At 38.2% G+C, this 144,179-nt stretch overlaps 3 protein-coding genes across 3 annotated transcripts; 2 read left to right on the top strand and 1 right to left on the bottom strand.

Annotated features, from left to right (window-relative positions):
• Positions 1-48,199: 48,199 nt before the first annotated feature.
• LOC134539892 (uncharacterized) lies at positions 48,200-76,130 on the top strand. The gene is made up of 2 exons (XM_063382244.1): positions 48,200-49,617; positions 75,804-76,130. The coding sequence occupies exon 1, from the start codon at positions 48,276-48,278 to the stop codon at positions 49,605-49,607; it is 1,332 nt and encodes a 443-aa protein (XP_063238314.1). The 5' UTR covers positions 48,200-48,275; the 3' UTR covers positions 49,608-49,617; positions 75,804-76,130.
• A 22-nt stretch (positions 76,131-76,152) lies between these two features.
• LOC134531999 (protein tipE) lies at positions 76,153-76,878 on the top strand. Its single transcript, XM_063368155.1, has one exon. It carries the CDS (start codon positions 76,153-76,155, stop codon positions 76,876-76,878), a length of 726 nt encoding a protein of 241 aa, XP_063224225.1.
• An 11,906-nt stretch (positions 76,879-88,784) lies between these two features.
• On the bottom strand, positions 88,785-134,790 carry LOC134539884 (pumilio homolog 3). Its single transcript, XM_063382233.1, has 12 exons — positions 134,630-134,790; positions 127,309-127,592; positions 125,387-125,586; positions 124,708-124,938; positions 113,788-113,996; positions 111,038-111,212; positions 108,532-108,654; positions 107,897-108,051; positions 97,397-97,542; positions 96,588-96,749; positions 89,204-89,294; positions 88,785-88,993 (listed from the first exon to the last, which is right to left on the bottom strand). Exons 2-12 carry the CDS (start codon positions 127,550-127,552, stop codon positions 88,864-88,866), a joined length of 1,866 nt encoding a protein of 621 aa, XP_063238303.1. The 5' UTR covers positions 127,553-127,592; positions 134,630-134,790; the 3' UTR covers positions 88,785-88,863.
• Positions 134,791-144,179: the final 9,389 nt, after the last annotated feature.

Genomic DNA, 144,179 nt, shown 5'->3' with positions numbered 1-144,179 from the left:
CTTTGTCGGCCGTTAAGCGGCTTCAACTACGGATAAATAATCTCGATCCACTCCGTGCCAGCTCCTACATCGAATTACCTACATGCATCAAAGACAAATACGCAGTGATAAATCCGCAAAACCTCGAAGACCACATGTGCTTTAAGTGGTCGATTCTTGTGAAGTACGTGGAAGGTGAGCATCCTGAACGTGTCAACCAGCGCTACCATGACTTGGAGGGGGAGTTCAACTTCAACAACATTGACTTCCCTACTCCAATCAAGCAAATACCACTGTTTGAAAAACAGAACCCCGGAGTCTCCATCAACATCTACAGTATCGACGAGAATCTGAATGTTGTTCCTGCTCGAGTCGCTCCTGAAGAAAAAGAACATCATTTCGATCTTCTGCTCTTGGTCAATGACGATTCATCCCATTTCGCCTACATCACTAATTTTTCTGCCCTGGTTCGGGCCCAAATCACTACACATCATGATGCTATTCATGTTTGTAAAAGATGCTTCAAGCATTATGATGATCAGGAAAGGGTTAGCGGGCTCACTGGTCTTCGGTGTTTGGAAAAACACCGTGAGCTCTGCAAAGAGCATGCTGCTGTTAGGATGGAGATGCCATCGCCCGATAAAAATGGCTTGCCTCCTGTTCTGCAGTTCAAAAACTTCCATCACAGTGATAAGATGCCCATCGTGGTATATTGCGACTTTGAAGCTATTCTAGAGAAAATCCATACATGTCACCCGAATCCTGATGAGTCATACACGCTGCAGTACCAAAAGCATAAAGCATACAGCTACTGTATTTACGTGAAAGCTGATAATACCATCATTCCTGCACACCTCACTTCAGCACTTCCATCAGAGCCTGAATTGTATCGCGGTTGTGATGCAGAGGATAAGTTCATATCCCGCATTGTGGAGATTGGACATGATGTACAGAAAATATTTTCTACGTCTGTTCCTATGACTCCGCTCACACATGCACAAAACACTGCTTTTCTGCAAGCAAGGTGTTGTTGCTACTGTGGAGGAAAGTTCGGAGGAACTGTAAAGAAAGTTCGTGACCACAATCACTTCACCGGCGAATTTATTGGGCCTGCATGTAATGACTGCAACCTTCTCAGGCGCAGACCAAAAAAGTTGATTGTGTTCTTCCACAACCTGGCATACGATCAGAACTTCATTATCAGGAAGTTGGGGTATGATAGTAAAGACATCTTCATCATTCCGAATTCAGAGGAGAAGCTGATAACTTTTTCCAAGAAGTTACATGATAAGTTCAGCATTCAGTTTGTCGATACGTTCCGTTTTATGAGTCGGGGTCTTGCTTCGCTCGCTGAGTTCTTGCCTGCAGACAAGTTTATAAGTACTACCGAGTTTTTCGCGCCTGATGAGTTGGAGTTGGTTACCCGCAAGGGTGTATTCCCGTATGATTATGTGGATTCTTTTGCTCGACTAGATGATACTCGTCTTCCATCCATCGATGATTTCTACAATAGTCTGACTGATTCCATGATTTCAGAGATGGAGTACGCTCATGCAGTGAAAGTCTGGGACAAGTTTCAGTGTGCTACTTTGGGGGAGTACGCTGACTTGTACCTAAAGACGGATGTTCTGATTTTGGCGGATGTATTCGAGAATTTTCGTTCCATATGTTTGGAGACATACAGCCTAGATCCGTCTCACTATATTTCTTGTCCAGGGTTCGCTTTCGATGCGATGCTTCGAACCACAGGTGTACAGCTAGAGCTTCTTACCGATTACGATATGTACATGTTTGTGGAGGCTGGTATTAGGGGGGGAGTAGCGCAAAGCATTAAACGACATTGCGTAGCCAATAACTCCTACATACCTGAGACATATGATGCTTCCAAGCCATCCACATTCCTGGAGTACATTGATGCGAATAATTTGTACGGGTGGGCGATGTCTCTGCCGCTTCCAATTCGGCATTTCCAATGGGCAGACACATCAATTGATGTCGTGTCTGTCCCAGATGATTCTCCTACAGGCTACATTATTGAGTGTGATGTGGAGTACCCTCCCGAGCTCCACGAAAGTCACAAAGACCTGCCATTTCTTCCCGTAAATCAGTGTCCGCCCGGCTCAAATCAATCAAAGCTGATGACAACACTTGAAAATAAAGAGCACTACATTGTCCACTACAAAAACCTCCAGCAAGCGGTATCTCATGGGCTGAGAGTGACTAAGATACACCGAGTCCTGCAGTTTGAGCAGTCGGCATGGTTGGAGCCCTATATTCGACTGAATACCAACAAGCGGAAAACAGCAGCTAACGAGTTCGAGAAGGAGTTCTTTAAGCTCGCTGTGAACTCGACATTTGGTAAACTGATGGAAAATAAAAGGCGGAGGCTCAAAATGGAGTTGGTGTGCTCTGAGAAGAGGTTCAAGAAGTTGGTGTGTCGTCCGTCCTTCAAGGACCGTACAATGTACGAACCGAATTTGTCTCTAGTCCACCTTAATCACGAGACCATCATTTTCGACAAGCCGATTTATGCCGGACTGGCTGTACTAGATCTTTCAAAGACTCTCATGTACGAATTCCACTACAATACCATGAAACCCCGTTACCATGACAATATTCACCTGATGTATATGGATACAGACAGTTTTGTGTATGAGATCCAGACAACAGACTTTTACTCAGACCTCAAAGCCGACCCTACACTGATGGCTAAATTCGACACCAGCTGCTACCCTTCCGACCACCCATGCTTCTCCCCCATCAACGAGAAAGTTGTCGGTAAATTCAAAGATGAATGTGGGGGAGAAGTAATGGAGGAGTTTGTAAGCCTACGGGCCAAACTCTACGCCTACAGGTGTGGCGGTAAGAGCGAGAAAAAGGCCAAGGGCATCCAGCGATGTGTGGTCAAAAACCACATAACATTCGATGACTACCTGGATGCCCTGCAAGACCACGGCACAATGAGGGCAGGCGTTAGAGCAATTCGCTCCCGTCAGCACATACTCTATACTGAGTACAGCAATAAGCTGGCCATAACGTGGGAGGACGACAAACGGCTGATTTGCGAAGATGGTATCCACACAGTCCCCCACGGATATGTTGGAGGCGACGAATAATTTTTTTTTCTGTAAATAGTTTTTGATTTAAATAGTTTGGCAGTTTGGTAGTTGTTTCCATTTGTTGTATAGTTTTTCTGTTTTTTGTTTTATAGTTTTCATTTTGTTGTACAGTTTATGTTTTTGCTGTACAGTTTTCCATTTTTGTTGTACAGTTTATGCTTTTGATGTATAGTTTCCATTTTTGTTGTAAAGTTTCAGTTTTTTGATGTGTAGTTTCTGTTTTTGCTCCACTTTTGTTGTGTAAAATATGTTCTTAATTTAATAAATACAATTTTACCTACATATTGTTTATTATTTTTAATATAGAACCAATATCCCACGAGGTACTGATACTTATAAATGTCTTACAGAATGGTGAAATGTAATTATACACAAACATTAAAAATATCTGCTTCCATGCAGCTTTTAAACACATGTACGCAAACACGAACTTGTTTATAAAAGTGAAATAGAACGCAGACATTAAAAATATCTGCTTCCATGCAGCTTTTAAAACATGGATACGCAAACATGAAATTGTTTAGAAATGTAATTATACACAGACATTAAAAATAATTGCTTCCATGCAGCCTTTTAAATACGAGTACGCAAACATGAGAAGAGAATATTACTTGTGAGTTAGGACTCTGAAAAATTTCTGGCCTCGCTAAGATGGGGTAATAAATGTTTTTTTTAATATTATCATTACTTTAACTATCACATCCACAATGTTAGTACAAATAACATATATTTTAGTTAAAACCTATAAATGATAAGACTTTAAGAAAAAATGGTGGTTACAACAACGAAATTACTGTGGATTTTGTGGATTTTTGTGGATTTTTGTCTATAAGGGTCATAATAATGCTGGTACGGGATAGAAACTCTACCTTACGTACACTACGTACTTTAGAAACGTACACCCGATGATGACATCCTTCAGATGAAATTAAGATGGCGGTCTCCATTAAATTAGATGGCTGCCTCCAGCAGTCAACGATGGTATATATACATATATTTTTTTTCCTGATTTTCTAAGTTAATAATTATGATTTTCCAAGATGGTGGATGTAACGAAAAATTGTAACAGGGATGAGTGGGGTGTTCGATGATGATGTCATTGTAACAGAGGAGCGGGGTGTTAGATGGTGTATTCGTAATGTAAAGGAGTGGGGTGTTCGATGCGTAGGTTTTTTAATTGAAATTTTATTAAATAATATTTTTTTAATTTTATTTTATAATTTTGATTATTTAAGTTTTTTTAATTTTAATTTTTTTTTTCATTAAAATCAGATGATAAATAAAGATTTTCAAGATGGCGGACGAAACTCAAAATGGTGGAAAGTTCTAGAAAACAAAATGGCCGCCGGACTTGATGTAATCCAAGATGGCCGCCGGAAGTGACGTAATCCAAGATGGCCGCCGGAAGTGACGTAATTCAAGATGGCCGCTTCGAATCCCCGAATCCCCCTCCCCCCTCCCCTGTCCCCATATGAACTATATATACCTACTGCCATGAATAACTTCGGTGACGTGACCGCGAATATTTTTCCATATTACTCTCTGACAGAGAGTCTCTGTCCTATGAATTTTAAAGAATAATCTAAGATAATTATGTTGTTTGAGAGGTTTTTACATAAATAAAGAGTGGATTACTGTGAAATTATTAAAATAGCTTTTGAAGCAACGTACCAAATTCCTGTAAATATGGCGTCTTCGTGCGTGTTCGGCAATGTTCGTTTTACAACAAAGAAATATTGTGGAAAGACAGTTGGCAGCCATGAATTTCCAAACATTACTTCCGAAATGTTTTGTAAACGTAAACAATCGTTCTGAAAATAGCTGTGATATTTTAGTACAAATTTTCCATTAAAAATCTTAAATTAAATTAACGTAAATGTTAACACGCGATTGTACACAAAGTACAAATATGATATGTGTAATAAAATGTTTCCATTTTGAGATGCTTCAACATTCACATTTTTACTTAAGAACAAATATTTTAATTTTCAACGTTAAACAATTGTGAATTACTGCAATATTGGGTGGATTTATCGTTTTCACCGTGTGAGCTAACGAAGTTTTTGTTAATATAAAAATCGTGAACATTTTGTTTAAAAATGTTTCTACTGTAGCTTTCAGCTTGGAACTAATGTTTGCGGTGCTGACGTCTTGTGGGCGAAAATAAGGCGACTTCCAATTTTCTCATTTCTCGTTTATGTAAAAATGGTCGCCTTATATTCGGACCAATATTTGCATCAAATATAAAATAGATAACAATTATTAAATATTATATATGAAATATAAATTCATGTCCTCAATAACTCTTAAAAATACTAAGTGAACTTTTTTTTGTGGTTTCATTCACAGAAAATATCTTCTATAAACTAAATATATAAAAACCCGCCATTGTTCAGTGTAGTAACATTATATATATATATATATATATATATATATATATATATTACAACTATTTGACTTCGAAACTATTCGCATTCTATTCGAAAATTTTACTATTCGATTCGAAATTATTCGACCATCAAAATCCACTATTCGCACACCCCTATTGGAAACACTATTTGCGTATACTTATCACGCTCGGCATTACTTTAAAGGATTCTACGTTAAATTTCGTGTCTGATTTTCGTATAAGTGTGCAACGTACTGAGTAATCTGCCAGTACGCCACAGACTTTATTGCTCACACACACACGTGAAGCAGTTTATCAAAAATTCGTAAATGGCCTGTGCTTTAACAGGCTCGGAGCCTGGCCTATTGTGTTGTCAACAGGAACTAAATTTATATCATATTTCTTTATTAACATACAACAGCACTCACTAGATATGTGTAACATCTAACCTCGGTAACGAGCAAAAAAACACGTGTTGTCATGTTGCAAATACACTTGAAGTGTACTTCAGCCACATCCCCGGTGACGTCTTGGCGTCTTGACGACGAGGCCCTGAAAGAGAGAGAGAGAAGACGGAGGGATGGAAGCCGGTGGCCGCGCCAAGACGTCATCAGCGATGTGGCTGAAGTACACTTCAAGTGTATTTGCAACATGACAACACGTGTATTTTTTGCTCGTTACCGAGGTTAGATTTACACATCTCTAGTGAGTGCTGAACGACACGCTCGCCTTTTTTTTTATGCACACTTAACAAAAAATTTTAAGTTTTTGGGTAATACAACTAGGTGATTCCTGTTCGGAGTAAGCGTACTCGCGACACGTGACTTTACAATGAGATCCGTAAATTCAAGCAAGCTAATCCCTAACTCTTAGCTATTGGCCAGACCACGGATTGGTCCAGGTTCTTACGTGACCACTCATCGGGTCTTACAGGCAACACTAGTGTGCTCTTCGGTTTGCAAGTCCCGTAGAGTGAACTTAGAGGCAATGCGCGGGCGAGACTGCGCGCAGTACCGCATTATCTCGGGCAACATTCCTCATGCCTTCAAACAAGTGACCCGGCGCGGGGGAGGGGACAGTAGTGTGAGTTATAGGGGAGGGGGCAGTCGTGCGAGTTAGGGGTCGTCCATTAATCACGTGATGTTTTTTTAGCAAATTTTTAACCCCCCCTCCCCCCTAGTGATTTGTGGTGAGGTTTTAGACTACCCCTCCCCCCCCCCCCCCAACAAATCACGTGTATTTTTTCGGTACAAAATATTTTTAAAAAATTCAGAATATTATCTTTAAATATAGGTATAATCTAATTTAATTATGGAAAATTAAGCACAGCATGTATATTCGGCGCCAAAATCACAGTCTTACTGGCGACTGGCAAGCCGAGCCGGGCGGGGATATTGTTTCCTGGCTACGGCGACTCAAGGTCACGCGTCGCTTTTCGGTTTAGTAGAAATCGCGTGAAAAAATAAATACACGTGATATCTCTCTACACCCCTCCTCCCCCCTTGTGATATTTCGTGATTTTTCCGAACCCCCCCCCCCCCTTTTCGAGCCTCACGTGATTAATGGACGATCCCTTAGGGGGGAGGAGGCAGTCGTGTGAGTTATAGGGGAGGGGGTAGTCGTGTGAGTTAGGGGAAGGGACAGTCGGTTGAGTTAGGGGGGCAGTCGGGTGAGTTAGGGGGGCAGTCGGGCGAGTTACGGGGGCAGTCGGGTGAGGTAAGGGGCAGTGGGGGATAGCTCCAGCTCCTTGTATTATTTTGTTTTACTTATAAGGGTATATTAATGCCTACTTAAATACTTAAATTCATATGTTAAAACTTTATTTCATCAAAAATTGTAGGAATGTATTAAAGTTTAGTATTTGAGACCACACATTTGTAAACATTGCAAGCCCAATCTTTGATACGCATCCTTTCTCAAAACGTTTTTTTCCCTGTAGCTCTCCCTGTACAGCACTTTATTAATCAATATGAAACGTTCGTTTTAAAAATTAAAACTTTTTTATTTTATTTAATAAATCACCTAAATGGCATCCTGTTCTTGGGAATAGAAACCTAGCCACGCCTTTTCTCTTAATCCACGAAAGGACCCGCCTAGTCAGGTGTGTATTTGTGTTAGTGAGGCGGGAAGATAAGTGCGATGCCCACATTGTGTCTAGCGCGGTATAGCCTCTAAATGCAAGGCTCTTGGGGTTTATTTTAAGATTTTCGTTTTATTCTATCGAAAGCTTTCGATGTTGATTCCGACGTACTCCCGATCAGAACAAATCAGTTCTACCGACAGTGTTTAAAATGCTATTCTAAGTGCTGTATCGGTACGGGAGTCTGCTCTCTCGAGAATGTTCGGGTCTAACGATTCCCCACCTCTTCTCACCAGCCACCCCTCACGGGCGGTCCAGACAAACAACATGGCAACACTAAACAGCTTCATACTTTATTACTAAATCGTAGCTATTAATTTAAACTCTTACGCTTGCAAAACTGTAAGACACCATCAAAACGTGTATTAATATGTGTGTGTGTGTATATATATATATATAACTAGCTGCAGTACCCGGCTTTGCCCGGGCTGAACACCGGGTGATATATTGTCCGCGAGTTACAGCAAAATGGATAGCGATATGTCCAGTGTAGTGGACATTAAGAAATGACACATAATTACTGTTTGTGTATCTGTGACCTATGGTTTTCTGTTTACCCATGGCGATCGGTTGAAAGGTTTAGAAGTTGATTCTCCATGATAAAAACACTTCGATGTGCCAACTTTCATGGCGATCGGTCAAACGGTGTAAGAGTTTATCGACGACATACATGCCAACATCCAATTTATATATATTCTTATATTTCGAAATTTTGGGGCTTTCACTTTTGCGGAAAGTGGATGTTCAGGACCTCGAATGGTTTGGAACACTCCATCTCGAAAGAATAGATATTTGAAATTCCTGAAACTATCGAAATTTTGGGGCTTTATTCCCAGAGGGGGGCAGGGGTTCGAGGACCCTGAATGGCTCGAAAACACTTAAAATCGAAAGAGATAGATTTTTCAAATTTTTAAACTTTCGAAATTTTGGGGCTTTAACCACCTGGGGGGCGGGGGGGGGGTTGACGTTGAGGACCCCGAATGGCTCGGAAACACTCCAAATCGAAAGAGATATAAAGGAATATAAGAATGTAGGCATTTACTGTACTCCTATCTACCATAATAACAATATTGACAAATAGAAAGCTTATTACCTACCTATTAATAATTATCTAAATAAATTAATAAATAACTCCATGTTTAAGAATTTACGTACATACATAATATTAAACTTCAAACTATACACACCAAAAAAAAAAACTAAGGATGTTTGTGAAACTATATTTATTTGTCATAATGTTTAAAACATTTGAAGGATTTCTTTATATGTAAAACTGTGGTGGCAATATTCCGCTTATCCAAAGGAGTATATAATTAATAGAGACATCACTCCCTGTACACACAACAAATCTTTGAATTAAGTATAAAAAAACATAGTCCAAAATGAAACAAAAAGTATAAATAACAACTAATTTGACAAAAAAATTATACAACTGGAATGACAATGTTAACATCCGCCTGAAATTTAATAGAAGTAGGTATGTAAGAATATATATATATATATATATATATATAAGAAATTAAATGAAATTAAAACATACATAACCTAATTATCTCACACTCAACCAAATATAATGTTAAATATGAAATAAAGGAAGATGGCAATTACACGTAACTATTCTAATTAATAAAAAAAAATCAACTTTCCTGAAATAGTTAAATTCAAATTTTTCAACAATATATTACATAATTGATAAATATTTCTGGTCTTCGGTCTCAGCAGCCCTAAGACTGTTGACGCTCAGCAGATAAATTATAAACACTAAACCAAACTCCTTGCAAATAAGTAGGTAATGTAAAAAAAAAAATAACAATATTGACAAATAGAAAATATTAGTAGGCCCTACCTACCTATGAATAAATTTCGAAGAAATTTATAAGTTTAAGAATTAATGTACCTACATAATATTAAACTTGAAACTATCCACACAATAAAAACCTAAGAATGTTAGTGAAACTAATTTTTTTTATTTGTCAGAATACCTCAAATACGTATGTTTCCAAAATGAAACAAAGTATAAATAATGACCAATTTGACAAAAAAAAATTGTACAACTGGAATGACATTGAAAACATACACGTGAAATTTAAAAGAATTATGAGTGCCCTAGGTAGGGAGGAAAAATATATATAGAAGAAATTAAATTTAAAAAAATAAGTGCGTGTACTTAGGTACGCGCATGTGAAGTTATACTTCTTTGGCATAATTAAAAAATAGTTTTTAATTGCATGCAAAAATATTGCGTGGAGTCCCTCCGCGTGGAAGAAGTGTAACTTCGTAATGTGGAAATGAAAATAGGAAGGGTAGAAATTGATTTTTAGTGAAATCATATTGTATCAAATCAAACTAAAAAAATAAAGGAAATAAATTTGTAACGATTCATAGATTGATCTTCAGAGAGAGAGAGAGAGAGAGAGAGAGAGAGAGAGAGAGAGAGAGAGAGACACCTATTGAATGTCTATAAAACTTACTTTTTTATGAAAGCTGATTTTTATGAAATATATCATGAAATCATTCAACGATAAAAGCTGTTTATTTAACTAAGCGGACGGGTTCGCTCCAAGGAGAAAATAACGCGGCGAGACCTCGTGGACATAGAGAAATGACACACTCACTATTTATGTGTCTATGAAACATGATTTTTTTCTGCAATTTAAATTGTAATATACAAAAAGGGTATTGAAAATTGAAACAAATATGGCGACACTACAAACTGCCAAGAGCTTTTTTTTTCTTACTCTCTACTTAGTTCCTTACAATAGCAAAACGTAACGTAATGGCTTGAAAGCTATTGCTCAGCAGACATAGAGGAATGACACTAACAGTTTGTATATCTATGACACACATTACATTTTATAGTTTTTTATTAACTCAGAATCGAGATAAAATATCCAATTGTGAATCTAAACCATCCTCGAATCCCCGTGAACTCACACAAAAAATTTCATCAAAATTGGTCCAGCCGTCTAGGAGGAGTTCAGTGACATACACACGCACACAAGAAATATATATATAAAGATAGAATGTTGTATATATGTATGAAATTGATAAACTCTGACACCGTTTGACCGATCGCCATGAATGTTGGCACATCACAGTGTTTTTCATGGAGAACGTTATTATGTATTTTTTTTGTAACTCGCCGCTAGATGGCACTGCAGCGCATCAAATTCTAAACCGTTCAACCAAACGCAATGGGTAAACAGAAAATCATAGGTTATAGATTTACAAACAGCAATTTTGTGTCATTTCTCTATGTCAACCACACTGTCATAATATATTATAGTGATATATATTTTGCTTTAACTCGTGGATAATATATCACCCTGTGTTCAGCCCAGGCAACGCCGGGTACTGCAGCTAGTTATTTATAATACCGTGTCGAAAATGAAAGAAACACCTTTTATTTGTTTAGCACGAAACAAGGGAAATTTAGAATGAAGTTTTCCTCTGTATGCCGATACATTATTCTAAGTATCCACGCGTGTACGTTTGGGTTAGAGGAAAATGGTATTCGTCGTACGAAAAATCTTGTGCAGTTTACACAAATTAATATCTTGCTAAATTAAATGTAATACAATCACTTAATAACTATTTCTTTATGTCTGAATATAATTAAAGTTTAACAGTGTTTTTACTGCTACCAGTCGAATTCGTACATTACACACGACTCTTACAGAAACGAAATTTTAAAGGTTAAATTAGAATACCGATCAACCAAAAATAATACACGCTTATTCTCATGTTTAGTCTGTGACTATATATTAAAATAGTTACAGAATTAATAACCGGTTGATTTAGTCCAGTGGTCCCACTTTGGATTTCCAGACAATAACTTGAGTAAAAATGGTATGCACGGGAATATCCTCTCGGCTGATTGTAAATTGATTTCTTACGCACCCTAAACCGAGTGAGACCTCAGTTTTCAAGGATTTCTATTGTCCGTGGTTTTATTTACAGTTGCCATCGAACCTTTATGTAGAACGTTAGGAACCAAATTTTCAAGGCTTTCCTGTAAATTAAATTTCATTTAAACCTAGTGCATTTGCCGACGATATCGCATGCATTATTAGGTCAGAAGATAAAATCAAAACAGTTGTAAATTTTCTAGAACTTTGCCGCCGTGTATAAAATTCTCGAGTAAATGGTACCAAAACGGCGGTATTGCAGCTGGGAGGTACAGAAGAAATTTTTGAAGATGTACGCCCCTTTCGATCAATGGATATTATTAAAATATTAGGCGTGTATTTTCGGGCAGTTATAGCTCGCACTGTGTAACATAACTGGGACGTAGTCTCAAATAAATTGCGCACTAATAAAATAAGCATGAGATACCAACGTACGAACATATTGCATAGTGAATACCCTTTTACTTGCAAGTATGTGGTGTAACATATTTTTCCTCTACCAAGAGGTCATCGTCTGTGGAAATCTTATACATTCAAGTTAGCCAGGCCACAAATCTACCTACAAACCAAGGGGAGCTGGGACTTTATCATGGTGCAAAATGAGAAGAAATTTATCACACAACAGCCTTTGCCACTGTCTTACGACAGTCGAACGTGTACGCGATCTCCAAAAAACAGTCTGGGCGGAAGCAGGGCAAATGCCGCTCATATATCGAAAAGCCCAAGAAGCGCTTGCTACTGTCGTAGAAGCCACGCCTGAAGACTGCACTGCCTCAGTCAAGAATCTGTATCACCTAACCATAAAATCCCGAGAGACAGTGCCAGTCATAGTAAGTCGCATACCTACCCAGTATGCACTGAATGCGGACTTGAAGAATTATTGCTGACACAAATATTTCCTCAGATTGCGATCGGCAGCAAATAGTTTCTACAATAATCTAACAGCCATTGCAATGCGTAGATACAGGATTAATCTAACAGACAACCCTACACGCGCGCTATGTGGCAGTATTGATACAGCCTTGCACAGAATAAGTGACTGCACGTATGCGGTGACGATATGGCAGTGGTGTCGCACAAGAGTGTGCCGACTAATCAAGGATGGTCAAGGTGACGTCAGCGACGAGCGTCTAATGCACTGCGACTTCTGCGTGTTTCGTCAGTGAAGAGAAGAGCGGCGGCGTGGTTCATCCTGCAAGCTGTACACTTCCTGAAGGACGTCACGGGGCCGGTGACTCTGCGAGACTTCGTGGAAGTCCTGCGACAGGAGAGGTGGAACATGGTCCGCCGCGGCACGCTCCGAACATGGTTTAGAAGATACTTGTTTTCATTTTGAAAAGACATAGTTAAATCTATCTTGACTAGATAATGAACTGAAAAAATGTTAATTTGTATATTTTGGTGTATTTACTATATTTTCTTATACTTTATTTTTTTTATTTAACACTGTATTAATTTTTTCGTCTGGAAGTATTTAATTCTTGGTTGTATTTGGTTTTTTTTAACAATCTTTGTTTTTTAGTACAGATGTAAATCATCTAGTAGCCTATCTAGTCAAACATGCACATGACTTAATTTTTACAATTGTTTTTGTATGCAACATTTGTAAAAAAAAACTATATTTTAAAAAAATTGGTTACGATGACTGCTTCGCATACCAAACTGCTGCGTGAATGACAGTCTTTTGAGTATAGTTTAAGACAGGATAATATTAAAAAATGTGTCTTGAAAATATTAATTATAATATTAAATACGAAAATAATACCACTAAACAATATCTGAGTATGTTGATGAATCTAGGCAAGACAACGTTTAAACCTAATAATCTAAGTAGCTTAAAAAAATTAAGTCTTTTTTTGAACAAAAATGAACTCTATTTAATTTCAAAACAAAAAAATATATATAATAATTGCTCAAGGAGAGATTTGAACTTAGTTATAATTTCAGTTTCAATTCCATGACCTAATAACTCTGCCATTTCTACCTTCTATGAGTATAGCTAAAAAACTGTGTGTAATATAGTTAAGTCTTATATATTGGAATAATAGGCAGTCAAACATAAATGCATAAATGTATTAAAATTGACTTTAAGAATAATGTAAGCAGTGCATAAACAGTGAACGAGTGAGTATCCAGTACACGTAGCTGTTACCGCCTCACTTCCAAGCCACCATGTTTGAAAGCGAGATGCCGATCGTGAATTCAGGTGCCGACAGCCCAGCAGCAGACAGTTTCTCCCGATGGGCGGCCAGAGAGAATCGAGACGCTACACGTTACTTTCAATACCAAACACGTGAAATATTGCAGTATTTGTTATTTTACGAACGGGACTTTATTGTCAAGTAGAATAAACCCCCTGGACTGGCGCGTAGTGTTCTCGCCTTGCAGAGGACAACCCCTACATGGTGAGTCATGGAAGATAAATGTGCAATGGAAGTCCATGGAGTGTTTCAAGAATCTGTATTGGGTGTTTATTGCCTAAACACGCGTTTCTGAAAAAACTAGTTTCAACCATTTTCAGCTCACTAAAAGTACAGTTTATAAACGTACAGCTGTGCTGAGGCGCCAGTGGCCCGCGCAGCCGACTGGCGGGTGTGGCCCCTCTGCGTCGCCGTCCTGTCGGTCCGCGCGCGAGAGACAGCTATACAGCTCGCAACTATCCCAAACGTCATCAACACAAGTTAACTGTTACTCCATTTCAAAAAACAATTCCAAGAATATATCTATAATATTTCCTCTCAAAATTTGCAGGCATTCGTCCTGAAAAAATTTTTGAAATTTTAAATCTTTTTTTCAATAAACAATCTATCAGTCTGAGCTAGATAATTTTTACTAATGAGATTTATCAAATATGTGAAGTTTTATTTTATCTTGTAGCTTATACATCTATATTTTTATTTTATCATAATTATAATTAATTTGTTAGGTACCTTATCTTACATAACAAAAAAAAAAAGCATAAATCTGAAATTTTTTAAAAAATATATTTTTTTTTCTGTGATATGGCTATAGGATGGTATATTAAGTAAAAATTCCGCTCGTATGCATAAAGTTGACTAACATCACTCATAAACAAGTTAGTTTTTGGGTCCGGTTCTGTAATAGGTTTAAAATGTAGCATTAACCTAACTGCAGTACCAGCAACATAATAATTATCTATACACAGAACAGATTCCACTAGAGTTTATAACAGTTTGTTTTTTTTTTTTTTTTTCGCAGAAATGTTCATATGGTACATCGGACCCAACTCTCTATAATCCTTATACTAATATTTTGGGAGAGTTGTGGCGTTGTGGGTAATAATTTTGGTTACCTACTAAATGTTTCTTATTCGTCACCAGAACTGGCTCATCTACTTGTCACAGATACGTAGGCAGCACAATGTTTACTTTTTAAAATATTCTTCAACTTCACCTTTTTCTAGTTTCGGTGTCAATAACAATTTATTTTTTTGAAATTCACAACCTTATTTTATTTGATTTATATGAAACGCTCTCTGCAATTTACTGCACACAAAGACACCATAATTTTAAACTTACATATTCACAACACATATTTAAACAATACAACCAAACAAAATATCACTATGTTTAAATTCCAAAAGGAAACATGCACACGCGTCGTCCTTTATATTAAACGATGTTATTTGTATCAGCAACTCGTGAGGCAGTGTTTAGAACTCGTGATAAAAAGGAAACCAATATAATATTTTAATTTAGTCGTTCCTTCCATCCGGAGACTCGGTTGCATATGATCGCGAAAATGCAATTCAAGGAAGATGTACCGGTAAAGAATGTCCCCTTGACCTCCACGTTCGCCTGACACCACACATATGGATTTTGATTACGTCAAGAGCAATGTGTTTTGAAAAACTGATAAATGGACTTGATGCCGTGAAAATCCGTGTCAGGAATGTGATCTCAAATATTCCAGCAGACATGCTCGAAGAACATGGCGAGAGTAAGAGTATCGTTTGGACGTTCTACGTGCTATCAAGGGGGCTTACATAGATGTCTACTAAAGTTTTAATAATACTTTTCAGAGTTTTATTTCAATCTACCGAAGACCGTATATATCAAGCTCAATTAGTTTTCAAGCCACATTTTTTTCAAAACCCCTAGAGGACTTTAGACACACACAGTGAAAACACCTTTGAAGCGAGAATTCCAAAGCAGTTTTAAGATGTTACATTACCTTTGGATCCTTTCTCCTAGCTCCTGCGTACGCAGTACCCATGGGAGTCGTGCATCGTTTGCATCGTCCAAAATCTAGTTAATGACACTAACACATTGCTGTGTATCAGCACTTGAGCTGTAAATCAAAATTAATGATAGAGGGAATTTTTGTTTAATTTGCAATTCGTTTGCTTAAAATTGGCGGAAAATAAATAAGGAAATCACTTTTAAACGATACGCGTCTTTAAAACGAATTGTGTGCAAATGTGAGTTTTTTTTTGTTTCAGAGTTGATAACTCTACGAATGAATAAAGAAAAAAAATAACTCTTATAAAACGTGATTCTAGCCTGTAAGTGGTAGTATACTAAATAAAAACCGGTCTTTCTCTGCGATAAAATTGAAAGAAACGTACCCAAGTCAAGTTACTGAAATACTTTAGATGTTACTTATTGTTGCTACAGCGCTGGCAACGCTTATTTATACTTGTGGAACGATCGTTCAAAGTGCATCATTTGAAATTATGATTTAAATGTTAAAAAATATTTATAAATTTATTGAGGGAAAAACAGTTTGTGTTGTTAAATAAATTTTGTTTGATCAAGTTAAATAATACGATAAACTACGCAATACAAAGATTTTCCATATTGAAATTGTACAAACTAATGCACTTTAATAACTTTAAATTTTTATTTATCAATGCAGTACTCCAAATTGGAGTTTAGATTACGTATTCATTGTTTTTCTTTTAAAAGAGTACTAAGTAGGTATTGAAATCATTGACACCTATTTTTGTAGTGTTTCATGAAATTTTAAATTGTTTATTCTTTTAAACGTTAGCTTTGTTTTTTCAACGGGTCTCAGCATGTTTCAAAGCATTGAATATATATAACTTATAGAAGTCGCGAGGGGATACGATTTATTCTGCCAGTTTTGGAATCAAAACTGAGGTAGTTGCAAGCTCCCCCGCCAGACAGCTCTGCTTTCGAAAAGAAGGCACTCGTGGTTAGTGTCTCCCACGCTAGAGCGCTATAGTATCGCTTGTCTCAAGGTCGCGCGCGTATTATCTCTCTCTTTCTCTCTCTCTCTCTCTCTCTCTCTCTCTCTCTCTCTCTCTCTCTATCTCTCTATCTTTTGTATTTTGTTTCCGTTGCTGTGTGGAGGGCCAGCGCATTGACAAGGCGGGAGGTTATGCTCGTCAAAACGATACGTAAATATATTGAACACAAATGTATTTTGTTTAAAGAACCGAAAGCAAAAAAAATATTCCTTGAAATATTACACAATTATTTAAAAAGAGCCGCATATATCAGTACTTCATTGGTGTTGGATTCCAGATGGTGTAATAAATATTGTATTTGAATAAAAATCGGTCCAATTGGAAATAAAATAAATATTTTATTCACCAAATTAATTAAAGTACCTCATAGAATCCACTTTAATATAATTCAACCAAATGTACGCAAAGAGGAAATTATAAAATACCAGACACTGTTATATAAATAGTTGATCAGTGTAAATCTGTGCACGAACTTAGTCATGCATTAATAAAAACTTTAGTAAGCTCTAACACAAGAAACTCGTTTTTATCGGGGAAAAATATTGTATGTCAAAGAAATAACTAAACAGTAAACATGTACATACATAATATTTATGTTCGCATACGTGCAGTGAATATTATTTTGCAGTGATAAATTAATATTTTATTAACATGGCTAGATCTAAAAAAAGTTTATACAAAATTTTAAAAATATTTACTACCTATACTTTTCAGAAGTAAAGTTGGTTTGTAAATTCTCCTTCAGGAGCATTATACAACACAGTGCATTAAATTGCGTTTCAAGTCAAATAAAAAAAAAATTAAAAATGGGTGGAAGTAAAATAAAAATACCACAAACAAATGATTATACGTACTATTTTATCATCTTTATAATTTACAAATAATGAGGGCCCAGTAACTTTGAGTTAAGTTGGTGTATAAAACTCTAGCGAAAAACAGTTCTCTGTATTCTAGAGTTGTTTGAAGAGTTTATTTACATGCACAAAAACTTTCAATGTAAAAAAAGCCACATAATTATCCTACCATAGTAGGTGACATTTTTGACAGTTCGTACAACGAAATTTGTGACTTTGACATATGAATTATATGAAGCATTAAGAATTTGTGAAGCAATAAACAAAACTAACACATATTCATGTAGTGCAAGACTAGCTAATCATGTATTAATAACTTTTGTTTATTTTACAGTAAAATATTCAGCGGCCAAAGACTTAATCCGTTGCAATAAATGTAATCTAAAGCCATCTTAAGTGAAACAAACTGTGGCTAAATGAGGCCCAGTAATTTTGAGCGAAATTGTAATCGTGCAAGTTCCCATGTACCACAGCTGTATTTACCTTATATTATATGTATATGCATAATAAATTTAAATATCACTTAACAACTTAAAAAAAACAAAAACAGAGTACAATATAAATTTCAAAGAATTATTTCATTCTAAATATCAGTATATAAAACTCTTCCATTGCGTATAAAAATTTTTACCTTTTACTTCCGTACATTCTTAACGATACGAAACATGCACAATGCCATCTAATGACATTTAACAAAACTATTGTGTTATTGTCCCTAGGTATTCGTTACGTATACGTTTTATACGTTAAGTAAAATATTTCATTGTCGAGCTTTAGCAAACGACTTACACACGTGCAATCACTGACCCGTATAGAGGAAAGTTTATAAATCAATGACTCGTTAGAAAATGTACGTGTTTGTTTCATCATCTGTGAAATATGTAAAAATATGATCGTGTAAAACGCAGAGGAATAATCAACTGTCATATGTCAGGACTGAGATTATTTGTCAGAAACGTTTGTTGAAAGCTTTCAAACTAGCAATAGTTCTAATGAAGGAATAAATAGCCCAGTCAAAATATGCTAACATTTCGCTTGTACTCGGATTAAATCCGATATTTTTGTTACACTTTGCACGTATTCAGTAGTGTCCAGGGGAATTAAAATCAAAAGTCATGATGAATAGGAAGTGAGGTAGTCAGAAACTAGAAAGGATTATAAAAAAAGGCATTTGTTTTTGATTTTTAAAACAATATCTCGTAAATGAGTAACCTTAAAAGAAAAAAGGTTTTAATAAAAAATGAAAGAGTATTAAAAATCCTATAAAAATTATTTTCACTTTTTCATTTTTCTAATATTGTTTGAGATAGTTTCACTTAAAAAATGAGTTTTTTTTATTTATCTCAAACCTTTTTCCTATAGCAACTGACCTATATATTTGTGAACCGTGCCTCTTGTATGCCAAATGCTGTCACTTGACTTTACAAGACATGTTTAAACTAGAGTCCATGATGACCCCAGAATTAAACATGTTTACATGTCAGGGTTACTTCTCAAAGAAAAGAACTGATAGCGTTTGGTCAGACAGACCACAGAACAGACTTAAATGCGTAACATGAAAATTGTTGGAAGCCTCACACGAGGACGAGGATTCACTGACAAGTTCTTGAGCGAGTGGACCTTGGGAATGACTGCATTTGCATCTGCTCATCATTGAAGAGTTATGCGCTACTCATTTTATATCTTTGAACAACTAGATTTCTGACAATATCGAAGAAGTAGGGATGCCACAGATTAATATAAGATCTCTGCTTAGCTAAATAATCACCCACCATTTCCTGGAACACAGCAAATCATCTATATAGCAACTGGACTAGTAGGGGATGCCACAGTTACCTTTTTCAATCTATAGTAATCGGCGAGCAATCAATACAGAGTAATGTTGGAAAAATTCTAATCAAGCATTGTCACGAAAAGATCAAGCTCTCCCTCGGGCGAATATTAGCTTCACTATTACATTCAATTGTAATAGCTCATTTATCATTTGTTAGTTTTCCAGAGGATAACGATAAGTGAAGAAAAATAGGATGACTTGATCATGTATATGCAGTATGAGTTGGCTCCATTTCATTTAGCTCTCTTTGACGAAGCTGGGATACGCAAAACCAAGAAAGCAACCCTGTACATGTTTTATGTGACGAGGGAGAATTTGGACTTGGAGAACCCTGACTTTGTTCTTAATGGTGGATTCTTACTACACAGTCATATAGCCGATAAGAGGTACTGATTCCTCTATTTGCCCAAAATATGTCAATTACATTATCATTTCCTATTTATCATGACTGTTGATGTGACGTTCCGTGCAGACCACTGAACAATTGAAACACAAAATCATAAACATCGGATTGAAATATACTTTGACTGGGCTAGAAGTCTATAACACCTCGTGTTTAAATGAGTACCTAATTTTTAGAATCTCAATATAAGTGTCTTCCAGGTGAATTTTTTTTCTGGATACATAATAAAATATTTTTGAATTTAAATTGTTCATAACTTAAGTAATAACGGTAGAATTCAAAGTATTTTAAACAGTTTTATCTACTTAAAAAAAGTACGGAGGTGGTTGTGTGGATCAATGTTTACCACGTTTTTGTTTTTATTTTTGTATAAAACAAAAGTTCGAACTTATGTTTTTCTTACACTAATCCACTTAAAAAGTATGTTCTCTGGTAAATAAACGCAAAATTTTTCACATGACGTTTTTTGACAGCGATCATTAAGCTACTAACATCTTAATATTGTAAAGTAATAACCAAAAAAATACTAATGCAGCTGCAGTCTATCTACTCACAAATAATTAATTGTTTAGTTATTTCTTAAGCACATTTTGCAATCTATCTTAAAATTTTGTTGAAACGCTTGCCAAACAAATGCATTTTATGACAGACGACGTGGGTAATACTTGGCTAAAACTTTGCGTTTATTAAAATTTACATCGAAAATTAACTAGCGTTCACTCGGTTTTAGTCAAAATGATGAAATTAAAAATATGTGGTTGCTGTAATATAATTAGTTTTTTAAAGTAATTAAAACGTGGCTATTTTAAATATAATAGAAAAGAATTCTTTACTAATTCATATTAAATAATTAGGACTTTCCTCGCATACTTGCGTCAACTTTTTTTTACACAGTATATAACTGATAAATAATGTAAAACAAAATTGGCAAGTTATAATTCACAACTTCCCTATCATTATTTTTAACTGGAAAACGGAACATTGATGTGCCTTGTGAACCGATCCTCGTATTCTGACAACCCGTGTACGCACATTTATTACCCTTCAGCATGTCTGAAATTATAAAATTATCAATGCGAAATAAAGTTAAAATAAGTAGGTATTTAACTTTTAAATTAAATCATATTTTAAACTCAACACGGACTGAAGGCCTGATACAAAGTTCTTAGGAGCTAATTTTCACTTTACTAGGGTACACAATCCCTCGATACAGTGATCCCAGTAACTGTCTTCTCCCGGGGTTTCGTGGCTCTCAAAGGCAGTGGTAAGGAATACTTATCGTCAAGGTCGCCGAACGGTGCTGATACCAGCTTCCCGTATTTGGGAGGGTGACTGGCTGGTTAACCTAGTACGCCCTAAGACCGCTAGGGGCGTGCGCTGTCGATACCCAGCGATTGAAGCGATCGCAGCGGCGGAGCTTGGAACTACAACAATTCTTCTGCGAAACCGGACAGAAAATTTAACCTGGGCTCGCGACTTCTATACATTATATATATTCAATGTTCAAAGTGAGTTGTAAATTACTTAAAATACTTTTTACAAAGTAGTAATAAATTGTGGCTTTTCCACCAACTGGCACTGATATCGACTTCCGTGGTCTCTGTCCTAGATCTGAAAATTGTTTCTCATTCAGTGTGCCGAGTTGGTAGCTGGTTTTATTCCCCAGTCACTAGATGGCAGCAGTGTCAACTCCGGGCACTCGTCGAGCGCACCACTAGCGGCAGGAAGTGGAACTACGGGCTCCCACCCTGCTATTTCTCGGCAACCCAACTGCAGTTAAGTGTACAGCCGACTAGCTTAATTTCAGCGTGCATGCTGAGCGTGCGAGCCGTCGCAATGAAAAACAAAAGAGTAAATAAATATTAAGTTTTAGTTAGTATGGCCGCCCGTGAAAACTTATTTTGATTCCTACGCGTATTTATTTACGATTCTCTCTTTAAAAAAAGTGTCAAAATTATATGATGAAACAATTGTACACGCGTTTACTCACTCTTGATATACAAATTGAACATGAATCATAAAACCGTTTAGATACAGTACATATTTAGATGTACTGCTTACAAATTTTCAAGCACTTCCTGGATATATATCTTAGAATATATATACTGTATAGAAGTCGCCAGCCCAGGTTAAAATTTCTAATACGGTTTTGAGGTAGTTGGTTAATTCACCGCCGCAATCGCCACCATCTCTAGGGCATTAGAGTAACCTATATAGAATGAGTACTCTCACCACTCCATTTTGTAGGTATGACGTCACAGGATTGTGTACATTTTAATGGAATATAGCCAAACTTTAGATTCAAATAATTATAGTTGAAAAGCCTTAAATGATAAACATCTTTGTTCAGGCGTCTTCAAAGGTATCTTTAGTTTGACGTGCATATGGAATTAGTTTAATATAAATGTACGATTTTGTATAATAAGATAATACAAGTTTTAGGTTAGTGGCGCGATATTTGAATTTCCTGTATTCGTGGCGTCATTGCTACACTTAAATAAATCAACATAAATGCACTTTTGTGCCTCCATTATCTATACTTTGGTATTATTGCGGCTGTAATGATTGGCAATTACAAATTATTCAGTTAAAGTCCTTGTCGATTACATTTTTTTCCTCATAACCTACAATATTATCAACAACCAACTAGCATTGTCACTGAAGTGAAACTATTGTAGAACGCACTATGAGCTAGCAAAAAAAGTGTGTTCTTTTTAAAAGGGTGAAGGTTTTGTAATGACTTTTAAAAGTGGTAAGACAAATACCGGTGCTACTGGTAACATAACCTCAACCTCTGGCAATGAATATGACTACTTTAACACATCCTGACAGTATGTTACCTTCGATGGCTTGTTGAAATCATTGATACACTTATACAAATATGTAAATTACTTATAAAGGCCCTGATGTAGTGATATAGTAATAAACCAAATTATTAGTTCTTGCTTGTAAATGCATAGACTGTTTTGATATTGTATTAAACAAGCCAAATTAAATACAGATTATGTTAATTTTTCATACAGGAGCATAGGTATTCACTGCTCACACATTAATACTTTGATACAGATAAGTTGCAATTTTCTTGAAAGCATGTACACTATTTTGTAGTGCAGTTATCATTCTGTGTCCCCATGGAGGCTGTTGTAACATACATTTTGATGTAAGCATGAGCATTATTTGGCCAGTTTACTTCCATGTAAATTAACTCATGTCATTACTGATAGTTAATATATTACAAAATTTCCTCCTCGCTGTAAACAAAGCGAACCTAAAATGAACCCATTCTAGTACACAAAAGCTTAGGCCTATGACTGAGATTGCATTCAATTCAAAACATGATATTCGTGTAGAAATAACATTAAATAAAACCAAGCTGGTCTGGACAACTTATGAAAACTTTTGTTGGCTATACACTGTAGATGCTAAATTTTAAGGGCCTACTTATTAATACTTACCTTGCATATATCTTATCAGTAACTTTGACAGCTCTTGCAGCATATAAGAAGGTAGGCTAGGTTAGCAGCAGAATTGTAAGAAATAATTTCACAATTTCATATTTAGAGCCTTTGAACATCTTGGTTTAAATGAATTGCTAATTGAATATAAATGTACTACTTGTGTAACTTTAATAATAAAAGTGATGCAAATTCTTATCTAGTATCACAGTCTGGCTGTTTTAGTTTATGATGCAAAGTTTACATGTGATGGAAGAACACAAGAGTTCTAATTATATATTCTCTCAGCAACAATTACTACAAAAAGTTAAACTTGGGGTATTGGCTTATTTGGATGGTTTAAGTACTCTCTCCCTCAGCCAATCAACCCTCAATCAGTTGTGGCCTTGAACCTTTAAACAGAACAAATTTGCTTACCTGTTTCATGTAATGTGTAGTTTCCAAATAGCTGTTCAATTGGGCTGACAAAATGTAGACTAATTTTTATATTCTGTAGGTTTTAGTGCCAGCTTTTCTTCGTCCAAAGTTATATTTGTTAGGTAAAGTAATGAATGGCTTTAAAAAATTATTGAAGTGATTTCAAATGTGCTTAAATTTTTCAGTAATTTTACGAATAAGTTAATGGCTGCATGTTATCTGCAGGCCAAAACTTTTAGTACCCTTTAGCGCTCAAATATGCAATGTACCCACAAACGACAAGCAAAATCTTTAAGAATGACTTCAAGTGTCAGACCAAGCAATTTACAGCTAGCATCCTCCGCTCAACATTGATTACGAATACCAACCTTTTTGCAGTTATATTAAAAAACTTGCTTGGATTTCAATAGAATTCTTTTTTGTCCAGGATTTGAAAAGTATATTCCGAAAATACTTGTCATAGCAAATACTACTAGTCATCTATATATAGAGACAGGATTCATTGTGCATTGGTGTAACACATAAATAAAATATAACCAACAGAAAAATAAAAATAACATAATTTTTATATAGCAAAAAGCACCAAAATGCAAATTGATAATGCTGAAATTGATGTCAAATCATGAAATTAATTAAGTTCAAACATAATATTTTTTAAGTACTAGTTTAGGTAAATATTTAAAGAATGTTCTCCTTACATCAACATGAATCTTGATAAAGAAAAATGTGTGGGTAAAATAAAATGTATTAAAAAAATTTAAAACTGTACCATTTCTGACCAAAAAAAATTAGGCTATCTAATGTAATCAACATAAAATAATTAAATCTTGTCCTTACTTTCAAACTTCCTCTGAAATATTAACAGCCGAAGAAAATGCCACTTACAGTTAATAACAGTGAGAAAAGTTCAGTTGGCTATTTTTTGTTATTGTCATGAGAAATTGTAAATTGAAACAATTATTTCTTTTAGAAATGCAAAACAGCAGAAATGACTTGTTATTTGAAACAAAATTGGCATAACAATAAATAGACAATTTCTTATCCCTATAATGGTCACTGAATGAAGTTGCAGAAATGTAGTCTACGTATAAAAATGACTTCTAGCATTTTAATTAATCTATATTATTTTCATCATAGAGGTAACCATTAATGATTATTTTATATAACATAACATACGAGACAGACGGTTACAAGTATTCGCAGATTAGCTCTTGCGAATAGCAACACAAAGGGACGACACATTTTCACGCGGATGCACAACACACATTTTGGTAAGTTTAACCCATCTTTTTAGCAATTAGTAGCCCAGCAGCCTTTGAATGTTTATTTTATGTGTGTCATTATTTAAAAAATGAGTCATGTGATGTTTTATGGAATGTAGAGCCAAAAATGTTCATAACACTTCTCTACAACTATCCATGCTGAAATGTTGGTAAATTCACAACTTCAGTGCTCCATCGGTTAAACAAAGACATAATTTGCTAGGAAAATATGTATGGTTAAGTTAGCCCTTTAAAGTTAATAATAATTTTGGCAGGAAAACATTTCAACACTTTTATTTTATGTAAAGTTCAAATTTGTTTACATTTTGATTGAGATTGTTTAGAATCCAAGTTTGCGTAAACCCATGGCCATTAGTCAATTTTGGAATATTTTTGAAACATCATGAGCACATATGTACTTACTTTATAACAAAGACTAATGCAAAACTACCAGTATATAACTGAACCTAAAAATATTAATAATAACTTTAAGTTTAATCTAAATGAATTTAACAATAACAAAGCTATAGTTAATTTGAACATTATGACAACATTGACAGCGTATAAGCAAACACATTAATTAATACAGTTCATCATCACCATCATCATGTCATCAAACTATTGGTTGGTTGGTAGCAGGTCTCCATATATCATTAATATTTACTTCAGTTCTGTATATGTACTTTTGAAAACATTTCATTATTTGTGACATATATATTCTAATCTTCCTTCAGTACTTTCTTCAATACTTTAATAATTTTTACAAGGCTGTCATGTCTGAGAATATGTCTTTTCATTTTAATTATTCACTGAAGTTGCTGCTATAATTTCCTTTTTATTTTTCCTTCGATAGAGTTAACGTTTCTTAAATAAACAAATTACTCTTTCTTCAGATACACAAAATACTATCCAATAAAATAAATAGCTAAGTAATATATGAAAACTACGACTAAAATTAAACAAAGCATTGTTATATGCATAGTGACATTTGCTGGACAATACCACACTAACAAGCATCGGGAAACAGTAACATTGTACACAATAGCTCACATCACTGAATACAGTAAACTGGAATAATATAAATTCTTAATTACTGAAAATAGTCTGCATACAACTCTATCCTCTAAAACAGATCATGTACATATTTAAAAATTAACAATTACATGACACCAAGGTCTGTTATTGATTATTAGCATCAGGTTTGTACACATATGTTTGATAACTTTACTGTAAAATGTATTGTCATTAAATGTTTCAATGTTACTTCAGAAAATACAAATATAATTAATTTTATAAAATTCACTGGCTAAACATACTGTATTAACTGAAAAGTATTATTTCTTACGTGCAGTGAAATAAGTAGGTGTCCACAATTTAGAATTGTCAAAAATTATATCAAAATTTTCATAAAAATTTAAAATTAATACATTGCCAAGCGACTCACATTTTTGGGCTTTAAATTTACATTTCAGAAAAAAGTTACCAGTAACAAAGACAAAACACTGTTATTATACACTTTATGAGTTCATCACTGAAAACTGTTGTTTCACAATACAGCAACTGAAGAATGATAATTGTCAGAAAATAACTTGTGAAATTAATTACAGGCTTTTCAAAATTGCATTACACACATACACAATATTGTATATACACAAAATACAAGCTTCTCAAAAAGGGCATGAGACACATACTCAATATAAACACACATATAACATAAGTATATATACAAAAACACAATTTCTTCCATCAAAATCAGAACTGTTATAACTTGTTCATAATATGTAAATGTTTATATAATAGTTTTTGTTATAGAAAAATAACCTAAGACAACCCCTAAAAAATGTATGTGGTATGGATTACTGTTTATCCATTATTAGCATTTTTGGCATTCATACTCTTCCTGTTAAAATGTAGATCAATGTTTCAACAGGAAAGTGCACATAGAAAACTTAAAAATTGCAAATTCTGTAACAAATTACTTAAATTTCTTCACCGCAACATCGTTTCCAGATTTGGTGCTATAGAGTTTGCGTTTCCTCATTTGACTTCTGTATGTAGCATTTAAATCTGACAGCCGAAACTGCAATCTAGAATTGATGAAAGCTTTCGAAAATTTTGGAACCAAGTTACATGCACACTTGGGAAGGATACATTCAACAGAAGAAATTACTTTTGAACAGAGCCTTTCAACAATGTAATCATTATTCTGGAACATAGTATCCATATTTGTACAACAGAAACGTTCAAGAAGTCTTGCAGCAGTTAAGGCAATTTCCGATGCATGTTTCAATCCACCAAAATCTTTCAATTTCGTGCAGACTACATCAATTGTTAAGATGTCATTGGGTGAACTGTGGCAAATATTTCTGCAAGAAATGCAGATGTTGTTCCATATTTTTGCAACAACTCTACCAGTATAGTGGTGCAAAGCATCTTCTTCCAAAGGATGTAGTCTGGAACAAGCTGAAGTAAGTTTAAGTGGCTCTTCTTGAACTGTTTTTTCTTTCTTCTTTACTGGTGATGCCAAAAAATCTATGTATGAAGAATCTTCAGCAACTTCGTAGTTAACGTTCTTCAATTCACACGTAAAAAGTGCAACAGAAAGTAAACGCACAGCTCTAAGAGCTTGAAGAGGTGAAGGCAATACAGTTCCTCTGTAACGTATTGATGAGAAAATGTTTTCCAATGCATCTTGAGTAAATCTAGAAGTCAAGACATAACTAACACTGCCAGAATTGAGAAGGTTAGAAACTAGAGATACTAAATTATAAGTACTCAAAATTGCACCTTTCTGGAAAGGTTTCCATCTACCATCACTTGTTTTTATCTCTCTCATTAGTTCAGCAAATTCAGTCAACTCTTCACATTTTACCTGTATATTTTTCATTGTAATCGATGAACGCAGATGTCGCCCTGTTGCAGTACCAAACCACTTTGCTACACTGTCAATAAACCATGCTGTTGTCAAAGCATCTTTTGCTAAAACATTATGATGCACTGCTGTTCTCAGAGCATTTGCAGTATTGTGCGACATGAGTTTCGCTGCATAAAAAACTTTCATTTTTTCAAAACTAGTGGGAGCAGTGACAGAACTATTTATTAAATGAGGAGCCAATTTTATAGTTGTATCTTTAGTAGATTCATCATTGAGATACTTTAAAATCCACGAATAAGAAACAGTACTGGTAGGTAAATTGTATTTTTTGACAGTGTGATCTGGTAAGTGTATATCGTGAGTCAAAAATCCACTTCGTATATTTTTTAAAACATGACACACATCTGCAAAAATGTAAAAATCTTCATCTGGCCTGCATGGATGCGAAATTGACATTTTGTCCAAGGACCAGCGGCCTACTGTGATGCCCATGGATTTCCACATGGACATATTTTCAGAACCCATATCTGAAACACAGCCTATAACATGGTAGTCTGCCTCTTCCATCTGTTGGACACCTTCAAGGATAAACGCCTGCAACTCAGGACCAGTCACTGTACTTCCATCAGTAAGATGCCACCCAATTGGCTGCTTCCACTTCGTTGTCAGTCCTCTTGCCACCAGCAACAAAAGTTTTGATGCTCTATTTCCTTCATGTCCTAGAGTCGTATAACCCACCACCCTCTTCCTTCCAATGTCAAATTCCAATTTACTTCTTATCTCCATCTCATCAACAGACAACACCACAAATTTTTCTTTCCTGTTCATTGTTCTCCCTTTGGCTGCCATTAGTTGTACTGTCATTTCAGATACACCAGGATCGAGAGAAATTTTTTGAACTCTCCTACAGAGTGACTGGTATGATGGTAAAGGAAACCCTTGCTTTATTAACTGTTTGTAGCCTTTCACACCACAAGCATATCTGATTTGAAGTCCTTTTCTTACACTTTCTTTTGACCACTTGCCAATTTTCTTTTGAGACAAGTGCTGAATCTGGTCTGCTGTGAAAAGATCATTCAAACTTGCCACAAGGTTATGATATCTTGTCTCTTCCCTGAGTCTAGCTTTTTGGAGGCAGTATATCTTTCTCTGAAGTTTTGTTTTCATATCAGCCATTATTTTTTCATGTTCTTCCAAAGAAATAAATCCTTTTGGAGATACATCCTGCAACCAATAAAATTACATAATAGCAGTTACATTGGAGCTCACTATAACCTATAAAAATGAACTTTGTAGATTTTTGTACACAATATTGACAGTACACAAAAATTTTTAATTTCTCATATTACAAAAAAAAAATATGATTTCATTTAAGCTGTTAGTTTTTAGATGTTTACGTTCGGATTACAAGGACTACGGGTTTTCCCCTTAATAACCTAGGAAAGAATTAGGGCACTGCAATGGAGCTATGACTTTTCTCTGACGAAGAACATCATAAAACAAAAAACTGAAATGGACTGAACAACTGAAATACTGACCAATTGCCTGACATTTGCTTGGAAATATTATTCCCCCATGTTGTAGGTAAAACAAGTAATTTATACAATTATATTACCTTTATACAGTGAAAGTTACTTCAAATAAAAATATGAATATGAAATGTCAATTGTGTAAAAGAGGTTCCACTACATATAATTTTACGATACATTCTACCAACTTTTATGAGTTGCTATATGACAGAATAAAAAAAAAATTAATGCAATATAGTTAACAGAAAACTGTAGCAGTTAAATACTATACCTATATAAATAAGTAAACATAGTTCAGAACCTGTAGCTTATCACCAGATGACCTATATAATTTATAAAAAATATCTTTTACATGACCTGATACCTACAATTTAAATATACATGTAATATCTTAACTATCAAAAATTGCTTCAGTATTATCTTTTTTCCCCTTCATTTTTTTTTTTTAACTTCCATTTTATTCTCAATACTTGTAAAAATGTAATGGAATGAAATAAACATACAATAGGTGGTAATATACTTACATGGGACTCGGTAGAGGCTTGGTTTCCATTTGAAGCACCACTGCACGAGGGTTTACAACTGGCTGCAAGGCTAGCAGAAGATGCCCCAACTGGTTCCTGTAAAACATAGATTTGCTATTACAACTGAATGTAAAGAAATGTGCAGAAACAATTAACCTTCCAAAAATTAGGTAACTGTGAAATCCCTGCTTATAATCTATTGTCATCTTTTTGTATATTTCTACTTCTTAACATTTACATACTTCGATGTGTCAAATATCCTTATTTGTGTGCCAATCAAGGTAAATCATATGACATTTATAGGAAAATCTCTTTTTACAAACCAACCTTAGCGGACATGACTTTAAACACTATCAGAACTTTTGTAACACAGAAATTCTATTCATCCAGACAAATGAGTGACATGTCATTAAATCTGCACTTTCACGTAATTCAGTTGTTGGTATGACTTGCAGGCAAGATGCCATATTTTCTGACCTCTCATTATAAAAGAAATGGAAAAATGGCAGCGAATTATATTTATGATACTGTCTCTAATATTAAGTTTTTAGAGAAATGAAAATTTATTTTTAATAATGCAGACCAAAATAGTCACTAACTTAATGTTTTCAAGTTTTCTATGTAAACTAAGTGTCCCCATACCAATTTAATACAACTATTATAGTGCTTTTTGGTGTTGAGTCAAATACTGGTACACTGTTGTCGAACTACGTTCAATCAATGTGATTAGGTATTTTGGAATAGAGAGAAAGGTTTATTTAATGCCGCACCCATAATATTGCACAAAAATTGGGTCAGGAACATCACAAACCCACATTGGTACAAAAAACATTGTCTATTAAAATAATTACTAAAAATAAAAAGAATACATAATGCTATATCATTGGTGCGCTGTTTAAAAGAAACACAAAAGTTGGATGTTTTTATCTTATATACATACATACAAACACTATTTGGTCCATTTGTTAGTTTTCTAAAATAATATGTGCACAAATACTTTTAATATGTATATGGAATGACAGTACGCTCACATTACTTGTTTGCATAACAGGGTAAGTACCTACCTACCAAATAAGTACCAAAAAAAGGGAAAAACTTAACTACTGTACAAGAGATGAACATTTTTAGACACTGCAGTAATAAATTTGGTTATGCAAAATAGTAAAGTTTACTTGACCTTGAAGAGTGTTGCCACAACTATAATTACAAATAAACCATACTGGTTAGAACCTAATATAAATAAATGAACATTTTCGAAAACACACAATGCACTGTAAAATTATATGTTTTACAGATGGGCAACATAACACCATACAAATACATTAAGAATTCTATAAAATAAGTGTAGGTTAAAATGATTTTATTAATTATTTGATTTAATCTGAAAATTATTATTTAAAATGGGCTACTTACATGGGATGCAATAGATGCTTGGTTTACAGTTTTTGCTGTAACATCATCGTTGTGTACTTCAACCTTCTCAGAAGAGGCACCAATGCACGAAGGTTCAGTACTAACCGCAAGGCTAGCTGAATCTGCCCCAACTGGTTTCTGTAAATAAATTAATAAATAAAAAACAGATTCGCTGTTACATCTCATAAATACTCTAGTTAAGAATCTCTATCTGATAAGAAGTGTTGTATTTTGTATTGTATTTTTAATTAAAAATAAATAAATAAGAAAAGGAATGTTAGCTGTAACCTACAAACATTAATGTCATGCTTACAAGTACGAACAACTGTAAATGGACTTGTCAGAACACAACACCCCTTTTCACCCCCAAAAAATATATGTAAATAGTACAACCATACAGTATATAATTACAAAATAATTTACTTATTTTTCAAACAAAGAATTATCCATACCATTGATAGCCATGTAAAATAAACAGTAATAATTATCAATGGCAAGGGTGTGTCCTGTTTAAAACATTTATTCTACAATGTTGCTGATTGCTCAGTTACTTTAAGACCTCTGAATAAGTACTTTACATCTTTATTCCTCCTTACAAATGCAGACAATTCACCATGGCATTTCCTAGTATTGTTCATGTATTCTGAATTATGTGAAACTATTTTGAAGTTTTTATACTAGTTTGATAATGCCAACAAAAAACAGTTTTATTTCTTTGTATGCTGAGCCAACATGCAAGAAGAAAACCATGTTTGGTAAAGTCCTTTTTCTGGAAAATTTCATAATGTGAACAATTTGAGTCTTGCAGTTTTTAATCACATTAGTAATTTACTGTTCTAGATATATTTCAATAAAAATTGAATGTACTTCATGAACATAACATGCTTAATAGCAGATTTAATCCGAGCCTACAGCACTGCAGAATATTATCTCTCACTAGTTTTATTAATCATACTCACTGACAATTCCTCATCATAAAAATATTCTTATAAGTGATTACCTTACAAAATGCTGACAAGTTTATTCCAAAATTAGAAAATTTCATAATTACCTGGACAAAAAAAGCATTCTGTCCACAGATCCTGTGGGTAGGGAAAATTAATGGCACAGCATCTCGACACAGTTTACGGTTTCCATCAGAACGATTTAATTCAAACTGATGACTGTCGAAGTGGCACTGGAAAACAAAATATAAATATTAACATCATTTACAAGTGGATTTATTTAAATAATTTTCTTCGCAAACTAAATTTCTAAATATTAATGATTGCATTAATCAGGGAATAATTAATTGAATATATGCAAGAAATGTGTACTTTCTGTGACACCAAGGTCAAAAAATAATAAGTACTTGTGGCAGCTGAAGACTTATAACTATCAATTGCTACTGTGAAATTAGCCTGTTATTTTCTTCCAGAAAGTTAACTTATTTGATGTTCTTGAAAGCATTCTTCAAAATAATCCCATTAAGTTCTCATTTGTGTGGCTATGCCAGTGTTTCAACTCATTTTGTAACATTTTGTCGCATTGAAGAACACTTCCATGCGCAACTGTTCTCAACCTAACATAAATTATAGTATTTTTTATTATTCTGGGAGCAACACACGTACAACCAATTATATATCATTTTAAACATTTTGTTAATTAACGAAAATAATAATAAGGCAGCAAAATATAATTTTTTTTTTTTTGGTATTTTGTATGCATACACAAGTTAGCAAAATGTAAAAATGGCATAATTTTATAGACAAAACTGAGCTATGTGACCATTTTGTGAACATAACATGCCAATTTGCCAATTGGAACACTTGCTTGAAGGGTTTTTTTTCTCACAGGAAATTGACATTCCCTAACCCTGCTATTTTCCTGGTCTTTGTGAAACATCACCAGAGACGTATTATTACAAATAGGCTATAATAAGTTAAGCAAAATAATTAATACAAAGCATTGTAGCAATCAATATTTGCCATTGCAGAAGCCTGAAATATTAATACAGCACTATAATTTTTTTTATAATATAGGTCTATTTACAGCTCACATTACAGATTATTGGCATCAGTCACACACTGCACACGTAGCCTACAAAATAAATGTGATTAAATAACAACATAAAAGTGTACTTAAATTACGTCGTAAGAATAACATTAAAGGTATGTCTATATAGATGTATAAATTGGTACGAAAGTTAACAATTGTAGCTTGTGTATCTACATACGTTTACAGTTTCATTAACGAACATAACATAAGGCCCATAAAGGCCTATTGCCATGCACATTGAGACACGGCGATCAGTGTATGTAAAATAAAATTAATATTGATCTTACCTCACAAATTCTGTGGTGTTCTTTTCTCTTCCAGTCTTTACGTCGTATATAAGCTTCCCAAGTAGAACTTCTTTTTTTGTCTGACGGAAAACGTTTTAGACGGCAATTATAAGATGTGTGGCTGCATTGCACCACACAGCATATTTGAGGCATTGCTAAAACTTACTGGGAAAACGCTCAAAACAGCGAACATCGTCCACAAAAGCGAACCGCCATGTTAGATTGACGTCATACCTCCAAACAACGCAAAGCAACTTTCTGATTGGCTGTTCCGCATCCATAAGCGAAGAACGGGGTGAGAATACTCATTCAATATAGGTTACTCTATAGGGCATCGACTTGTGGTGGTCCCTAGCGGACAAGTGCCGAACTCTTCAAACACCCCTTCCCCCTCCCGTTGAACGACCTCGAGCTGCAGTGAATGATGGGTGAGGGGTGCGGGAAATGACAGCGGGCGACAGTGCTGCATTCTAACGTGTACACAACAACTAAGACGATACAGGACGTTACGGCAACGCACTGCAGCGGTGAAGTTCCCAAGCTGCTCATTTTACGCTCTTGAGAAACGTAGAGTAAATCCTATCCACTCGCGACTTCTATACAGTATATATATTCAAAGATATATATGATGTATTTTATATTTTCCGCAATGTGCTAACTGCGCGTGACTGTACGAATCCGTGGTGTGGGGATGGTCAGTGTTGGGCCACACATGTCCTTGCTATGCAGCTCGAGCCGGGCGCTGACAGAATGGCTTCGCTGTGGCCTGCCGTCGTCTTGCGCGCTGAGGAGGTGGATCCTAGGAAACATCCTGTAACATCCTCTCCGACCTCCGTCCCGAGCGGACCCGGAGCCCATTTCACAGCAGCTCGCGTTCCTAACTAGCATGCAGGTTGGCTATCTAGATCACTCTTGCCAACTTCCAATTACAAGTAAAATTAAAAAAATGTTTCAAGTGATTGATTACTTACTTGTAGGCTACTAAATAATAGCTGGGTATTTGGCAGTTGTGGCTTTACAAACTTGTAGCTGCCACTTGTTTGCCGCTAATTTTCTACCTAGATCATATGTTAGGTTTCACGTTCACGAATAATTCTTCAAGAAAGATTATTTTCAAGGGCGCCCATTCCCGGGGGCAGGGGGGGGGGGGTCCGTGGCCCTCCCCTAGCTTTCAGGGAAGGAAAAAAATATATAGTGTAGTCAGGTGTTTTACTTTAAAGAAAATTATTTAAATTCGGTATTATGTAGAAGTGGTTCAACACGAAGATATTATTGTATATAGTTTTTTACATGTCTACTTCATTTTTTATGTTAGTTCAAGCATTAGTTTCTGCTGCTGCGATATAAGGTGCTGTGTACAGGGAGAAAATGCGGGCAAGCTCAACGCCCATGGCGAGTCATTCCCCTTCGTAATCCTGCCCAAGCTCACGCGATAACACAACACAACAGATTTAGACCAGTCAGAGTTAGACGACACGACAATTGACATGTGCTTGCAGACGGCGAAATGTTTTGCTACTTTTTCGTCATAATAATGTGTATGTTCACAAATAACATCTCAAAACAGAGATTTTTCAATAGTCTTTAGGTCTACAGTTTTATGCATCTGGTCTAGATTTAGTTTAGTGTAGTTAGTCAGTATAAATAACTTAAGTGTAAATAAATCAGTGAAAAGTGTAAAGATAGAAACCATTGTTATTATGTAGTGTTTCTTAGTTTTCCTCATTCGTCACATCTGCTCAAAATATTCACAATTTTTAAGGTAAGTTTACACCATTAAAGTTACTCAAATAAGAATTATTGTTCAGAAAAGACTACACCGTAAAATTTATGTTGGAATTTTGAATTTAGAGAAAAACCTATTTTCCCTTCAAAAGTGTTTAAAAGGATAAGGATTCCGCTACCGTCAGTAGACTCGGAAGCAATTCACACTGTAATCCCGATTTTTCGTACGCTCACGGTCACTTGGATTGCATTCGTAAAATCGTTATCTTCATAAAATTTTAAACACTCCACCCCCTGAAGATACATGTAATAATTTATTGAACGGAATATATATAATATTAAATAGTAAAAACAATGACTGCCGTCTGCCCTCTGCCCTCCCCTGCGTTCCCCTTATTTTTTTTTAACATTCCTTAACTTGCCTCATTGCACGAGTGGTATAAAGTGACCTCACAGCGACTAACCACAGTTGCACCACGCATTGCATCATGTTAACTTTTGTGTGGTGACAGATACATCAATACTGACCTGCTAGAAAATTTTCAAAAGCAGAGAGAAAGCAATGACGAATTCAAAACCATTTTCGAGGCAGTAAAAGAAGATTGTAATGAGCTTGACATAGATATAAAAATCCCAATATTGGCTGGAAGGCAGACCCACATATGTAACGTGAATCTCCAGTACTCATCACCTGAAGACTATTTCAAAGTTGCAATTTACAATCCGTACATGTATTCTATAATTATGTCACTTACTACAAGATTTGAAAGAGATAAAGGCATACCTTTCAAAGGTGGAATTATTCACCCACATTTGATGAAAAAGGAGACGAAAGAAGATTTCATGAGAGACATAAAAAGTTTGCAAAAGTTTTATCAAATCGACAACTTGGAAGCAGAAGTCAGATTATGGTATGACGTCTGGACGAATAAGGAATGTTTGGAAAAAACAAAGCTCCATGATATAATTTCAAAAACAATGTTTTACCCAGCAGTAAGGAGACTGCTTATATTCTACCAAACCATACCCCCCACAACTTGCACAATAGAGCGTTCTTTCAGCACACTGCGTAAAGTGAAGACGTGGCTGAGAAGTACTACTAGCGAGGACCGTCTGTCCAGCTTGTGCCTTCTAAGTGTCCACAGGAAAAGAGTGAAAAACCCTGGTTTCGAGGACAAAGTTCGTGACTTGTTCGGCAAGAAGAAACGAAATTTACAGTTTCCTTTTTCAGATAAATATTAGAGTCAAATCCGTAATCTTAAAATTTGCTTTTTATGTCAATACCAGTGAAAAATCGTGTGATGTGTGCATTTTTAATTTGTTTTCTGTATTAAATTATGAAGGTAGAGAAGCATAAGATACTGAAAACTAAATTCTTATACTTTATTCCTACTTAACAATTCTGTTAACTTAAATTAGGTTAATCCTCTATGATTGTGTTTAAACACTGATATGAAATTCCTCTTTTTTATCTTTGCTTGTTTCATCAAATGTTCATATTTTATAAATAACCCATTGAAATTCATGTGTTAAACAATAAATTTAATTATTATAAGAAGATGAACTTGTAAGAAAGTTAATGATTGGCTAGCATATCCAGCGAATAGCGATAGCTAGGTCATTCAGCTTATGTTTTGTGTTTTGACATCTGAAAGTCGTTTAAATAGCAAAGGAAAAGTACATTCTTTAGAACGAATGAGTATTCGTTCTACCACGGTTTTGTAGAGACATCGTTATTACTTCTGATTATCCACGAGATATCAATTTTGCAAGATTTTATTATAGTTTCGACTGACATTCAAGTTTTTACTAATAAAGCAATGTGGCAGAAGTAGTATTAATGAATTAGATTATTGTGGCATCAAATTTTAATCATCGTAGGCGATAAACTGCAACCACGATAGGGTTTATTCACGATCTATTGCTTGCTTTGAAACGAACTATCAAATTTTCACGGCGGAAACGAATGAAACCAGTCAACTAAGTTTACAGCCCGCAAGACTGATTACTGACGCTGTTCAACGTGCTGTAATGCCAGCGATCAACATTTTTGACTGAAGAGAATCGAGCTGAGGAGAAGAATTTCTGTAAGTTCATATCAAAACCGCTCCAGCCGGAAGGAAGGAAAGCCAACGATTGACCGGCAGTGGTGATATAGAAGCAGTTGAGGGCGCCGTGTTTCACACAGAACTTCGAAGTCGACCATTGGTGCGTACCGAACGAGACCTTTCCCACTGCGAGGAAGGATGCAGCGGCAATGAGCAGCCATAGTTCCCGAACCACGCACAGCTGTGTTGCAGAGCCAGAGGTCATCTGTGTCGTCATACTTTTGCATGTACTGACGGAGGTTGGTTATCGTCGTATTGAATAGCATTTGAACAATTTTCGAGAGTCCCTTGAACTATCGATTATCAAGTACCTAAATAATTTTCTTTTCATATAATCTGAGATCACACTAATTTTCCAGAAGTTCATCTTCAATTTAATTTTATTGTGAATAATTCTTGGCATGAACTAAATTTTAATTTGTTCTAACTATAATGTTGATTTTGTGTCTGATCAGATGGAATTAGAAGTTGCTGTTTGATTAATAACTTAACTTTGCAATTTAATTTTGAGAATTTACCTTGTCCCTTAAGTGTAGTTCATATCCAGTGGTCCAATTTGCTGACACCATTGAGCAAAAATAGCTGTAAGCACTGTTTAAAGGCACTCATTGATAACATGATTTGAGCTGATAATATCAAATTGAGTTTGAAGTTACATCATTTGAAACAATTCCTTTTGATAGTAACTTATATCTTATTTGAATATTGTAAACATATTTCACATTTGTAATTTGAAGCTTTACTATCACTAAATAAACTTATAGTCCTCGACTACTGAATCCATCTGTGCTAAATCTAAATGATAAGCAATTATGATTCATATCGAAACATACTAATATTTATTTAACTGTGAACGAGGGAATATTTTGTGTAATACAATATCGCCGTGGTAAAGGTAAACAACAGTTGAAAATTAAAAAAAAATGTTTGAAACAATTTTTGACTATAATTATAAGCATAGTTCAGGCGTTACATTTAAAAACAACTATTTTCTTACTGTGATAACATATTTAAATCGTTTCTCTCCCAAAGTTAAATATTTTGACCAACACGTTTTAAACTTTATAATTATTTTAATTTAATTTGTACGCGACATTTATTTAAGGGTAAAGAGAGCAATTAGTTGAAGGACTGTATTCTTGATGTTCGTGTACCCGAGACGCTGCAAAAGTATAAGTACTGTATTCCTGCATTTGTGTTGCTAAAAATTCACTTGTTTCAATAAAATAGTTAATATTTAATTAATAAAGTAGCCAATAAAGTTTTTTTATGGCGAATGAGTACTATGGTCTAGTATTTTAGTAACAGGACAAAATTTTTTAACAGGGTCAGAACTGGAACTATTTTATGGCTAGTAACAAGCCGCAGTTAGTCTTCCAAAATATTAAAAATACTTCATACCCCTAGGTCTGCCCCCCCCCCTACAAATTATCATATGGGCGCCCTTGATTATGTTCTATAGTTTTATTCCTTCAATAATAAAAATACAAAATGAAGTAGAATCATAAACAAATGCATGCTGTAACTGAACCATAATACATTATAACCCTGTTGTAATGATGCTGCTTGAGATGTTCAACTGCTTATAACATCATATTTTTAAGTACCAGTAGTTCACCCAAAATAACAATGTAATTATTTCCTATTTATAACGTTTCATGAATGGTGCATTACCTCCTCAAAATGTTTACTTTCTTAACTTCAGTAAATCACAACAAAAAATTTTATAACCTAACTATTTTAGCACTTATCCCATCTGTGAAGTTTAATATGTGAAACCGTTTATTTTACAATCACTGATATAACATAAATATACATTGTTCAAATATAATTTTATGCAAAAACAAAATTTAAGTGTTCCAGGCACTAGCGCTACATGATAGTACTGGCTAACGCTGTGTAGTCACTATATCGAAGGTACGTAACTTTCGCAGTTACGTGTCTGTTGGTACCCTTGCCTTGAAGAAAAATAATAAATCCTTCCTTTCCTTGCCATCAGGTGTGTTTTAATTTTGTCAACTATTCCGCAAAGGCATAACAACGTTTTCTATTGCTGATAGAGTTGAATCAATTTAATTCGTAGCTAGTAATCCCAAAAAAAAATGTTCAAGTGGCGAAGTTTTTTGGACAAAGGCTCGGGTCTCAAAGATTAATAAAATAGAAGCTGGAATCACTGCGAATTTGAAAAAAAATTGTTGGCTGTATTAAACTAATTCGAGCGACGAGTGTATCCATTAGTTATGGATTTGTTTACATAGCTTGGTTAGAACATTGGTAAGAGGTTCATACACTGACAAGTGCTAAACTGTTGTTTCCTGCTTATAATTTTTTCCCCTTTTGCCCCTTGAAAAACGTTACAACAGGGTTCTACTGTAACTATTACCGGTAAATTGATTAAATGAGGTTATGTCACTAAATCTTGTTAGTGGCAAATTTTTAAGAAGATTTGAAACGCCTGTTCTCAACAACTCGCGATCACAAGAGTATGTTTAACAGCTGTTAATAACAAGACTCGTACCTTCGTCCTGACCGCTGCAGTGAGTGCGCATTGTGCAGACGTGCTTGCACGCTATCGGGGACCCAGCAGTCACGTGCTCGGGCTGGGCATGCGAACCACGCGAGAGCGCGCAGGCGTGTGAAGACGCAACACGCAACTGACTCGATGAAACCTCGCTATTGCTCTTTTTTATAAAATTTTAAATCCATACGAAGTTGCCAAACTCTAAAGAAATATTGTAGAACTCCAAAGGGGGTGGAAATGATTTCTGAATATTAATAAATAATAAAATAATTGAACCTATTAACGTAAAATAATTTCAATTATATTTCATCAAAAGTAATTTATTTTTAAATTTATATTTTTAGGGCTTATGTCCATATTTACTAACTATTTATTGGCCTGTGGGATGAGGCCAAGTGTGTGAAAATATTGATACGATGTACCCGACGTTTCAAAAGGCGGTTATAATGGGCACATAAACATTTGTACCGAAGTAGGGTCATCCTAAAAAACAGAAGAGCAGTTATTTTTGTTTTTGTTTGTATTAAGAATATATATTTACATGGAAAGAGCTCAGTAGTGTGAACAACAAGGCACGCACGGGAGGGAAAAGCCATGTGATCAGACCTCCCTCTCCCCACTGCCCCCTCCGTGGCCGGCGAGTATCGACTGCCGCGCCGCGACGCCCTGCCTTGGCAGACGGCCAGGCGCCAGGCGTCAGGTCAGACCTGGAGTCGCGAGCGCCCCTGGCCGGGTAGGCCGACCCGCGTGACGCCTCGGTCCAGCGGGTACCGTGCTCGTCGCGTCTCTAGGGTCGGTCCGAGAGCTTTCACTTCCGCGTCCAAAATAATCCCCTAATTTTTTTAAGTTAAACTTATTTACCTTCGGTAGAATATTTGAGCTTGTGACTCATCAGAAAAAAAATGAAAACTGGAACTTTTTGATTAGGGAAAGGGAGGGGAACTGAATAAGGTAGAGAGTCAGACAACTGTAAAACTCCTTGCGGGTTTTTCGGAGTCTGTTAGTTGCAATTGTGAGCCACCAGTGTCAGATCTAACATGTACTTTAATGTTTAGTTTTATTATTCAAGTTCATTATTTAAGTGTGAAGTTTCATTACAATGCCACACGGCATATAACCAAAGGATTTTAGTTTTGTTCCGCACGATACCAGAATCGTGGTCAGGCTACAGAATTTCACAGGCTCAGGATCTAGGGCTTCGTAAAACTTTCCGTTGCATTAAAATAAAGTGTATACTTTACTTTCATGAAAAACATAAAGGATTCCCATAAGGTATTATTATGCTAAGGGATTCGTTTGTTGATCATGGTAAACATGAATGTAAAGTTAACCTATTTGTTACACGGTTACCCTTTTTGGCTCCTAAAATCGTGATATATTTACATAAATGGCATCGATACACATTGGCTTGTTGGCTTACGTTTAGCCAAAGGAACTGTCAGTATAAATAATGACACATGCGTATATTAACATTTCTTTAGAGAGACCTGTTCCTTGTTATTTTTAAAAGTGTTTTGACGTAGTGCACTTTGCAATGTTCTGTTGTCAAATTTTAGTACACGTTCTGCATTTCATCTCATGTTAGCGTTGTACCGCACAGTAAGATTCCGATCAACGTTGACTACACCTGGCATTTTATTTCATTTCTAGGAAATTAGACGAATAGAGATTTACCACTTTTTACTTAAAGTGCTGTGATCTTAAATATCCAAAAATAGAATACTTTTTCTTTCATAAATATCGAAAACTACGTGCAGGCGAAGCTACAAATTAGCGCATATTTTTTCTTATAACATAGATTTTACACCTGTGATAATCTGCTTGACCATATAATTATTAGACATTTATAAAATTGGCGTGGATGCAACCCTTTTTGCATGTCATTTAACAATCTAAGATGTATCAAATTTTAGTAGAATACAATTTACAATTACGTTATGACAATAACGTTGGTCTCGTCTGAACAATTTGTGGAAATATTTGTTTCTCGCGCAATGCGTTCGTGTGTCAAACTCTACATTAGAATTGGCAGGCAGTTAGTCTACAAAGACTTTGGCACGTTATGCAAAGGCGATGATGCGCCAAGGCGACGCCGTAGTAGATAAGCAGACATGCGATGTGGCGGCAAAGTGAACATACAACATCACGAATGCTTAAGTTTGAACGAAAGATTAAACGTCCACCATGCCAATGCACTACTCTTTCCACTTATCACGATGGTTCAAAGACACGACCATGGACGTCATCGCCGGGACACAGCCTGGCCCTTGCGCTCGAATAAGCCAGCCATCGCGGGCGAGCTGTGTGCAGCGGCGCGAGGTCCCCCTGGACAACCGAGCTCGCCAATCCTCGGATCCCACGCGGTCCCACGCGGGAAAAAAAAGTGGGGGTCGCGTTGGAATAAAAATGGTTTTGGGGTTTGGAAGGGGGAGAGCGTGTTTGAGTCCATGGCATAATCCCATCGATCCAGCGAAACCAAAATATATCTGGCAAGTACCTACGCGCATTCTTTACGAAGTGCGAGCTACTTGGAGCCACATTAGTAGATGAAAATGGTGGCTAAGGGGATAATGTTTTTCTTATGGGACTACGATTTGGTGGTGGCTTGCCAATCGTGAGGATTCGGCCGTGTTCGGACATTTCCGCCGCTCGATGCCTATGATCAGGAGTTCGTCGACCATCTTCGTTAACATTCTTCTTTTTTAATCCGCAATCCTGCAATATATTTCGGAAGTGGGTGTATTCGAACCCGCAACCTTCCAATTACAGCTAGGAACGCATATAAGCACACGGAGAAAACCAACAAAATCTTGCAAAACCCATCTCAGTGAATGTTTCTGCTGTTGTCAATCATAAAATCGCGAAGAAAAAAAAAATTAGAAAACAACTTCTGGCTTGCGCTGGGACTCTATCCTCGTTGAACAAACCTCCAAAATATTTTTAACTTATTAAAATATTTTAAGGAACCACTATAAGAACTAACATAAAATGATTTTACAGTAGAAGTAGCCAATACGGAGAAAAATATAAAAACATCACTATACACGACGATAGTGCTCCTCGCAGGCGACACTAGTCAACTAGCGAACCACTGTGCAGGATAGCGGATAAGAAAAGAATAATGTTAACGAACATAGTCTACGAACTCCATATTATAGGCATCGAGTGGCGGAAACGTCCGAACATCGCCGAATCCTCACGATTGACAAGCCACCACCAGATCGTAGTCCCATTAGAAATACATTGTCCCCGTATCCCCCATTTCCATCTACTCACTTGCCATGTGAAGAATACTGACAGGAACGACTTCAAGTGAAGTTTAGGAACGCTAGGTAAACGTCCCCAGGCAGTCGTGGTAGTAGGTAGTGTGATCCAAGTGAACTATCGCCAACGCACATCAACGTTGAATCTCTCCTGGCGACCGAAAATGTGGGTGCAACATGAGTTTTCCTTTAATCACACGCATCGTTGAAGTTAGGATTTAAAAAAAAAATGTATAGTGAGTCTTTCAGTACTCGCCAAAGATGTGCAACATCTAACCTCGGTAACAAGCAAATTATAGAAGTTATAATTTTATGGCATTACTAAAATATGAACCCGAAATATTTTAAAACATATTTTATAACACTAAGTTTATGTAGGTATGTATTAATGTTTTTGCTTACACGACTGCAATCAGCCTGTAAATACATCCTACAAACAAACCTTAACCTCATTGAGCTTATTCAACATTTAAGATTTAACAGTAACAATTTCATTACGAATTTCTTTTAATCAACTTGGTGACGAATATATGTAGGCTAACAATTTGCTATGTGTCTACAGTATGATGAAAGCTGCGCTATCTCTGAATTCCTGTACTAACCAAGGGTTGTCTAAATTGTAATGCCATAATTCAGACGTATTTTTAAGATGTCATTTTTCTTTTCTTGTTATGACTATTAATATAACATGAAGTATTAAAGATTTATGAACTAAATACATTTTTTATATTTTAAAACCTATGTTAGATGTAAATTCTGCGATGTTAAAAAAAGCATTATATACGGATGAGTCACACGGGTCCACCGTATTTTCGAGATTTCTATTCCATCCGCCACAGAAGGCCTCACCGTGGTTTACACATTTCCGTTCCATGCTACTCTTTACCAGTGCTGTACACCAGGAGGTGCAATACCAGACGTAGTTTTTGATAAACTAGCGAACACCCATATGATACTGTGGGTGTAAATAAGGAGCACTCGCCTATACTTGTAGTCCCAGCTTACAGCCCACGCAGATAAAGGCGTACTTGCAGGGACGGTGAAACACTAGTTGAGAACTCTCCCGCAACCATCTCTCGTTTAGGGATGATCGTGCTGACTCGCTGCCACTTGCTCCGAGACGAACACTTTCCACTTACTCGTGCTGCGTCTCGGCTGACGACTCTTCCTACGTGCTTTGTTTTTGATTTTTGTAGAGCTAGTAAACTCGCAACTGTGCAGAGTCCTTCCACACCACATAAATTATCAATACCAGAAAATTTACGTTTTTGATATAGTACTAAATAGTGCTCGCTGACTGATGTTTCCGTTAAATCCTTGAATGTTATTAATTGCTCTCGCTGCCCGGAGTATAAGCAATTCCGTTGCCTGCCCCTAAGCCAGTTGTATTTCCACCTTATTTTTAGAAGTTTCCTTAAAAATTAGTTTATACTTCAGAAAGCCTTCTTGATCAGACATCTCTTTTAGCGTAGTGTCGTGTCAACAAAACCCTTTGCTCTTATAAATTTTCTATGTAACTTACTTGAATGTACCTCTGTTTATTTGTTACGTAGTTTTCCAAATTACCGTAAAAACACCAGTACTAGCATAATTATTCTTCGTGTTATTCGTTACCTCTTCAATGGATGTGTTCTATGTTCCGAGACCTGGAGTCCTCCGGCTCGAAGATGGGCTAAGTCCGTCTTTCAAATATTGCATTGGTGCCTTACCGGAAAATAGTATAAGTCTAGTATATACCTATCGTGGCGGCACTTCTTGGGGCAGCTTAACTTTATGCATTTCGGCATGGCAGCGGTCGGGGCAGCGTGAACGCAGCTTTCGACGACGGGGCAGCACCCACGGCGGCGCGTTGACCCCAGTAGCTAGTAGACTGGCTTTGGCTTGCTGGGGTCCCCTGTGTATACCTCTAACGAAGTAACGACTTTTTACTTATAGATTCTTCTTCACTATGGTCGCCATCTGACCACGTATCGTGACGTGAGGCCAAAAGCAGGCAGCCAACTTCTGAAACTTGTGGCTTGCCCGCGCGGCACTTGTAAAGTGAACGGGTGGCTCGCCATCAGGCGGCAACACCCGGCTCAAACCTAAGTCTCGTACCAAAAGTTATGGAGAAAGTTACGCACGTAACACGACTTCCGATCTATTCACAAAATAACTACTACCAAATGCCGTATACCGAGAGTTAAGATGTTACACGTGAGAGGCTTCATCCATGTACGCCCTTTGGGAAAATAGACCTAGGAGAGATGCTTTGCGTCGTGATGTGCCGTGCCAATTTTATTAATGAGATTAATTATACTTTCAATCGTGTTTTAAAAGGCGTGAGATCTATTATAAAAATATTTTGTGCCCATTTGTTGCTTCATTGTAAGTATTCAACTTTATTTTATTAAAAAAGTATATAAAAATATTGTATTTAAGAGTGCAAAACTTTTCTAATAATCAATTTGGTATTTGTCTTATTTTCTCATAAGAAATATCGTGCGTCATGTCACGTTTTTCTAATACAGCCTGTATAATTTAATCAGCCAAACACAGTTGACATGTGATTTCGACAGATTTAACCCCGGCTCGGTCGTCGGAAACAGGTGGTTCCTTCCCCCGTGGGAGGAGAGAACCTTCAGAACCTGCTTCCTGACTGGTCGGGATACGTTTTATTTTTGTAAGCTTCCTCTTCAGTTTCCCACTAAGCCCGCCGGCGTAAAGTTTGGAGACGTAAATAATGACAGTTACGTTAGCAGACATGCAGTTCAACGTTTTTTGTAACGACGAGTTTGGTTATTTGACCGATGTCGGTGTAGTTTTCTGCCACCGTGTCGCCTTGGTGTTGAGTACTGGAGCTTAAGAAGGTGTGCCAAGTGTCGCTGCCAAGCGGTGGACGAAGGAACTGAACTGACCAACTGGAAGCTTGAGGTGGTGATGAAGGTATTTTACTCCGCACGGCAGGATCGTCGTTTGAACCACAGCGGTAACTACGAAGATGCACTCTACCGCGAGGTTCCAGCCGCCACCATGAGAGTGCTGGATGCTCTGTGTACGGGCTTCATTTCGTCGCTAGCGCCTCGTAGCGTTCGGTGGCCCAACTTGGAAGAATTCAAGAAGCTTCTAAAAGCGTTGCAGAAAATCCCTATAAGTTTTTTCTATCCCTTTATACTAAATAAAAGACTTACGAACTCAGAAACACAGAGCTATTCTTCTTGTGGCTGTGCCCGGGTATTTATTTTTATCTCATTGTGTGTTTTACATAAGCACTTTTACCACAAAAAAATTATGCATGTTAAAATTTATATTTTCACGAGTATTTTTTGAAATTGTGACAATTAAGTAATTTCTGTATTATGGATTTGAAATATTATAGAAATAATTATTGATTTTTAATCCATGTGATCAACATTTTATAATTCAGGTTGTTATCTTTAAATTACGTAATAGGGAGATTGTGTCCTGCACATGTATGGCCAGAGAGGCCATTTCTCTAGTTCATACGGTTGGTATTACATGATGAACGTGCTGGTTTCAGTTTCACTAGCTAAGGTTTTCCAAGACGGCATAGTTCCAAAGACCCATTCATTGCACACGCAGCCAACTTTACGACACGAAACCGGGGTAAGGTGAATACGTGTTTTTCTATTCCTCAGATCTATTCCAGGAAGAATACTTTCACCGATTTGCTTTCTGCGCCTAACTGAAGCCAAGCCAGCCACTCACACAGCAGGTAGAGCCATGCTGAATGTAACTGAGAGAGAAGACCTGTTTAAATTATTAACGGAGTGGAGCAAGAGGCCGTGCATCAATTTTAATGGGCTTTTTCAAGGTCATTCGTGTTCGTGGGCGCAAGGCCGCTGTTACCCGCTCGACAGCTGATGACTCCAGTTGTCTCCTCTTCTGTTCTCTGGCATTCGTCAACAAATGTCCTTCAATGAGTCCCGCGTGGCGAACCAAAGAGCGTGACTCATGTTCAATTATTATGAGCACTCAAGCTCTTTAAAGTTTCCGCACACATTGTAAGACATACTTTATGGAATTACTAAAATATAAATCTTAAATTTTTTAAAATACATATTATAACACTTAATATGTGTTTTTATATTTGTTTTTGCTTAAACAATTTAAATCAGTCGGTAAATAATTACTGAAAACAAACCTTATTGAGCTGTTCCGACATTATTATAATAAAATATTAGTATATTATGGTATTAAAATCGTAAAAACAAATAAAGTAACGAGATTTGAACCACGTGCCTTGAGATTATCTAGCGCTCGCTCTACCGCTGTGCTGTGAAACTACCCGGAATATGTTTGGTAAACGAAAATAGTCATAGTAAAAAGTTCTCTTAAGTTTTAAAATCCCTTATAAAACTGGCATTGCGATCATTATAATTCATATTGCCCTTGCAACATGTAAACGGCCTCTGTAGCACAGCGGTAGATCATGCGTTAGATAACCTCAAAGGAAGTAATTCAAATCTCGCCTCTGGAAATTTTTTTACTATTTTTGGTATCATAATAAATTTGTTTAACCAGCTTAATAATGTTAAGTTTCGTTTGTAAAATACATTTACTGACTGACTTCAGTCCTTTAAGTTAAAACAAATATACAAACATATACTTAGTGTTATAATATGTATTTGAAATGTTTCAGGTTAACATTTTAGTAATGCCATAGAAGTATAGCTTCTAAGGTGTGCTGAAACTAGTAATTTGTAAGAAGATGGACGGTATTTTAATGAAGTCCCTTGTCGAATAGGCCATAGGTCCCGGGATCGCAGTCCAGTGTGTTGCCACTGCACCGCTCGAGGCCGGGCACTGCAGCGGGCGGCGTATCGACCGCGCGTGCGCAGGACCGCCCGCAGGGGGGGGGGGGGAGGGGAGACGCGCAGCGCCGCGACGCCCCAGTCGCTGAATGGCCCCGGCGCAGCGCGCGGCCATGTCCTCGCAGTGCGTGGTGTACGTGGAGGTGCAGATGGCGCTGCTGACCCTGTGAGAGCCAGAGGGACGCCATGCCGGCCAAGCCAGTGCCGCCCGAGGACCTGATCATCCCGCCGCAGGACAACCGCATCTGCGGCACCATCTGCGTGTGCCAGATGACGGCGGTGCTGAGCTCGGTGGCGCTCGTGTACCTCACGGTGGCCGTGTACATGCCGACGCTGCGCGCCTTCCAGTCGGGCGTGTCCGAGGTGCCCGCCATGTGCACGACGACGCGCGCCTGGCACCGCGACGCCTGCGACTGGGCCACGTGCGGCGAGTGGTGCCTCAGCAAGAGCTCGGGCGCCTGCGTGCAGATCTACGTGAACCTGCGCCGCAACGGCACCGACATGCTCTTCCAGAACTGCACCAACACGGCCACCAAGGTGTGCTACGGCATCGACCAGGAGAACGCCAAGCGCAGCCGCTGCATCGCCGACGAGTGCCGCAACCTCACGGGCACCTTCAACTGCACCGCGGGCACGTGCATCAACATCACGGACGCCTTCGAGTGCGTGTTCAAGAACACGGAGCCGCCGCTCAAGTGCTCGGGCCGGCGCGGCAAGATCACGTGCATCGAGCTGGACGGGCTGCAGAACTGCCACCGCGGCACGTGCGAGAAGATCCGCACGCCCTACAACTGCGACCGGCGCTGCGTCGACATCCCCACCAGGAACAAGAACGTGATCCTGCTGAGCGGCGACAAGGTGTACCTGTCGCAGTGCCAGCGCGCCATCGCCGAGACGCCCGGCGGCACGAAGGAGGTGTGGACCGAGGACCAGGACAACATCCTCATGGCGTCGTGCTACACCATCACGAACGCGACCCGCGGCGTCGAGGCCACCGACTGCATCAACGGCACGCTGCTCGCCAACGACGTGCTCGCCGACAAGACCAACTTCACGTTCCTGAGCGTGCTGGGCGCGACCAACCCGGAGCTGCTGGACCCGGCGCGCAGCGTGGCGCCGCCCGAGCACGACCTACTGCTGGCCAACGAGAGCCACTTGTTCATCAACATGGAGGGCTGCGTGAACACGCTGCGCGACGAGTGCAAGGAGTTCCTGCGCGACTTCGGCAAGGACGGCACCGACCACAACGCGCGCGCGCGCTTCCCCTGCTTCTACGCCGAGAGCGAGCCGGGCAAGGTGCTGGCGCGCTTCGACCTGGAGGGCACCTACAGCCACTTCATCTTCGCCTTCGTGCTGCCCTCGGTGCTGTTCGTGGTGTCGTGCTTCATGCTCGTGTTCTGCCAGCGCACCGTGGAGGTGGGCGACGACGCCAAGATGCGCTTCAAGGGCTGCGCCGCCTCGCCCGACAAGCAGGCCTCCGCCAGCAACCTGGGCAGCGGCTCGGCCATGGCGCTCTGAGATCCGTCACGTGAGCCACTCGCCCCGTCCTCATCTACCACTATTCCGCATGCCATCCGGCCTGTGTAACACGTGTCGGCAATAATCCGCCCCCCTTAAATTTTCTACACAGTTCATCATAAAACATTATAATTTACCGAGCCTTAACTTTAAGTATATAAAAATAATGATCTGAAATACCAAGTATTTATAATAAGTATTTATAATAAGTATTTATAAAATGTAGATATATTTATTTTTTATTCCTTGTTCAGGACTACCACACGTTTTCAATTTTTCAATTTTTTTCTGATGCTTACTATATGTGTGACCCTTAACACCCCTCCAAGGTATTATTGTGATTATTTGTTATTGAAGTTAGAAATACCTGAACTAGAAGACCGTAGTAATGTCAGTTTTTTTAATATTTTTAACTGATTCCGTAATTATATGAAGAAATACATTAAAAAATGACTGTAGGCGTAAATTTGCGTAAATTTTCCAGGTGTAGAAACTTTAAAGCCCTATTGCATTAAAAAAAAAAGGAAACACAAAATGCAATGATAAAATAACGAAACATCCGAAAAAAATATCAAATTTTAGACAAAAAATAACTGTATGAAAATGCTTGGGCACAAGTTGGGGTGGAGGCGGGCCTTCAAGGCTCTATACAGTTTCCGAGCAGTTGCACAGCTCGAGGCTGGCGTGTCTGGCGTCACACTTCTCTCCAGCCAAATGTATTTTTAGTTTTGTTGCCATTTTGTATCCTCGGGTATTTAGGTAGGCCTACATCGTGGTACGAGTATGTTAAATTCCAAATATCGTTACCGCATTCATGATGAACACAACATACTGAACTTTTTTTTTTTTACTTCATTCATGCTTGCGACTGTATACAACGGTTTTCTTTTTGACTGTTTACTGTTGCAACTTTCCCAAACCCAGTGGTTTGGATTGCGTGTCCGGTGGAAGCTGTCTGGGCCTTTCTGAATGCACGCCGTGCAACCCTGGGCCTCAATTACTTGCCTTGTGATCAATGCCGTCGGCGGCGTGGAGATGCGTCGCTACGGCAACGCTGCCTCCCCCCCCCCCTCCTGCTCCGGCCGAGCTCGCGTGACGTCAGCGGATCTCTCGTGACCTCGCCGCCCCTCCCCCGCGCCCAGAGTGGCAGGTGTGAACACTCGGGGCCGCATCCGGCCGCCACGGGGAGGCGACCCGAGGCGTTCATACGTCAAAATAACTTTGTTTCATGATGTTCAGGATACCTGTGTATAATATCATAAACATATTTTATTGAACTATTCAGCCAACTAAAGAAATTATTATTTTCGTTTGATCACCGAGAATAGTTATAGTGTAAAGTATAATGTTTTACTTTATTTTTGGGTAATATCTCTTGAAGCCAATGGGATTATAAATGTGACTGTTGTCTTGCCTGACTGCATGAAAATTAAACTTTAAACCTCAGTGTACAACTTGAAACTAAATAGACGAACCACACGATGGATTTTTATTTTATTTTGTAAATGCGTACAAAACACTTTTAAATCTATGTGAGATATAAATGAAGTAAAAATCCTTAGAATAATGTTTTATTTTAAACGAATGATTAATATTTTTGCGTTTGTTTTACTTATTAGTACCACAATTGGAAATGTATGTACGAGGGCTATTCGTAAAGTAAACTCCATTTGGTAATTTAAAAAAAAAATCGTAAAAAAAAACGTTTTTATTGCCAGTTTTAGTAAACCACAAACCTACTTTACATTTTCACATAATCGCCATTCAGTTCAGCCTGGGAATGGAACGGACGCCTTGGCCATAGGCACCACGGACTTTGAATACGCAATGCGTGTAGCCTATGTACAGGCGCATAGTAAACACCTCCGGAAAACTTTTAAGCAATCTACGTCCTCGAGTCGAAAAATGATGGCTACCGTTTTTTTCGGACAAAATACGGGGTAATTTTGGTTTATTTAATGATTTAAAAGTCATAATTACATTTTAAAAATTTACAAAATTACGATTGTCAACTGAGTGTTTTTCCAGGTGGCGAACTTCTATGCAGAAGGGTTAAAGAAACTGGTGCAGCGTTGCAAAAAGTGCTTGGAACTGAGTGGCGGCTATGTGAAAACGTAAAGTAGGTCTTTAGTAAACTTGGACTGTCAATAAAAACGAATTTATTTTATTTCCCAATGACCAAACGGAGCTTACTTTACGAATAGCCCTGGAAAATGCAAGGGTAAGGTAAGTGTACGAGCGAAGTGGTGCCGGGATGTGAGCGGACCGCGCGAGCAGACTCTCAGTCACGCCGCCAGGAGCGCTGCCGGCGAGGCGTTGAGGGCGACATCGACCTCACTTGTTCGTGGATTTCTTCAGTTTGGCTGACCCGCGTCTGTGGCCATTAACCCGTGCCTGTGTACATTCAATTTCGTGAACATCGGGGGACGTACCAAATGTATTTTGGTGCCAAATGAAACTGTATAATGGTGAAACTATTCTGGAATATATATTTTACACTTGAATGGTCATAACAAGAAATAATCGCAACTTAAAATGTACTTAATAATGTTAGAAAGGCGGTTCTATTTTTGTGCCATGGTACTGCTATTTCTAGTATTTTTTTACCATAACAATGGTATCGATGGTCGCTCTAGACTATATTGAAAACAGGGTACCGATTATTAAAACAGCTGCCGATTTGTTTCCTTACTGGGATTTCGTTTGGACACGTTCTGGAATACGGCCCGCGAGTTAGGTTGCGGTTGTGTCCCAAGAAGTCAGTGCGTATTCGTTACCTCACCCGAACTTATAAATAACCCTACATAACAGTAATGACGAGAAAATTAAATAAACAATATGTCGTGTAAGACCGTTCCTTAATGTTGTAAACCTATATTTTGTTGGTAAGTGTGGAACAACGTTTCATGCATACACCTTGGGTTTCGTCGGTATTAAGTTAAACAGTTTTAGGGTGCAGCAATGTGAAGGGCTTCGGATTAATATTTGGTAATTGCAAATGTCTAGGCAGTAGGATACAGTCACCAGTAGGATACAGTCACCATCGGAGTCCGAGGAAACTCGGGAAACAATGGTGGTAGGGACGAGCCCAGCATTTACCCGGAGTTTCAAGGAAACAACCGAGAAATGAACTCAGAATGGCTGCCTCCCTAATGCTAGTCCACTGTTATACTATCAATCGCCTAGCCTCGCCTCGCTCTATGCCATGGGAAACTAGTCCCTCTGTCTCCAGTAAATAAGCCCGGAGAACATTCTAAAAAATATATATAACCGCACCTAGTGATGGGCAGAGTTGGTTGGAAAATTAATGAATGCATCACTTATCGCTCTGTAATCGATGCATCAGTTCTTTAAGGTAAAAATCGATTTACCACCGTTTACCTAACAGTGAGCCATTCTTCGTAGTTATTGCGTTACTTTTGGCTGTGACCCAAAATTATGATCAACAGAAACCTATTTTCCCGAAAACCTAAAAAAAGGTTTGGATTAATACTCACAGATGAGCTAATGAACTGGCTCATTCTGAGCGATTTTTCTTAATAGAAATAAAACAATCTTACTCACGTGTACATAATGCATCACGGAAGTTAAAACTATTTGTGTTATAGTGAGGCAGGATGATAAGGGCCACGCTCGCTGGTGCTTCTAGCCCGGCATCGCCTCTAAACGCAAGGCTATGGACTGGCGATCAGTCTTCTCGTCGTGCATTGAGGGGAACCATAATATTACATTGCGGAAAAATGAAGATAAAGATGTATTGCAAGTCCCTTGAGTATTTTGAAGAATCTGCACCAAGTGTTTAATGCCTAAAATTTATTCTAAAAACACGCGTTTTAGTCATTTTTCACTCTTCTAAAAATTAATTACATTTTAAGAAATGAACTCCAAAACGATATTACCCCAGTGTATTCTTAAATGCTTTTCGTAAACAGACACCACTCTGATATCTCAAGGAGTAGTTTTCAAATCGCGTGTTTGTTTTTTCTGAAGCTCTACACAACGTCGTGTGCTCAGGTTAGGCGGGGCCTGCCAAGAATAAGTGAATGCGCGCTTGTTCCAGTGGTGTCATGTTCCTGGCTGTGAGCACAGGTTCCCGGACGCCCCAAGGCGGTGCTCGCGATGCAGGGGGCCAGGGGAGGGGCGGAGGGGGACTCCCGGGATCGATACCCGCGCACCACTGCAGAGCTGTGTCGCAGCGTCGCGTGGGCTGGCGCGCTCACGCCCTGCTAGCGCCGGGCACGCGAGGCGCAACAGTTCCTCCCTTCTCGTCCGTAAACTACACGCCGAGTGCAGCGTCGTTTGCAATGACACGCAGACGGAGACGGACCCGTGCGGATTAGCTCGGCAATGCTTACGTTGCTCCGTGCGACCAATAGAAGCTCAGAACTTTGCTTTGCTTTGCTTTGCTTAGTCATGTGTGGATATGTTCGATGTTCGTTAAAAATTGTTTCAAGTAAAAGAATATCTAGTGTTCTATTATTACTTTGTCGTTTACTTTCATTATGTATGTAAATTCTTGCCCGTGTTATGATCTCGAAGCATAATTTCTTTTAATTAAACTAATATTTCCTATCCGTGAAAAGCAATCTCATTGTTTGCATTTTGTTACGTTTCCGTGCATAGTAGAAGCACAGACGCGATAGTGAAATTGTCCCGGAGACTCGTCTCCGTTTCCGTGCCACTGTAGAACGGGCGTTACTGAGCCGGAGGAACATGCTATCACCCAAACTAGTCCCCCTTAAGTCGTTTGATGTTAAATTTCAAGGGCGTAGTCAGGTAGGGTTAAAGTGGGGCCATGATCCCCCCCCCCCTTCTAAAGATGTTTATTTTTAAATAATAATGAGTAGTGGCACTGGGTTCTGGGTGAGGTGCTAAGGTGCCGACCGCCATTTTGGATTGTGACGTCACGGCGGCCATCTTGGATGACCTTGTCCTTGGCGGACTTATTGGATCCGCCATCTTGGATGACGTCATTGCCGCCATTTTGTTTCCTCGAACATTCTGCCATTTTGATTTCCGCCGTTTTGAATATGACGTCACCATTGCAATTTCCGTTACGGCCGCCATCTTGAAAATCCATAATTTTTAAGTCAGAAAATCGGGAACAATTTTAAAATTTATACAAAATATAAATAATCGAAATCAATAAATAAAATTTCAATAAAAAAATTTTTAAAAAAATTATTAAAAATGTACACTTACATCATGGAGCTCTGAGTTCTCAATTCGAACACGGCGAGGTCAATAAAAATATGGCGACAGGACCTTCCTCCATGGAAGCCGCCGGCAGACTGACCTCCCACCACTTATGTCAAGGTATATATCGTCAGCTAGTATGACGTCATGTCCGCCATCTTGAAAATCATTATTTATTATCAGATTTTAATGAAAAAATTTTTAAATTTTTAAAATAAATGTAATAATTAAATTTTTTTATAAAAATCTTTAAAAAACACCGGTTCACATATCGTTACGACCACCGTCTTTTATTCTAGAAAATTGGCATGTTATGTAATGCCCGCCATCTTGGATGACTATGACATCATCGCTACACTTTATGTTACATCCGCCATATTGGATTCTAGAATGTTGTACTTTTCATTATGCCTGCCATCTTGAAAAACTGCAATTTTCATGCTAGAAATTTGTAAAAGATATCAATAATTATAATAAAAATATATTAATCAAATTTTAATAAAATAATATTTTTAAAACGCACTTACACCTTGAAGTCCTCAGTTCGAACCCGGTAAGAGCCAAAATTAAAAAAAAAATCGTCGCCAGATCTTTCCTCCATGGTAGCCATCGGCAGACTAACCTCCCACCACTAATACCAAGGTATATATCGTCAGCTGGTATTATGTCATGTCCGCCATCTTGTCTTCGTCTGCTGGAAGCCACCATCGTCTGCTAGAGTACGCTGACGCCATGTTAGTTTAATTCTTACCCACTAGAGTGCAGTAATCATTTATTATAATTACAGTGACACCCGCCATCTTGTCATTTGGGCGCAATCTTGGAATTGTGTAATTATTTTGCTAGAAATTCGGGAAAAATTCCAAAATTCACCAAACAAATTTGCAATCAATTTACAGATTGATTCGATCAGTTACTGTCCTTGGTTCGTTACTCGATCAATACAATAATGTTTAATTTTATGTAAAAATTATAAATTTCAATTAATCATGTTCAAAATCCTAAAAGATACTTATAATCATCTACTACCAGCCTCCAGTAAGCCATTATGATAACCATCTTGGAAATTAGTATTTGTTGACCCATAAATTTAGAAAAAATTCTAATATTCATCGAAAAAATCACTCATTAATTAACTGATTGATTCGATGCTTGGGTAATGCACAAAAAAAGTAATTTAATTCAAAATACCATAAAAGTGACAGGTTCGAGAAATAAATTACCACAGGTTCTTTTACAAACATAAATTTTAATTACATAAATTCTACACTACTACAAGTACAAAAAAACACAGGCAATTTACTCAAGTCTTGAGCAATTCTCGATTCAAACAGTCTTCATAGAGTACGATGTAAGTCCTTGACATATCTTTAAATGACTTTTTAGTTTATCAGGTCGACTCATTAGTACACCACATTTTTCACATAGAGAAGAATAAATTATCGATTTCATTAAAAGGACAGTGGTATATATCATGCCGTTTTGCGCTTGGAATATTTGCTAATGTTTTGCCACAAAATATACAGATTAATTCTGATGAAGGTTCAACCCGTCCTTTGCAAAACCACATGTCATTATAATCTTACATTGTGTATAAATTGACTACTACACCTGTTGCATTTGTATTTAATATGTTCAGAGTTATTTTTACAATTGTGTATTACAAGTAGTATATAATAGGGGCGCCGAGCGCACGGCGCTGGCGCGTGGATTGTGATTGTCGGTCCGCCATCTGGGATTGTGACGTCACGGCGGCCATCTTGGATGGTTGTGACCTTGACCTTTGACCTTGACCTTGACCCCGGCGGTCATTTTGGATCCGTCATCTTGGATCCGCCATCTTGGATCCGCCATTTTGGATGACGTCATTGTGTTCTCGAAAATTCCGGCATTGTGTTTTCCGCCATATTGGATGATGACGTCACCGCTGCAATTTCCGTTACGGTCGCAATCTTTAACTTTTTTATTTATTATCCGATTTTAATGAAATTTTTTTTAAAATTTATAAAAAAAATTTAATAATAAAATTTTAATAAATTATTTATAAAAAATATACATTAACGACACGGAGTTCGGAGTCCTCGGTTCGAACCCGGTGAGGGCAAAAAAAAATTAAAAATGGCGACCGATCCTTCCCCCGTGGTGGGTGCTAGCAGACTGACTCCCGCCACTTTTTTTCAAAGCATATATATCGTCATCTAGTATGGCGTCATGTCCGCCATCTTGTCTTCGATGCTGGAGACCACCATCTTGTTTTCGGCCGCTAGAGTACGCTGACGCCATGTTAGTTTAACTCTTACCCGCTAGAGTGCAGTAATCATTTATTATTGCTGTGACACCCGCCATCTTGTCATTTGGCCGCCATCTTGAAAATCCGTAATTATTTAGCTAGAAATTCGGGAAAAGTTCCAAAATTCATTAAATAAATCACTCATTAATTTACATATTGATTCGATGGATTCCTGTCCTCGGTTCGATACCCGATCGATGCAATAATGTTTAATTTTATGAAAAAATAATAATTTCAATAAACCATGTTCAACATTCTTAAAGAGACTTTAAATCCTCTACTACCATCATCCTATAAGCCATCAAGACCAACATATTGGAAATTCGTTATTTTAATGCTAGAGATTCGGGAAAAAGTTCAAAATTCATTAAATAAATTTGTAATCTATATACTGACTGATTAGATCGACTAAGCTCCTTGGTTCGATCCCTGGATGATACAAAACAACTTTAATTTTAAAAAAAATACTAAAAAAGTGACAGGATTGAGAAAATAAAAAACCCCGCAAGTACTTTTAAAAACTTTTATTACATACATTCTAATCTACTACAAGTACAAAAAATAATACACAGACAAATTACTAAAGCCTTGTGGATTTCTCGATGTCTGCATCTGCCACCCACGAATTGAAGCGAGGTGGAAAGCCCCACCACTTGACGTAGGACAGTCCATTTCTTCGTTTTATAATCTTCTCCACCAAGTACATATCAGGATACAACGTAGGCTGAATCTCTTCGGCATAGAAGCCGCCACGGATAGGTTTGTGGTCCAAATCTTCGAGGTAGTAGGTCCTAGGCTCTGATTCACGAACATGTGTCACACGGAAAAGTTCGGGACTCCAGTTCGCAGTGAAACCTTTCTCGAAGATACCTTTCTGCTTGGAGATTCGCACAATGTCGCCGACGTTAGCTTTACGCTTTCGTGGATCTTTCTTCTTCGTGTTGGGAAAAACTGTTTGAAGCAGGCGATTATTCTTTACGTCCTTTGGCTTCATTTTCGTGGTAGAATGCACAGTGGAATTATACTCGCTTATTAGTTTCGGCAAGATGTCAAGCCACTTGTAATTTCCGTTAGCCGTGAACTGCCGCCACATCTTGGAACGCAAAGTTCTGTTAAACCTTTCGACAACGGAGGCTTTGACGTTACTAAATGTAGAGTAGTGTTTGATGCCATACTTCTTCATCAAAGCCTTGAAGGTCGCATTGTAGAATTCTTTCCCGAGGTCCGTTTGCAGGTGCGACGGTACACGTCCATCACGCAAAATATTGTTCATGGCCTTGGCTACGTCAGTTGCAGTCTTTGATTTGACAGGTCTAGCCCAAGCGAACTTGCTATAAACATCGATGACTGTCAACATGTACTTGAAACCTTTATTCAATCGGGAATACGGTATCATCTCAACAAGGTCCGCCTGGAATAAATCATCAATTCCACGAACTATGACTTTGCGACGAAGGTATTTCCGTCTAGCAGGAGCATGAAGTTCGCGAGCGATTCCGGTTCGACTCATTGTATGTAGCCGGCTTCCTTCAGTTCTTCAAGTATGGAGACTATTTCGTTGATGTGCGAATAGTTTCCTACACTAAGCGATGCATGTAGAATTCTAAGGCGATCAACTAATTCATTAGGGTCGTCCCAATATACATAGTCAAATGTCTGACCACTTTATAGCTTTTTTAAACCTTCGCCATGTATTGTTAGTTCACTGAAGAGATTAGCGAGAATGTCGATTTTTTCATGATCTACGTCTTTATATACACCACTATCTGGATCGTTATCGCGAAAATGTGCATTGGTTAGCTCTAGCAGTTTTTTGTACTCTTGTAAGTCGTTGTGAGAATATCCTTTAGGCTCCCTGCGAAACAGCAATTCGTACAGACCCGGAGTCCCGCGCGTTTTGAACTCTGCTACGCGCACGATATTTCCTGGTAGAAAGTCTATTTCTTTAGCACCGAGGAACCATTTATTATGTTTTCTGTACACTCCGTAGGTCGTGTCATTATTCCGGCTCGTAAACGATATCAGGTATGGTCGGACCATTGCATTAACTTGATGTCCCTTTTTCGGTATTTTTTTCTTGTGCATGGACTCTGTACTTGTTAAGTCCTCTTCTTCTCGATCTGGTTCATACTTTCTCTTCTTTACGGTCGGCATTTCATCTTCAACTTCTGTCTTCACAATGAAGGCTGGTTCTTCCTTGTTTTTAAGTTCGTCGAGGCGACTAGTGATTGGTTTAAATATCTCCTCATTTTCCATCTCACGTGCAAGTCTGGTTCGTCTAGCAAGTAAATATTTTTCGCGAACAGACTGTATAGCTCGATGAAGGTCACTGGCCAGGTCCGACATTGTACTGGCTGAAAACTTATTGCAAGACCTCCTTTTATACTTTTCTATTCGTTCGCAGAAACTTCTTTCTTGTGTTTGGCCAAATCTGAATTTGTTGACGATTGAGATAGTGATGCTTTCAGACTACTTTGAAAAGTCCTCAGATCGTCCCGTCTTTGTGCATTCGAAACTTCGATCATGTCGCGAATGCGAGAATCCGAAGCTTCCACGCGCTGGTCTATGGCTACGAGGTACTCAAGTAATTCCTTTTTCACCCCGTCTATTTTTTGAGCCAGTAGCGAAATGTATTTGCGGATAACGTCGTCATGAGACTTGAGAGCAGTACGTAAGTCTCGACTGCTACGACCGAATTTCGAAATGCTATGACTCATGTTTGGTGATAAACTGATCGAAACCTCGTCTGTACCTGCCCTTATATAGAGACCAGTCTTTGACTATAACTAGGAATCCGTGTTCTTCTTTCCAACACAAGGAGCACATGTCTTTGAATTCCTGGAATGTCATGTCGGTGTTTACGTGATCATCATAAGCGTGGCGTAAATTAAGTTCGTCCATGCGAAACAAAACTATGACATTTGCGTTGTCTCGTAGGAGATGTTTTGGAATACGACTGTACGTCTGACACAGGTAAACGCAGTCTACCTTGGCGTGTCTGCCCATGGAAAAGTACTCTTGTATTATGCCTTGTTTCTCGCACATTACATCGTCGAAAACAAACACGGAATTGGCTTTTGCTTCGCTTGGAGGTACAACATCGGTATTATCGCTAAACGGAAAATACTCCAGACCATCCACAGATCGTAGAACAGTTGCTAGGCGCTGGTACTTTGGCTGTTGCAACGACTTGGAATACAAGTAAACGTTCTCGAACCGAAGACCATTTGGTTCCTCCAGTAAACTCAGTAAAACACACGTTTTACCGCAGTTGGACGGACCCGCCATTATGCAACGTACGGCAGAAGGCAACAGTAAGCCATGTCGTGATTCACGCGCACTAAATACATCGTCTTGCGTAATGCGCACGGGCAAACACACGTCTTGCTTGACGACCTGCATTGTACTAAAGTAATTGTATAAAATCAAACACATTTATACTTTCTGGTCAGTTGTGCGTAATGACTCGAAGAGGTAAGAACAAAAAACACATCGGCGCAGGACTCGTGAACTCTCTGATAAACAATCTACCATTCGAGCTACACATTCCCGGCTACAGATTTTGCGGCCCCGGCACGAAACTAGCGAAAAGGTTAGCTCGTGGTGACGTGGGCATTAATTCTCTCGACGAAAAGTGCAAGCAGCACGATATCGCATATTCATTAAGCAAGGATCTGGAATCCAGGCACCGGGCCGACGAGATATTGGCACAGGAAGCCGAAGATATAAGTAAATCGTCGAACGCGGGACTAGGAGAGAAAATCGCAGCGTGGGGCGTATCTAAGATCATGAAGGCAAAGACGAAATTAGGACTGGGTGCTCGTCGAACCAGCTACATCAAGTCAAAGACTAACTCACGCAAGACCAAGAAGCGCAAAATCGGTGCAGGCGTGCAAAAAGCCAAGCAAAAACTACAGACTCTCGACAAGAAGATTATAGGAGGATTTCTTCCTTTGCTTTTGCCTGCATTGGGTGCTCTCGGAGGCCTTATCGGTGCAACGAGCGGTATAGTGCGGGCAGTCAACACTTCGAAGAATGAGCGCAAGCAGTTAAAAGAAGCACAGCGACACAATGCCAGCATGGAAGCCATTGCCATCGGTAAAAAAAACGGCGCAGGACTGTACTTGCATCCTCACAAGACAGGACGAGGCATGAGAAAGAAACGTGTAAAGAGAAAATCCTAAGTTCCCTACCGAAACGACCGCTCACCAACGTAGATTTAATAAAGTACGCACGCAAACTGAAAATACCAAATTTCCGCGGCGTGTTTATGCGAGACACTTTGTCCAGCAAGCCAAAGACACGTGAGTGTGCCATAATTAATTTAGACACGTCGGCGGGTCGCGGCACGCACTGGGTGGCGTACATAAAGTCTGGAAAAAAAGCAACTTACTACGACAGTTTTGGAAATTTACGCCCTCCGCCCGAACTGCGACAGTACCTGGGCCGGTCCACTACGTTGTTTTACAATTACGAAACGGAACAGAAGCCTAATCAAACAAACTGCGGACACTTGTGTCTTCGCTTTTTAACAAACAAAAATTAGCTGACAAATAAAAATTGCTACTTAAAGGTTGTGCAGTGATGTTAATTTATTAGTCATGTCGATAACACTTACCCTGACAGGTCACGCATCTGAGCTGCGGGCGGTTCATTTCCCGCCTCTGGATTTAGACGGAGAATGGTGTATCGGACTCGTAGATTTTCAAACGTATAATGCCATATCTAATATCGACGAAGAAAATTGCAAGATCTGCTTTCTGAAAAGTGATGGGACCGCTCATGAAATACGGTTACCTGTTGGCTCTTACGAAATTGACGACATTGCAAATTACATCAGGGATATGTTACCACAGGATGTAGACTTTCAACTGCGTGGAAATCCAAACACTCAAAAAAGCATTCTAACATGCAGTGAAAATGTCGACTTTACGAAACCTGGCACCATAGGTACGATGCTCGGATTCGAATCAAAGGTTTATGATACGGGAAGAACGTACGAATCTACACGCGCAGTAAACATTTTGCCTGTGAATGTCATAAGAATAAACTGTAATTTGGCAAGTGGAACGTATCTCAACGGAAGACTAAGCAACATGCTGCACGAGTTTTCGCCGATGGTCCCGCCAGGATATAAACTGGTCGAAGTACCGCAAAGTATCATTTACGTTCCAGTCGTCGTGAAGTGCGCACACGAAGTCGTCGTCCGAATCGTTGACCAGCGAGGACGATTGGTGAATTTTCAAGACGAAGAAATTACATTACGTCTGCACTTGAAGCGATGGGCATAAAGTTCGTAACACCGAACAGTTATAAAAGAAATCGTATTGGCGTGAACAAGAACAGTTCTCTACCAGACATCGGTGCATTAACACCTGACAACATAAAGTATCTTCTCAGTATTGGACAAGTGCCGAATAAATATGGAAGACGAAATCCTCAACGTGGAAGATCCAGTCATTTTTGATGACAGCATTACGAAAATGGAATTGCACGAGTACCAGCCTTTCCTGCTCGGACCGTACGCACTACCATCGGAAGTACGCATTGCAGTACAGCACCAAGATATTTGTACTTTACCTTCGCAGTCATTTCTACGTATAAGAGGCACGCTTACAAAAGCGGATGGTACGCATCCGACAACGACGTCAATATCCTGCAATGGTATTCTTCACCTAATCGAACGCATTACTTATGTACTCAATGGTGTCGAGGTAGACCAGACGAGAGATGTAGGCATAACATCTGCTATGAAAAATTACCTTTCGCTCACGCCAAATGAACTGTCTGCTGCAAAGATGGCCGGTTGGGCTCTCGAAGATGAATATAAGCTTCCGGTTTATGCCGAAGGGAAGTTCGAAGTTTGTGTTCCTCTGTCCATGCTTCTTGGATTCGCTGAGGACTACAAGCATATAATCATTAATTCGAAACAAGAGCTCGTACTGCTTCTAGCCAACACGCACATTAATGCAATTGTCGCCGCTGCAGAAAACCCTCAAGACGTCTCGCTAACACTACAGTCTATCGAGTGGATGCTGCCCCACATCCAAGTGAGCACCGTTGAACGAGTCAAGATGTTGAAGAACATAGAAAATGGCAAGAATTTCGATGTGCCATTCCGATCCTGGAGCCTGGAAACTTATCCTGGCTTGCCTCATAGTCAGCGTATCAATTGGATAGTAAAGTCCAGCTTCGCTACGGAAAAACCAAGATACATCATCGTCGGGCTTCAGACCGGAAGACAGCTCAATGCAGGAGTAAGTCGCTCCGTATTCGATAACTGTCAAATACGTAATGTAAAAATATTTTTAAACAGCGAAAGTTATCCGTACGTTGACATGAACATGGACTTTGAAAGTGGAAGATTCCTTCTAGCATATCAAATGTATGCCAAGTTTCAGCAAGCTTACTATGGGCGGAGACAGTCACCGATACTGAGTCCCGACAGTTTCAAGAACAAGGCACCGTTAATGGTGTTTGACGTTTCCAAACAGGATGATCGAATAAATTGAAACATCATCGACAGTAGGATCGAGATAATGACTAGCGGAAATATTCCACCAAACACCAATGCTTTTTGTCTGATACTTCACGATCGGCTTGCTTCGTACAATTGTCGAGACAAACTTGTGAAAATTCTGACATAAATACTGTTTCGTTTTCGATAATAATTCAGTTACGACCGAGCATTGCTAGCGACAAGATGTACTGCAACCTGCAAGGTTTCCAGAGTCAAAATGGATTCGTGCTCAAGGAAATTAGCGTCACCTCTGGAGACAAGACTCGAACCCGCAGCTTCCGACCTCCGTATCCGTGGAAACTACTAGACGAAAAAAGTAAACGGTCGAACGAATGGTTATGTAAATACTATCACGGACTAGAGTGGGACGAAGGGAAAATTCCGTACCACCAAGTGAAAAACACTATTGTAGATTTACTAGTTCAAAACGAAATAATCTACGTTGCCGGACCCGAACAGAAGAAATGGCTACGAGAACTGTGCGACGTTGGAGCAGCTGAAATCGTAGATATACAGACCGACTACGGCTGTCCTTCCCTGCGCAAGCTTATTGCAATATACGACATGCAGCCATGTGACAAGTTTGAACGTATCTCTGTCTGTACAAACTCGCAGCTAATGCAGAAATGGCACACACAATGTTAGTAGGAGCCTGCATATATAAATGGCGTACATACGTACGTGCCTTCAGTTGACGTTCGACCTGCAAGAAGATGTTTACGTTTCATCCTGCTAACGTGTACGTGAGCGCAAGACCTAGCTTCAGCAGTGTCGAGTACAGCTACTGGGATTCCGGATATCTACGTACATATACAGAAACCTGTGTTGGAGGTGCTCAGCATTGGCGGTTTGCGCACTTTCCTGTGTCCTACGAACCGACTCAGCAGCTGGTAGCTTGTTGCGAACCTGGAAACTGTGCCGTCTATCACATGAGACCACACACAATCCTTCCTGCTAGCATCGTTGAGGTAGTCGCCTCGTCTGCATGTGCAACACCAAACATGAGCGTGTTGCAACCTGTTGCGACCTGTGATGCTTCTACGCAGACGCCCAAACGGTGTGTGTCTCGTCGTCGCAGTTCAGGCAGTGAATCTGTCCCAACTAGCACTGAGCCAAAGCCCAGGCGTAGACGTGGTCACAGACGTCATCGACCATGTCTTGTCGGAGTTGTCAACGTCGCAGAAGATGACCAGCTGGAAACCTGTGTTCCTGATCCTGTGGCCTGCGAACCAGTTGGAACCGGAGTCAACGAACCAGTTGGAACCGGAGTCAACGTGTCAGTTCGTGCGGCATTAAAGACTGTGCTTGTGAAAATGCTTGATTCCTTAACCTAATATGTATTTGTGTACTTTTTATAAATAAATGTGTAAAACTGGAACTCGTGTGTTTTTTATTTCTACAATTTTTAGGTACCTAATAAAAAAATTTTTAATACAGACATTATTTTGACTCATGAGGTATACCAGTAGACCACGGGTATATAAGCGAGGTTCAGACGACTGGACCCGCAGTTCACCTCTGGTCGCGGTGCAGTACGGACGTGCTCTCTCCATTAAGTTTCGTGAGGTTTAGTTATGTCGACCGGAATAGAATGTTTACCGACAGCAGCGATGATGGAGTCGGAGATCCCGATACCATTTGCAGAGGAGACCACGGCAGCGGAGGGCTCAATTGCTGAGGTGTCGACAGCTGTGAAGATCCCGATACCTGCTGCAGAGGAGACAACGATACGTGCTGTTTCACCATCAGCTGAAGTTTCATCATCAGCAATGGATTCTTCAACTAATGAAGAGCGTACATCGCATCAATGCAATTATTGTGGTGCATCAATAACCTGCAGTGGGTCTCTGACAATCTCTCGAGAGACATATAAGTGCGACAAATGCGATAAGATTTTTTCGCATTGTAACAGTCTGGACAGTCACAAGATTATGGGCATAGGAAACGAATCAAGTGATAGTATGCTTCCATACCATCAGACATCATCATTTATTGCCTTACCTGAGGCGATAGTCAACAAAAGAGCAGTAGTCAATTGCCAAAACTTCAAGGACCAGTTTTGTTTTAAATGGAGTATTTTGGCAAGATTTGTCGAGGGAAGTCATCAAAACCGTGTTGATAAGAGGTATTATGCTTTGGAGAATAAGTACAACTTCGATGGACTGTGCTATCCGCCACCGTTAAATCAGATAAAAGTTTTTGAGAAAAATAACCCTGAAGTCTCAGTTAATGTGTATGCGCTAAATGAGGATAATAAGGTGTGTCCGATTCGGGTAACCAAACAAGAAAGAAAAAATCATTTCGATTTGTTGCTTGTGACAAGTGAAGGCGGTTCAGCACACTACTGCTACATCAAAAACTTCTCCCGACTTGTGAGACCCCAGGTTACAAAACATCAACATAAGATTTATATGTGTAAGATGTGCTTTAAGTATTTTGCTAATCGACCTCGAAAATCAGGACTCACAGCTATACAGTGTCTTGAACAGCACAAGATTAAATGCGGAAATAAATCTTAACCAAGACTTTAGTAATTTGTCTGTGTATTATTTTTTGTACTTGTAGTAGATTAGAATGTATGTAATAAAAGTTTTTAAAAGTACTTGCGGGGTTTTTTATTTTCTCAATCCTGTCACTTTTTTAGTATTTTTTTTAAAATTAAAGTTGTTTTGTATCATCCAGGGATCGAACCAAGGAGCTTAGTCGATCTAATCAGTCAGTATATAGATTACAAATTTATTTAATGAATTTTGAACTTTTTCCCGAATCTCTAGCATTAAAATAACGAATTTCCAATATGTTGGTCTTGATGGCTTATAGGATGATGGTAGTAGAGGATTTAAAGTCTCTTTAAGAATGTTGAACATGGTTTATTGAAATTATTATTTTTTCATAAAATTAAACATTATTGCATCGATCGGGTATCGAACCGAGGACAGGAATCCATCGAATCAATATGTAAATTAATGAGTGATTTATTTAATGAATTTTGGAACTTTTCCCGAATTTCTAGCTAAATAATTACGGATTTTCAAGATGGCGGCCAAATGACAAGATGGCGGGTGTCACAGCAATAATAAATGATTACTGCACTCTAGCGGGTAAGAGTTAAACTAACATGGCGTCAGCGTACTCTAGCGGCCGAAAACAAGATGGTGGTCTCCAGCATCGAAGACAAGATGGCGGACATGACGCCATACTAGATGACGATATATATGCTTTGAAAAAAAGTGGTGGGAGTCAGTCTGCTAGCACCCACCACGGGGGAAGGATCGGTCGCCATTTTTAATTTTTTTTTTGCCCTCACCGGGTTCGAACCGAGGACTCCGAACTCCGTGTCGTTAATGTATATTTTTTATAAATAATTTATTAAAATTTTATTATTAAATTTTTTTTATAAATTTTAAAAAAAATTTCATTAAAATCGGATAATAAATAAAAAAGTTAAAGATTGCGACCGTAACGGAAATTGCAGCGGTGACGTCATCATCCAATATGGCGGAAAACACAATGCCGGAATTTTCGAGAACACAATGACGTCATCCAAAATGGCGGATCCAAGATGGCGGATCCAAGATGACGGATCCAAAATGACCGCCGGGGTCAAGGTCAAGGTCAAAGGTCAAGGTCACAACCATCCAAGATGGCCGCCGTGACGTCACAATCCAAGATGGCGGACCGACAATCACAATCCACGCGCCAGCGCCGTGCGCTCGGCGCCCCTATTATATACTACTATTACATAATCACGTAATTTCAAGATTTTGATTTTGTCACAGTACGTACAGTTGGGTGATCGAACACCGTTGGTTGCTGCTTCCTTTATCAATGTCACTGGCACTGTTAACAACCATTGTAACACCGCTGAAACGTTAACTTCAGAAGCCTTTGAGTTATTCTCTGTGGAAGATGTTGCACGCGTTGAAACTCCTGCTGTGCTGAGAGTGTAGGTGTAGCTGTTGACGCCGTTGTCATCGGGCTCTGCAATGTTGATGGTAGACCTTCCATTCAGGTCGGTGTTAATAATAGTAATGATGCCATCGAGTTCTCAAGAATAGCTAGATACTGGAAGTAGTATAGAAAAGGGGCTACTGGCACAGGCTTCAGGCTGTGGTGCTGGTGCCGGGTCAATGACCGATTGCTCTGACGTCATGGCGGCCATCTTGGACTCAAAAATTCCTCAAAATTCCTCAAAAAATGACTCAAAATGACTCAAAAACTACCGTTTTGAGGAAAAATTTCTACTTTTCTTAAAAAATTCAAAAATTAGGATTTCGAAAAACCTCAAAATACTTTTGCCTTAGAAAGAACACAAATTCCTAAAAGAGGCTTAAGCATCCATGTCTACAGCCTCCGATAAACCTCTGACATCACTTAGGAGTATGATGTCACCGTTGCAATTTCTGTTACGGCCGCCATCTTGAAAATCTTTATTTATTATCCGATTTAAATGAAATATGTTTTAAAATTTATAAAAAAAAATTATTAATAAAATTAAAAAATTAATGCATACTTTTTCGACATGGAGCTCGGAGTCCTCGGTCAAACCCGGTGAGGGAAAAAAAATTATATAAATGGCATCCAATCCTTCTTCCAAGGAAGCTGCTGGCAGACTGACTCCCGCCACTAATTTTTTTCAAAGTATTTATCGTCACCTAGTATGACGTCATGTCCGCCATCTTGATAATCCAAAATTTTATGTTAGAAATTCGGGAAAATTTTTAAAAATCATTAAAAAATTAATCAATCGAATTTATTAATAAAAAATTAATAAAATAGTACTTAAAAACCACGGTTGTACCCATCGTTACGATCGCCATCTTGGATTTTATAAATGTTGAATGTTTTGTTACAGCTGCCATCTTGAAAATCCGTAATATCAATGCTAGAAATTCCGAAAAAATTCCAAAACATATTTTTAAAAATTGCCTACTTCAAATGTTTAGTTACTTAATTGTTTTCGGTCCTCGGTTCGATTTCCGGCGAGAGTAAACCAGTAATTTATTAATATATTTAAAAAATTCTTAATAAAAAGTAATAAAAACATCTCACACCACACTCGAAATTTTGAATTGTCATCACTGAATCAATTACCGCTGGAGGCCGCCGTCATGTTTTCGTCTGCTAGAGTGTGCTGGCACCATGTTAGTATAATTTTCTGTTCACCATACCTTTGACCTCGACTGTAGGCATTGAAATTTGACCTTGACCTTGACCTTTGACCTTGACCTTTAAATTGGACTTTTACCTTGACAACCATCATGGATCCGACATTTTGTGTTCAGTACATGCTACCAGGAGCTACCATCTGCTAGAGGACATTACCACCATCATGTTTTCATCTGCTGGAGGACACCATCTTGTGTGTACTCGTCTTATAGAGTGCATTACCATCATGCTAGTTTTATTCTTATCCGCTAGAGTGCAGTAAATCATTTATTATTACTGTGACACCCGCCATCTTATCAATTGAATGACATCTTGGAATCGTGTAATTATTTAGCTAGAAATTCGGGATGAATTCCAAAATTCACAAAACAATTTACAATAAATTTACAAATGATTCGATCAGTTTCTGTTATTGGTTCGATACTTGAACAGTGACAAGTGTAACTAAATATTAAATAAATTTTAGATTCTGTTTTCTATTACTTTTCGCGGAGTTTATTAATCATTCACTCTACGAAAAACAACTCAAGACAATATACCTGACCAACTAAATAATAAATACGGTACCACTATGCCTAACATGGAAGTCTATTTTTTCGATACTTAGAAAAGCCTCTAAACCGTTCATGTACAAAGCCGTCTACACATATAGACCAAGTGTCTTCAGACCGCGAGACCGGGTCATGAACAATGTCAGACATATAGACCAGTCTTATTTGAACCTCATGACCTTTTTCGATGTCAGCTAATTAATCAATTAAACCCACGTAACATGTTTTACGCTTACAAGAAAACCAAGAATCCCTGAAAATGATTTATCAAGTCAAAGAGGTTTTGGACTAGTAAAAATTCTGTCACTACAGATTTTACTATGCACAATCAACAAAAAGGAAGCACATTTGGAAGCACCATCAACAAAAAGGCAGCACAATTTGGAAGCACCATCAACAAAAAGGCAGCACATTTTGGAAGCACCATCAACTGAAACGCAGCACAATTTGGAAGCATCATCAACAAAAAGGCAGCTCATTTTGGAAGCACCATCAACAAAAAGGCAGCACATTTTGGAAGCACAATAAAAAAGGCAGCTGTGTTACAAAGAACTAAGTCTTATTTAGAAATCATAATACAAGAAATGAAACATTAAATTTTTACTTTCAATATTTAATTTATTTCTCAACATTATACAAATGCAAGTAAAACAAGCCATTATTGTACGTAGCTATCTTTCCTCAGTTCTTTGAGTATGAAGGATATTTCTTTGATGCTCGAATAGTTTCCTGCACAAAGCGAGCCATGTAGAAGTCTTAGCCGATCAACCAATATGTTTGGATCTTTCCATGATGTGTAATCAATATCTTCTACCACCATCTTCCTTGCTGGTTTATTATAAATACTTTTACTATCACAATCGTCCCAGTGATCATAATAAGCTTTATTAGATTTATTTATTATAACACGTCGTTTCCATCGTTTCGGTCTCAGGCCTCCATCACAGTCTTCGATCTTGCCTGCTTTAGGTGCTTCATCACATTCTATGCCTGTGTCAACAGCCTCAGAGTCACTGTAGCAATCAACGCAGAAGGCATCGTCTTCACCCAGATTACCGATGATGTCGAAGTGTCTACATCATCTTCATGTTTCCTTTTTAGGAGTCCATCATTTTTACAAAGTAGGAAATATCTACTTCGATTTGGCTGGAATGTATTCTCACTTTTCACGTTAAGGATTCTTCCATTGTCTTCATTCCTCTATAAATCATCAACATCCTTCAATTTAAGTTTTTTGTCGAGATCGGAAGAGCCACGAACATAATCTCTCCCAAGACAAGGAAAATTATTGTCGTAATGCAGATCACTCTTCCTTAGTCTAGTAGATCCATCGCTGTCCTCTTGCTTGTACGCAGGCTTGGCGTTACAAGTTCTGTCAATTATTGTGTATTACATAATCACGTAATTTCAAGTTTTTGATTTTGTCACAGTACGTACGTTGGGTGATGGAACACTGTTGGATGCTGCTTCCTTTATCAATGTCACTGGCACTGTTGACAACCATTGTAACACCGCTGAAATGTTAACTTCAGAAGCCTTCGAGGTCTGCTCTGCGGAAGATGTTGCACGCGTTGAAATTCCTGCTGTGCTGAGAGAGTAGGTGTAGCTGTTGACTCCGTTGTCATCGGGCTCTGCAATTTTGATGGTAGTCCTTTCATTCAGGTCGGTGTTAATAATGGTAATGATGCCATCGAGTTCTCAAGAATAGCTAGATACTGGACTATTATGTAATGCAAGTCTAACTATCAGATCCGCACGACACCACGGCCAGAGGTGGACTGAGGGTCCAGTCATCTGAACCTCACCTATATATGCGAGGCCTACTGGTATACTACATTGGTCAAAGTATTGACTGTATTTAAAATTAATTTTTTATTAGGTACCTTAAAATTATATAAATAAAAACACAAAAGTTCAAGTTTTACAAATTTATTTATAAAAATTACACAAATGCATATTAGGTTAAGGAATTAAGCATTTTCGCAAGCAAAGTCTTTAATGCTGCACAAACTGCCTCGTCAACTCCGGTTCCAACTGGTTCATCGACTCTGGTTCCAACTGGCTCGTCGACTCCGGTTCCAACTGGATCGTCTTACAACTGGTTCGTCGACTCCAGTTACAAATGGTTCTCAGGTCACAGGATCAGGAACACAGGTTTCCAGTTGGCCATCTTCTGCGCCGTCGAAAACTCCGGCGAGACATGGTCTATGGCGTCTGTGACCACGTCTGCGCCTGGGCTTTGCCTCAGTGCTAGTTGGAACAGATTATCTTCCTGGATTTCGACGACGAGACTCGTTTGGACGTCTGCGTAGAAGCATCACAGGTCGCAACAGGTTGCAACACGACCATGTTTGGTGTTGCACATGCAGACGAGGCGACTACCTCAGCAATGCTAGCAGGAAGGATTGTGTGCGGTCTCATGTGATAGACGGCACATTTTCCAGGTTCGCAACAATCTAATAGCTGCTGAGTCGGTTCGTAGGACACAGGAAAGTGCGCAAACCGCCAAAGCTGAGCGCCTCCATCACAGGTTTCCGTATATGTACGTAGATACCCGACATCCCAGTATCTGTAGTCGACACTGCTGAAGCTAGGTCTTACGCTCACGTACACGTTAGCAGGATGAAACGTAAACATCTTCTTGCAGGTCTAACGACAACTGAAGGCACGAACAGATGCACGCCTTTTATAAATGCAGGCTCCTAATAACACTGTGTGTGCCATTTCTGTATTAGCTGCAAGTTTGTACAGGCACATACTCGTTCATACTTGTCACGTGGCTGCACATCATAAAATGCACTAATCTTGCGTAGAGGACAGCCATAGTCGATCTGTAAGTCTACGATTTCAACTGTCACATCACACAATTTGCTCAGCCATTTCTTCTGCTCAGGCCCAGCAACGTAAATTATTTCGTTTTGAAATAATAAATCTTCAACAGTGTTTTTCACTTGGTGGTATGGAATTTTACTCTAGGCCATGGTAGTATTTACATAACCATTCATACGTAAGTTTTCTTTTTTCGTCTAATAATTTCCAGTGATACGGAGGTAGAAATTTGTGGGTTCGTGTCTTTGTCACCGGAGGTGGCGTAAATTTCCTTGAGAACGAATCCGTGTTGACTCTGGAAACCTTGCAGGTTACAGTACATCTTGACGCTAGCAATGCTCGGTCGTAACTAAATTAATATCGCAAACTAATCAATATTTATGTAAGAATTTTCACAATTTGTCTTCACAATTGTACGATGCAAGTCGATCGTGAAGTATCAGACAAAAAGCATATGTGTTTGGTGGAATAATTCCGCTAGTCGATATCTCGATCCTACTGTCGATGATGTTTCAATTTATTCGATCATCCTGTTTGGAAACGTCAAACACCATTAACGAAGCCTTGTTCTTGAAATTGTCGGGACTCAGTATCGGTGACTGTCTGCGCCCATAGTATGCTTGCTGGAACTTGGCATACATTTGATATGCGAGAAGAAATCTTCCGTTTTCAAAGTCCATGTTCATGTCGACGTACGGATAACTTTCGCTGTTTAAAAATATTTTTACATTACGTATTTGACAGTTATCGAATACGGAGCGACTTACTCCTGCTTTGAGCTGTCTCCTGATCGAATCAATCTGTAAATTGATTGCAAATTTTTTTTTGGTGAATTTTGAAATTTTTCCCGAATTTCTAGCTAAATAATTACACAATTCCAAGATGGCACCCAAATTACAAGATGGTGGGTGTCACAGTAATAATAATAAATTATTACTGCACTCTAGTGGGTAAGAATTAAACTAACATGGCATCAGCATACTCTAGCAGACGATGGTGGCTTCCAACAGACGAAGACAAGATGGTGGTTATGACATCATACCAGCTGACGATATATACCTTGGTATTAGTGGTGGGAGGTTAGTCTGCCGATGACTACCGTGGAGGCAGGATCTGTCGATGTTTTTTTTTAATTTTGGCTCTTACCAGGTTCGAACTGAGGACTTTAAATGTAAGTGTGTTTTTAAAATATTATTTTATTAAAATTTGATTAATAAATTTTTATTATAATTTTTGATATATTTTCCAAATTTCTAGCATGAAAATTGCAGTTTTTCAAGATGGCAGGCATAACAAAAAGTACATTCTAGAATCCAATATGGCGGATGTAACATAAAGTGTAGCGATGATGTCGTAGTCATCCAAGATGACGGGCATTACATAACATTTCAATTTTCTAGAATAAAAGACGGTGGTCGTAACGATATGTGAACCGGTTTTTTTTAAAGATTTTTTATAAAAAAAATTTAATTATTAAATTTATTTTAAAAATTTAAAATTTTGTTTCATTAAAATCTGATAATAAATAATGATTTTCAAGATGGCGGACATGACGTCATACTAGCTGACGATATATACCTTGACATAAGTGGTTGGAGGTCAGTCTGCCGGCGGCTTCCGTGGAGGAAGGTCCTGTCGCCATCTTTTTTTGACCTCGCCGGGTTCGAACCGAGTTTTCCGAGCTCCATGACGTAAGTGTACATTTTTTATATTTTTTTTTAAATATTTTTTTATTAAAATTGTATTAATTGAATTCGATTATTTAATTTTTTTATAAATTTTATAATTGTTTCCGATTTTCTGACATAAAAATTACGGATTTTCAAGATGGCGGCCGTAACGGAAATTACAATGGTGCCGTCATAATTCAAAACGGCAGAAAACAAAATGGCTGAATGTTCGAGGAAACAAAATGGCGGCGATTACGTCATCCAAGATAGCCACCAAGGTCAAGGTCATCCAAGATAGCCACCAAGGTCAAGGTCATCCAATATAGCGGATCCAAGAATGCCACCAATGACAAGGTCATTAATGATGGCCACCGTGATGTCACAATCCAAGATGGCGGTAGGCACCTCACCCAGTGCCAGGAGACCCTCTTATATACTACTGTAATGCAACTTTTTTAACCGGCTTTAAATAACACAAGTATTTCTTAATTGTTGGCCATTGACGATGCAAAATGAGAGTAGTCGTGTCTTTAAACACGTATTAGGACGTAAAATGACTATCAGTGGTAGGTACATTATGAAAGAATCTTCTTTTCATAAATTATTTTTATCTAATAATTGCAGGTTTTGAAAAAGCACTGAAGACTTATCAGATAGCCTAAAAATTAGTTTTTAAACATCTTTTTTTTTTTTAAATATCCAATGGAGATTTTTTATAACCTTCAAACCCCCATAAACGTAAATATATTCGTATAAATCACTTCCCCCCCCCCCTCCTTTTTTAATCAACAATTATTGACAATGCCAATGTTCACTTTTGTGCAATTAATATGTACTGGTCATTCAAAAGTGTTGGGTTTTACCATAGACTCTCGACTCATCACGAGAATAGTAGTTGATGCTTCATGTATAAACTGTATTTAACGTAGCGGGCTGGCGTCTTCCTTGGTCGAAATCGTCGACGAGGAGGCTGTTGGGTACTCGACCGTGAGTGCTTCGCCAGAATTACAATGAGGCGGAACTGCGACACCATCATATCATTTATCCTTAACACTTGAAGCACTACTTCGGATTAACTGTCGGCAAAATAATCTACACGTGGGATGAATTCAAAAATGCATTTTCAAATTTTTCTATTTTTATATAAGCTTATATAATTTCTACTCTGTATTGTTATCAAAGTTTTGGTTTGTATAATGGAACCGTATTTGGCTTTAAACCACTGGAAGGAGATACCTGATTACTAGAAGGTACTCTAGACTTGGCACTAGGACGCTGTCGAGTCTTATCTTTTAACACTGTGCTGTAAATTTCAGATGTGTGTAGTTGGTTGCCTAAGTTAGTGTTGTCCCTATACACAGAAGTAGGAAAAGTCCTACAAAGTAAGTAAATCCACAGTTAAAACACTTTAGGTGCAAATTCCATGACACAGGGGCATACTTTAGCTCAAAATATATTATAGATTACAAAGCAGCTTTGTCTGGGTAGATTGTGCAGTAACTTCACAAGTGTCAATGGTAGACATGTAGGTATTTTTAGATGAATTTTAGATGAATTGTAAAATAAAGCCCTCTTGTTACTTGTATCATTTTACTAGCCCCCCAACCAAAATGTACTTATGTATTGGTGGATCATTCATTATGTACAATATTTAGGAATAATTTTCTTGGAAATTGTTTAGTTTGATACATGCAGTAGATTTTTGTATGTGTAAAAGTTGGCACAAGTATAAAGAAAATCATGTTGTACGAAATACATTAAAATACTATACAATTACAATTAATTAAATTAGTTATCGTAGTCAGAGTAACTACGTACTCCTTGGCTTCCGGACTGAGGTGATGGTGTGCCCGGCGTTTCGGCATGCCTTATTGCAGCCATCTTCAAGAACGATTTAAGAATGAAGATGGTTGCAACATGGCGTGCCTCAGCCCAGAGGCTGGGTGTGCAGCTCGCTGGGTCGTGTTGCAGGCATTCCCCTCCTGCTCGAGAGCCCGGCCCACCACCACGTGTTCCCGCTGCAGGAACACTGAGGGTGGCGCGGCGCCTCGCACGCACCAGCTTGTTCGTCTCGCAGCACGCACTCATCTGCACCTCACTCTGTGTGCGCGGCACCAAGAGACGGGCGACCCTCTGGAGGGGAACGCGGGACAGTTTCTACATGCCAGTCTCCACGACCAATACACGCTTTGTTCTTGTGGACGCGGAGGACTCTGACTCTTCGGAGGGACTACTGCTTCCGTGTACTGCACCGATGCAGAGCGACACTGACGCTTGTTCGCACCACTAGGCACTTGGTTTCCAGTTTGAGTCGCGCGCCATGGACAGCGACGAGTGCACCGTGATCATGGGTGCCGAGGGAGGTGGAGGGGGAGGGGGCCCCGCCGACGAGGGGGAGCTCATCCCAGTCGCGACTCTCATGGAGAAGGCCAAGTTCTACACGTCGCTGTGCCTCGGCACGACGGCCATCCTCTCCGTGTTCGGCTTCCTGTTCCTCATCCCGTTCGTAGTGGACCCGGCCATCACGTCCATCATGGCGGACTTCGAGCCGCGGCCCGTGACGTGCGTGACCGTCAGCCACGTGTACGCCGAGGGGCTGCGCAACTGCTCGTGGGCGTCGTGCCGCGAGGGCTGCACGTCGGCGGCGCTGCGCTGCCACCAGATCCTCGTCAACTACTCGCGGCGCGCGTGGGCGGAGGAGGGCGCCCGCCGGCCCGACGAGTGGGACGTGGCCGACACGCGCCTGCTTGTCAACACCGAGGGCTGCGGCTACCCGCCGCGCGTCAACTGCTCCGAGTTCGCGCGCCGCTACGGCCGCACGCGCTCGCCCTTCCCCTGCTACTACAGCCACGCCTACCCGGAGCTGGTGGTGGCGCGCTACAGCTGGGACGACACGCTCAAGTACCTCATCCTGTCGCTCGTCGTGCCCACCCTGCTGTTCGGCGCCGCCATTGGCGTGCTCAGCTACTGGTACTGCCCCGGCTGCAACCGCGCCTGCCACGGGAACAACGACTACGTCGAGAAGTTCCCCGACAAGGACGAGTGAGTTAGCCTTGCGTTTGCATGTCGGCTGTACTAGGTGTACCAGTTTCTTCAGAAGCATTGTCTGTCTTTGGGGAGATTGAAGAACGGGCAGGATTGCAAAGGGACCACTCAACATTGGGAGATAGGTTTCAGTATCAATATGAGGTAGTAAGTGAAATGGGTAGACCGAAGGATAAGAAAGCATCAAGACCTGGTGGTGGGTGGTAGAGCCTTGTGTGCCTGGTGTTTGCTCAGTCGCTGGGGGTTGGAAAGTAGCCAGGACAGTGTAAGGAGGCAGTGGGCGGAGAGAGACCAATTGCACACCAGTTAGCTTTACATTCAGCATGGGAAAGTTGGTGGGAAGGTTGGTATGAAAATATGTGGTAGGTAGGAGAAACTGGTGGAATAGATCAGTGAGGGCAATATGATTTTAAATGGAAGTGACAGTGGGAAACACAGATGGCTAGTTTATTAATGGATTTGAGGGAAGCAGTAGACGCAAAGTAGGTGGATGGATGCTTTGTAAATTTTGAGCAGTTGTTAGATAAGGTACCACATGGTATGGTGGACATGCTGGAGAATAATAAGGGCAGTAAAATGGTAAAATGGATGTGAAATTTCTTGCGAGAGAAGAAGCAGAGGTTTTAGTGAGTGGTCAGGAGAATATGAGCCCCTGATGTCACACTCATGATAAACGATTTGGTTGGAAATGAGATGAAAAGCAGATTAATACTGTTTGTAAATGATTGCGAGATTTATAAAGTGTTTGGAGGAGGGCATTCGCTAAGAGACTTGAGCAGGTTGGATCACTGGGCAAAAGAGAATGGAATGTTATTGAAATAAATATCAGCAAGATAAAAATTGTGATGTTTACTATGTAAAGAGTTGTAGGGGGGGGAAAAGTATCATTGGAAGGGGCAGCAGATAGGGGTGGTAGAAAGTTATAAAGATCTGGGGTGGGAGGTGTGGAAGAGGCTTCAGCAATGGAGTATGGGACTGAAGTATGGAACCCAAGCCTGGTGACAGAGGTGCACGAGTTGCTGAATCTGCACTAGAAGGTGGAAAGAAGGGTGATGGGTACATGGGGCTGGATGGACAGGCCAACTGTGCTGGTTTCTAATCTTGGGCAGGACACGCTGCAGGGTATGGGGTGGACAGAAAGGCTAGGGAAAGCTGGGGAACTAGCTAGTGAGTTAGGTTTAAAGGGGGAGTAAAGGCCATGAGAAAAAGCTCTGAAGGGTTTGACGAGATCTGGGTTGGAAGGGGACGATTTTCAGTTGATATGAGCAAAATGAGTGTGGGAGTTTAGAAAGAGTTTAAGGGAAAGAAAATTTAGGTAAAACCTTACCACCAGGTTGATGCCAAGTTGCAAGAACAAGTTTAAAATCAAGGTGATTTTTATCAGCTTTTTACTCACAAAACACAAAAGTTTCACACACATTACTGTGACATTGCAATAACGGTATTATGTTTCTGCTTCAATCAGTGACCATTACATTTCTGAAATGTATTTGGAAACTCTGTATGCTGCATAGCATAAATGATATCCAACATTTCAGTATGTGCAGTTGAAACCATATTTTAAGGGCAATGGCCTCAACAAGTTAGTAAATTTACATAAGTTTTATAAAACTGCAGTCTACCAGTCATTAACTATTAAAAAATTGAAACTACAAGTAAGCAAACTGCAATACAAAAAAAAATGGAAAATGTTATATGGGATGACAACCAGCTGTTAGAACGATGGTGACCCATTTTTTGGGTCAGCTGAATGTAGCATTAACTAACAATTGCAGAAGGAATAAATTAAGATCAAGCAAAGAAAGCATCAGCAACAGTTATGATTCTGAAACTATTGAGAAAACTGACTATATGAGCCCCACTTTCCTGTTCTACCTGCAAACAGTTCCCCTGCAATCACAAAGTCCATAAACATGGCTTTTGTCTAACAGGCTCCAAATTCTTGTCAAATATTTTATTTTATACCTTACTTGATGCTTGCAAAATTATTTTTACTATAAATTCACAGGGGGATGTTCAGGGAGAACGATTGTGGGATTTATCTCCCTCCCTTTCCGAAATTCTAAAAAATATCATTTCCATCAACAAATGTAAAGAATTTGAAAGCAAATAGCAGGCAAAGTAGTTCTTGCCCCCCCCCCCTCCACCCCTCTTTTTTCCTTCCCGAAAGTAAATTCTGTTTATCAAGTACAACAAGTGCTATACTGTAACTTTTTACTCTCTTTGTTTTTAAGTCCCACCTAACCTCCTAGCTCAAAATCGAGGGTGCACCACTAAATAAACATGTATGCATTCACAACATACGTGCGATGACCGGGTGTAAGGATCATGATCTTTTTTTCCTTGTTCGCAGTGATGATGAGGAAGTTTATTATGAAGAAGAAGAATACTGAGCTTAAACCAAGCCACATTCTGAAAAGAAGTTTCGCAGAAGACTATGGATCACAGGAGTACAGCTGTCTTAAATATTGTTTCTCACAAGAAAACATTATTCACACTGAGACTTTTGTGTGTACAAGAGATCCGAGCTTTAGGTCCACATTTAATAGGACATAAATTCCAAAACAGCACAAACGTTTTCGACACATTTCTGTTGTATTCGGTAAGCTGAAATGTGGATGAAACTTTGTGTGCTGTATGAGTTATTATTTTCACAACTAAAATAACTTTTTTTTAGGTAAGCTAAGTGGTAGTGACAACTCAGTGCAAAGAATTTTGTGATGACTAATACCAAAAATGACTTAAATAATGAACACATAAGTCTATAAAAACTGTTATATTGTATACAGCGTATTTATTCTTAGGTAATGTTGGAAAATTGTTTTGTGTGAGTGCAAGTAAATAAGACGTTTAAAGGTTTTTCCTCCACCTTCTACAAATTCTTTCAGCTACACACCATATTTCTGTGCTAATGGTAGTATCCAAGATGTCATAGTATTTGCCAGCAAGTCTGTTTATTGAGGGGCATCAGATATTAAAATTTTACAAGTAAGATGTTTATCATCACGGCTGTACAAATAATTCACATAATTCCATTTTACCATGAAAGATGTTAGCAAATCAGAGTGACCAAAATATGAGAAATACATGATTACATTCCTGCTGTTGTTTCAGTATATGGTCTTTAATTACTACATACCTCATGTTTAGTGTTTTATGACTTGCCTGTTTCCTATCTGGGTGTAGTAGCATGTTTGAAAATTTTTTACTTAATGTGTAGTTGAATATTGTAAATATGGTAGGTTTGTCCTAAAATAGTCACACACGTTGTTTAACTAATGTGGCACATTAATAAGTATAAAGTAAAACAAAACTCCAAATTAATATCATTATTATACCTTCGACTACTTATGTTAATAAGTCAGGAATTTTAGTGATCATAACTTGATGAATCTTGTATTATGTTTCTCCTTAAGAATATTATATAACTATTAGTCAATAACCAGTTAACCAAAATTAAATAATAGTATGTAGCAACATTTGTAATACCTACTTGCACCAACAAAAAAATAGTGAATTTGCTTTATGCAACGAACTTAAGTAGTTAAGTAATTTTTTTTTTCTAAACCAGGAAAGATTAAAGTTTATTCCTTGAAATATCTGATTTTTAAAATTTACACTTAATTTAATTTTTCATATATTTTCTAAAAGCAAGTAGTTTTTACTGAAAAATACCTTCTGTTATTAGGACATAATTTTTTTTTTCTAGGTGTGGCAAGACATAAAAAAAAGAAATAAATGCAACATTTTAAATATAGTAAAATGGCTTCATAATAAAACTGGAATCTTAATCATGATCAAAAGTTTTAAAAACATTTCTTTACATAGCATGCTGAGAAATTACATGGCAATACATAAATGTACCTATCTACTTATTTGCTAACTATTCAGTTTTAATTTTTTTTTGCCACTGCATAAGACCCATAATATCAATATTTTTAGCTTTACACCAAACTATAAAACTGAATTTTCAGTCAAACATTTATTTATAAATTAAACCAGTGACATTATGGTTATTTTAAACATGACAAACCCAATTAAAATACTTTGTTTAATATAGTAGTGAGCTTGAAGTGTACTCGGTGGATGAAGAGAGTATGTTCCTCAAATAATGTCTTAAAAAATGTTCAAATTTTACGAAATTCATTAGAGCTCAAAATCATAATCAGTATTATAAAATAAAGTTTTGAAAATGCATGCTATTTTCACAGTAGGTAATATTTTCTGCTTGTGAGATATTCTCAACTTGCACATGTAAACCAATAGCAATATTAATTTCATATCAAAAAAAAATTACATCACTAAACAAAGCTTTTGTAGAAAAAACTAACATAGGCAAAATACATATTAATCACAAAATTTGTCTGCTCAAAAGTGACTACTCATTATTAGTAATTATTTAATTAATGACATGAAATGTTGAAGTAGGAGGTACCTACTGTAGAAACCATATCTTATGTGTTGTACGTGGAAGGTATAAAAATATTGTGATGGAAAACAGTTGTTTTAACCTTCAGTATTACTGTTGCTAAGCAATATTTTATCCAAATAAATATGTTTTATTATTGAATGTGAATTTATATCCAACAGTTGTGATCAAAATACTGCATTATTGTTATGAAACCTGAAAAAATGTATAGTAATAGATATTCTGGGGGTTTAGTAAAATGCTTGAGCCAGTTTTCTTGAAAAATGTATGACCTCAATCACATTTAACTCAAAGATAAATTGTCACTTTACTTGTTAAAAATATGTAAAAATGTTTTCCAATATCTTCATATGCAACTTGCCAAATCAGTGTTTTTCAGGAGTGGTATATATGCCGAAGCATTAAACAGATGTCCTCACCTATCTGTAATAAAATTTCCCTGACTTTACCTCTATAAAAATTTCACGTTTTTCTGACTAATTTATTTAAACTATTTACCTATTTTGCAATTCTCTGAAGGAAAGAAAGAAAATAAAGCCACTACCATCCCCATAGCTAGCCTAGTTCTCCCTCTACTTTCTTTCTTTATTTTATATACAACAGAACCTTGTATACACCATTTTATAGTGGTTATGAATATACACTTAAAAAACATATAAAAATAGGTACGCTTTCACAGTCTGAGTGATGTCAGACTGGAGCATGACATTTTCTCCTCTAAGTACCCTAATTGTGGAATTTTCATGACTTTTCCCAGGATTGCAAATGAATATCCTGATTTTCCCTGACCAATTCCAACTTTTCTGACTTTCCAGGATGTGGACACCTTGTTTAATGTACATCAGAGAAAAAGAAACAAATACTGTACGAATATATTATAAAATTATTTTTTGTTTTATTTTTTAATTTTATTTTTAATAGTGCACTGATTTTTATGCAAGCAATGTGGGACAAGGAAAAATTGTGCTAAAGTATTTTTTTTTTAATCTGATGTAGTCTACTAATATCAGTCATTAAAAAACCCTGATTTCTTAGTTGTTTTCCCACAAACAATGCTAATGCATCTTTTAAATGTACACTTTAATTACATGATTACATACCACTTGAGTTACTAGCCTAAATACCTGGATGTTCCTGAACACAGGTTACGTCAAATTACAGCATTTAATGTTCAGATGATTTGCAATCCATGAAAGAGCGGCCAGAAGTAGAATGATACTAGTAGAGGTATCTAAAATAAATAAACAGCTTTTCAGTTGCATGAAGCACAATGAGATGGTACATCAGTAGCCTCAAAGTTTTAAACCATGACACTTAAACCCTTCAATTAAAACTGAAAAAACGCAAGACAGATATTTGTCCTTCCATTGCTCAGTTAAAAGATCACCGTAGCCTTTTCCGACAACCTAACACGTTACGTCCAAATGTGTCAATTCTCAAAATGCAGGAAAAATGGGCTGTGTACGTACAACATGATAAAATCCAAGCCTTAAAGCATATATTGAAATAGAGTATGTACGTAAAAACATTAAACATTCGTGAATTGGTTTTGAAATAAACACAGTAGTCCCAAGAGATTTATTAACATGGTTCTCTACACTGAAAAAGTTTAAGAAAATGACATGGAAGCAAATTTAAAATAAAAAATTTACTACATTAAGTAAAGTTTAATGATTCTATCACTTTTTTTAAGTGTTAGGAAAGTAATGAGAGCTTGCTAGATTCATTAACAAACCAAACATACTATTATAATTAGCATACACTAAAAAATTGTGCTGTTTAAACATGATACATAGCCAAGACCAAAATTTGTTTTCGCCTCACTGTGTTGGAGATAATTTACCACGTATGGTTTTCCACCTTCAAATGACCTGACTTTCCCACTCAGTACTCTTAAGATTATAATTTAAAAAACACATATGTAGCTCATTTATGGTAATGCATAGAGCTTCTAAACTCCCAGAATTTTTTTTATCAAAGATGTGAAGGTGTGCGAAGTGATATTTACATACAAATATATGATTTAATGGCGATACAATATTTGCAGATTCAAGAAAGCATGTCCATAAGAACAAAATTTTGTCAGTAAAAATATTTTATTTCCTACCCACATATAACACTGACTATAGCTCAAATAAGAGTGATTGTTTTTTCTATTACAACACCTGGCTTATACAACATGAGTATATTTTGCAAATAAAAGAGGAAAGGTTTTGCAGTCTCTGTTTTACTGTGCTTTACCCCTATTCCTATGTAACATTAAATTATACAAAACTATGTAACGAAAAAAGTGCACTTGTGATAATGAACACTATCATTTCACTTCATAGTGTTGCACAGTGTCATCGAACACTGGTCAGCTGTTTATGGCTGCAAACCATCATTCCCAGCTAAATGAAACCACTCAAGTCTCTACGGATCCAAATCATGAGGGGCACGTGAAATGAACCATGACCCATCCGTGTAAGTGTTAGTCTTCTTCTGTTAACATTTAGCATTCACATCAACTCGGTATACAGCTTATATGGTTTTTTTGTGTAAGGCCGGAATTAAATGGAGCGAATTCATGCAACTGGGGTTTTGAGTACACATTTCATATACATGTAAATTATTAAAATTTTAATGTTTTTACTAAAAAAATAATTTAAATAAATTTAAACAAAATAACATCAAAACCTATTTAATGTTTTTCAAAAAACATTATTTATGTGAATGAAAATAAGGTACATTACTTAACAACATTAAATCACACTTTACCAAGTATCAATCCACTTTGAAACATGAAACTATTTCTTCTCCCCCTCCAGATGTCGTCGGGATCCGCTCCTGGGCTGAAAGCCACAGAAAACTACAAGTAAAGTGCCAGCAGCTCTATTTGTGTTCAGTGGAATGTTCTGGAGGAAAACCATCCCCACCACCTACAATTACAATTTCTGGTTGTTGAATACTTCTTGAGTTTGCACTGTCGATGCTAATTTCAGCTTATTGCCAACAGATCATTTGTAAGTAAGTTTTCAGTCAGATTATGATCTCAAAGAAAAGGAAATAAACTGAGAAATTACTCTAATTTCATTAAATGACAAGAGTAAAATTTTGAGTTACTAATTGATACTGACTTTTGCTTGATACATAATTACACAAGATTTTTGCAGTTTTAATTATGAGCAGCTAAATCAATAGTAGCCAATCCCTGTTTTTGAATCTGTCTTCATATTAGGGAGTAGTCAAATGGGTGCCCCACTAAAGCTATGATAACTGGAAACACGAAATCAGTAGAATGGTTACAATAAAATACTTCACTAATGAAAGTGATAGGTCTTTTGCCCTTTTCAATGCATTAGTGTCGAGAATAGCCTTGAAAATAGGCCCCTGGAGAGGGCCCCACTCAGCACAAATGCCATCTAGGATCTTTAACTACCTGGCTTCCCAACCTGACGCTCCGGGTGGAACGCAGACCCAACAGAAAAGAGCAAGTGCTCATGATGCCACGAAGCAGGCCGCCAGAGATGTATCATGCCCCGAAATCACAGCACTAGGAAAGTTACAGCATAAATTACATGCAGCAAGTATACTAGGTACTCGCCTGCAAATTCAGTCATTGCGAACAAACTTGCTCAATGTTAAAACTCTTTAGCTGTGTCATTTGACTATATTTAAAAAAATGCATGAAATATTGCTTCCTTGCGGCATGCGACTTTTGTCGAATGGGGTGATTTCCTACCCTGTGGATGCATGTCTATGGTCCAACTAGTTTTTATTTGGTGCTGCTATCTGTAAAATCTATACCTCGATGTGGCGTGTATTTTTTACCCACAGAAACACTAGTACATATTTACATATTGTGTGTGTTATTTCTGACTGGTTTTTCTACACTTTCTGGATAAAATGTGCATTTCCTTTTTTCGCAGCTACTTGCTTTGCTCCAGCAAGCACAATTGGAAACTGGTTATACTTTTCTAGTTTTCTTGCTTGTCATATGCCATTGCTACTGTTTTTTTAATTGATCGTTGACTAATAAACAATTTAAGTACAAAAATGTTTAAAAAATAAGTAATAATATTCATTCTTTTAGTTTGTTTTTAATAAAAACAATAAATTAAAAAACCCAAATACAATGTAAAACCTTTCATGAAGCAAGTAAGAGATGTGTAATCGACACTTGCTGATATTCTGAAGTTATGATCACACGTGTACATGATTTTTTGCCGATGAGTATCTATGAAGTAAACTTGTGCAATTAATTGATGCTCTTGCACCAACAATAGAAAACTCTTTTTTACAGTCCATTTACTACATTAAAAGTTTTGAATTTTATAATATAAATATTCATCAATTAAGAATGATTTTTTATTATGTTAGAACTTACAGTTGTACTAAAGATAAACAAATCATAAGGTAAAAAAGAGTCATTCTAAAAAAAAAAAAGTGTATGAAATATCACACAAAGACTTTACGCACTAGGACAAAACTGTCAAATTTTCTTCAAGTTTATTAAATAAAAGTAGCACTAAGAAAGGTATAGAATGCAGGTAGGTTTCAAATTAAATCAAGTACTTTCCATTGACCATTATGTCTATTTCATATAGTTTAAAATGGCTTCAAATTTATTTTCTTTTGAATAATGTTAAAATAAATAGGTGAATGGTTTCTAGAGAGCAGTATTATTGTTAGGGGAGGAAGATCAATTTATAGAATTTAGCTCTAAAATCAACTTAACAAGAGATAGTACATAGGTAATCCTGCATAAAAAATCTGAATATAAAATAATTTCAATTTAATTAAAGATTAAAAAAATACCAAGCAATACAATGGAGTCCCATTAATAAAAATTAATTGGGACTAATACATGTTCAGATTACCATATCTTCAGATTAGCCTAATAATTTCCGTAGTGCAATAGCGTGTAGTAAAATACTCTCTATAAGCATTAAGTTATCATGTAACTAAGTCTACAATAGTTTTAAAAGCACAAAATCACTATTCATGTTGATAATTGCGTCAAAGACATCAAAAATTATTTTGAAAATACTATATATATATTACCTTCAAAATTCGTTCAGAGTATTGGAGTAGCCGATATTTTTGGATTACTGGGACTCCGCTGATATAAAAAATTTACGAGAAATAACACATAGACAGTAAAAAGATCTAGAAATTTTTTTTTAAGGTATCTATAATGGAGTTAACAATAATAAAGTACATAGTAAGCTAGGGTAGGATGTAGGATGTTGCAAAGTGGAATTATACTTAGTACAGTTATTTAACGCTGTAAAGAAATGTCCCTTATTTTAACTCATGTAATTTTTTTCCCTCCACTTTATAAAATCATTTCGAAGGTTTTTTTGGTTTTTGTAAATTTTTTTAAGTAGAAAGATGGGATGGGAAATTTTATGCAAGTAAAATATTTTCAGCAAACAAATATTCAGATAACCATCAAAGTTCAACATAACTGAAATTAAACAGTTGTAGGATGTAAGGACTAAATAAATTGGATGGTGTTGAAAGTCCAACAACTTGTATGGCCCGATACCTGGCCGTAGCGCACATCAGGCCCGGGCTGTGAAGGTCCGCGACCCAGCTAGGCCGGACGAGGGATGTGATGGACTCGCATTCATGCAGGACTCTAGTGACAAGTATATTACTGAGCCAACCAATACATTTGTATTATTTCAAAGCAGTATGTAGTTCGAATTTTAAGAGACTTTGTAAAAATAAAATGTTAGAGAAGTTGAATGCTACACATTAACTATCACAGCTTTGAAATTTTCTTTATCTCGATAGTATCTCCCAATTCTACTGTTCAAGCATAATTTCACTTGATTATTTTCACTTGTATTTAAATTTATATTTGCAAAGCATTATAAATTAATATTTTCTGACTCATTCTTACATACTAGCCATATTCTTGGGGGGGGGGGGGGGGGGAGGAGGCACCTGCCTCTCTGTCTGAAATGGATAAACAAGAATGCCCTGTAGTTAGAGAAATTAAATAATATTTTACCTTTTATTATTGTTTAATATTACATGACCCCATGGACACTTCTCCCTCATAAAAATGTAGAATTCTTAAAGATACCTTCCTCCCCTTCTAATAAACCGATGTTTTGACCAGGTATTTACAGTTGAAACAGTTCAGTTACCCTTTTAATTATTGTCATCTTTAACAATGTAATAAAATACTTTGGTTTCTAAAAGCAAGGTTTATATGCTGTTGCACTAAGCTGCCAATAATACACTAATGTACAGGACGGACACAGAGAGAGTATGTACTTAAAGAATGCAGAAAGGAGGGGGAGTAATAAATGGTACTTATGTGTCAGTCGTAAAAAGTCATACCGGATTTTTACCTGAATTATAAGGCAACTTTATCCATAGCAGTTCGTAAATATAAACTAAATTTATCATAAAAATGCCAGTTTGTATCCAAAATAAACAAATTTATGGCACTGCAACTGATTTGCTGAATACCATATTTACTAGTGTTAGCGCGCCCTCGTGTATAGTGCGCACCACGATTTTTGCAACAAATTCCAAAGAAAAAAATTAAATTTTTTCCCCCATAAATAAATTTTACTAACATTTTGTGGTACCTGTTAAGTAATTACTTATGAAACAAATGATTATTTAAATTGATGTGTGGTGATGCGTCAGGAAAACACTTAAAATCTGCTGTGTAGACGGAAGATAATGAAGCGCTGTCTGTATCGTCACAACTGGTACGAGGACGGGAGGGAGGGAGGGAGGGAGGGAGGGAGGGAGGCAGGAACGGGACTATGACCATCAAGTAACCTTGACAGTTGACAGGACTAAACACCACCACTCCCGTCACTTAGCTTCTACATAGATTTTTCAACTGATAGTTAACACATTTTTAGGGACACGCAAAATGAAACGTGCCACGCTACGTTGCTAAGCTGGCGCGGAGGACTAGATGACTCACCAGTAACTGCTGGGACGAGGAAGCAGCAAAGGAAGTGGGAGGGGGACTGGTGACAACATTCTCTCTCGCTCTCTCTCTTTTATTTTACTAGCTGCTGTGCTGGCTTTCTGTAGAGGGGGAGGTCTAAAAATAAACAAGAGACGTTGATGTGCGAGCTTGCGCGCGCAGATGTGTGTGTGCTGTGAGCGTGTGTGCGTGTGTGCGTGTGTGTGTGCGTGTGTGTGTGCGTGCGTGCGGGCGTGCGTGCGTGCGTGCGAAAGAGAGGCCTTGTTGCTTGTGCGTATGTGTGGGGGCTGGCCAGAAACGTCACCCGTCACCCACCCGGCAGTTAATGACTTCCACTCCTCCTCCCCGCCTCCCGCCTCACTTTTTTTTTCAGTGTATAGCGCGCATCCTTTTTTTTTTCTTTACTTGAGGGGAAAAAAGGGCGCGCTATACACGAGTATATACGGTATAAACCACCTTTAAATATTACATTTTGAAACATTGACATGAACTTTAACAAAAAATAAGGATAGGGAATAAAATATGATACTCCTTTTAAAAACAATCACATTTAATCCATAAATTAAATTGTGTCATTTACTGATTTGCTAACAAAATTTTAAAGCACTGTTCTACTCAAACAGTTTTTTCAATAAAATTTTAGCTCCAACACTTTTCATCAATTTCAACTTCTCCAATATGTTCTCCGTAAATTTGTTTATCAGTTTATTTTTTACATCTTGGGATCCTTTCTCCAACAGCCTGTAATAATAATATAAAACAATTACTTACTGTGATGACATTATTCAATGATGGTGATGAATAAATTAACAATTAACAATTTTATGATTGATACATATGTAAAATAAAATGTAATTCTAAAAGTTTCTTAGCAAACAAGCTATCTAATCTTGTGCATACACTAGTAAATACTAAAAAAAAACAAAAAAGGTTCTCTTTATAAAAACTTACGCCACGAGGATGAAACAGCCTCTATTGTAATCAATCCACCATTCAATCGTTGATGGTTTCACTACTGACACAAAGATATAACTGAAACATTCTGCACAACAAATACTAATTATAGTATAACAGAAACATTAAAACAAAGAAAAACTTTAACTTATACAGCATCTTATAAAAATACTACCAACAGACCACACACACTTCTTTGATTAAAGATTAGATGCCACAGATACCCAAATTTTAATGCTGAAATGGCTACCACTAATCTCAACCACAAATCCAGAGGTTGGCTCTTTTATTCACAAACTATCAATATTAAATGTAGCAGTAAAATAAAAATATGTTTTGTGTAGAATTTTCATTATGTGAAACAATTTATTTTTTAAAACTAAGAAAAAAATTATAACCTATACAAAATATGTGTACAGGAATATAAGAACACAGGTATATTAGTTATTTATAACTAGGAAACATATTTTACAGTTTAATGCAATCAAACCATTTTTCCTCAACATCCAAAATATTATTAATATAATAACTGTACTATCATACTAATCGCGTGGCTTTATTGTTAGGTAAAATTCCAACATTTTTCTGGAGTAACATTAGAAAACCAAGAAAAAACTAAACAGAATTTCAACCTGGGTCCTGTAATTTACACTCAAGCTAAGTGTCTTACCATTACACCACCCCACTAAGGTTTCCATGGATTACATCAGGGGTAGGCAACCTGGAAATGTAGGTGATCTCCTGTTAAGTCACCACATGTTGAAATTTATTGATTACGTATATATAAACAAGTTTACTTTCACACATTTACAAAATAGTCTCTCTATATGGTTTTTTCCTGGTAGTTTTAAAATACCCTACTTTTTATGGTTACAGTACATAAAGAAATAATTATAGAAATAACTGAATTAAAGGAGGTCTGTTAGTTATAGACGAAACACTAAAAATTACAATAACATTGAGAAAAATATCTCCACTTAGTGGGAAACTTGGCAGGAACTTTCCTTAAAAATATCTTTGATGTTTGGTGACTAGCTGGTTACACTGAGAAGAATGCATGATTCCAAATGTTCATCAGTTATCCTACTCCCGTACTTATTTTTGATGAAGACTCGCATAGGTACGTTGAAGCAAACAAGGCTCTCACTCGAAGTGCAACATCAGTGAGCACTGGACTTAAAACAAATGTAATAATAGTAAACGTTGTTGCACGGCAAACAATCGTCACGTGAATATCAGAAAACAATATTTACACGCAGTTGTGTCCTGTTTAGAGTATTTGGCGTTATAAATCAACGGCTGTGAACATGATCAGAGATAAGAGATGTGATTACAAGATGACTCTGGTTTTACAAAAAACAATCTCGTTTATTTTCTAACATAGGTTCGTCATACACGTATGCATAAACTGTGGCTGTGTATTTTTAAATGGCATTCGTTAAATAAACATCACGATTAAAGCCATTATTTTCGTTACATACTTGATGGTTTTGAGGTTATTAACCGTTATAAACAAGGATGACTTGTAAAATACGTTTTTATTCTGGCAGAATTGCGAACATACATGTACCCACAAAAATTCTCTAAGTACGTTGCATGAAAATATCTAATTCGGCAAATGAGTTTATTATAACTTCCTAAACGCAATATGTATTTCTTATTTCACTTTCAATACATTTTCTGCTACTATAATTTCCTTTCTGTTAGCGTGTAGAAAACATCAAAATGTAGCCCCACATCCGTGACATTTGCTATCAGATGAGATCAAGATGGCTACACTGCTGAACTGAGTATCGTGTTTGTTTATATTTTCGTTACAACAAAGACCGTTATGCAAAATAACACAATTTTTTTATTGTACTGGCGGTGACAGTTTTATACCTACTCAAAAATATTTGTAAAGGATCGGTATCATTCGCGAAGTGTTTTTATAAATTGTTCCTCAATCAGCTAACGAAGAATTGTTATATTCTTGATGTTTAAATTTCATTTAAGACTTGCAGTGTTTCATAGTGGGTGGAAAAATTCGTGAATTTTCAATAACACTCGTGATCTACTAAATATTTTCTCGTGATCTACCAGTAGATCGCGATCGACACGTTGCCAACCCCTGTTTTAAAGAATTCTGTATCCTAGTTTTGTATTGTAGGGGTGTTTGCAACATTAGAACACTTGATTTTGCTCTATACCCAGGTTAGATGTTACACATCACTGATGACTACTGGAAGACTCACTCACATTTTTTTACTCTCACCAACAATATTGTTCACAAGGCAGCCACTGTATGGAGCTTTGTTGAAACATATATGCAATATACATACAAAAAGTAATAGGGTTATCAAGTACGCTGTCTGAAGATCAAACAAATTACCACCCCACTCCTGAATAAAACTTTTTTAGTATTTTTTTACCGAATTGGCCCGAATATAAGGCGACCTGCAGTTTCAGGAGGCCAAACAAATGTAAAAATAATTTTGGTAGAAATTAATGTGAAAATTCATTAGACATACATTTTGTGTTGATAAATCTTTTTTGCATTTATGTATAACAATTAATTTATATTTATTACATTACTTATTTTAAAAAAGTTTGAATGGCCTACCCTAAAAGTCAAAAGAAAACAATTAGAAAATATTTTCATTTTTAAGTATTACACTAGAAATTTTTTCGTACGTTCACTCGAATGCAGCTGCATCAATGTCATCTTCAGAGCTGTTTATTTGTCTAGAGCTCGTTCCTCGCCGTTCCACCGATGTGTGATTGTTCATTTTTCACAGTTTACTGTATCTACGAATTTAAAATTTTTACAATGGCTATTAAAATCACTCTTAAAATACAGCATTTAACTTTCCGTTTCACTTAAGCTATGTATTACTATTTACTATTTAGTATTGTGTTAAACGTAACAAAGCAAACAAAGAATGCAGCTTGCCGTAACAAAACAAGTGGCTAGCTGCCATGGTGAAGCATACGGCCATAAATAACTTCGGTGACGTGACCGCGAATATTTGTCCATATTACTCTCTGACAGAGTCTCTGTCCTATGAATTTTAAAGATAATCTATAATAATTATGTTGTTTGAAAGGTTTTTACATAAATAAAGAGTGGATTACTGTGAAATTATTAAAATAGCTTTTGAAGCAACAATTCCTGTAAATATGGCGTCTTCGTGCATGTTCGGCAATGTTCGTTTTACAACAAAGAAATATTTTGGAAAGACAGTTGGCAGCCGTGAATTTCCAAACACTACATATGAAATGTTCTTAACATTTTCTGTTTGTAAACGTAAACAATGGTTCTGAAAATAGCTGTGATATTTTTGTACAAATATTTCCGTTAACAATCTGAAAATAAATTACCGTAAATGTTAAAACGCGATTGTACACAAAGTACAAATATGAATTGTGCAATAAAAGATTGCCATTTTGAGATGCTTGAACATTCACAATTTTACTCAAGAACAAATATTTTAATTTTCAACTTTAAACAATTGTGAATTACTGCAATATTGGGTGGTTTTATCGTTTTCCCCGTGTGAGGTAACAAAGTTTTCGTTAATATAAAAAATCGTGAACATTTTGTTTAACAATGTTTCTACTATAGCTTTCAGCTTGGAACTAATTTTTGTGGTTCTGACGTGTTGGGTGCGAAAATAAGGCGACTTCCAATTTACGCACCTCTCGTTTATGTAAAAATGGTCGCCTTATATTCGGACCAATACGGTATACCGTATTTGCTCGCGTAAAGGCCCCGCCCGCGTATACGCCCCTCCCCCTTTTTTGTAAACATTTTTTTAGAAAAAAATTAAAAATGTGTTTTTCTGGGTTTATATGAGGGCAGGGCAGCTTGGCATGCATCAAACAGCAAGCCATGTATTGCAAGCAGCAGTGATACAGAGACTGGTATAACAGTTTGTCCACTCTCAGTAGGACTGACGTGAGGCGTGACACACGTACGCAGTTAGTCGCATCTCAAACGACATAAAGATAAAGAAAGCTGAACTCTCGCGCATGTGTTGATGCGTAGCGTTGTCGGAGCGGAAGAGGGGAAGTGAAGGAGGGAGAGAAGTGGGTGGAGCAGTCAGCAAGCGCTACTGGCAGACAAAGTGTTGCCATGTTTCACGCGCTCAGGCCGACACAGTGTTGCCACGCTTCACGCGCTCGGGCCAATTCACGCTACACGTTGTCAGTTGCATTGTTGCATTGTTTGAGCGTGCATGTTTCGTTACCGAAAACATGAAGATGGGCGGAAAAAGGGGTAGCTACACAGTCGAGTTTAAGTTAAAGGTAATAGCTTACGCGGCCGAACACAGTAAACGCGCTGCCGCGAGGAAATTTGACGTATATGCAAAATGTGTCAGGCATTGGGTTAGTGAACGAGAAAAACTGGAAAAGGCCCCAAAAAATAAACGCGTCTTCCGTGGAGGAAAATGCAAGTACCCACAAGTTGATGATGAAGTTTATACATATATAATGAACACAAGGAAATCGGGATATGCTGTGACAACGGAAATGATACAAGTCGAGGCAAATCAAATTGCAAGACGAATGAACATTCCACACACCGAATTCCGTGCCAGCTATGGCTGGATTCGCAGATTTATGCACAGGAAATATCTTTCAATACGTAGGCAAACTACGGTTTCACAGAAACTGCCAGAGCAGTTTGAAGAGAAAATGATGGCCTTCCAGCGCTATGTGATATCGCTACGAAAGCAGCACCAATACATGCTTTCCCAGATTGGAAATGCTGAGCAAACTCCAATTTATTTCGACATGCCTGAGAACACAATGATAAACCCAGTGGGCGACAGATCAGTTTCCATTAGGACGACCGGTGCAGAGAAACAGCGTGCAACTGTCATGCTCGCGATAACAGCTGATGGCCGCAAACTCCCGCCGTACGTGATCTTTGCTAGAAAAACTATGCCGAAGGAAAAAATTCCGGATGGTATTATTGTCCGTGTACAGATAAAGGGGTGGATGACCGAAGACTTGGTTGTCGACTCGCTGAACAAAGTTTGGAATTCGCGGCCAGGTGGTCTTCTACGTCAACGCTCCATGTTAGTGTTGGATAGTTTTAGAGGCCATCTGACGGAGATGGTGAAATCGAGGGTTAGAGAAGAGAGGTGCGATCTTGTATTAATACCCAGAGGTTTAACTAAGATTTTGCAACCTCTAGACGTTGTTGTGAACCGGCCTTTCAAAACCCACTTCAGGAAACAGTACAGCGAGTGGATGAGATCTGCCGAACACACGTTGACACCGACAGGAAGAATGATGAGGGCTTCCTTGTCTACTGTGTGCGAGTGGATTCTTGCAGCATGGCGTGCCATTCCTGTGGAAACTGTGGCAAAAAGTTTCAAAGTGACTGGCCTATCGAACGCACTAGACGGCACGGAAGATGATGAAGTGTGGAAGAACCGCGGAGAAAGCAGCGCAAGCGAGAACGACACCAAAGATTCTGACGCCGACGACCCTGACGATGTCGACGAGGAGGAGGAGTAGATGCAGATAAAGAATGAAATGCATGTTAACAGAACATATAAACTGTATGTAAATATTTTCTACCTCTACCTACTATGCCTTTAGTGAAACGTGTTTACCTGTATTACGGTGACAAAAACGGTACGCTAAACGTGTTATGCCGTGCGTTTACACCATAACTATTGCGAGGTATTTTTGTAAACCATTTTTTTAATGTAACATGACCATCACAGTTAAATTTTTTAAACTAACCTTATGTCTAACACTGGTTTTCATTTTTTTTTTACCGCTACCTAATCGTAAATAATTTAATTTTTGATTTCTAAAACTACGACAAAAGAAACTATACCGGTAGTACGACAAGGAATTACCTATGAAAACTGGTACACGTACCATGAAATTGGTATTTCTAACATTCCTTTGTCTGGTTGGCAGGCTAGCTGGCAGGAGGGAGGTTAAGCCACGCCTCTGCCTCTCCCTCCTGTTGCTCTTCCTCCTGCCCATCACTCCCTCATTAGAACAAAGACCAGGGTGGCCACTCTTCTGGGATAATAAAATTCCTGGTTTTTTCCAGGTTTTTTCAAGGGTGGTTTTTATCAATATTTGCATACAATTTGCATTTTTGTTACACAAAGCACACACAATATGATGTTTTCTTGCCGTTAAACAATAGACAACTTAACTATAGGCTTAAAAATTAAATCAATGAACTTGCTTAAAACAAAACCTACCACCAACAAAAAATTTATAATCTCACGTCACAAAAATTACTTGACACCAAACGCACGTGTTTTGCCCCTCTTGCGTGGCTGGCTAATGCTGTTCTTCCCATCCATGCTACCGATATAGATTTTAACATTACAGAAATTGCAAATAGCGTTCGTCCCGCACTTTGGATCTTTCTCCACCCATTCAAACTCTTCCGTACATTTGTCATTGTATGTGGTGACCGAACTCGTTGACATTTTGATAGTCTGCGCCAATTACATGTTAGATTAAAAGATTCAAAACAACGTCCCGCACAACTAAACTTTTAAAAAAAACTCGAGAAAAGTATCCGTGATACCGTGACGCAACAACATGAGCGCAAAGTAAAAACAAATATACATACAAAACTAGTGCTACCAACATGCCGTGCGAGAAATTACTACCATCCTACAACAACATTTTCAGCCAAAATGCTGTTGCTTTTGAATACAGAAACATAATAAGTATGGAAGTCTGAATTGTTAACGGTTTCTTACGTACTACAAAAGTTTTTAAATGCAATATGAACAAATTAACTTTCACAAAATATAGCACACGAGCACACTGTCATGCTTCGACGGATGGTGAACGTGCTCATTTAACAGCCGTATGTTATTGTGATCGTTACTTCATAAAAAAAATTCCCGGTTCTAATAAAAATTCCTGGTTGATTCCAGGTATTCCTGGTTTTTTTAAGAAATCCTGGCTATTTCCCGTATTTCCCAATTTCCCGGTTGGCTGGCCACCCTGAAGACGCACGTCGCACTAGTGGTTAGTTGTTCCGTCAGCTGTTTTGTTTAAATCAAAATTTCATTGGTGTTTATATAAGATGTAGCGGTATTTCATTTTGCTTTTAATAAATGTTGATTTTAATACCAGAAGAAAAGAATAATCTATAATTTTTTCCTCCAAATTCGCATAGAGGCCCCGCCCGCGTATACGCCCCACCCCCTTTTTGAAGTCGAAAATTTGGGAAAAAAAGGGGGCCTTTACGCGAGTATATCAATATAAACATCTAAAAAGCACTCATATAGTCTTATATTTATGTAGAATATTAACAGCTAAACAAAAAAAAATTAGTACAGGCACTGCAATTAACACAGTCTTCCGAGCATGCCTTTTGTCTTTCCTGAACAAAATCACTCACCCAGCGGGTCCTTGTCTTTGTCACTTTCAATCAGTTTCTTCAGCAACAAATGGACGGCGCTGTGTTCGATGGCATGGCACTGCTTATCACCGAAGCTCAGCATGTGAGATGGGTCCGACAAATATTCCACTAGAGCTTCTACAGCAAGAGTCAATGGCTTTCCTGAAATAAACAAAACCCCTTTATGTATTTTCAATTAATCAGTCAATTTTAAATACACTCAGAATATATTTTTGACACTGTTTGACTAAAAAATATATGTTGCATTGCAATTAAACATAAAAAACAAATAATAAAACACATGTCATGTAACATCCTATAATGCTATAACTAGAGGAAGATTATTTTATGAATAGCGATAAAACAAAAATACTCAAACGGAAATAAATATAAGGAATAGCACAGATTTATAAGTCAGTAAATATACACTATAGCACAGATATGGAAGACAATACACAGCATAGAATCGTTTTGGAAGTCAATACGTGGCATAAAAATAAAATGCAACAAAACTCATCTAAATTGCCTAATTTTGTTTACTAAAATGTAACATTCAATTCATAATTCTTAAGTTTAGGGTTTTATATTAAATAAAATGATTTTGTACTATGAATAAAACATTTTTTTTTAGTTTCTAGTGTATGAATCAAATGGATGAGAAAAAATAAATAGAACAATTTTTTTAATCTGGCATCGGTTAATCTAACTCATTGTTACATTACCGACAACGAACCTGTCTCAAGCAGACTGGCGAGTACCCGACACACAGTGAGTGTTGCAAGGCTCAGAGATTAGACCAGCCGACTCACCGTACCCATACTTGAGCGCCGCAAGTGTCACCATGGCGATGGAGCTGCTGGCCAGCCAGACGTGGGGCTCCGCCGCGATCGCCTCCAGCAGGCTGCCGTACATCGCCCCCAGGAGCTCCGCCCTGCGCTGCGCGGGATCCTTCTTGCTGCCGGCAGAGGGAACAACGCTCACAGGCTTTCAGCTAACAACTCTCAAACACCCCCACAGCTTAACCTAAAAAAATCAAGCTAAAGGGAGGTAACGATGTAAGAAAAAAAAAAGGAATAGAGTGCGATGTTAGTTGTAATTGGCCAAATAAAAATCAACGTCAACATCTTCCGCTTCCACAACAAATTACAAGACAAAACAATTAAATAAAAAATTAAAAAGGGAAAAACCAATAATATACACGCATAAAAAAGCATTAACAGCCAAAAAGGGGCCAAGGGCATTAAACTCTGAGCGGGTCTGGGCGGCTCCACTGAATTCACATGCGTTAGCTTCAAAAAACAAAACCACACCCATCGGTGGCTTCACTCACAAACGAACCTCTTGTCCCTCCCCTGGGTGCACCCCTAAAACGATCCCCTTGATCCCCACAGTTAAAAATAAATTATTATACAAAACAAAATTATATTATTATAAATAGATGAATTAATCTCAGCTGGTAATTTTAAATCAAATTTTATAATAAATAACTATTTATGTAACACAGTACTAAGTTTCAAAATGGCAACATAATAGAATTGACTATCTGTGACATTCAACGTTAACCAAAAACAGCAAATAGGAATAATATCTAAGACATGGTAATAAATAAGAATAATGATTTAGTGGACCAAATCTCTAAAAAATTCATTTGTGCCTCAGAAATATCTAGCACAAAAAAAAATTTACACCACAGTTTATAAGTTTGTACTCATTGCCGAGGATTTACAAAATCCTCGTATTATATTTATTATCCATCCTCCGCTACACACGACTGATAAAGTTCACCAAACACCAGATAACCAGCATATAAATAATATAAAAATATAATAAAATATTTATCATTAAAAAAATATATAAAATATATATAAACATAATTGCATTTCACAGCAAAAACTCTTCATTTACCACACAGTATTAGACAGAAACGTTATCAGAATTACAAATTATAAATTCAATTCGCAATGTGCATAAAAAGATACTAATTTAATGTGATGTACCCTGAAAGGATCAATATTTTCCAAATAAAAAATAATTTAGGCAAAAAATACACAATTAAATACATATCGGACGCGCTAGAGAAACCTCCCCAAAAGGATAAAACAACGGATACCTCGACCAATAAGCAATGACAGAAAACCCTAATTGAATCAACAGTTCTACTAAAAGATATATATTATATAATTATGACGAACATTCCCAACACAACAAGCAAGAAAAACCAGACATCCAACACTTACAGTTTTCTAGAAGCCTCTACAACGATGAATAGCCTATAAATTTGCATCCCGCAATTTACTGCTGTTTGCACAAAAACTAAGAGCACCAACTCGAAGACTGAAGTATCTTGCATGCCTCTGTAGATTTTGCCTTCCTCATCCACAGTCCCGTTGTCAGAAGACTGCGGACAAATGTAGAACATCCCTTCTTGTCTTCAATCGGCCCATTAGACTTCTCCGTGCCCCTAGCATAATGTTGGTTACCGAACTGTTCTTGGAAAATATTCACAATAAACTGGACTTATAATCTCGTAGCAGATAAACGGGATGTACGCTCGTAGACCCATTAACTGGGGCACCACAACTCAGACCTATTCTCTTACATTACCAACACACACGTTAGCAAAACGTATTACGTAGATCCGTATCATAGTATTTCAAAAACAAAAAAAAAGCTGCATAATCTCGGACTCCATAAACACATTTCCATGATGATTCTCGTAGATCACTCTACATCAAACGTTCAACAGCAAACCCATTTTAACCATTGCTTCGTGAAACTTGGCCGGCGCTCCCTCAGTTTTTCCATGGCAAGACTTGTCTCTCTCACCCACCTTCTCCAACTCCTCTCACAACACCTCAACCTCGCCACACCAAAGCGGCCAAGGCGACAAGACCAACCACTTCTCCCAGCAGTCGCCACAGAAACCATTTCTCCCACAGCTGACCACAAAGTTGCCAACACAACAGCCGCACGCGTAAAAACCGCAACTACTCAGGGATTACCAAACTCACCGCCGCGCGGCGCTACCAGGCAGGAGCCACAGAAAAAAACTGACGTTTGCACACAGAAAAAGGAATGCATCTACCAACCGCGCACGTCATCCGTCAACAAACAAAAACACAAAGATAAAAAAGGAAGAGGGGAGGGACACTCGGAAAGAGTGTCACAGCTCATACAGCAACGAAAGCTCACAACTCCTAGATATGCTTAGAAAATTCATGGATTCATTTGTCATTAGGCTAAACATACAGCCCTATGTATATTCTACCATTATTTGCTTTCCTATTAGTACAGTAGAGTCCCGCTAATCCGAACCCTGCTAATCCAAAAATCCGCCTAATCCAAACAGAGCTAGGACAAAAAAAAATTTATAATATTTAAGAACTAAGAAAAGTAAAGAAAAATAAGTTTTTTCAAGTAATGTTGTATGTTTATTAATATGTACATAAGAAACTTATAATTTATATATTTCACTGTCTAACTGAAAAAAGAAAAAATAGGATTGCGTACATAGTACTTAAATACATATGTGCGTATTGAAAATTTTTTAATTTACTTACATACTATATGTAGAATTCATGTTCTGTACAGGATTGACACAAAACAAAACATAAAAAAGCAAACCATTATCTAAGAGGCAAAGTCAGTAATCTTCCATTGACGCAATGCATTAAATCGGCTTAAAACGGCTTGAAGATGCAATGTTTCGCCAACGCTGCATAAACATAACATCGGTTGGGGTTGCATCAGCATGTTTCTCGACGTAGCGCAAAGCCAGATCAAGGGCACTAGTTACGGCAGTGTGAGAAACATCAGTCGGCGAGTTCCCTTCCTCCTCACTGTCGTCTGCATCGAGATCAGTTGACGTTCCCTGCACAGCTGCTACGATAGCTTCATCTGTGTATTCCTCGTGGCCACAGTCGTCAATGGCCGTCCACTTTTCAACGCACTCTACTGCATTTTCGCAAACTGGTACAATTTTTTTACTAGTTTAAGAAGTTCAAACTTTTCTTTTGCCTGGGAGAAGACTGTTTGGACAAACTCTAAATCAGGCCAGAGATTTTTCCATGATTTCTGTAAAGATTCCTTTTGTGTTTTCTTCCAATGCTTTTGCTACCCAGTAAATGACATCTTTGTTGGTGATTTTCTTAAGTTTATGCAAGATTGTCAGTTTTTCATTCTCTTCAAGCAGGCTACGAAGAAGCATTTTTCTGTAATTCTGTTTCAAAGACTACAAAACTCGTTGGTCCATTGGCTGCAAAATTGAAGTGACGTTTGGTGGGAGAAAAATGGCTTTGATATCACCGCACACAAGTTGCATTTCTTCAGGATGTGACGGAGCATTATCTGAGTAACAAAGCACTAGGAGGCAATTCATTTTCTTTGTTAAAAGCCTTTACTTTTGGCACAAATTGTTTTTCAAACAAGTCTTGGAACAAGATACGATCCATCCAAGCTTTCTTTTGGTTTCTGTAAAATACAGGGAGAGTGTTGTTCATGTTTTGAAAACAGCGTGGTTTTGCCGATTTACCGATAACCATCAGTGGAAGCTTATTTGTGGCAGAAGCGTTGCAGCAGGCTAACAGAGTTAGGTGTTGTTTATCCATTTTAAACCCTGGTGTAGATTGTTCCTCTTGTGATGCAAGACTTTTGGTAGGCAATGCTTTAAAGTTAAGTCCCGTCTCATCCTTGTTAGAAACTTTCTGTGGCGAGTAGGAAGAAATTATATCTTTGAACTCCTCAAGGTATTCAATAACTGCTTCGTTGTTCGCTGACAGTTTCTGCCCAGTTATTGTAAGCTGCCTGATTCCATGTCGTTTCTTCCATCGGTCTAAGAAACCGCAACTAGCCGTAAATGATGCGTCACCATCCATGAGATTGTTCAATTGAAGCGCTTTTTCTTGAATCAGAGGGCCAGTGATAGGGATTCCTTTTTGTCTTTCTTGGGTAAAACATAAATAAAGTGCTTTGTCCAATTTTTCCTACGAAGACACTGTCGTTTTGCTACGTTTTTCAATAATTTTTTCTCTTGTGGTAGTACAAAACTGCTCAATTTTACCTCTGTTCTTTTTCCAATTGGAAATGGTTGCTTTGCCGACACCGAATTCTTTTGTTAACAGAGTGGCAGTTTCACCTATGTCAAGTCTTTTCAGCACTTCCAGTTTTTCTTTTAATGTACACGAGTTATGTTTACGCTTGCTTGTCATGATGACCAACAGCAGGGACAAGCACAGAATGTAAAAAACCACACTACACACCGCTCACAAGGGCTCACAAAACACAGGGCAAGTGCACAGTAGCATGTGACGCACTGACTGTCTGACTCATCATAGTTGAGAACGGAAGAGGAGAGGAATGCACAAGCCTATGCAGGAAGGAGGAAGGGGGCTTTGTTTACTCTGGTTGAAGGTCACTGCCCTTCCGCTAATACATACTCACGAACCGCCCTTCATTTCGACCTAATGTTGTCACGTAATGTAGGCTGTTGGATTTGTTAAACTGGAAATATTTTAGATTGCAGTTTAGGCTATGTGAGTAATTAAAAATATTGTATGATACTAAATATGTATGCTAAACAATAAAGGTGTATTTTTCGTCTGACCTTTCATACATATTTGACACATATCAGACACTAAATACACCTCAAAATGACAATATATGGCATTACATATATGACAAAACTCCGCCTAATACGAATTTTCGCTAATCCGAACAGCGTTCCGTCCCATTTAGTTCAGATTAGTGGGATTCTACTGTAGAGTCAAGATTACATGGTGAATAGCCATAAAACAGAAAATTTGAAATAAATACACAGCCAAACACAAAAATTAAAGTCAATACTGTGGAATTATTAATTTAACGGCCTCACATACGGGATACGAGATTATATGACTCCACTTGGGAGACCAAAATATGTGGCCACACCAATAAATAAATAATTTTACCACATGTTCACATATTCTAATTAATTTTAACAATGGTAATCATTTTAAACAAAATTATAATTCTGAGCAGTAAGAACTGGAATTACCATCAAACTTTACATTTAATACTCACTCGCAACAAAATTATATGGTTCAACACTAACAATCCACAATTACTTTACAAATTATATTGACTAGCCAGTTTATACACCTAATAGAATAGAGTTACTATTTCTTGAACAAATATTTAATAATTAATGGGTCTAGCTCAATCTCATTAGATTCTTGAGCAATTAAATTGCATCTCTTACCCCTGACTTATCATAATTGCAGTACATTCATCTAATTTAGTCTAAAATAAAAATGGTGAAAATTTTAATAAAACACAAATACATAGCATAAATATTATTAAAATTTTGATGTCAGAACACCTCTGTCCATCCAATTCATCATGCAAACGATATAGGCTCTGCATCTCATCGAAGTTTGATAGGCGGTGCTGGTAGCTGCAGATCAAGACATCTACGACTCTCGGCAGTCACCGCTGATCCTGTCTTTGGGATTCCTCGTCGTTCTCAGTAACACGTCACTGCACAGTTTGTCGATGCAGTGGCTCGAGTGAAATATAATACCATGTCTTTCTACGGCGAATGATACGAGTCTTCTTGATAGTTATATTTTAAACAGTCCAATTACTCAATGATAAATGGCACTATGAAATTTCAAACATAAAATCCAGTTTTTAGAGTCGATAAAAATTCATTTTAAGATTCTTGCTTAGTTTAGATTAAACTTGCGGTATAACTCCAATCTTAGGTTAACGAATGTTACTATAAAATATAAATATATTTTGGGCAATTTAATAATCATAAACCTACACTCATCAACTGGTTAGATGTCCTGGAAAGTTTTTTTCTGTAACAGCTTACTTTGCATTGCTTTGCACAATAATTTAGTTAAAACCAAAGATTTTTTTATATCCTCTGAGTAACTTCACAATCAATCAAATATATATATCCCCCCCCCCCCCCCCCCCGTTTTAAAAGTTATGTAAATTTAGTAGTTACAATATCACCAGTTATTTTTATATATTTTATGTATTAATGCATGACACTTTAAAAATAAAAATTATAAAAATGAAACTTGCAGTCAAAATATAAAATCAATAAATGTATGCTCTAGACATTGCCTTCAAAAATATGTTAAGCTGTATTTTTTATATTTTTATTTATAAATTTCTTGTAAACTAAGGAATATTATAGAAGAATATGTAATGTTTTTGTGTAGTTTTAATCTACCGTGATTTATCAACAATCGTTGCACATTTTATAGTAAAATCAGGTTTGGAAAGTAGGGGTGCGACTTTTATGAGAAAAAAAAAATTTTTTTGTTAGGTAAAGTTATTCATAAAAACTAAACCATTCATGGAAAGTACATTTATTTAAAAAGTAGAGTATACAAAAACACGCCACACAATTTAAATTAATAAGTCAACAACAAAAACCTTTCTTCAAATTTAAATAGAAAAACATAATCTGTGACCCAAATGCGAGCCTGAACTAATGCATAACTATCGTCGTAGTACACACTTGCCACGAAAGAGTGCAGGCTATCAAATGTAGTTAACTCAGCACTTGACAGAGAGCGCGCGTTGCATGCAATCGACGAGATATCGATATTCGACTACGTGTGCGCGCTCTATACAGGAAGCAACATAACCAAACATGAATGATGCCAACTAGCGCTGGCTATATTTTTATAAGCGGTAACTGCGGCGACGCAGACAAACAGATAAATTTTATAACATTTAAAAATTCTTCAAAAGAAATTTTACACATCAGACAACTTCGTATTTACGTTAATTAAATAAATAAGAGGTAATATCCGTATAAATATTACATTTATACTTTAAAATACAGTGTTTTTATGGAAAAAAATACCTACACAAAGTGCTGGAATTTAATAGCGGGACCAAAAACTTCATGCGACATTTACGTGAGAGGTTTTTTTAATCCAAATTTTGACGCCCTAAAATATCGGTGCAACGATTAGGCACGTGCAATGATCATGCACGTGCGATGATCATGCGATAAAACAGGGTAATTTTCAATATATAAGTAGTATTATTTTACTTTAAAATGCTGAAGCAAATTATCAATGTAACTGTGCTTGTTATTTACTTATTATTATATGTTTTAGATTATATTGACAGTAAAGACAAAATCAAATATCTTTAATGATACAATTTGCTTTTATATAACACCATAAAATCTTGGCTCTACCTACTGGCTGAATTGGTGTGTCACAATGCTTCAGCCCCTCTACTACTAGCTGGTAGTTGACTGGCCCAACGTCAGAGGAAAATGTCAAAAAAATTTTGATAGAATCTTCAAAGCATAGAAAAGCAAAAGTATACATGTTTGCTGTATAACCTGTGACCCAAAATTCACCCAGAATTCACACAATTTACGGGTCTCTAGTTATGATGCTCTTAACTCTGTTCATCAAGACACTGTATAAAATTCCAAACAGCTAATACCGTATTTACCCGAATATAATGCGATGATTTTTACCAAAATTGCTGGAACTGAAAGTGAGTCTCGCAGTATAATCGCAAACGTACGTCTTGCCGCCGGAGGAATGTTTTGAAACGGCGCGGCAAGACAACTGTGTCAAGGTCACGGCGCGGCGGGCGCCAGCGATGCGGCTAAAACGTGAAGTAACAATGCTGTGCTAGTCTCAGCTTGGGTCAGTATTAGAGGTGTAAAAGTAACGAAAAAAAGTGTACCCGTATGTATTCGTTACTATAACAATTAGTACTCGTTACTATTGTATCGTTACGTTACTCGTTACTTCTGATACCGCATAACATGCTATCTTATGTTAGAGCAACGAATCGAGCCGTATTGCGTACGCGTACAGTATGACGTCGCGTAAATAATAAATTGAATATAAACAATTAACAATATTTGTTAATTAACAGTTTTTGCTAACCAAGAAACAATTAAATCTCATTAGAGCGGCTTTATTATATTTCTCTTTTAAGATAAGAACAAAAAAACGTGAAGATACGCGATAATAAAAAACAAAAATATACATATTTCTAATTTGTAAAAAATACTTTCTTACGTTGTTTCTGTTCCAATCTCAAACTTTTATCTACACACACAATACCTTTAATAAACAGTAAAAAACTTGGACCACGAATTTCCAAATTATACTTAATAAACAAACATCGTTCTTTGTAACGTATGTTTTTAAATTCATCGAATAAGCGCGCGCATGCGTAAAACATACGAAAAATGTGAGTAACTAAATGCATCCATGTGTAAAGTTTCGTTACTCGGTACTAGATGGCGCACCCGTTACTCAGTACCGAATACATACGGTTTGCTACAGCTCTAAGTCAGTATTAGGTAGAAGCGATTGTCGTTTGTGTGGTCGCTTGTGCTGTGTTACTGTGACGTAAGTTTTGTTTTGCATCATAAGAAAGTGAGAGATTTTTTATAACATGGATACTATAGAGAAGCGTGGGAGTACACGATTAATTATGCCTAAAGGACTGAGAAGAAGTTACGATGCTAACTTTAAGATTATTGTGGCAAATTATGCCATACAAACGAACAACTGCCAAGCTGCTCGTAAATACGACGTCAGTGAAAGTAACGTGCGTAACTGGAGGAAAGATTTGCGTTGTCTAAAAAATGCAAGTAGTACCAGGAAAGCATTCAGAGGTCCAAAAAAAGGACGGTTTTGGATATTGAAACCCGCGTTGTGAATTTTATCAAAGAGAAGAGAAGAGACAGGATGCCTATTTTGCGAGAAGTAATAAGTTTAAAAGCCCTAGAAATTGCCCGGGAGTTTAATATTCCGTGGTTTAGCTTCAAGGCTAGTACTGGCTGGTGCGTGAGAATGATGCGCCGTTGCGGTTTTTGTTTGCGGCGCAGAACATCATTTGCACAAAAGCTGCCAAAAGATTTCCAAGAGAAATTGACTAGATTTCAGCGTTTTGTGATTGGTTTGCATAAACAACACGACTATTTGTACGGCCAAATCAGGAACGCAGACGAAACGGCAGTTTATTTTGACATGCCCCACAACACTACCGTTGATACAAAAGGCGTCAAGACTGTTACCGTGCGCACGACTGGTAATGAAAAGCTGCGAGTCACGGTGATGTTATCTGTTTTGGCAGACGGCAGGAAACTGCCACCATTCCTCATATTAAAAAGAAAAACACTTCCCAAAGAAGCATTTCCGCCGGACGTATTCATTCGTTGTCAAGAAAAAGGCTGGATGACGAGTGATTTGATGCAAGAATGGTTGCGACTTGTGTGAAATCTGCGCCCTGGTGCACTTCTGAAGAAAAGGGGCATGTTGGTTCTTGATGCATTTCGGGGACATCTGACACCTGATGTTAAAGCTGCGGTACATAATTTTAACACAGACTTGGTTGTTATTCCAGCTGGAATGACAAGCCAGCTACAAGTCCTCGATGTTGTGGTAAACAACCCATTCAAGGATCACCTTCGCCAACAATATAGTGATTGGCTGATTGCAGGTGACCATGCTCTCACACCGACTAGGAAAATGAAGAAACCATCAATTCTGCAGCTAGAAAGATGGATTTCCACTGCATGGAAAAGGATAACTCCAGAGTCCATCGTTCGTGGTTTTAAGAAATGCTGCATTTAAAATGCCATGGATGGCACTGAAGATGATCTGTTGTGGCAAAATGAAGATCAAGGCAGCAGCAGCAGTAGCAGTAGCAGTAGCAGTAGCAGCAGCAGCAGCAGCAGCAGCAGCAGCAGCAGCAGCAGCAGCAGCAGCAGCAGCAGCAGCAGCAGCAGCAGCAGCAGCAGTACAGACACTGACAGTGAATGATTTTGCCTTACCAGCATCATAACAAATTCTGTTAATGTTAATTTTGTTAGTGTTGTGACGAACTGAAATTTATATTTGCCTGGGTAAGTTTATATATTTAATTTTTATTTCAAATTTAATTAAAAATTTAAAAAAAATAAGTGCTGTGTTTTTTAAATATGATTTCCTGTCTAAAACTTTGTATTTGAACTGTGGTTTTGTCTCCATGAATTTATTTTTCTAGACACTCAATCAGAAAGTTAGGGGTCGCATTATATTCAGAGTCGCAGTATATTCGGGTAAATACAATAAATGCTTGCTCATTTTCACACAACAATATTGTGCTGCTTTTGTCAAAATTTAGCACCCCTATAAGACAGTTTTATTTAACATTTTTTGCTGTCTCTAATCATAAAAACTACTTAGATTATGTATACTAGTATATACAAGTTCCTTGTAGTTAAATACAAATTTTGCTCAATCATAGATAACATGCAGTTTGATAAACAATAATGTACTCACCTTACCTCGTTAGCATCACCATCTTGAAGTACCTTAACGACAGCAGGGTGGAAATACAGCGGATCTCGATGGCCAACCAGGTATAGGATTACTAGCCTGCCATACTCATTGCTCGCAATTTCAATCAAATCATTGATTATTTCTGGAACCAAAATCTGGATAAGACCAAACGGAAAACATTATAAGAATCAAGAATATTCAAACACTGGCTCAATGATTTATTTTATAAATCATAGCTAATTAAGCGGAATGCCTTCATTTTAGTCATACTTAGCTGGCAGTTGTGAAATTGATGATATTCTACTCAAGGACTTCAACCAGACTTAGAATTACAGAACATGTTTACATTTCAGGTCTCATTTGTATCCATATTTATTGCACGTTTGTTCACTAATAGATAAGCAATAAAATAATTTCCATCGAAGTAGCGTACTTTAAACATGGTAATACACTAAACAATAAGCATAAAAGGCAATCAAGAAGTTTCACTGAAAAGGAAAGAGAAAAAAAAGAGGAAACAAAAACAAGATTCTTGACATCTTGGGACTTTCATGGCCTCCTCTACAATCTGAGAAATCTTGGGACTAGGAGACTTTCATGACGCAGCAGACACCCCAAAAAAATCATATACTGACCTTCTTCAGCAGAACAGTGTCGTCCACGCAGTCGAACACAGCCAACAGCAGCCAGTGGCCGTGCTCGGATGTGGCGACCTCCTTCATCTTGCCCTTCAGGAGCTTGATGACCGCCTTGCGGTCCTGCAAAACACACGACATGCTGCAGTGGCCGCCGCTTACGCTGAGGCTACCTCATCTCATGTTTCCACGAAAATAATGTGATTCCAAATATAATGCAACCCAAACTAATAAAAAGACTTAATGTAGTTGTAATCATAATTTAATTAGAAATCATTTCAAATTTTTTTTTAAATTTGTTAATTTATATGATTATTAGGGGAGCTTTCCTGGTGTCACTTTTGCTATCAGAGTGAGTACTACTAGCTCGCTGTAGGAAAGGTTTTGATGGAGATTAAAAACTGACGAAAACTAGCTTCTACTGCACAGCTTAGGTTCCCCCCTCCCTTCTTTGCAACAGAGAATTTCCGTCACTCCACTCTCTGTCGCAAAGAAGGGAGGGGGGAACCTAAGCTGCGCAGTAGAAGCTAGTTTTCGTCAGATTTTAATCTCCATCAAAACCTTTCCTACAGCGAGCCAGTAGTACACTGCCTCTTTTAAAACAGTGAGGAGAAGTGAGAGTTGTGCTTTTGCCATTTAAGCAGTTTTGGTACAAATGTTGTGTTATTTTTGAGTAAATAAAGCACATATAAATTTTTAAAAATAGTTCTGCAACAGAGTCCAACACAATATAAAATAGTTCTATCATAACACAAACTGGCACCATTGTATAGTAAGACTTAATTCAAATAAAGCATTTTAGCACTTGATACATACTAAACATATTTACAACAACAAATCTCTAACACAGTTTTAATGAAACAAGTTTAAGCTATGTAACCACTACATTAAGTACTAGGTACTCTATTCTATGTGACTGTAAAAATACAGCAAAACCCCGTATTTGCACTTTTCATGGGGACAGAGTAAAAAAGTGTAAAAAGCGGGAAAGTGTAAATAAAGGGAAAAGTAAGAAATACGTTAAAGTTGATTAAAATACAGTCGCATACTGCAACATTCATAACAAATGCGGGCTACATTACACATACGCATTGCACCACAGTAAAACATTTTTAAAAAAAGGGCCGCAAAGTGTAAATTTACCATCAATAATGCACCGTGCGCGGAGAAAGGTCATTGTACTCAATCAGCTGTTATGGCGCGGCGTAGCCGCCGGCTGGCTCTCTCTGTTCTCTGAGCTGCGCATGCGCAGTATAACTCACTCAACGCTCCGCCCAGACTCGTGACGTTCCATCAGCAGCCAGCCAATAGATGCAAGCTTAGCGGAAAAAAATATAAGCTCCACCTCCCGTGTACCAGTTTTATCCAGTTCTAATACCAGTTTATTGGTATACGCACCAGTTTTCTCGCTGCCGTGACGTGTTCAAGTTTACGTTCATCTTGATACCAATAATTAATTATTTACGATCCTCAGAAATATATGGTTAGTTTAAAAAATATGCGTCAACTGTACAATACTTACGAAATTATAAAATACGTTTAAAACAGTTACCAAGACTCCGCTCATTTTATCTTGTGAAGTTTATGTCTCGTACCAGTATTTCGGCTAAGTTGTGACATAAATACAGTATCAGAACGTTTATACATTCGTGAGTTTACGTTTTTCCCCGAGTACATTTTAGATTGTCTCCTGCTATAATTACTCGGACTTTTACACGCCTAGGCTTAAATTATTGGTATATGTTTAGAAATAAAAGCAACTTTTCATGTTATAAAATATGTTTATTTTGCGATTTAAAATTTTCACTGCCGACTATAAAAGTTACGTTTTTCACAATGTTTTTAGGCCTATTATGGTTGTTATGTGACGTAAATAGCGGGATGGATTCGATTTTTGAGACGTAATTCGCGTGAAAGTATTGGATTGGATTAAATGGGAACCAAACGGGACCTGAAGAATATAGTGCAAATAACGGGAAAACGTAAATAAGGGGTTTCACTGTACTTTCTGTAAACAAGTACAGCAACACTTTTCTCGTAAAGAAGCGTTCTTGCTTAATAAGATCAAAATAATTTGTTCTTAATATATGAACAAACATGATTTCATTCTTTCAGAATCTTTTTTATGGATTATATTAATATGTCCAAAACTTATGAGCCTTAGAAAACATCTTAACAGAGTTTTACTGTAGTTTTCAGTTACATATCCAGTAAAAATATACCCCTCGCATTAATATAGTAATTGTTTTAAAAATCATAATTAGTAAAGAAAGTTACGTAATTGAATAGCAGATGAGTAAAACATCTTACCGCCTTTATTTTGCATTTTTATAAAAAAAATTTGCTAACTAGACAACCAAACCCCATTAAAGTCATTTATAAAATATTTATTGCAGTTAAGAAGCAATTTCTGACAGAAAATTAGAGCTTTTGCATTTGTCTGAATGATACCTCGCTACATGATGTGCTAGCAAAGAGAGTGGAGAACGGTGAGAATGATGCGAACCTTGACACTGCCATGCCAGACGCACATCATGGCGATGCGCGAGCCCTCCTTGGACACAAGCAGGTCTAGCAGGAAGGGTCGCAGCTGGGTGAGCATCTCCCGCTTCTCATCGTCGGGGCACAGTTGCAGGAAGTCCAGGACCACGGCATGGAGCAGACTGGACCGTGTCAGCTTCCTGCGTGCAGAAACACGCACGCTCACACACAAGACTAGCACAAGCTGCTGGCGGACACTTTGTTGGCTTGACATTCCTTTCGTTTCCCAGTGGATAAGAGATAACTATTGGCCCTGAATTACTGGAGATTCGGGGAAATGATGGTGTCAAGGGAAATAGCGAATTATTTGGGTCAGCTTCCCCAGCGAGGGATCCCGTGAAAGTGACTGTCGAGGTGCTCTCATGGCACGAGGATCTGCCCTACGGCTTTGCTGCGATTGTCTTCTGGTCGCCTCCCGAATGCTGGGGGCGGCTCACTATGATCTCATGAGGGGAAGAAGGTTGAGTGTGGGCTAGGTATAGCCACGCCATGTCTCCGCTCTGCTGCTGCGTGACCTCGAGTTTTCTCGAAGACCCACAGGGCCTTATCTGGGGAATTACTCTCTACAGGGGTGATCCTTGGGAATGCCTGAAGCTGAATGCCGAAGAAGGTCTAGGGGTGCACCTCTGAACCAAAAAATTAGAGTGCACAGAAAACACAATGATGACTAAAAAATATTCTTTTTGATTTTTACAGCTAATAGCTTACATAAGGCAACCCGCAGAGACACAGTGGCTAACATTTTCTCTGACAAGAGGCAGCTGTCCCCTTACATCACCAACTCTGGATATGTTGATCATCTAAGACCTAAGAGCATTATTTAATTTTTTTAACTGTTTTCCACTCCAAAAATATTTCAGGATTGTAAGCGAAATCACAGTGGAATTAAGCAGCAAATCTCAAGAATAAGGGCCTGTACCTCAAAATGAGAAATGAAAGAAGTAGGCCTGCGCGAGTATTCAAATTTTCAAATATGAAAACAAAGTTTATTATTCGTATTTGATTCGACTTTGAATACTATCACTTCGAAATAATGAATATTCAATTGGTAACCAATATTAGACAGAGCATAACTCATGAGTTTTTACATTAACCAACGTTCACTGATAAGGTCAAGTCATTTGTGCTATCTAAACACCCAATTTAGATTTTTTATAACATGAACAGTACTCTGAGTTTTAAACACACAACAAGTATTTAAACTTATTATACTGCTGTCTCGAAAAACCATAACAGAAAAAATTGTGTGGACAATTCAAAACACGGACTATAAGTGACATTTCAAACCTGAAAACAATAAACAAACTTATATATGTATTCATAAGGGTCGCCCTCAAATAGGAGTCGCGCCATATAACTGTCTCCAGTTGAATACAAGTGAAGTATTTATGGTCTGTGTCTCAGCTTATTGCTGCATAAAAGTAGATTCTTAACAAAAAATACAAAGGAAAAGAATGCTATTTTTTATACCCATGTTTCCCTTACCAACTTCTCCAAAAGAGAAAAGACCGCAGGCTATTTCCTTGTCAATTATTTGTCAATTTCTTCAATAAAACAAGCATGCCCTTACACCAGTTTTGTCATGAATGAAATGTTGTAGTAGAAAGAGTAGGAAATCTCACTCAAAAACAAAGTTTGCATAGACATGATAATTGTGTACGGTGCCAATTCATGACAAGAGATGGAGGGAGACCCATAAACACTACTGCATGGCCAAATGCACTAAAACAAACATGCACTCCTTTCCCCGCTTTTCTCTCTCTCTCTCTCTCTCTCTCTCTCTCTCTCTGGCTGGTTTATATTTAGATTCCCCTTCTTGCTGAGTGCCAGCTCTGTGGCAGACTGCCATATCACATGTCTGCGCCGGCTGGGTAGCTGTACGACAGGCAGCAGACACAGCTTAAACGGCACAGCTTATGATGCTTTACACTCACTGCTGAGATATTTTAATTAAACAATTTATGTTTGCTTTTGACATATTTATTAAAAAAACAACACAGACTAGTTATTTCAGCATACAGTCAACCACAACAGTGCAATGTTAATTTTTTTTTGCCAAAAATTAAAATTTTCGCATTATGGGTCACAGTACATTTTACTAAACAAAAAATAGGTATAAAATCTACGACCCATATGCGGGTAAATACAGTAAATAAACATCAAAAACCATAGAATACATCACAAAACATGGGCACTCCTTTGCGAAGGCCCTCAAAAGAAGTGAACATGTTAATGGCAATGGTGTATAAATCAATGGTTACAACTGACCTAACACTATGCGCCATAGTGGCAGGTTAGGTACTTACTAAGTGCATCTATGACAAAACAAATGTTGCATAAAAATACAATTTATAAATTTTAAATTTAAATCTTTTACCAAACATATGTTTAATTATATTGTTGCTGACTTCACCTAACCAACCTTTCACTGCAGTACTTACTGTCTAAATTTCCAGAAGGTACTAAACTCTATATTTCCCATTTTTTCCTCTTGTGTATTACATAACATCAAAGAATTTTTTTTAAGTGTATTACCAATTCTCATTCTTACTATTTGAATTCAATATTCATATTTGGGAATTATTTGGTATTCATATTATTCATATTCGATTCGAACTAAAAATGTGATATTCACACTACAGAGAACACACGAACCAAACAGATCCATCATCAGTGATACCTCTCGCGCTCACCAATGCAGTCACTGCAACTCACTTGCTGAGCACCCTCAGTATGTTGGTGCGGGTGGCAGCGAGAGTGGAGTGTTTCAGCTCGGGAGTGTGCTTGTAGACGTCGGCCAGACAGTGTATCTCCCCCGGAGTGGCCACTCTCGACACTCCACCGTAGAACTCCTGTCGCATGGCCGCCTTCTGCGCGCTCGTGGCAAACTGAGAGTACGCAAGCTCCAGCACGGGTGCCGTCACCTGCAACCAAAACAGTCACCTCGCAGTGTTTGTTTTCACGGACACACAGAGCAAGGGATGGACCGATGGTGAGTTATGTACAGAGGTTGTACTTGCAATCAAAATTTTTGAATAATCCTATCAGTAGGGACAAGATTATACAGTAAATAGCGATAAAACCGAAATAACACCGAAAAGCATGTTAATTCACCACATAACACCAAAATTCAAGTTAATACACCACAAAGCACCAAAAAGCAATTAAAATCATGAAACTAATTATCATTTTTAATCAAATCCTAACTCTAAGGAAAAATACATAAACTTTTAATTTATTTAACATAAAGTTTATATAACATTTTATGCAAAAAAAATTGGAAAAAGTTTACCTCTTTTAAATCTTGCAACTTTTATTAGTTACTACTCATTATTACATTAAGATGTCAGTACATTTTTCAAACCCGAATAATTTACAGATTTATTTTATTTGTTCGGAATAGTTTGCAACATGCTTATTACAAATCAATGCATCTTAAAAGTGCATCAGGTATCAGTCAAAATGACACTGTTTTGAGGAAATTAGTATCGTGGAACATTTAAGTGTTATTTGTTCAGAAATATGCTATCTTTACGCAGATTTCATGAAAAATAAAATCCATAACACTGAAATCTCCTGTTTTCAAAATGAAACTGACCTGAAAATAAAACCATAAAATTTTGTCTACCTGTCAGAGATGACACACATAATGTACATCACTCCTATCACCAAATAAAGCTAGGGCTAAGGGTGTGGATGAGGTCATCGCATTGCTAGGAACGTTGGACGGGAGTAACGAACGAGCGGGAGGTAGGGCTGAAAGGCAGGGAGCCTCAAGAGAGTCGTCACTCATGCACCAATCCCAGAGGATGCAAGAGCATACTCGGAACACCACACAATGTTATCAGCAGACATTTCTCTGTACTTATATCGATCCAAGACCGTCTCATGTTCTGCACCAACCCTTAAGGATGCAATACAATCCAGTATTTCTTCCAACACATCACAAGATACCGGTTAAAGCACATTCGTACTTACCAAAACTAAACTACAATCTCTGCATGGAATTACGTAATCCCAGAGATACTTCATAACCATAATATTTTGAATAATTTTTTAAAAAAATCTTTTAGTGAGTTACATATAATGTTTTAGTTATCGCTAGGGACAAGACTACCTACATGATGAATTGTGATAAAACCGAAATAACACTGCAAAGCATGTCAATAAAACAATTACACTAAAAGGCAAGTTATAACATCACTTACCACCAAAATGAAACTAAAAGCATTAAATTAATCAGCAATTTGACATAGCTGAACTCAAATTGCAAAAATTAATATTTTTTTATTACAAATTCAATGCATATAATTTATTTAGAATGGACTTTGTACCAAAATGTATAAACTAAATGGATTGGAAAAATTATTATGTTGTTTTACATTGCACCTCGTATTCGTAGGCCTGTGCGAATATTCAAATTGTCTAAAACGAATACGAACAAATAAACTATTCGTATTTGATTTGATCTCAAGCACTAACACTTCGAAATAACAAATATTCATTTCCTAATGAACATTAGTTATAGCATTCCTTGTGAGTTTGTCTCATACCAACGTTCACCGTAAAGTCATTTTTGCAATATAAATTAGGGGTGAGCCGATGCCGATTGCCGATTATTAAGATCGGCCGATTTTGGTAATTTTTGTCATTTGCATGATCGGCTTCATGCATGCCGATCCTTTTTGCCGATTACCGCTTTCTGAAGACAAAAAAATCTCTACATAACACAAAAGCGCCAACATATTTTTTGCTTCAGAACTGTTGCTTGACGTTTTTAAGTAACATTTACGTTACTTACGTGTTTTAATCTTTTCTGCAGAAAAAAAAATTAAGTAAAGTTATTCTTAAAAAATAAACATATTCATGAAAAGTATGTTTGTTAAAAAAGAGTAAACAAAAGCACACCAAACCATTTAATAAGTCATGCTGATGTCACTTATTTTTGCTACTTAAGCATTGACAAGAACTTCACTCTTCATGGGAAACTTATGTACAACATAATCACATGCTGAGGTAAAATACTTTCTGACAGCTGAAAAAAAAATTTTTTTCTCCTCATCTGATAACAAACTAATAATTCTCTCAGCCTGACATCCAATCATTAACTCACTGTCACACTTTTGATTCGCAGCACAATGGTAATCAACTTCCAACAACGCCACACCTTTCACAGCACTACCACAAACAAAATGCAATAAGAGATTTCTCAGAAAATCTTTCAGGAGATCTAACAATACATGGATGTGTGGACTTGAAGGCTGAAGTGTTACATTTAGTTTATCAAAGAGCAGTACAACATTCAGCAAAAATAAACAGAATGCCTTGTTTAGTGAGGAAGATAAAAACATGAAAAGTTTCTCTTCAGGACACAGGGCAGGACTGCCACTCTTCAACACTGCACTGTCACTCTTTAAAACAGAACTATGTACAATATTCCATTTTCTGTTTTTTCACATCAGAAGGGTTGTCCTCTTTCTTTCTTTCTTTTACCAGTACTAGCACTACTTTCAGTAGTTCTGCTGGATGAACCTTGCTGTTTTTTTGGGATCTTGTATGGTGATAATGTGCCTGGCTGTTTCTGAGAACTCCCTGTAACCTCATCTTTGAAAAAACTTACAATAGGTTCCCCCTGTTCAATAATCCTAGCTAGGCTTCTTCCCAAAGACAGCCATTTCGTACACGGGTTATTCTCTGGAAAAGGTTCAATTTGGTGTCACTCTCTGGAATACCAAACAATTTGCATAAAATAATAATTTTTTTAATTGTAAGTATGATTAAGTTTTTAGATAACATATTGATGTAAAATTTTTGGTTACATTTTTATAATACTACTTAAATATTTAGCCTGCAATAGCTATACAGTCTCCTCCGTGGACGTCCCCAATCACATTTTATAAGACACTGGCCATTGTTACTCTTTAAACTCTTTTTTTAATTTTTACTCTTGTTACAAAAAGTAATTGTTAGAAGCATCACAAACTCATGGCTATGCGATTTAACTTTCAATGGGCAAATGTAATTGAATAACAATATTTTAAACATTGTCCATAATCTAAAGAATCTACCTCTATGGCCAAATAATAATGCACTAAAAATTATTTAAAAAGTACAGCAACTGTTATTTCTCCATGGAATTGGAGGGAAAGGAAGCCATTTTTATTGAGCTGTTTGTGTTGATGTTCTTATTTATATGTGGTGCTCTGATATTTATAACTGAGATATAAATTTGTGCTTTGCAAAGTTCTATTCGTATCCTCCGTGGTCATCATAAACAAGGTAGGGAACTCTTGTGTATTTGTGTTAAACTCAGTGTATAAATGTATATTGTGTAGGTTAAGCAACTGAGTTGTAGAATTTCCTAACCTCAAAATTAAAATCATAAAAAATAAAAAACCTTACTTTTATCCCCTCCGTAGACATCCCCTCCGTGGACTATGTTGGTCCACGGAGGGGATACTTATTCTCCACGGAGGAGAATTTATGTTCTGCAAAGAATACATATATAAAAATATTAGCTTGATGTGCAGTCAACCTAACTGCTGAGATATTTTCTTGTTTTCAAGATGGCACCCACAAAAAAGAAGAAAAAGAATCAGTCAGATGCGCAGATTCAGAATAGAAGAGAGCAGAAAAAACTTAGCAAGAGACGATCGAGACAGAAGTTACTTGAAAAGTCTGTTTTGTATGAAGAGTCTAAGAGAAAAGAAAGAGAACGTTATCACCAGAGAACAGCATCTGGAAAAATAAAGACTATTGAAACAATGAGTGACCGTGAAAAAAGAGCAGCAAGAAAAATTTGGAAGGATAAAGCAAAAAGATATCGAAAACAGAAAAAACAGCAGCAAAATATAGAGCAAAAAACAGAAGAATGCACATCAACAAATAATCCTACCACACAGATTAATAGCAATCGTGATAAAAGGGAAAAACTTAAGTGTGGAACTGAAAGAGGAAGGAAAATGATTAGAAGAAATAGATACAAGCTACAACAAAAGATCAAGGTACTGGAAAATGAAAACAAAAAAACCAAGACAAGGTTAGAAAAGTACAAAAAAAGACTAAGTAGGTTAAAAAAAAAGCAGCAAATAGAAGACGATAGCCCAAGAAAGAGGTCTCGAAAACTCCTAAAAAGTCGAGACATAAGCAATGAAAATGTAGCATACAAAAAACTGCTGTTTGGAGAAGTTATTAGCAAACAAATACAGCACAACTTTCAGAAACTTAAGTCATCCAAAGTTAAAAGAGTCATGGTAAAAGTTTTAAGTAGAAAAATAGTTCGAAAATATAGGTACTTGAACTATTTGAGTACACTTACTTCAAAAAAAAAATGTTTAAGAGTGTTCAAGCCCATAAGAAAGTTTTGAAAGGAAGATTTATCTTGGAGAAGGTAAGATGTGACATAACTACATTTTTTGAGACAGATAAAGCGAGTCGCTTGTGCTCAGGAAAGAAGGAAACTATAACCAGAAACAACATGAAGAAGCAAAAGCGTTTCTTAAATGACACACTTCAGAACCTGCACAAGATCTTCAAAGAAGAAAGTCCCGAGTATCAGAATTTGAGCTATCAGACGTTTTGCAGACTTAGACCTTTTTGGGTTGTGTTTCCAAAGGTATCTGAAAGAGCAACATGTTTATGCAAAACACACGAAAATATGGTTCTCTTAGTAAGAAAGCTGAATTCTTTGAACCTTGTTGATGAAAAAACACCATTTGAAAGTTCTTATAACACTGTGCTGTGACCCAAGAAATGAAGCATGCCTAGAAATCAAAATGTATACAGACTAAAGAAGATTCTGACGATAGTCCCGTGTTTTTCCAGAAGTGGACCACAAAGAAAGACTCTGTACAGTTTAAAGATAAAATTAAATTGTGTTCTAAAACTGTGAAAGTTTTAGAAGAATTTTCTAAAACGCAGCTCATATGCATTTTCTCAAGAGAAATTGTACCTTTCATGGCACATGTGTCAAACATAAGCCACCAATATGAGGACATTTCAAAACTCAAGAAAAATATTTTACAGAATGAAGTGTTGGTATGTACATGTTGACTTTTCTGAAAACTATACCTGCAAATATTCAAAAGAAATCCAAGCAGCACATTTTGGGGGATCAAAACCCCAAGTGACTATCCATACATGTGTTCTGTACTGTCATACGGATGTTGCACCATCACCTCTCTGTTATGGAACAGTCAGCTCGTGCAACAGACATGATCCTGCAACAATAGTTGCCCATTTACTGCCTATTATTCAGGATATAAAGTCACGTATACCTCAGTTGGAAAAGGCTCACTTCCTTAGTGATGGACCCTGTACCCAGTACAAAAACCGGAAAATGTTTCAGCTAATGGGTGGCTTTTTATCAAGAGAATTGAATGTGGAAGAAATTCACTGGCATTTCAGCGAAAGTGCTCATGGAAAGGGTGCTCCAGATGGAGTTGGGGCAGCTCTAAAAAGAACAGCTGATGGCTTGGTAGCACATCAAATTGATATTCCAGACTGTGACACGTTAGTTCCTTTTCTACAAGACCATTGCAAGTGTATATCAGTGAAACAAATTCAGGAATCAATCATAACCAGTATTGACAAGCACATACCAAATAATATTCAAGTGTTCAAAGGCACAATGAAGATACATGAAGTTGTATTCAAAAAGGGATCTCAAAGTCTGCATGTTAGACGACTATCATGCAATAGCTGTGAAGCTGGCCCATGTCATCATTATGGAATGGGACTGATAATTAATTATGCAATAGCAACAGGGAGCCAACTTCCGTTTTTGTTAAAATAAGTATTTTTTATTTTGTGTGTTGAAAATGAGAGTAAATCTATGATCTCATTACACCAATTTGCCAAAATTATTTTTTACTTAACTAACATTATGTACTTTCCTGACTTTAAATACAGCGAAACCCCTTATTTACGTTACCGTTATTTACGTTTTCCCGTTATTTGCACTATATTCTTCAGGTCCCGTTTAGTTCCCATTTAGTCCAATACAATACCTTCACGCAAATTACGTCTCAAAAATCGAATCCATCCCGCTATTTACGTCACGTAACAAACATAAACAACTTGGTGCAATCGCCATAGATGATGAAACTGTAAAAGAATTGTCCGAGAATAAACATGTGAAACGCGTCAAAGATTTTGTTTGTATCGAAAACCACAACACACTACAAGATGGCGATGAAGTTGTGCGGGCTTTATTTGCGCTGCGAGCGCTGTCGATTTTCTGGACGATATTTTAATCACATACACAACTGCATGTTTACATTCTGTGAACATTATGGTAAAGGAAAGTCAACATCCGGTAACTGTAAATAGAATGCTAGAATAACGTGGTAGAAAATATTGTGTAAAAAAGTTTCCTTTTATTTTGAATTTTTTTTATCAGTGAAGTCTGTCGTTTATGGTTAAGTAATGGAGAAAAGGCAGCGTCATACGTTTTCAGTGGCGGAAAAATTAAAAATAATTGCAAAATCAGACGAGTTTGTGGGAACACGAGTTGATTTGGCAAAAGAACTTTCAATTCCCATCAGCACACTCAATACGATTTTGAAGAATCGTAATAGCATTGCAGAAAATGCAGCAAAATGTGGGCCAAGTGCAAAAAAACGAAAATACTGTAAAGAATCAAAATTTAAAGAAGTTGAAGATATTCTTGTGGAGTGGTTTGTGGGTGCACGTTCTGCGAATCTGCCAATCAGCGGGTCCATTTTGCGAGAAAAAGCTCGTGTGATTGCATCCCGGCTTGGCATTGAAGATTTTACAGCTTCCAATGGATGGCTAGACAGGTTCAAACAACGCCATAATGTTGTTTACAAAGTTGTATGCGGTGAAAGCAAGAGTGTGAATGAAGAGATAGTGGAACACTGGAAGGAAACTCAGCTTAATGAGAAGATTGCCAGCTATTCTCCGAAAAATATATTTAATGCTGATGAAACTGGATTGTTTTATAGTGTTCTGCCTGACAAAACCTTCACTTTTAAAGGGGAGAAGTGCCATGGAGGAAAGTTAAGTAAGCAACGAATCACTGTACTTTTGTGTACAAATGCTGATGGAAGTGAAAAGTTGCCTCTCTATGTTATTGGCAAGGTTATGAAACCCAGGTGTTTCAAAAACGTACGCACCCTTCCTACCAAGTACACAGCGAACAAAAAGTCATGGATGACGAGTGCACTGTTCCAGAGCCAACTTCATGCACTTGATGCCAAAATGGGAGTACAAAACAGGAAAATTGTTTTGTTTATTGACCAGTGCCCTGCACACATGGGCAACATACAGCTTCGTAATACAGAAGTTGTTTTTTTCCCTGCGAACTGCACGAGTGAACTACAGCCACTGGACCTAGGTATTATACAGTCATTCAAGTTCCTGTACCGAAAATACCTGGTCACAAGAGCGGTGACCATGCTTGACAGCGGTAAGGATCCCTCGACAATGAAGATTGATGTATTGACAGCCTTACACTTCACAGCTAGAGCATGGAAAGAGGTCACAGTTACAACGATTCAAAATTGTTTTGCGAAGGCAGGCTTTTTTTTTCCAGAGGCAGGTTGTAGTGCCAGTGAAGATGATGGTGTCACCATCATAGAGGATGTGCCTGAGAATTGCCAACTGTCTCAAAAGGAGTCTTTTAAGGACTATGTAGCAATTGACCAGCAGGTAGTTACCTCACAAGTCCAGTGTGTGGAGGACATTATTATCAATAGTGGCATCACCAACTCGCAAGAAGATGATGATGATGATGATGAAGAAGAAGAAGAGGGGCAAGAAGAACCAGTTCCTACTACAAGAGACGTGCTCGCAGCTCTTCAAACATTGCGCAGCTATATATCAAGTTCTGAAGGCAGTGCTAGTTCATTTGATAACTTTTATAATTTGGAGAGGCAAATAATCTCCTTGAACAGCTAAAAAAGCAAGCAGAAAAAAATTTCAGATTTTTTTGTTAGGAAGTAATCAGAAAAACTTTTTGGCTTTCATTATTTTTTTATTTTTGTCAAATGTGGTAAATTAAATGATTAAATACTAGAGTAAAATTTGTTGTTAGTGTGTTTGTACCTGCATTATAGTATGTGCTATTAAACAAAAGGAAAAAAATACTGAATAAGGTAAGCTGTACTCCTTTTCATACTTTTCCCTTTATTTACACTTTCCCGCTTTTTACACTTTTTTACTTTGTCCCCATGAAAAGTGCAAATAAGGGGTTTTGCTGTATACAAATTCACATTCTAAACATTAGGTAATGTGGCACTTGTATCCCTAATACATAATTACATACTTTAATCTGTGACTTGGAAGTATTATCTCCCCTCCGTGTGACGGGTGACGTTTCTGGCCAGCCCCCACACTTACGCACAAGCAACAAGGCCTCTGTTTCACACACACACACACACACGCACACGCGCGCGCGCAAGCTCGCACATCATGGTCTCTTGTTTATTTTTAGACCTCCCCCCTTTACAGAAAGCCAGCTCAGAAGCTAGTAAAAAGAGAGAGAGAGAAAGAGAGAATGTTGTCACCAGTTCCCCCCCCCCCCCCAGCAAATTCTTCGCTTCCTCCATTCCTCACCGGTGAGTCATCAAGTTCTCCGCGCCAGCTTAGCAACGTAGCGCGGCACGCCTCCCTCCCTTCCTTCCTTCCACGTACCAGTTGTGACGATATAGCGCTTCATTATCTTCCGTTTAGACAGCAGAGTTTATGTATTTTCCTGACGCATCACCACACATCAATTTAAATAATCAGGTACCACAAAATGTTAGTAAAATTTATTTATGGGGGGAAAAAAAATTTCAATTTTTTTTTTCTTTGGAATTAGTTGCAAAAATCGTGGTGCGCGCTATACACGAGGGCGCGCTATACACGAGTAAATACGGTACATGTCCACTCCGTGGAAATAGCATAAAGAATAACATTTAATATTGTAGTAAATAACTGTTGAAAAACTTGACCAGTTCCTTAGCAGAGTTTAGTTACTTCAATAAAAAATATGAGAGAATTTATTTGCTTCAGTTTATAATTTTCTAGAAAAAAAATTTTCTTCTTGATTTTCTACCTTTTTCAGAGAATGACCCACACACATGCTTCAGGATCTTATGAGCTTCATTATCATGGAGACCTTGAAAGTCACGCAGCCTTTCCTTTCTTTAGGAGCTTTTTTCCAAAAGTAATAAATGTCTACAAGTATTTCTTCCACCCTCACTGGCAAACTTGCAGAAGCCTTTTCTGCAGCCAAATTAATTAAGTGGCACAGACAACCTATGACAACTAAATTTGGCTGCTTTTCTTTTAATACAGAAATAACACCATTTTTAACTCCAACCATAACTGCTGCATTATCACAGCCAAAACCTATACAATTATGAATTGGCACATTCATACTTTCAAGTTCTGATAGCAATAACTGCCCAATATTTTTACCAGTAGAAGCACCTTCCAATGAAGGTATGGCCAAAACACAACTAGTTACTAACCTGCAGTCAGGGTTGTAATAAGTTACCACGAGAGGATATAACTTATTACTTGTGTCATTGCTTCCATCAGTAGCTAGTGTATATGGGCCACTTTGCAAGCACTTTACTACTGAAGTAGTAGTATTGGAAGCCATTTCTTTTACTATTGCTGCAGTTTTAGTGCGCCCACAGCTGTACATTTTTGCGATATCAGACCCTGGGTACATTTTTCGAAACAAATGCCCGGCGTAGTCGGTGACGCTGAACGAAAGGTTATGTTCCACTAAAAAGCTTGTAAAATAACATTCCGCCCTAATCACATCACTGTCACTGTTACGGTTCATGGAAAAGAAACTACTGATTTTTTTGTTTTCTTCTGCAAGCTTCGCGTTATTTGCATGTTTCAAGCTCTTGACGTGATAGGAAATATCGTGCTTGCCGCCATTGGAAACATTAATGTCGCAACGACAAACATTACAAAACGCAAAATTAGAACCTTTTTTACTCTTAGTAGGTAATGAAAGTAAATAATTCTGAGTAAGATGACCGAAACACCTGTACATATTGTTTTTTACTACTCATAGCCATTATGAAATCATATTATCTTACGTTTCGTACAAGCACTAACTTATAAAATATTTACCGCACTCGTACATAACGGTTAAGTCGTTATCATTCGTCTCCAGCCAACCTGCTGTGTACCAACAAAACTCACAAAAATTACTTTTATGACTCTTCCGCACAAAAGATTAGCAAGATCAGTTGCCATCCAGACTGCTGTGTACCAACGAAACTTAAAAATTTACTTTCTTTTCGGAATGATTTTTCTCTGACTCCATTATTCTCATATTATCGCGGACACAATTTTGTTCAACAATAACAAATGCTGCTCAAACGGTACATTTATATGGGCACTAAAATATTATACTGCATTTTTGAACAGACAACAATCGTAAGACGTTCCGAATTTCCATACAATCGTAATATGAATTATTTTCTGTACAAACTACGGGAAAATCGTACAAGTTGGCGGATATGATAATGTACAAATAAAAAACAATAAAACCAAAATCTCTTGTTTTCAAACCAAATTTCCTAAATATAAAACCATAGTATCTTGTTCCCAGTGATGGCCTCACTGAACACAGCTGAACACAGCTGAACAAGAAGTACGTACGGAGTGGCGCATGAACTTGACGACGCGGCCGGAGAAGGAGCGGATGACCTTGGCCTGGGACTCCCGCGAGCCGTACTTGAGCATCCTGCGCACGCAGAAGCTGGCGTACTTGGACTGGACCATGGTCGGCAGCAACGGCTCCAGCCGGTCGCAGATGGCGACACGCAGGGGCGGGGAGCCCATCTTCAGGAGCCACTGCACCACGCGTGCCCCGTCGTGGGTGAACATTACCTGCGCACATGCACGTCCAGGTCTGTGTCTTTCGTAGCTTTCCCTACTATTAAACAATTATTTCCCAACAAGCAGATCTTAGGAAATGCATGTAATGTTACATTTACTTTCCAATAAATATTATTTCTTCAAAACCAAGGCTTTTTAGTTTTTATTCAACCACAGAAATAACAACAGCACTAAGATATGAACAACAGATGATTTTTCATAATAATCAACTTACCTTCCAACTTTCTCTGTCAACACTTATACATCCCACATGTCTTTGAACTCATATGGTAATTATGTGTATCAAACTAAGCACTGAGTCAAATTTTTAACTTACGTGAAATTATTTTAACACAATAAAGGTTATATTAAAACACAAATTGCAAAAAGTGCATGTCAGTATTGTTTACAGTACAGTATTTTAAAATAACCACTGTCTGAAGCCAAGGTAGGAGGCTACCGTCTCAAGGTTCGGAGCCAGAATCTCATGGATCTCCCCGATGAGTCGCTCGCGCAGCTCCGCGGGACAGCTCGTGACGCGCACCTTCTCCCACATCTTCTTGGCTGACGTCATGTCATCAAACGTCGTGCCGCGGGAAGTTTTCTTTCGCTGCAGCCTTAGATCGCGCTTCTTCTGCTTCACTTCCTTCCACTTAACGCCTGGAGTCACATGACACAATGACCACATAACTCTAGGATACAACTTCTCTGCTTCACAACCTAGGGTTAGTGCAGGGTGGAGCATGACAATGTAATCATCGACTACTAACAAACGTGTGGTGCGACTGAAAGCCACTATACCCAATGGGAAGCACTGGCATATTTCCAAAACCAACCATTTTGAACAAATTCTGTACAAAATGTTAAGAGCATTCTATTTAAACACCGCAAACATGGTTACACATCACAACACTACATTTAGAATCATGAAGCATCAAACAAACTTGGTACACGATACCTTCAAGTAAACTAAAACCCTACACAAAATGCATTGCCAATGATGGAATCTAAATGCAGAGAAACTACATAAATATACAACGAAAAAGATGTTTTCTTAAGGTCATATCAGGTAAGCGGTTGTTCACTGTAAAACTGATTGGTAGAAATTTAATTTGTATGTAATGAATACCAGGCCTGTGTACAGGAATTGAACAGTGGACACACCCAGTATACGCTCATTGAGATTGCTTCATGCCGACTGCAGAAGCCCCCCACCCCCCTATGAGCACCATCCTCACCCACCATGCACCCCGCCGTCTGATCAGCGAGTTGCAGCGCCACCTCAAGCAAGCTGATGTGCAGAATTAGGAGGTTACAAATCAGCCATTACTACAGACAGTCATACCGCTGTCCACTGTGCAAATTCAATGGCTGTGTCATGCAAGTCCCAGGTTAGAATAATATCCAGGCAGTACAGCACTCAGCAGCACCTCATGGGCCCAATGTGAATCAGGAAGTAATAAAGCAAGTCTATCAGGTTCATGATACTTTGGGTATTTAGACGCGCAGCATTTCTGAGTGGCTAAGACAAACAAAATTTAAATCAACCGACAGCTGTAAGATTAGGGTTCACTCAGAAAAAGAACCTTTTATACCTGTTACTTTCTTCACCAGCTTCATGAACTTTCATCAAGAGGACAGTCAGCCTAAAACAAGGCTGGTCAACCTTAAATTAGAGATGGTTAACCATAAAAAGTAGTACAAGCAACGAAGCTATGTAACAGTAAAACACAGCACTCATTTTTAAAATCAATTGAAAAGTATAACTGACAGATTGAAACTTAGAGATAAATTTATTATCTTGTTTGACTAAAATTTATTTAACATTCGAGTAGTGACTTCCTGTTAGTGTGGTAAGCCACTTCCTGAGCCTTCGCAAACCAAAAATGGTATATAGGCCAAGGGTAGGCCAAAACTGGCTTAGAAGTATGCAGCCAGCCTTATATAATGCAACACATGTTATAGGTGCTTTGGTACATGGGAAAATAAAACTTCTAGATTTAACTACATTAAACTGTATTAGGAAAATGCACCTTTTACAATGTAGCTATTGTAATCTAGACTTGCCCTGTACATAACCAGACACTGTAGAACCTGCTGTATTCTAGTGTCCCTAAGAATAATAATAAATTATTACTTGAGGTGAATCAGTGGGCTTGCACTCATAAAGACGGATACAGGTTTAAAATCTAGTTCAGACATTCTGATTTTGGTTTTTCTTCTCAAATGGTTCCTTAATATCAGTCATGTCCAAAAACTCTCCTTATTTTCATGAATTGTGCTGTATGTATCCATCCCTAACAACTTCACTGTTTGCTATATGAAATATAAATCAAATATAAAAATACTATTTAATGAAAAAAATAATTTTATAAAACTTACTTCCAGAAATCTGTTTAGTGTCTGTGGCTTTCTCAAATTTTTTCCTAGCAGATCCAGATTTGAGTACAGTTTTTCCTTGCCCTTTCCTCTCTCTCACTTGCTGTTTATTTCTCTTGACCATCGAAAGTTTATCTTGGGGTGGATCAGACTGCGCTTTTGTCTTTTTGCTGTTCGGTTCATCAGGAGAACTACTCTTCTGACTTCGCTTCTTCTGCTTGATGGGCAGAGCAGTGTCGTCCGTCATGGCTGGGTGATCTGAACAGTTCTGCCGAGGTTGCTGGAACCTACAAATAATCAAATTTCAACATTTTTTTTTAATAATACACCTGAACAAAAAAAATTACCCTAAGATACCACATGTTTTAAAATGAGGCCTTATATTTCCATTGATAGAACAAATGGTTATCTGGGTTCTAGGATCCAATGTTTTAATCACATTTCAGTAGTCCGTCAATTCCTGGATCTCTAGATGACTGAAATGAAAGTTAGGAGTCAAATGGTTAATGACAGACCCTGAAGACAGATACTGAAATGTATGGCAAAATGTTGGTTACCTGTTACGCAGAAAGACTAGAAATAGCAGAAACTCCAAGAGTTTAGAAAGCTCCAAACACCAGGTAATAACTCTACGTTCACAAAACTCAAACCCTGGGTGTGCATGAGAATGGAGGGCCCTACCAAGACTAATTAAATTTCTGTAACTTAAAGCAACAATTAGCTACTTATTTACATCTGAGTTGCTAAGTGCTGCAACATGTGATTTGGTTTGAGATACAACATGTGCGTTAATATACCTCGCACTCAATCTCAACACTCTTATTACATAGGCATTCGTGACTCAGATTCACGTTTGAGTAACAGAAAAATGCTAGCTTACCAATGGCTCACATTATTTTATTTTTTTATTTATATGTATTTATATTTGCATCACATTCAAAAAGGTAAAAAAACAGGGCTACTACTGACTTTAAATGCTAATGCAAAATATTAATTATAGACCATCATTGAAAGTTAAATGGGCTAATGCCTCCTCTGTCAAGGAACAGCACCGGTTAGCAAAAAATAAACTGACAAACTTATAGCGATGTTAGATCTACAAAATAAAATAATCAAACATTACTAGTAACAATTTAAATAATGATTCTGGGAAAATTTCAAGAAACATAAAAATTAATCATGCCCTGTTTACAGTAATATTTCAAAACAAAATGACAATAGGATAGGCTACTTAATCAAATAAGTCTACACATTTACCACAAAGAATCAGCTTGTGGAAATTAATACAACATTTTTTGGTAAATGTTGTAGGTAGACTAATTAAAAAAACTAAAGTTAAGTTACTTAAGTAACAAAAATAACTTTTTTAAGCATCTACAATTAACACTACATTAACACAGTGTTGTGATGTTACAATAAGTTTTTTTAATATTGTTAGAGCATATCAATGTAGTTAGTGCATGCAACATTTTTTGCGAAGTATAATATTGTTATACAGGTATGTGAGAATACAGGCCTGGAAAGGATAGCCCAAATTATTTAGAGTTTATTTATTAACTACTATGTGCTGGTTTTCCTAAATTATAATAATCTAAATGAGTCTACAAAGAAAATAACATTCTCTTAAGTCCACTATTTACTCTACCCACTGGATCTAAGCTCAACAGTGGCTCTCTCTCTACTGTTTGTCTCTTATAAAGCACTTTGGTCCCAACACACTGCATCACACTGCACACTCGTCCGCCATACCTCGACACTGTCCAGATACTCCAATCTATGCACAAGAAGACCCTTGCTCATCATCCATTATCGCTCACCAAGGATTCAATTCAATCACCCACTTCTCTTCACTCTTGTATCACTCTGAGGATCCGTCAGTGTCGCCACCAGCTTCTCCCCTGCCTCAGGTTGGCTCTACTTTTTAAACTTCTGGGTTCACCGCATGGAAAGGTCTCGTGGCCCTCCGAAGTGTCGCGTCGAGACTAAGAGGCACCCCTAACTCCTGGGTAGCAATGAAAAGGGGGGGGGGGGGCCCTTGCCCTGCTATAGAGCATCCCACTCTTAGATTGCAGTGTGGAAGTAAATGGGCGCATTCTCTCTCTCTAGCACACGCCGATTGCCGTTAGCGCTGTCCTTGTTTCTTCGTGCGTTGTTGCCAAATATCAAACGAAATTAAAATTTTAATTTTTGGACCAAGCTTTTTTTCATATTGTATAGCAACGAAATATGCATCAGGCAGTGCTTATTTTGAATACTTAACAATATTTTAAGTGTCCGAAAAAATTAAAAAACATAACTTATTCACTATGAACTGTTTTGAAGTATTCCGAGATGTTTCACATAAAAAAAAAATTACCTACATGTGTATTTCATTAAGATTTTTTTTATTAATAAATTAATGCATTAGGACGCCACAGAACAAATGTTAAGACAAAAACTGTACAGGTTTCACTTAAATAATTTTTTTAATATATTGAAATGCATTTTCCCACAAACCGACACATCAAAAAATTGACCAGCGGAAAACTTTTTTTCTGTTAAAGATAGATGGGGGACGAAAGCGTGAAAAATGTTCACAATGAATTGAATTAGTTTTTAAAAGCAGCTCCATCTCAAATGCTTCTAAAGTTTCCGTGAAAACAGCTGTTAAAGATGTGTCTTATCAGTACAAGAGCGCGCTGCAATAGAGGTTTCTCTCACAAGCTGCCGTCGTAAGAGGAAACAGGGTCGTGTGTTTAGATAAGTGGGGTTCTGTCCTGCAAGCAATTTCAAATACATGGCTTCCTTAGTCAACCATGTATTTCCTTAGACACGCATTTCTGAAAACCCGCCTGCCAGTTAGTATCGCGTCTCGCGACGAAGGAACGCGTTGTGTCCGGTGACTCGTTACAGTTATAATTTTGACAAATTATATATTAACACACGTGATATTATTTTCGACATTTATTTTTATTACGTACATTTAAAATATGGAAGATAGAACACCCAAAATAAATTATATCAGTAGGCTACGCGGGAGGGAGCGCAAGATTGTGTTAAATGTATTTGAGTATTTTTCAAAAAATATGAGTGTGTGCAATGCAATTAAGGAAGCTTACCATTCTTCTGGTCAGCTCTGTGCTACTCTTATGGAAGTGGTATCAACATTGGTCAGCGGTAGCGATAGTGATTAAAAGGTATGTGATGTAATTAATTTCTTAATCAAGTTAACATTACTTTTATGGTACAAATTCCTATGAATTAAATGTGTGTGAACAGATTCTTGTTGTAAGTTAAAGTTAAAAAAAATTCCTTATTGGCACAGCCTAAAGGCGGAGGAAGATTTTGATGATTATATTTCTTTACATTAGAACCATAAACCTATATTTTTTTCTTCCCCTTGCAGTAATGGTTGTTACAAAAATATTTTAATTGAATCTTGAACATAATATGTAAAATGTATGAAATAAATACAAAGGAATTTAATAGCGATCATGGTACAAAATTGGAATTATTTTTCTATCCTTCTCAACACCAAGAATCTTATCAAATATTGTTTTAGACAAAGTTTTGGAAAATAATTATGATATTTACAAACAATTTAAACAGATTTGATAAGGTGTCTACTAAGGCAGTTAAGTTTTTTTTTGTACGTTGAAATTTGTTTTCGAACCCATGCAGTTATGGCTGGTCGTATCAAAAATTTATTTAGAAAACATTTTTTGGCATTAGGTACTCCGAGTTATCATACGTTAAAACGGATGTGATATTATTCATATTATGGGAGTTGTTGCGATTTTTATGTTTTTCAAAAAAACATTTCCCCATTTCGACCCAATTGTTCGGTTTTCCCATAACTTACTTGACCGAGAATTTCCATCGCCGTATTTTATTTATCATTTTGGACATGACTTGTCCAAAAATACGGCACTTATCGGGCCCATGAAAATGTGATATATATATGTGTGTGTGTGTGTGTGTATATATATGTATGTATGTATGTGTGTGTGTGTGTGTATATATATATATGGGATTTTTAGAACATAAAAGAAAACTATAAGAAGTTTTCGTCTACAATAGGTAGTTTTAATTTGAAATTTACATAAAAGTGGCATTATTACACATTTATATGTGTAATAGTATAAAATATTATAAATTACGATATTCTTTCTTAAAATGCTTCTTGTTCGATCCGAATTACAAAGACACACATCTCCTGAAATTCGTAATGTGTTAGAGATTTGGCAACAGCGCGCGCCATAAGCCGTGTACTGCAATCTAAGAGTGGGACGGGCTATAATAGGAGTTTCATGTAGCCGTAGGAAAGTGAAGGATGCTACCTGCATCGCGCCCACTCCCTTGGAATCCCACAGGCCAACTATGTCTCTGGCAGCCTTGTAACATTGCCCCCCTCCTTACTCCTTTTTGTCCCGAATGGGTAACAATGTTTTGCTGTTGTTAATACTGTGATGTCAGCCTATTAATTTGACAATTACACAGTATATTGCGCACTCTTTATGTAACATCGCAGCTGCCCTCCCATGCTTCGGGACCACAGGTCACAGATCAGTCTAGAAATCATTTTTTTTGTATTTGTAACCATGACGTCTTTTTTCCCATTGAGCAGTCCTACTCAGTATGTTCTCACCTTTATTGAATGTGCCCTAGTTCGTGCCAGGTGAAGCACAATTATTGGGGACTTACTGCACTTCGAATCTGGTTCTATTTTGCCTAACCTTGATGCTTATGTTTCTCAAGGCAATGCAGGAACCTTCCATTTCCAGGGTGTGACAAGGGCATCAAAGCTCTTCTTGTGGCAAGCCAAACTAAGGGTTTGCTGCACTTCTGCATCCTTAAGTCCATCAGCTGCTGCTTCTGTCAAAACACTGCAAGAGCCTCTGGGTAGGCAAGGTGCACAAGCCTCTCAATGTCAACCTCAAATTCCTTAACTGTTTCTGAGAAGCAGTCCTGCACACCTCACTCATGTGTCAGTCCCCATACCTCAACACAAGAGCTTCTACTAATACATCATAGTCCGGTAAATATGTACAGTCGCGGTAGATGCCAAAAAAAATGCTAAAAATCTGAAAATACTTTTATTCTGTGCCCTTTCACTTCCTCTTTTCAAATCAACCGGCGGAGGTAATAAATTCCAAATACTTTAGGAGATATCGAATTTTTAAATTTCATCATATGTAGAGTCGCGGTAGATGCCAAAAAAAATGCTAAAAATCTGAAAATACTTTTATTCTGTGCTCTTTCACTTCCTCTTTTCAAATCAACCAGCGGAGGTAAGAAATTCCAAATACTTTAGGAGATATCGAATTTTTTAATTTTCATCACAATACCTGCGTAGTATGCGGCGATCACCATTGTTTCTTGTCTTAGATAATAAGGTTTCTTGTTTACGAGTATCATATTTCTTATTGGACAATTTTGTCACATGACTGTTCCGTGATTGGCCAGTATTCAAATGAACCAATAGGTGATTATTTATTCCTTGATTGGTCAGTATTCAAATGAACCAATACTTGATTATTTATTCATTTATTGTTCAATACGATGTTTAATTAATCGGTCAACTTCTGCCGTGAACGACTACATCATTTACTTATAGTGGCAAAGGAAATGTACCCGCCTCCAACTTAGGTGAGTTTTTAACGTTTCTAATTTTAAAGTATTATTTTTTTTATTTGTATATTGTTGCGCAAGTGATAAGTAAAAAGAAATTACGTGAGTTGTTAATGTTCATCATTTGTCCGGGTTTTGTTAGGTCAGGTCAGTTACATTATAAATAATTTAAAACTAAAGAACCATTAAATTAAATTCACATTATTTTTAATGTCCACTTAGTTTGAAAGTATTTATAATGTAACTGACCTGACCTAATCGACCATTTTATTTATTACGCATTCACTAACACACGTCAAAATAAAAAATGGCGACGTTCGAAGGGTTAAACGGGCGTTGTATTGCTAAATTAAAAAATTTTATATCTCATAAAGTATTTGGAATTTCTTATCTCCGCCGGTTGATTTGAAAAGAGGAAGTGAAAGAGCACAGAATAAAAGTGTTTTCGGATTTTTAGCATTTTTTTTGGCATCTACCGCGACTGTACATATTTACCCATAGTCCTTCTGGTCCAGAAATGGTAATGGTATGGTCTGAAGCACCTTGAGCAGAGGTCCTAGACAGGCCAATAGGAGTTCTGAAGCTCTTTCTTCCTCACTCCAGTTATTCACTTCTGCAGTTGCCTTGAACTGACGCCTGCATAATGCCCACCAATATTGGCTATTGAAAGTGGGTGGCTTGAATTTTGAGTGGCCATTGGAAGTGCTCTTCATACGCACCTTAATCCCAACAAACTAATTTGCACTACTCACTCATCCACCACGCCGCAACATCATCCTTGATGCTCTGATTTCACACACATGAAGCCAATCACTTGTCACCCATTATCACTTGCCGGGGAGTCACTCACAGGTCAGCCTACCTTTTATACCACTAAAGTACTGCCCAGGAAAGGTCTCGAAGCCTTTCAAAGTGTCACGTCATCAAAGTCCTCCAACTTAACACTCAAAACTATGAGAAAAAAAAATCATAGTTACTTTATGACTGGGTTCTGGGGAACCTGCCAAATACTCCAGAGAGATTGAGAGGCAACCAGATTCTATGGTAAGGCCTGCGAGAATGGTAGTCAGAAAGCAACCGCATTCTCGTACCTGTGTCATACCCTCAAGGATAAATGAGGGAGGAGGGTCCCACTAGGAATCCTGCAGGCTGACATGCCAGGCTGGTGGGCTGGCTGGCCTTACCTCTAGCAGACTCATAAAAAAATAATTAAAATACAAAAACATGGTATCACAAAATATACTTAACTAGTAGGATTATATAACATAATACAAAACTGTAGAAAATATAACTTCAGTATTGTGTTCTATAAGAGAATAGGTAGAGCCTAAGTATAAATGACGAGACCCGAAAGTTAGATTCATAACGAAACATATTTTGTACAAAAAAAGCACGTGAAAGTAGCCTACCCAAAACCCTCATATTTTCGTGCATGTCCTTTAAAAATATAAAGGGGTGGTAATGACATCTGCGCCTCCATGTTGGTGACGTAATCAATACAGTTATGGTATCGTGTTGTAAATTACTCCCCCAAACATAATAAATAAAATACAAAGCCACATACATACTATAAGGGAGATATGTAGTTCTCATTAGAAATAACGTCTTAAAATTTGTGTTGTACTAACCTATAGCTCTAGCTAAAATTCCACTGCAAAAAAAAAGGTTAAACAGTAACAAAGCAATAGACTTTCAAATAAATCCTCGTAAATACCTTTTTGAAATAATTAACGCTCATACAACTATTCAAACACGTAAGATCAACACGTGCATCTCCTTCATCAATAGAAAATGTAAACATTTAGCTACCAACTTCTTTCCTAAATTTACTCCAAAATAAAATTATGCACGCAGACCTCGTGGCTATTCGTAAAGAAATTACTACAGCAAAAAATTCACTTTAAAAATTTTGTTTATAGATACTACACCATCAGTAAATAATAACTTTCCAAAGTAAGTTTAAAATCATTTTACTTGGTTTTTGATAGGTTACTTGCATTTAAAATAAGTATAAAAATTTTAATTTTTATTTGAGTCTGTGAAGTATGTACTGTCGTAGTCCCTCCGAAGGCCATAAAGCCAGGCCTCCACCCGCCAGTATTAATCCCCGCTAACGGAAGGTACCCCTAGCCCATGTCACGTGAGTCAAGCGAGCCGTCGACGTCGGTGAGTGGTTTCACAGATTACATCCATATGCCAACACCACCAAACATTCCTCATACATCATTAATTGCTGCGAGTAATTAAGCGATTTTTAATTAACAGAACAACCCTTAATAGTGAAAGTATGTCGTAGGGGTTCAGCGGTTTCCCCCGTGGGAAACCGCAATTAATAAACGTCCGGAACGTACCTTGCAGCCTTCTTCCAATAATGATCCACAGTTTTAATCAACCTAATTCACCTCCCTGTTTTTACTTGCCAATAGCCACTGGAGTAGTCAACAAGTGACAGACAGTCTCCAGCTTGACTTTTTATTGTTACGGCCGTCGACTCACACTTATCTGTGTCGACCGTAAAGATGGAAATGAAGGGAATATGTACGTGAAATGATGATAGTGAAATGAATCGTGAAGGATGATGGGGAAAGGGAATGGAAGTGAATCTACCGGGATCGTCTGTGTTCCTGAAATCGTGATGGCCCTGTCATGAGTATCAAGTTCTGGGGGCGGTTCCACCACTCGTGTTTTTCCTTAATAATCCTTAAGGTAGGGTGACGAGTCCCTATTTGCAAAACATTTTATATAAAGAGGTTAAGGGTGAACGTTTCCACAAGAACATGATTATTTCCGCAGTTTCAACTAACATTTTATTCAACACATATATAATCCTCCACTTTCTGTGTCTTTATAATTACAATTTATAACATTCTGACGACAGTCATCGTACCCTCCCAGATACAGAGGCCGTACCTGGCCACCGACGTGGGCCTGAGGGGGCCTGTTTTCCCCCCAGTGAACCTCCAGTGTGTGCATCGGCCAGGGACGCACCCGAGTGCGCCCTAGCACGCCAGTGAAACAGTGTTAATGTGTAAATGTTTCTGTGTGTATATATTTTCTTTCCTAATGACCGTGACTTTTTTAAGGGTGTAAATAATGTAACTGTAATGTATTAACTATCATATAATAATCGTGTAATTCTTGTAAACGTGTCGCAGTGTCTGTATGTAAGCGCGGCCTGGCGCTCATCCGCGTCGCGAGGGGTGGCGCTCTCCCACGCCGGCCGATTTCCCCTCCCCTCCCCCGCAGTCCGCGCGCGACGGCCCGCGGACGGGCGGGGGAGAGCAGTTGAACTCAGGACTCGAGCAGCGGCGGACGTGCGCTCCGCTCCGCGCTGATCGCGAGACGGGTTGTCGAGCTCACGGTCCGGCGACTCCGCCATAGGACGAGCATTTTCGCAGCAGCCGTGCTGCCTATGATGTGCCGCCCATGCGATTGGGTGTCCGAGCTGCGAGTACGTAAGTTACGTCACGAGTCGGTCTTTATAGGACGCGTAAGACTTGTTACGCTTCGCGGAACTTTCGACGACGTCACGAGTCAGTACGTAAGAACCGCGCACGCATCACGTGTCTTTGTGGGGGACATAGTTGCTCACTGCCGAACCATCGCCGACGTTACGAGTCAGTACGCAGGGACCGCGCACGCGTCACGTGCCTCCGCGAAACAGTTGATTATCTGGAACTTTGTTACGTGGGAGAACCGCCAGTACGCGTCGGAACGACTGGGCCGTACGAGACGGTCATCGGGAGTCCGGGTCATCGTGGGAGGGGCGCGCACCCCGCGACGGATCCGCCAGGCCGCGGCAAGCTCTCTGAACGAAATAAAAGAGCTCGTGAACCGATTAACATCGAGTGGTCCTTTCGATCTACCTGTCATTCTACCTCAACATCCCTCCAGGTCCCGCATTTCCAGGTCCCGGCCACGTCGGCCTGGACCCACACCTCTCCGACGAGAGCAGTACGGGCATAACGGACATTTCTAGCAAACAGGGAAATAGGGACCAGAAGCCGAGGGACGTCAATTCTATTTATCACACATAAATTACACATAATTACTGAACCATAGTCGTGCCTATCAGGGATACTGTCGTTAATAAATAAACCGTGCTGTCGGCCATTTCCTAGAGCTTGTTCTGAACCACATTTGTCTCTTACTTGTTTGTGCAGTTACCAACTGTTGCAGACTAATTTATCCCAAGTTACGTGACGGTTTAAATTAATTTATTATTCATAATTTCTACCGCATTATTGTTAAACTGCGTATTCTTAGTTTTTGAAATGAGAGAGAGAGATATCGAATATTACCAGCTACATGGGCATAAGGCCGTTGTGCTGATGTCTAGTGTTGAACCATCGTCGCATCGTGGCTGATCACTCACCAATCGTCGTGTCGTCTCGGCTGCGGAGTAGCATGGCTTCCCACTGCATCTGTGACTCTGCCTTCTCGAATAAAATCTCCCCGTTTAAGAAGCCCGTCATGACCCTGTTTGCGTGTGTTTTTCAAAACATAAACAGTTCCGCTTCGGCGCCGCTTCTGACGTCGTTACACACTCCCCCTCCTTCCCTGTGCCTATGACCGAGATTCGCTGCGCTGTGATCAAGGTTGCGCCCGCTGAGCGCACGGCAATCCCCCTGTTTGTTTCCGCGGCCGTGTTATGCTTGCGTTAGCAAACATTCCCCCCCAAACTCCCGCTTCACCTGTCCTTCAATGTTTCCTTCTGCGTTTGTTATTTCCTCATCGTGTCCCGCTGTTCCTGATCGTCTGGCTAGCTATTAAAAAAACAAAAAAGCTTTCCCTGGTATCCAACAGTATTTTCGGCCGTTACATTATTTTCAAATATTATTAATCTCAATTTTATTATGTATTATTATTATAGGCCTTCCGCCAACTAATTCAGACAGATGTCATTAGAATACGAGGGTTCTAGAAATAATAATGACTAATTATAATTATAAATTTGGAATAACGGCACATTAGAAAGTTCGGCGCGTCATGACGCTTCCTGCCTCCACTGTCCGGATACAAGCACAAGGGCAGAAGGTTCCGATATGGACGCTGACAAAATGGCTGTTTGCCGATTTCTTCATGAGCAACTCTTGTACCCGTACTACCTTCAAAAAGTGCAACACATGGGTCCGGCGGACTATCCTCTTCGCATGACCTTTTCTCGTTGGTACATTCGAAGAGTATTGAGGAACCCCGAGTTAGCGGTTTTATTCAGCAATGAAGCCAAGTTCAATCAAGACGCTATTCTTAATTCGCACAACAGTCATGTTTGAAATGATGTCAATCCGCGTGCAACGTGTGTTACAGCTCGCCAGGAACGTTTTTCAGTTAATGTGTGGGCCGGTATTGTTGACGGCGTACTCATCGGGCTTTTTTTTTTCTTCCGCCACGACTTACCGGCGCAGGATACCTCCACTTCCTTCAGAACGAACTACCAGGTCTTCTTGAAGAGGTTCCTTTGAGTGTCCGACGTGTGATGTGGTACCAACATGACGGGGCACCACCTCATTTTTCCCTGCAAGTGCGAGAGTATTTAAACCAAACATTTCCAAACCGATGGATTGGACGAGCGGGCCCTGTCGCATGGTCGCCAAGGTCACCGGACGCAACCCCGTTAGATTTCTTTCTGTGGGGTTACGTAAAAGGGCTTATCTACGCTACGCCAGTAGAAACGGTAGAATCATTGAAGTGTTCGAAATCATAAGGTCGACTCCACACATGCTGCAGCGTATCCGTGAAAACATGATTCGCCATTGCCACCTCTATGTCGCTCAAGTTGGGCGTGTTTTTGAGCCGATGCTTTAGGCTGTCACGTTGTTAAAACATATGAAACAATTTCAATGTTGTGAAACAAAGCCGAAGCTGTGATTGATAACAGAGTGAAATTAAAATCTGTACCATGATTAAAAAGGTTATTTCTCTACTCGAACGCCCGCACATCCACAACATGACACGCTACAACGGGTTGCCTACGCTGACTCTTTCTGGGGCTACAGGGGCTTAACTACGCGTTTCCGGCAACATGTTTACTGGCAAAAATGGTTGAAAATAATAAGAGCTTTCTACCCTCAAGCGTTGTAACATGAATTTTGATACATCCTGTGTGTGTGTGTCTATATATATATATATATATATATCACATTTTCATGGGCCCGATAAATGCCGTATTTTTGGACAAGTCATGTCCGTAATGATAAATAAAATTTGGTAATGGAAATTCTCGGTCGAGTAAGTTATGGGAAAAATCCGAACAATTGGGTCGAAATGGGAAAGATTTTTTGAAAAACAGAAAAATCGCAACAACTCCCATAATATGAATAATATCGCATCCGTTTTAACGTATGATAACTCGGAGTACCTAATGCCAAAAAATGTTAAATACATTTTTGATCCGACCAGCCATATCTGCATGGGTTTGAAAAAAAATTTCTCTGGACAAAAAAAAAAAGTAACTGCCTTAGTAGACACCTTATCAAATCTGTTTAAATTGTTTGTTAGAGTCCGTCTACAATAGTCCGAACCTGTGCGTGGACCGGCTCCTTATCCGAATGTGAGTGTCGTCACATTGTCTCACCCAAAACTGCCCTGGCCACAGATGTCCGATGTCGGAAAATATTGATTTCTAAAGTTGTGACCAGAGCGCAGTAAATGGGCCAAACCAAATGTTTTTGTTTATTGTTTTGATGCTTTGTGGTTTGATATTGGACTTATGAAAGTTGTGGGAGTTCAATATTATATATTTATTCAGATATTTAACAAAAACAAACACCAAGTTTTCATACGGGAACCGGAAATTCAAATATCGTGTGTGTTCTGTTCTTTTTCTGTGTCCGAAGTACATAGATTGGGAAAAAAGTTCAAATTAATGAATGTCTTCGGACAAGGTAGGTTTGGACCTTCGCCCACTTGACGCAGATGTCAGAGGGTCACGTGGACCAATCAGCGACGAGTGTCATTCGGACACAGTTTAGGACATCGCTATTGTAGACGGGCCATAAATATCATAATTATTTTCCAAAACTTTGTCCAAAACAATGTTTGATAAGATGTTTGGTGTTGAGAAGGATAGAATAATAATGCAAAATTTTGTACCATGAACGCTATTAAATTCCTTCGTATTTATTTCATACATTTTACATAATATTATGTTCAAGATTCGATTAAAATATTTTTGTAGCAACCATTACTGCAAGGGGAAGACAAATATATGGGTTTAAGGATATAAAAATCCCTTTTTGTTCTAATGTAAAGAAATATAATCATCAAAATCTTCCTGTGCCTTTAGGCTGTGCCGATAAGGAGTTTTTTTTTTACTTTAACTTACAACAAGAATCTGTTCACACTCATTTCAATCATAGGAATTAAAAACGATAAATGCAATGTTAACTTGATTAAGAAATTAATAACATCACATACCTTTTAATCACTATCGCTACCGCTGACCAATGTTGATACCCCTTCCATAAGAGTAGCACAGAGCTGACCAGAAGAATGGGGTTGGGGCGATGGAGATGACTGGGATGAATTAGACGAGGCTAAACTTATCAAAAATCTTTCATCATCTTGAAGTTCGTCAGCTCTCCACAGCTCTTCTTCCATGTTTATCACAGTTTGTACACAATTTTTCCAGTTTTCTTTTGATACGAGGTCATACCCTTTGTTATTAAGGACTCCATATCATGTGCCTTGAAAGTTGTGTTATGCAGTCTTACGAACGATTTCACTTGGGCCCATACCATTTCAATAGGGTTTAGCTCGCAATGATACGGGGGCACGCAAAGTACAGTTCGACCTACGCATTTGGCTATTTCTTCAAGTTTGTATTTCTTGTACTTGTGCCTTTCTTGTCCTACTATGTGTAGCAATTCCCGCTTTATCATACCTACTGGCATCATAAGGAATGCTTTTCTCCGTGAGACACAGTCTTATATCCCCCACACACCAACGTTGCATGGGAATCGGTTCACACATCCTGCTATGGTATGACGCATTATCCAAAACAATAACAAATCCCTCTGGAGTGTTTGGCAAAAGCTGATAGGCAAATCACTTTCCATACCCATCTGCGGTTATTTCATCATGAGCGTCAGCTGTGTTCTTTATGCACAAGAAAGTAAGGGCAGCATTTTGAACAAAACCGTCCTCATTACCTGCATGCACTAATGCAAAACATGCACCTCGTCCTGTAGGAGGTTTAAGGTCTGAACTAAGGCCTTCAATGGCTGCCTGCCGAGCGCTTTTCACTGTTGTATTGCCATCGTCTGGGTTATCATGTTCGAGGTTTGGCGTAGTTCCTAGTGAGAAGGCTGGTGTTTTACTGAAAACGTGTCCGGGAGGGCGCCAGGCTAACTCGGTGGTTAACCACGAGGTGGGTCGTTGGGTGCGAATGCCCCTGCGTGGCCCGCTAGGAACGGCGGCGGTGGTCGTGGTGTGAGGGATCCCTGGATATCGATACACTACTGGCCCTACACAGCATAGCACGCTGATCTCTAACTTAATTTGGGAAGTTCACAAAATAACATATACGTGTCCGGTGTGCACTGTCGTATACACATCGCGCACGGGTTGTGCGGAGTGGACGTTTAATTGCAATCGGCAGTAACACTTGCAGTTACAGTTACACTATGCACACTAATTTGCCCTACAGAAATTACACCAGGATGACACTAGGCACTCTGACGCGCCATCACTAATATCAAGTCCTCACGCCAGTCGAGGTTGAGGAGGGGGGAGTTCGATTGGAATCGGCCAATCCCGTAAATTGCGAATGGCGACGTCAGGGCCCACCTGTGTGGACCGCGGCTCGCTATGAAATCCGTTAAAAGTCTTTAAGTCGCTGTGGCCGGTACCTGTGCACTTCGGCAATTAACCAAAAGTCTGTGCTTGCGGGAGTCGGCCCGTGCATTATGCTGCACTGCCCCGCATAATTCGCAGTGAGTGGAGTTTACATTAATGCGGCTGGGATAGGCCCTACACCAAAAAAGGACCGGGTGCTCACTGGGAGTTGAATACGAAAAAGGTTTTGTAGAGTGACTATAATTACCAGGAGTGAAATCGGTGAAGACAAAGATTGAAGGCTCCCCGTGGGACGCACGTCCGTCCCGGTCCGCGAGTCGCTCGGTACTGGCGTCTGGCCCTGGCGCGAGGGGAGGGATCGGCATCAGCTTGCGCCAAAGTTTCTAAAGTTACGTTATTCGGAAATTATTAAATTAATAGGAGATTGAAAGTGGCTCTAAATTCACACATTAAATAATAAAAATTAACCTAATACACAGATACGTTTTGGGAATTGGGTTTAACAAGTTTACATTAATTAAGTTTGAATAATGCGAGTCACCCTGGAGACTGTTCGTCACTTGTTGACTGCTCCAATGGCGAATGATATACAAAAATTGGGGTGGTTATAATTACATCACACATTACGTTATTTAATTTTGGCTGAAGGCCGCAAGGGGAGCACTCACAAATGTATTTAAAAAAATTCACTCGTGAGTGATCTGGGCACTCCTACGTCGCACTTCCCTTGCACGGGGTTTTCAATTAAAAGTGATGTTGCTATGTAATTATGTTTAATTTATAATACACCGGGACCGTGGTGGCTGGTTCATTAGGGCAAGGTCTTTAATTATACCTTTTATTCCGGTGCTCGCCTAACTCGAATGGGCCATGGCTAGGGGTGCGTTCTGTTAGCGGGGTCTGATACTGGTGGTTGCAGGTCGGGCTTTAGGGTGGCCTTTGCTCGGACGATATCAGTATCTTTCCATGCCTTTTCCACAGTGAGCCCCACATTTACCCAAGATTTATCTGTATAGATAACTGTTTTGCCTAAATCCCTAAATCTTTTTACATCTCTCAAGTAGGTATGCCAGAACATGTGGAGGCAAAATTAGATGTGACTTTCTGCAGTCTGCAAAGTCTGGAACACAGTATAGAGAAGAAGCTGGTACAGCAGCAGAGGGAGATTGAGCAGGTAGTGGAGAAGGTGACACAGACAAGTGAGCGAGTAGAGGAGTTGGAAACCCAACTACTATCCATTCGCGAGAATGTGACCCTGGAACAGCATGGCTTGAGGGAGTTTTGTCAGCGCAGTCAGGCGAGCATGAGGGACGAGCTGCGTGGGCAGACCCGACGACTTGAGGTCAGGCTGGAGGACATGGAGGTGGCGACCTCTAACCTACGTTATTGCCTGCAGAATTTAACTGTAAGCCAGAGTCGTACAGCTGACACAGCTGGTAGTACACAGCGAGGGGCACCTGAAGTACCACATAAAGGTACAGGTAGACAGCTGTACACCACACCTGGGTGCGGTTATGACACACACACTGCAGAGTCACTACCCAGACAGTCTGCAGAGACTAGGACAACAGCTGAGCCTAGAGCACCTGCAACAACAACAGAGCGCCATCTGGACCCGGTAGCTCTCATGCACCATCCAGCAAAGCTGTGGGCAGAGGCCATGCCTACTTTCGCTGGCAGAGCCAATGAGAGTCCTATGAGATTCCTCAGAAAATTCGAGGAATATGCAGCCATGTTTAACCTAACCGACGGAGAGATTTTGAAGTGTCTGAACAATGCGTTAAAGGGTCAGGCATTCTATTGGTGGGAGCTGACCAGCACCAACACCCACAGCTTCGACCAGTTCAAGGAGCTAGTCAGACTACAGTACTGGAACATCAGAATCCAGAGTAACCTGAGGGCACAACTCCACGCAGAGAAATACGATCCAAGGAAGGGCACATCTCTAGAGGCACACTTGTCAGCCATGTACGACAAGACTAGGTATTTGGACCTCCCGATGACGGATGAAGAGTTTGTGGCTGCCATGTTAACACAGCTGCCTCTGAAATACCAGAAGCAGTTGTCTGGCCTACACTACCGTGATGTCACTGAGTTTCGTGACAGGCTGCTCATCTATGATAAACTTGAAAAACTGGATCGGGTTGCACCCAGGACTGAGGAGGCAGACCGAGCACCACCTCACCAGAAGCAGCACCAGGTCAACCCTTACTGGCAAAGCCGTGAGGGAAAACAGAAACCGGAGCTTCAGGCTGCAGTCAACTACATCAGCTGGCAGGCAAGGGGAGAAGCACCTCATGGTAACGGCGGATACCACAACCGATACCAGAGGGCACCCTACAACAGGAAGCGCACCTGGTGGCCCAGAAACAGGGGATACCACAGCGGTGAAGAGGGTACAGAACGAGCCAGGAAGAGTGCCCATTACGAAGAGAGGGGGCGGTCCCACTCGCCAGAGCAACGGC

The sequence above is a fragment of the Bacillus rossius genome, chromosome 1 (genome assembly GCF_032445375.1).
Source record: "Bacillus rossius redtenbacheri isolate Brsri chromosome 1, Brsri_v3, whole genome shotgun sequence".
In the NCBI taxonomy this organism is placed as follows: domain Eukaryota; kingdom Metazoa; phylum Arthropoda; class Insecta; order Phasmatodea; family Bacillidae; genus Bacillus; species Bacillus rossius.
This window is presented reverse-complemented; position numbering and strand designations above follow the sequence as displayed.

Bases quoted from the DNA above. Each gene is read 5' to 3' on its own strand.
- LOC134531999 (XM_063368155.1), top strand. From the start codon at position 76,153: ATGGACAGCGACGAGTGCACCGTGATCATGGGTGCCGAGGGAGGTGGA.
- LOC134539884 (XM_063382233.1), bottom strand. From the start codon at position 127,552: ATGACGGACGACACTGCTCTGCCCATCAAGCAGAAGAAGCGAAGTCAG. The intron at 96,750-97,396 runs GTGAGTCGGCTG...TGTTTATTTCAG, and splicing joins GGCGCTCAAGTATGGGTACG to GAAAGCCATTGACTCTTGCT. The intron at 89,295-96,587 runs GTGAGTGATTTT...TTTGTTGTGCAG, and splicing joins CAAAGACAAGGACCCGCTGG to AATGTTTCAGTTATATCTTT.
- LOC134539892 (XM_063382244.1), top strand. From the start codon at position 48,276: ATGCCGGCCAAGCCAGTGCCGCCCGAGGACCTGATCATCCCGCCGCAG.